This window comes from Talpa europaea, assembly GCF_964194135.1.
Source record: "Talpa europaea genome assembly, chromosome: 11".
Classification (NCBI taxonomy): Eukaryota; Metazoa; Chordata; class Mammalia; order Eulipotyphla; family Talpidae; genus Talpa; species Talpa europaea.
The window spans coordinates 118,279-250,679 of NC_140078.1; the positions used below are offsets into that span (position 1 = coordinate 118,279).

The 132,401-nt window shown below is 72.2% G+C and overlaps 7 protein-coding genes across 19 annotated transcripts; 5 read left to right on the plus strand and 2 right to left on the minus strand.

Moving 5' to 3' along the window:
- Positions 1-214: 214 nt before the first annotated feature.
- PTK6 (protein tyrosine kinase 6) lies at positions 215-4,018 on the plus strand (the record flags this gene model as incomplete). The annotated part of the gene is made up of 8 exons (XM_084246784.1): positions 215-450; positions 1,337-1,463; positions 1,671-1,829; positions 1,975-2,128; positions 2,433-2,594; positions 3,290-3,471; positions 3,574-3,727; positions 3,831-4,018. 8 exons carry the CDS (start codon positions 215-217, stop codon positions 4,016-4,018), a joined length of 1,362 nt encoding a protein of 453 aa, XP_084102910.1.
- A 9,842-nt stretch (positions 4,019-13,860) lies between these two features.
- EEF1A2 (eukaryotic translation elongation factor 1 alpha 2) lies at positions 13,861-18,123 on the plus strand (the record flags this gene model as incomplete). The annotated part of the gene is made up of 7 exons (XM_084246899.1): positions 13,861-14,004; positions 14,950-15,129; positions 15,259-15,555; positions 16,076-16,226; positions 16,967-17,223; positions 17,423-17,657; positions 17,850-18,123. The coding sequence occupies 7 exons, from the start codon at positions 13,861-13,863 to the stop codon at positions 17,975-17,977; spliced, it is 1,392 nt and encodes a 463-aa protein (XP_084103025.1). The 3' UTR covers positions 17,978-18,123.
- A 5,306-nt stretch (positions 18,124-23,429) lies between these two features.
- On the plus strand, positions 23,430-50,562 carry KCNQ2 (potassium voltage-gated channel subfamily Q member 2; the record flags this gene model as incomplete). Of its 9 annotated transcripts, XM_084248211.1 has the most annotated exons (18): positions 23,430-23,725; positions 32,028-32,118; positions 32,699-32,825; positions 32,925-33,100; positions 33,762-33,887; positions 34,717-34,827; positions 35,329-35,424; positions 36,687-36,781; positions 37,399-37,428; positions 39,123-39,195; positions 40,738-40,763; positions 43,155-43,214; positions 45,730-45,953; positions 46,160-46,268; positions 46,505-46,636; positions 47,055-47,162; positions 49,247-49,370; positions 49,831-50,562. In XM_084248211.1, the coding sequence occupies 18 exons, from the start codon at positions 23,430-23,432 to the stop codon at positions 50,560-50,562; spliced, it is 2,736 nt and encodes a 911-aa protein (XP_084104337.1). The 9 variants fall into 9 exon arrangements, with proteins under 9 accessions (XP_084104337.1, XP_084104338.1, XP_084104340.1 ...); XM_084248212.1 differs by lacking the exon at positions 43,155-43,214 and having other exon boundaries at positions 40,738-40,767; positions 45,734-45,953; XM_084248214.1 differs by lacking the exon at positions 47,055-47,162.
- A 10,152-nt stretch (positions 50,563-60,714) lies between these two features.
- CHRNA4 (cholinergic receptor nicotinic alpha 4 subunit) lies at positions 60,715-66,748 on the plus strand (the record flags this gene model as incomplete). Its single annotated transcript, XM_084247028.1, has 6 exons — positions 60,715-60,790; positions 61,529-61,680; positions 62,948-62,992; positions 63,064-63,173; positions 63,427-64,684; positions 66,105-66,748. The coding sequence occupies 6 exons, from the start codon at positions 60,715-60,717 to the stop codon at positions 66,228-66,230; spliced, it is 1,767 nt and encodes a 588-aa protein (XP_084103154.1). The 3' UTR covers positions 66,231-66,748.
- Positions 66,749-67,921: 1,173 nt separating this feature from the next.
- Positions 67,922-74,487, minus strand: ARFGAP1 (ARF GTPase activating protein 1). Of its 5 annotated transcripts, none has more exons than XM_084247110.1 (14): positions 74,465-74,487; positions 72,639-72,702; positions 72,445-72,554; positions 72,200-72,371; positions 71,961-72,061; positions 71,785-71,871; positions 71,408-71,504; positions 70,849-70,905; positions 70,394-70,426; positions 69,939-69,968; positions 69,386-69,442; positions 69,163-69,222; positions 68,784-68,854; positions 67,922-68,421 (listed from the first exon to the last, which is right to left on the minus strand). In XM_084247110.1, the coding sequence occupies exons 2-14, from the start codon at positions 72,696-72,698 to the stop codon at positions 68,100-68,102; spliced, it is 1,257 nt and encodes a 418-aa protein (XP_084103236.1). In that variant the 5' UTR covers positions 72,699-72,702; positions 74,465-74,487; the 3' UTR covers positions 67,922-68,099. The 5 variants fall into 5 exon arrangements, with proteins under 5 accessions (XP_084103236.1, XP_084103235.1, XP_084103237.1 ...); XM_084247109.1 differs by having other exon boundaries at positions 68,784-68,860; XM_084247111.1 differs by lacking the exon at positions 69,939-69,968 and having other exon boundaries at positions 68,784-68,860.
- Positions 74,488-79,743: 5,256 nt separating this feature from the next.
- Positions 79,744-86,841, plus strand: YTHDF1 (YTH N6-methyladenosine RNA binding protein F1; the record flags this gene model as incomplete). The annotated part of the gene is made up of 5 exons (XM_084247435.1): positions 79,744-79,770; positions 79,874-79,898; positions 80,664-80,743; positions 84,444-85,964; positions 86,803-86,841. The coding sequence occupies 5 exons, from the start codon at positions 79,744-79,746 to the stop codon at positions 86,827-86,829; spliced, it is 1,680 nt and encodes a 559-aa protein (XP_084103561.1). The 3' UTR covers positions 86,830-86,841.
- A 34,427-nt stretch (positions 86,842-121,268) lies between these two features.
- GID8 (GID complex subunit 8 homolog) lies at positions 121,269-124,004 on the minus strand. The gene is made up of 4 exons (XM_084247238.1): positions 123,818-124,004; positions 122,595-122,791; positions 122,200-122,397; positions 121,269-121,857 (listed from the first exon to the last, which is right to left on the minus strand). Exons 1-4 carry the CDS (start codon positions 123,933-123,935, stop codon positions 121,684-121,686), a joined length of 687 nt encoding a protein of 228 aa, XP_084103364.1. The 5' UTR covers positions 123,936-124,004; the 3' UTR covers positions 121,269-121,683.
- Between the last annotated feature and the right edge of the window lie 8,397 nt (positions 124,005-132,401).

The window sequence follows — 132,401 nt, forward strand, 5'->3', positions numbered from 1 at the left end:
TGCCCCGCCAGGGTGCACCTGCAGTGAGGCCTGGGCCCGTGGGTGCGTTCTGGGGCGCTTGGGAGGCTCCCCTCCGCCTCCCCGCCTGGCCCTGGCAGTGGGCCGGCTCTGGGCGGGTGGGGATGGCCTGCAGGGCCCGCCCGCCCGCTGCCCTGCCCACAGCAGGAGCCGGGCTCCCGGGAGCGGGTGGCCAGGGCCTCCCCGTGCTGCCACCATGGTGTCCCGGGGCCAGGGCCAGGCCAGCCTGGGGCCCCGGTACGTGGGACTCTGGGACTTCGAGGCCCGGACAGACGAGGAGCTGAGCTTCCGGGCGGGAGACCGCTTCCTGGTGGCCAGGAAGGAGGAGGACTGGTGGTGGGCCACGCGGCTGGACACGGCGGGCAGGGCCCTGGCGGAGGGCCTCGTGCCCCACAACTACCTGGCCGAGGAGGAGGCGGCGGAGTCCGAGCCGTGAGTGTCCCTGAGGCCCCAAGGGGTCCCGGCCGTGGCGCCGCCGTGGCCACGAGGGCCGTGCTGGTGGCGCGGGCCGGCCGGGAGCCCTCCCGGACAGGGGCACGGCTGGCCTGTCGAGGGGCCGGGGGGGGGCACGCAGCCCTCCCGGGGTCCCCACGGTGATCATGGCACCGGGGCCAGGACAGAGGGTGCGTGGGGCTGCGGGCGGCGCCTGCCGGGAGCTGCAGGCCGGGGGAGCCTCCCTCACCCCGAAACAGCCGAAACCAGATGTGCGACCTAGTTAGGGACGCGGGACGGCTGTTGCAACACGGCGGGTGGGGCGCCCGTCAGCCGCTCCGAGCAGCCTGGCACGCTGGCCCAGGCAGGCTCTGTGCTGCCCCGCAGCGGCGGCGGTAAGCAAGCCGCAGTCACGGTGGGGTGGGGGGGGAGGACGGGGCCCCCGAGGGTCAGGCGGGTGACCAGAGCCCCAGTGTTCCTAGAGGAGGCGCTGGGGCCAGCTGGGCAGGGCGTGTGGCGCCGTCCCTGCAGCTGTGTTCCAGCGGGCAGGCACAGCAGCCGGTGGCAGAAGTCGCAGGGGCTGGACGGGCCCTGCCTGCAGCCCGAGTCCAGGGCTCACCACGACCAGCGTGCGCAGCTGGCCGCACAGGTCCTCAAGGTGCCGGGGTAAGGACCCCGGGCAGCCAGGCCACCAGCGGTGCAGGGCCGCCGTGGAGGTGGGGGCAGCTGCTGTTTCCACCCTGGACAGCTCTGACCCCACAGGTGGCCAGGACGGGGCCTCCTCCTGGCGTCAGGGAGACCCTGGGGTCCAGGACCAGCTGTTGGGGCCATCTGGGGTCAAGGATGGGCGAAGAAGCCAAGGGTCAGCGCGAGCTCACCCCCTCAGGTGGTTCTTCGGCCGCATCTCCCGCTCGGAGGCATCGCGCTGCCTGCAGGCCCACGGCGGCGGCCCAGGGGCCTTCCTGGTCAGGGTCAGCGAGAAGCCGGGCGCCGACTACGTCCTCTCCGGTAGAGTGCCCTGCCAGCCCGGCCGGCTCTGGGGGGTCCTTGCCCCACCCCCTGAATGCGGAGCCCACGCCTCTGGCCCTTCCCGGGACGGACCCCCACGGTGGGCGGCGCAGGGGTTGGGGGGGAGTCCCTGGCGTCCCCAAGGGTTTTCCAGGCCCCGCCCCTCCCCCGCTGCCCCCACCGCCTCTGACAGCAGCCCCGCTCCAGTGCAGGACCGGCGGGCCGTGCGCCACTACAAGATCTGGCGCGGCGCGGGGGGCCGGCTGCACCTCAACGAGGCTGTGTCCTTCGCTGGCCTGCGGGCGCTCGTGGCGCACCACAGGGCCCAGAGCCTGTCCCACGGCCTGCGGCTGACCACGCCCTGCTGGAAGGTGCGCGCTGACCCCACCTGGCCTTGCAGCCGGGGCTCGGGGGCCCCCGAGGGTGTGCGGGTTGGCCAGACACACGGTGGGGGGGCAGACCGGAGCCGGACCAGGCCGGTGGGTGCGGCCCCCCACGCTCTCTGCCCGCCTCCAGCACGAGCCGGAGCCCCTGCCCCCCTGGGACGACTGGGAGCGGCCGCGGGAGGAGTTCACGCTCTGCAGGAAGCTGGGCGCCGGCTACTTTGGGGAGGTCTTCGAAGGGCTCTGGAAGGACCAGGTCCGCGTGGCCATCAAGGTCATCGCGCGAGGTGAGCGGCCCGGGACCCGCACTGCAGACCGCCCTGTGCCCGCGGCCTCCGGGCCATCCCGCTCCGCGCGGGCGTTTCCCTGGGCGTATGTTAAGACTCCAGCGTCAACGGCAGCGCGACAGAGAGCGCTGGGCACGGGAGAGGGCGGCGGGGACTCCGGGCCGCCAGCCCCCTCTGGGCCCCACATTTCGGGGTCACCTGCGGGGGTGCGGCGGTGTGGGCGCGGGGACCCTCCGGCAGGCTTGGCTGGCGGGGGGTGGGGTGGGGGGCTTCGGGCCACACCCACGCGGCGCCCCACCCCCAGACGACCTCCTGCACCAGCACACCTTCCGGGCCGAGATCCAGGCCATGAAGAAGCTGCGGCACAAGCATGTCCTGGCGCTGTACGCCGTGGCGTCCGTGGGAGACCCGGTGTACATCGTCACGGAGCTCATGCCCAAGGGGAGCCTACTGGAGCTGCTGCGGGGTGAGCACCCGTGTGCCCCAGCCCCAGTGGGCCCTACCTTCATGGGACTCCCCCAGCCACCGCCCTGGCGCCCAGGAGCCCAGGAGTGGGTCATGGTCGATGCAGCGCAAACACCCAGGCGCCACGGCCCCACTCCCAGAACCATCCTCTGCCAGAGTGTGCCAGGCTGGGGGGCCGGGGGGAGGGGCGCTGTCCCCAAGCCCTTCGCTGCGCAGAGGCCGTGGCCCCTTGGTGTTTGTGTGCACGCCTGGCACGCGCTCAGCCACCCCATGCATGCACACCACACCCCAGCACTCTCACGCACTCGCCCGTGTGCACATGTGTCCACGCCACACACCCAGGGCACACCCAGCACACACTGACAGACACAGCGGATCTCGCTGGCCCACGGGCCTCGACAGGTCCCCTCCCTCCTGGGACTTCACCCTGCGCAGACCATGGGCAGCGGCCGTGCTGGCTGCAGAGGCCGAGGGGCGGAGCCACGGGGTGGCCAGGGACATGTTCTCACCCCACACAGGAACAGCAAGGCCCAGAAGCTGGGGCACCCCCTTGCCACCAAGGGGTGCACCCCATCCTTGCAGGCCGCAGCCCCCTGCCTGGTGTGGCCCGTGGGGAGGGAGTGGGCGAGGTGCTGTGCAGTGTGGCCCGGAGCAGGCTGCGCCCGCCGACCTACCCACCAACCCCTCGCTCCGCAGACTCTGACGAGAACGCGCTGCCCGTGTCGGAGCTGATGGACGTGGCCTCGCAGGTGGCCGAGGGCATGTGCTACCTGGAGTCCCAGAATTACATCCACCGGGACCTGGCGGCCAGGAACATCCTGGTGGGGGAGAACAACATCTGCAAGGTCGGGGACTTCGGGCTGGCCCGGCTGATCAAGGTGAGGGGCGCGGCCCTGCGCAGCCCAGCCCAGGGCACCCGCTCGGCGGCGGCGGGGAGGCGGGCGGGGCCAGGAGGCCCGTCCAGCGCGTGCTGCTTGCAGGAGGACATCTACCTGTCCCACGACCGCAGCGTCCCCTACAAGTGGACGGCGCCGGAAGCGCTCTCCCACGGCCACTACTCCACCAAGTCCGACGTCTGGTCCTTCGGGGTCCTTCTCCACGAGATCTTCAGCAGGGGCCAGACGCCCTACCCAGGTACTGGCGCCGCCCCGGGCGGCCAGCCGGGCCTGAGTGTCCTGGGTGGGGGTGGCAGGCGGGCAGGCCGGCCAGGTCCCCAGAGCCGTGTGCCCCACCGCAGGCATGAGCAACCACGAGGCCTTCCAGAGGGTGGAGGCCGGCTACCGCATGCCCTGCCCACCCACGTGCCCGCCCTCGGCGCACAAGCTGATGCTGTCCTGCTGGCACCGGGACCCCGAGCAGCGCCCCGGCTTCAGCACCCTGCGGGAGAGGCTCCGCAGCTTCTCCAGGTACGAGAGCCCGCTCTGAGGCCAGCGCTGCGGCCTGGACCGTGGGGGAGGGGCCCTGGGACAGCAAGCTCGTCCTCTGCGGCCGGTCCAGGCCACCCGCTCGCCCGGCCCCGGCCGAGCTCTGGGCAGGACCCTGAGGGGGCTGTGGCTGCATGAGACAGGAGGCTGGTGGTGGGCACTGCAGTCCCTGGGGCTCCCAGCTGTGGCCCCCGTGCCCTGGCCAGGGCAGTCGGCCGCAGTCACCAGAGGCCCCAAGGGCGGCATCTGGACACTGGCTGGAAGGCTGAGGAGGGCTCAGGCAGCCTCTGGGCAGCCCCTGCGGGGTCCCACCGAGGAAATGAACGCGACGACCTCCCATCTCCGCCAGAAGGTGGACCGCAGCGACCCTGCCCGGGCCACCCCACCCCAGCCTGCCTGCAGCTGACCCCCTGAGGCCATGGCCACTGGGCACCTGGCACGGACTCACGCAGCTACTCACAGGATGGGGGACAGGAGGGAGGGGCTCCTTGGGGGCCAGCTGAGGCCCCACCAGGGCGGCCCGGCCTTCACGCATGGACGGCCAGTGCGCGCCGAGCCCAGAAGACGCACTCTGCTGGGGCTGGACTTCGCCCTCGCCCCCTGGCACCCCAGGGCTGGGGCCTGCTGTGCTGCACAGCCCAGGGCGCCACCCCTGTGTGAGGGCCCCGCTGTTGGGGCTCATCCAGGCCCTCGGTGGAGGCCCGGCCAGCAACTGCCCCACACCTCCCTCGGGCGCCCTGGCCTCAGTGGCTGCCCCGACACCCCCTCGGGTGCAGGACCCGCCCCGCGCAGGGAGCAGTGGCGCCCCCGCCCCAGGGCCGGCGGGCAGCAGCTCTCAGACCCACTGTGCTTCTGGGCGTTCATTTGCACACGGGCCGGGAGGCGCGGGGCTCACGGGGCTCATGGGGCTCACGGGGCTCACGGGGCTCAGGAGTAAAGGGGGTTTCTCTGCTTCCTTTTTGGTGTTTTGCTGTTTTTGAAGAAAGGTTCGGGGCTTTGGCCGGCTGCAGCCTGCTGGCCCGGAGGGCAGGGCATCCCAGACACGCGCAGGGACAGCCGCTCAGGACGGGGGCCCAGGACTGGCCTTGCTGGGCAGGCCTCCGGGCTGCTTCCTCGCGGGTCCCTGGGCCCGGCCACGGGCCATCACGCTGCGGGCGGCCTGGGGAGGTTCCGGGCTGGAGGGGAGCAAGGGTCAGAGCAGCCGCCGGCCTGCATCCCCCCAGCCTCCTTGGCGGGCACGCACTGCTCGGGGGACTCCGACGGCGTGGCCATGCATGGGAGAGGGGACTTCCCGAAGAAGCAGGTTGCCCACCAGTGACCGGGGTCAGCCTTGGGGAGCCCTGAGAGAGCAAAGGGGGGGTCCTGTGCTGCCTGCTCCTGGGGGGCCCACCCAGACAGCTCCTGGACAGCGGGCTCGGGGCCTGCACTCACCTGGGGGGTGGGGGACAGCGTCCCCGGGGCCGTGGGTGCTCCCGCAGGAGCTGTTACTGGAAGTGGACCCCGGGCGGCCTGCAAGGGCTTGGTCAGCTCGCCGGCCACCCCCCGCGGCCCAGCCCAGCAGGCCAAGGGGGCAGTGCGGCCCCGAGCGCCTGCCCCTCCCGGGCCCCAGGAGGCTGGGCCCAGCCCACGTACCGGCAGTAGCCGTGGGTGGCCCCAGGGCGCCCCCAGGGGACCCGCCAGGAGGGCGGGGCCGGGGCGGGGCCTGCGCGGGGTCGCGGGGCGCAGCGGCAGCGCCCGCGGGTCGAGTCACGGGGCGGGCGCCGACCTCACACCGCACCCCGCTCCTCCGCGCCGGGCGCGGGCGGCTCCAACCAGCCCGAGCCGGCTGCGCCGCGGGCCGACAAAGGCGCTTTGTGCGCGGGGTCCCCGACCGGCCCCCGCCGCGCCCCCGCCGCGCGCCCGCCCCCCCCGCGGCTTCCCCGGCGGCCGGCGCGGACCGGGGCGGCCGCAGGGACCGCGGGGGCCGGGGGGGGGGGCTCCCCGGGCCGGGTGCGCACGCGCAGACGCGCCCCAGCGCCCGCGGAGCCCCCGCCCCGCCCCGCGCGGCCCCCGCCCTGCGGCCGCGCCCGGCCCCCGAGGCCGCCCGGCTCCTGCCGGTGCCGCGGGAGGCGAGGCGCACCCCGCAGGCAGCAGCCCCTGGGGCGCCCGGCCCGCCCAGTCAGCGGCTCGGCCTGTGCGCGGCGGCCCCGGAGCCGGACCGGCGCTTCCCGCCGGGAAAGGGGCGAGTGCCGCGGGGACCCCCTCGGGAGGCCGCGGACGGGGAGCCGGGGGCAGGGACCGGGGCCTGGGGCGGCCCGCGGCGTCCACTGGTGCTTCCGGCGCACGGTCAGCGCGGACGGCGCGGCACCTCCTCGCGGCCCGCCCCGGCCCGACTGCGCCCCCAGGCCCGCGGCGCCCGCGGGGTCCCGCCAGGACCCTGGACAGCGCGCGGCCGCGGGCGGGGCCTCCGCACCGGCGCCGCGGGGCGGGGCGGGGCGGGGCGGGCACCCCTCGGGCTCGGCGGGGGCGGAGTCCTGCGGGCAGGGGCGCCTGTGAGCAGAGGCCGGGGGTCCCTCGGGGCAGAAGCGCCCCCCAGGGGCTCGGGTCCGAGCGGAGTCGGGACGGGGAGCTGCCTGGGGACAGCGGGAGGCCGCGGGCCTGGACAGCAGGGGTGTGTGGGGAGGGCGCCCCCGCCCCGCCCCCCGCGCTGGGGCGCTCCTCCCTGCGCGCTCCGGCGGGCGCCCCAGAGCCCGGCGCTCCCGCCAGCGGCGGCCCCGGAGGGCGGGTGACGCAGCCGGCGGCCGGGCTCCCTGCGCTCCCCGCTCCCCGGAGGCGCCCGTGGCCGCCGGGCGGAGCGTTCGGAGAGCGCAAAAAGGGCTGGTAGTTGGGGCCCGGACAACCCCTCCAGGCCTCCGGCAGCGCCCCCAGGGCTGTGGCAGGGAGGCGGGCAGGAGCTTCTGCCCTCCCCGGGCCCTCCGAGCGTTTCCAATCCCCGCCCGCAGGCCCCTCCACGGGGCGGCCGTCCCCGGGCGACCGCGGGCTCCAGTCACGCCACCCTCAGCCGGGGCTGTGCCCTCCGCGCCCTTCCTTCGTGGGGTGAGGGCCAGCTAGCGGGTGCCGGACATCACCGAGCAGGTGGGCACTCGGGTACCATCAGGCTGTGGCCGCCTCCCGTCTGGGGTGTCCTGGGAGGATCACAGGCCGGGGTCCCCGGAGCAGGCGCTGAGACGGATGCAGGATGGGCGTCGGGAAAGAGGGCCGAAAGGACACAGGGCCCGGCAGGGGGGGCGGTCAGCCCTGGCCAGTGGGAGCTCCGGGTCCAGGACCTGCATCTGTCCCAGCTGGCAGGGCCTTTACTGCCCCCGACCCCCTCCCAGCCCCCTGTACCCTGGGGCCAAGGCTGCCTCAGAAGGAGCCCCCCCCCCCGCTGGGTGCAGCCCAGCCTGCAGGTGCATCCCAGGCCCCCTGTCCCCGGTCCGGCCTGGCCCAGCCCCCCACGCTCGACCGCCCCAGCCACCACAGCAACGGGACGTTGGAAAAAAAGGTTTTTTATCCTTAAAGTGAAAATGTGAAAAGCCGCATTTACTAAGGCAGGAAGGGGGGCCTGGTGGGGCCCGGGAGGCGCCTGGTTAGCCGGGAAGGGGCCCCAGGGTCTCAGTGTCCGTCTGGCCCATCCCAGAGTGGTGGGTGCTGGGCAGAGCCCAAGATGGGTGTCCTGCGCCTCCTGGCTCTCCGGGAGTGGAGGTGTCGGGTCCGTCACCCGGGCTCCCCTGTGTGGCCAAGCTGACCCGCCTGCCTGGGTGCGTGGGGCGCTGGCGCGCGGGGCCGGGCACTGGCCAGGAGCAGGCCCGCGTCCCGCCCCGGGAAGCGCTGACCAGCTGCGCGGCCGCGGTGTCCCGGGTGGGCGCCCAGGTGAGTCAGAGGTGGCGGCGCTGGCGCTCGGGGCCGCTGGCTGCTTTGGTGCCGGCGCGGCGCGGGGAAGCCAGGCCCAGCCGGCCGGCCGCGGCCCCGTGAGGGGCAGCAGGGGCAGGAGCGCGGGGGCGAAAGCGTGGAGGTGAGAGAGACGGCACGTTTTGGGGACAAGACCCTTTGGTGTGGACGTCTTGAGGCAAGTGCTTGGGCGGGGAATGCTGCTCACGGAGGACATCACGGGGGTTGGACGCCCCGCACGCCCCTCGGGCCGGCTCTCCGGGCTGCGGCGTCCTTCACGAGGGGCCGCTCACGCTTCTCGCTCTCGTTTTCAGGCTTTTTGTGGTGAAACAAATACAGAGGGCGTGATCACGGTCATTTTGTTTTTAAAGATTTGTTTACGCGTACAAGAGCTGGGGTGCAGGCCTGGGGTGCAGAGGTGGGGGTGAGCGGGCTCCCCTGAGACAGAGTGGGGAGCAGAGCAGGCGGAGCCCCTGGAATCCACTGCTGAGGGAGCAGCGGGGAGAGGGAGGGTCTGCTGCGCCCTGAGGGCTGCTCCCTGGCCGGGAGGGGACTCGAGCTGCAGAGGCTGCGCAAGGCTCCGTAGGCCGCCTCTTGACCCCTTGCGCCAGCTCTGCTCGCACACCTGGGTCTTGGATCCGCTGGCGCCAACCTGTGCGCCCCTGGTGGGGGGCTCCGTCCTGGGCGCGGCTTCCCCAGCGTTTGCTGAGTCTCCCCCCAGCTGGCCGCGCCTTCGGGGTGTCCCTGCGCACCATCCCGTACCCGTGAACGGGTCGTTTTGCTCCTTCCTTTCCAGTCTCGCCACCTCGCCCCCTCTGGCTGGAGCGCGCCCCGCTCGCCAAGGGGCGTGGACCGCGGGAGCCTGGGGCTCCACCCCGTGCCAACTGGGTGCTCCGTCCCGGCAGCGGCCGCCCTGGGCAGCTCCCTCCGCTCCCAGCTACTCCCGTGTTTTTGCCAGAAAGGCCTGCGTTGCGTTGGATGGCGCGGGCACCGTCGGGTGGACCCCGGGCCCAGGAACGACCCCGCACGGGGGCGTCGGCGGCAAAGGCAAAGCGTCCGCGGGGCGCGGTGGGCGGTGGGTGACGGCGAGGCCCGCGAGGACAAGCTCGCGCGGCCCCCGGGCCTGGGTCTGTCCACACAGGACCCAGCGAGCCAGGGGAGGCCCCAGCGCGGAGGCGGCGCGGCCTGTGCACACCGCGGCCTCCGCCAGCACTGGGGACACCAGAGCCGCCGCCTCGCAACATGGAGCCGCGCAAGGGGCAGCCGCAGCGGCCCTGGCAGGCAGGGCCGGCCCATGGCGGGGTGGCCGCCCACGACGCAAACCAGGCCCGGGCGGGGAGGGGGGAGTGGCCCCACGGACACATGGGGGCGAGGGACGTGGGGGGCAGCTGGGGGCTGGAGGGCCGGCAGCGCTTTGCTTTACTTTTTAAAAAGCGGGCAGAGGGGCCAGCAGGCGGGGCAGAGGGGCAGGCGGGGCTGTGGGACGGCCCTGGGGAGGGAGCCCCGGCTCGGCAGTGAAGGCCAGCGTGGACTCAGAGGGAGAACATGCCAGCCGCGCGGACACGCGTGAGGACAGGCTCTCGTCGCTTCTTTCGTAACTTTTCTGTAAGCTTGAAATCACTTCAGAATAAAAATGGACACACAGGGAGTCAACTTCTGCTTGCCACCAAGGACTGTGGCGCTGGCCACCGCGGGCACAGCGGGCACCAGGAGCACCGCGGGCGCTGAGGAGCGCTCCTGAGCATGGGTCCTCTTCGAAGGTCTCCGGCTGTTGGCAGAGTCATTTACTTGTGGCTGAAGGGCCACGGTCCCCAGGCTCACTCTTGGGGCGCCTGCCCCCCGGGTCTCTTACTCTCCAGGTGGGCTGCTTGCTGGTGGCTCAGACTCTGGCTGCCCAGGGTAGGGCCCTCTGGTCAAAGAGGGGACAACAGGGCCCTGGGCGAGGGTGCGGAAGCCCCACGGTCAGGTTAGGTGGCCTCCAAGGGGACCTGGTCCTGCAGGGACAGATCACGCCTGTCCAGTCCCACGGGTCCGGGGCAGGTGTCTGGCAGGGCCCAGTGGCTGCAGTGCCTCAGGCTCGCCTGGCCCTCAGGCCATAGGCGGGGGCTGAGCCCTCCGGGCATCATCTGGCCTGCCTTGGGCAGAATGGGGGTCCCTCCCTGCTCCTGGCCAGGCTGAAGCCCCGTTCTGGGCGGCCCAGAGCAAAGCGTAGCCCCACTTGCCACATGGCTCAGAGGAGGCGCCTCTGCAGGTCCTGCCCACTCACCCGGGAGGCACGGGCCCTGCGGGCCCTGCAGGGATGCCCAGGTGGGCGGGGCGGGGGGCGGTGTCCCTGCTGCTGCGTTGCCAGGCAACAGCCAGGCCTGTGCCCTACTGAGGGCAGCCGCATGGCCCAGGCATGGTGCCCTCTGGGCATCCCTGGCTGACTCAGGCTGGCCGCACACCTGCCCAGCACGCTGGGTTTGTGGGGGGGGGGGCCTGGACCATCCCGCAAGTCTCCCCAAGTTCCGGCTGCTCGCTCAGGACAAGGCCCAGGCGGGGGAGGGGGGCTGGGTCTGCGGTGTGTGTGGCCGCCACCTGCTGCTCGAGGAAGCTCCTCTCTGCCATGGAGACGCTGGGTTGTTCAGGGGCGCTCAGCCCTGGGGTGCCCGGCCGCGTGCTTGGGCCACCCGCTTGGGGGCTGAGGGGTAAGGGCCAGGGAAGCCCAGCGGGTCAGAGCCCCCCCCAGTGCCTGCAGGGTGAGCAGTGGGGCTGGGGGGGCCCTGGGGGCGTTGCTCAGGTGCCTTGCAGGTTATTATTAAGCCAGCAGTGACGTCACCTGCAGCCAATGGGAGGCGGGTTTCTTCCAGGCGGGCAGCGTGATAACGGGTAATTCTAGCACGTTCTCTCTCCCGGGGCACAGATGCTGCCCTGTCTCCCCGACAGCGAGTGCGGGTTGGGGTCTCCCCTGCCTGGCACCCCACGGGTGCCGGGGAGGCCGCCTCTGGCCAGCTGCCCCCGCACCCTGGGCTGCTGGGCTCTGCGCAGTGAGCCTCCCTGCCTCGGGCGGCGGGTGGCGCTGCCAGTGGGTGCTTGGGGCGCGCTTAGCACGCCGCCGGCTGCTCAGTGCCTAGCGGTCACCGGGCCCTGGGGACTACCCGGTGGGCAGCAGCCATGGGGGCTGGGCCGTGGCCGGCTGGCACTCTCAGAGTGCCGCTATCTGGCACCAGCTCTTCTTAGTGTCGTGTCCCTGCACCCAGTATCTCCGGCAGCAGGGCAGCGGGGCCCTGAAGGGGCTCAGAGTGGGGACATCCGGAGGACGCTGCCTCCGTTGGCTCAGTGGCCACTGCCTTGGCCTCTGGCACAGGACGCCGCTGCCTGCCCACAGATAGGGTGTGAGCCGGTGTGGAGCAGCTGGCGAGGGGCTGCAGGCGGCACGCCGGGGATCATGCCCCTGCCCCCCACCCCGTGGGTTGGGCCCACGCAAGCCCTGGCTGGTCGCCACACCCCCACATCGCCTACCCGCCGGCACAGGGGCGACGGGCACGGACAGCTGGCGGGTGTCCTCGCCAGGCGTTTATTTTTAATTGCTGGCTCCCGCCTGGCAGTTGCAGCAGCGCCGGGAGCGCCAGGTCATCTGGAGGGTGGCCGTCCGCGTCCTGCCCGCCCTGTCCCGCGTCCAGCCTCGCCCTGTGGGGCGGGCTGAGCGGGGCCCTTCTCGCCCCCAGAGATGCTTCCGGATGGGGAGGCCTGCTGGACCCCAGCCGCTGCACCGGGTCCCCCACCTGGGGGTCCAGCCACGGCGCTCCTGCAGCGGGAGTGGGCTTGCTCACGCGCACACCTGAGGCCCTGCTTTTCTGGCCGGTTGCGCCCTGACCCCCAGGCAGGACCGCCCTGGGGAGAGGCCGGCCCTGGTCTCTGTGGGGGGCTGGCTGACTCCCTTAGTGCCCACTGTGGCCAGTTCCCAGTGTGCCCAGGGTCCATGGGGACCAGGACACCCCCAGATGAGGTTTCTGACCCACCAGACCTGGACAGAGGGGTCACCCTCTGGCTTGGGGACCCCGCTCCCCTGGGAGCCCCCAGCACAGCGGTGCCCCAGGGTCTCTGGGGTGGACTCTGAGGGCCCAGAGGCCTGGGGTGGGGACAGAAGGTGGTCTCGCCGGGCCTGGGGGGCCCTGGCCCAGCTGCGGGTCCCCGTGTGGCAGGCGCTGGGGTGGGGCCTCGGGACCAGCAGCTTTCAAGTCCCACGGGCCGCCCCCGCCCCCGCGGGCCACCCGGAGGTGCTGGGGCCGCAGCTGCGCCGCCGGTCCCGGAGCGCGGGGAGGGCCTGGCCCTGGAGAGGCGGCCGCCGGGGCTGCTCTCCGCGGGGTCCTCCTGCGCACCCCCGCGGCGCGCCGGGGCTGTGTCTGGGGGTCTCTGTCCCGGGCCGCCCCGCCCTGTCTTCGCCCGGGGCGCCAAGCCTGGCGCGCGTCTCCAGCGTCTCCCCCGGGCCCGCTCCATCTCCGCCACCCCCACCCCTCCCCGCCCTCCCTCCCCGCTCCCCGCTCCCCGCCTCTCCCCGCCCCAGCTCCCGCCTCTCGCCGCTGCCGGCCTTTCTCTCCCTCCCGGCGCGGCGCGTCGGCCTCGGCGCCTTTGTCGCTGCGCCCCCCGCGCGGCCTCCCCCGCGCCCGGCCCGCCGCCCCAGCGGCCCCCCCCGCGGGCCCCTCCGCGCGCCCCTCCCCGCGCGCCCCCCCGCGCGCCCCCCCGCGCCCCTCCCCGCGCCCCTCCCCGCGCGCCTCCCCGCGCCTCCCCGCGCCCCTCCCGCGCGTGCCGCAGTGGCGTGCTGCAGGGGCGCAGTGCGCCGCGCCGCGCCGTCGGTAGGTGGACCCTCCTGGAGAGATAAAACCGCGGGCGCCGGCGCGCCAGTCCCTCTGGCTGAGACCGCGGCTCCGGGTAAGGACGCTCGCCCCGCGCCCGCCCGGCCCCCGCCCGCGCCCGGCGGCCCCTCCGGGAAGCGGGCCCGGCGCAGAGCGCGCGCCGCGGGCCCCAGGGCCGCCCCCCTGGCGCCCCGACCGCCCGGCGGCTCGGCCGCGGCGGGGCGGGGTGGGCGCGCGGCGGGGCGCTTGTTTACGCGGCCGCGGGGCGGCGACGGTCGCTCGCGGCCGTGACCTTGGGCTGCGGGGGGACCGCGGCGCGGTCGGGCGGGGGCCTCGGCGGGGGTCTGGCGGGGGTCGGGCCGCGGGGGGCCGGGGCCGGCCTCCCCGCCCCCACCCGGCCCGCGGGCCACTCTCCCCGCCTCAACCCCAGGCGCCGGCCAGCGGGGCCTCTCCCCGCCCCCACCTGCCCCTCCCTGTCCCTGGGATAACTGAGTCCACTGACCTCCAGGACCGCGGGGCTGTGACCCGGACCTGAGCGCCAGCAGGGGGAGGGGCCCCCCCAGCGGCGGGCACTCGCCCTGGCACCTGCCGGCACTGGCAGCCGGGCCGAGCCCCTCCTCCGGACAGAGCGGGAAGCGCCCCCTCCCGCGCCCTCCTGCCCTGCCCACCTTCCAGGCCGCTCCCCAGAGCCGGCCTCCTCCGGCGGCCCTGGCCCCTCTGCGGCGGAGGGTGGCGCGGGCAGGGGCGCCTCCGGGGCCTGGGCGCCAACCCTGGTCCAGGCGGCAGCCCGGGTGGGGGCAGGGCGTGGGGGGGCAGCGGCTGAGGCCCGTGGGGAGCGCCAGGGTGACTCATCACCAGCCTCACGGTCATGGGGCTCACCCAGCCCGCTGCTTCTCGCTGGCTTCTCGAGGGGGGTCAGCCTGCCCTGTGGGGGCCTGGGGCTGGAGCCTGAGGGCCAGCCCGGGCAGGGCCGCGGCCCGCAGGCCCCGCTCACCAGAGGCACCATCACCTGCCCCGCCCACAGCATCACTGCTCAGCACCCCCTCACCTGAGCCAAAGCACCCCAGGCCGTGCCAGCCCCCCCCACACCCCGGGCACAATGGGCAAGGAGAAGACCCACATCAACATCGTGGTCATCGGCCATGTGGACTCGGGCAAGTCCACCACCACGGGCCACCTCATCTACAAGTGTGGGGGCATCGACAAGAGAACCATCGAGAAGTTTGAGAAGGAGGCGGCTGAGGTCAGTCTGGGCGGGGCCGGGCTTGGGCCCTCCGGGGCACCAGGGCCCTGGACGTAGGGGGCAGGATGCACGGGTCAGTGGGGCCTGGCGCCAAAGGCGCGCCTGGCGGGAAGGCCCGCTGGACAGGCCCAGGGGCGGACGTGGCCAGGAGCTGGGGGTGCTGCCTGCATAGACCCCGGAGGCTCCAGCCCGCAGGTGAGAAGGGCCTGGCCGGAGCTGGAGGGCGCTGCCCTCGCTGGTGCCAGGCCTGGCCACACGCGGGCGGCTATTAATAGCTGGGTATTGGGCGCCTCGCCCATCAGCGCCATTTCCTGAGCCGGCTGGGAGGGCTGCTTGTCCGGGCCGCGCCTGCCCTGCGGGGTCCTGGCCTCCAAGAGCATGAGTAGCGGGGCCAGCGCCCCCTGCAGCTGCTCCTGAGTGGCCGGGAGTGGGGGTCTGCCGTCTGTGTCTTCTACCCCCGGACTCCGGGAGGCTCCTCATGGAGGAGCCTCGAGGACGCTTGCCAGGACGACCAGGGGCCAGGCAGGGCTGGGCCTGGGGGAGGCCTGCTGGGGAGCGGGTGGGGTGCCTGCAGCTGCCCCCCACAGCAGGGCTGGCCCTGGCCCCCGCCTAGCCGCCGCCTCCCAGCACGGGGGTCTCACCAGGCCCTGGGGGTGGCCTTGCTGCCCTCCTCACGGGGACAGACGGCAGGGGCCCTCGGGGCACCTCGGGGCATGGCACAGTGGAGGGAGCTGGGCCCTGGTGCTGCCTCAAGCCTCGCGGCTTGGCCCGCGGTGCGTGCCATGGCCCTGGCCCTGCGGGGTCAGGGAGCCCTCAGTCTGGGGCCGGGGGTGGCCCGTGGCTCCCCCGCCGGACCGAGACCAGGAGGGGGCGGCTGGCCCTGGCCCGGGGGCCACCGTGAGGCCTCCTGCCGGCCCCCTGGCCCTGAGCCGCGCCGCCCCCCAGATGGGCAAGGGCTCCTTCAAGTACGCCTGGGTGCTGGACAAGCTGAAGGCGGAGCGGGAGCGCGGCATCACCATCGACATCTCGCTCTGGAAGTTCGAGACCACCAAGTACTACATCACCATCATCGATGCGCCCGGCCACCGGGACTTCATCAAGAACATGATCACCGGCACCTCCCAGGTGGGCGCCGCGCGGGGCCGCCCCGTCCAGAACCGGCCGCGCGCCCGTGGGCCCCACCCCCGCGGGGCGGGGGAGGTGGGGGCCGCCGACCCTGAGGCCGGCCGCTGACCACGGACCGCTGCCCTGCAGGCCGACTGCGCGGTGCTGATCGTCGCGGCGGGCGTGGGAGAGTTCGAGGCGGGCATCTCCAAGAACGGGCAGACGCGGGAGCACGCGCTGCTGGCCTACACGCTGGGCGTGAAGCAGCTCATCGTGGGGGTGAACAAGATGGACTCCACGGAGCCCCCCTACAGCGAGAAGCGCTACGACGAGATCGTCAAGGAGGTCAGCGCCTACATCAAGAAGATCGGCTACAACCCGGCCACTGTCCCCTTCGTGCCCATCTCGGGCTGGCACGGCGACAACATGCTGGAGCCCTCCCCCAACGTGAGTGCCCCGTCCATGCTGGGGCGTGCTCCCGGGCTGGCTGGGGGGGGTTCCTCTCCCCAGGAATGGGGGCTTAGGGTCTCCCTGCCCCCGGACTCCGCCGCCTTGGGCCCTGGGCCACATCAGGGGCGTCCTCAGCCACACCCCGCAGGGGTGGGGGGGGGGGGACCGGGCTGCGCCGGGGGCGAGTCCAGGATCAAGTGCTCCCTGAGAAGGTGAGCCAGTCGCACGCCGCCCTCCGGAGCTCATGAGACCACTGCGGGACCACCCGCTGACCCGGTGGCCTGGGGACACCGTCCCTGGGGGCCTCTCTCCCAGGCTGGGGCCAGGGCGGGAAGCACCAGCCAGTCCTCCAGGTGCCCGCCTGGCCTCAGGGTCTCCGGCTTCCCAGTGTGCGCCGGGCCAGCAGCACTTCTGGGCAGGTGCAGCCTGCGGTGGGGGTGGGGCAGCACTCGGGGCATCCTGGGGGCGCGGGCGGGTGGTCGCGGGGTCTCTGGAGGGCGCCTTCCTCCTCCCGCAGATGCCGTGGTTCAAAGGCTGGAAAGTGGAGCGCAAGGAGGGCAACGCCAGCGGCGTGTCCCTGCTGGAGGCCCTGGACACCATCCTGCCCCCCACACGCCCCACGGACAAGCCCCTGCGCCTGCCGCTGCAGGACGTGTACAAGATCGGCGGTGAGCACGGCCGCCCCCGGTCTGGGGGCTCCCGGGCCCAGGGCCTGCCTTTCCCAAGATGGTGCGCCTTCTGGGGGGCATCTGCTGTCCACCCGTCACCACCCGCCCAACATCCACTCGCCCACCGCCACCCTCCCATCTGTCTGGCTGTGTGTCTGTCCAGCAGCGAATCCACCCACCCACCACGCGGCCTCTGCCTGCCTGCGGCCTAGCCCCCCGCCCGCCCGCTTGTCATGCACCCGCCCACCATCCTCCACCCCGGTCTCCCCGGGGCCGGTGCTCTGGGCCGGGAGCCGGTGGACAGGGACGCTACAGGGCAACTCCCACATCGCCTCCCCCTGAGGCCGGACATGCGGGAAACCGGGCGCAGGAGATGAGACGGAACCACAAATAAGTGGGGGCCTGGGGGTGCCGGCCGGGGCGCCTGTGGCTGTGGGTCACGTCTCGCAGCACGGAGCAGCCCCAGCTTCCCTCGCACCACCTGCGCCCCCACCACAGTCAGGGAGACAGGAGCCCCCGGGGGCCAGATGCCCAGGGCAGCGCCCGCGCCCCGGCTGGGGCCCCCTGCGGGAGCAAGGCCGTTGGCCTCTGGCGCTGCCGCCCCCGTCCCCAAACGCCTCTCCTGGGGACGGCTGCCGCCTGGGGCAGGGAGGGACCCGGCCAGAGGGTGCGGCCCGGCCCCGCCGCGGGTTCCACCGCGGGTCCCTGCCCCGCCGGCCCTCACAGCCCCTCCCCGCCAGGCATCGGGACGGTGCCCGTGGGCCGCGTGGAGACCGGCATCCTGCGGCCGGGCACGGTGGTGACCTTTGCGCCCGTGAACATCACCACGGAGGTGAAGTCGGTGGAGATGCACCACGAGGCGCTGAGCGAGGCCCTGCCCGGCGACAACGTCGGCTTCAACGTGAAGAACGTGTCCGTCAAGGACATCCGCCGCGGCAACGTCTGCGGGGACAGCAAGTCCGACCCGCCGCAGGAGGCCGCCCAGTTCACCTCCCAGGTGCGCGGCCCGCCTGCCAGCGGGCGCAGGGCCAGCGCGGGGCGCCCCGGTGTTGCCGCTGGCCTTCGGGGCGGTGGCAGTTTCACAAATGACTTCTGAGCTACGACAGGCCAGAGCCCTGAGGCCCGGTGCGCACAGCCGGCCTGGCGCTGCTGCCCCGCCCGCCGGCCGCGAGCCCACGCCTGCCGCCCTCCCGCAGGTCATCATCCTGAACCACCCGGGGCAGATCAGCGCCGGCTACTCCCCGGTCATCGACTGCCACACGGCCCACATCGCCTGCAAGTTCGCGGAGCTGAAGGAGAAGATCGACAGGCGCTCGGGCAAGAAGCTGGAGGACAACCCCAAGTCCCTCAAGTCGGGCGACGCGGCCATCGTGGAGATGGTGCCGGGGAAGCCCATGTGTGTGGAGAGCTTCTCCCAGTACCCGCCTCTGGGTGAGCCTGGGGCCGGCGGGTGGGCGCCCGGGGCTGGGCCTGGAGCCCGGGAGGGCGGAGGAGGGCAGGTGACCCTGGGCCGGGGCCGGGGAGGCCCAGGGGTGCGCCCAGAGGGGGCCCCTCGGGCGCTAGGCCCGCCCCCGCCTGCAGCCTCGGCCCCCACCGGCCGCGTCCTCACGGCCCTCCCCGCAGGCCGCTTCGCCGTGCGCGACATGAGGCAGACGGTGGCCGTGGGCGTCATCAAGAACGTGGAGAAGAAAAGCGGCGGCGCCGGCAAGGTCACCAAGTCGGCGCAGAAGGCGCAGAAGGCCGGCAAGTGAAGCGCGGGCGCCCGCGGCGCGCCCCCCGATGCCGGCGCCGCGCCCCGCGCCCCGCGCCCCGCCCCGCGCCCGCGCCCGGCGCACGTCTGCACCTCGGCGTGCGGGAGGCCCGCGGTGCGCGACTGGATGCTCGCCATCAAGGTCCAGTGGAAGTTCTTCAAGAGGAAAAGCGCCGCCCCGCCCCCCCCGCCCCCCGCCCGCCCCGCCCCCGCTTGCGCCCGGCGCCCGCGCCCCGCGCCGTTTTACCAATAAACCTGGCGACCCCAGCACCGCGTGGCCTGCTGCTTTGGGGCGCCGGCACCCCCGCTGCGCCTCCCGCCGCGCCCCGGACGTCCAGGTCAGGCTCCCCGCCGCGGGCCTGCGGAGCGGGGCCCTCTGGGAAGGGGTGAACGGCCCCCCGCCTGCGCCCCGCCTCTGCGCCCTCCGAGGGCCCTGGCGTCCGGTCCGCCTCCCAGGGCCCTCGTGGCCGCGCGTCCCCAGAGTCAGTGGGGCCGGGCCTCTGGGGCCTCGGTGGGGTCCCGGGTCTCTCCGAGCCAGAGCCAGCCTCGCCCTCGCCCTCGCCCGGCCAGGGCAGGTGGCGAAGCCCCCCAGCCGGCGCTGCGCCCCTGGGGCCTCCGGCTGGAAGCCAGGACCACAGGACAGCACTGACCAGCCAACGCGGGTGTGGGGGCCCCCGCACCTGCTTCTCCAGGGACACGCTGTCCTCCAGGACTCTCGGACGGTCGGCGTCCCTGCCGCAGTCACCTCTGCCGCAGAGAGGGGTGTCTGTGCGCGCGGTCCAGGGGCGTGAGGACAGGCGGCGGGGTCTTCGCCTCACCCCGCGGGGTGCGCCCAGATGCCGCAGGAAGGAGAGCAGACGGAGGGCCCAGGCAGCCAGGCCACTGCGCCTGCGGTCCATTCCCCAGAGGGCCCGGCCCCATCCACGGAGGCCTCCGCGGAGGGCAGCACGAGCAAGGCAGCATCCGCCGTCGCTCTGGGCCACTCGGCTTGGGACGGGCCGCGGGCGGTGCTGGACACCAGCAGCGTCCTCTGCCTGAAATCTGAGCGCCGGGCAGTTTCTCTGGAGACCAGCCGCCGGGCCCAGGCCCTGTGCTCTGCCAGCCTGTCCCGCTGGACTAGGACCCGTGGGCGGCCCGGGACGCCCACGAGACGCCGGGAGCCCATGCATGCGCAATGGGGCGGCTGTTGGGGGGAGTCCCTGGTGCCCCCGGGGCCCCCAGCAGAGGCGTGAGCCGGCCGGGTTGGAGGGGCCCCCTGGGCCCTCTTTCTCGGGTAAGGGATGAGAGTTGGCCCGGAAGGGGTCTGACACCATGGGGCTCTGACCCACGCCCCCGCCCCTGCTCCAAGCGGGGTGTCCCGGGTGGGTTGGGGAACAGTGACAGATGACACAGGAACCGGGGACGTCAGGCTGCTGGTGCCCACGGGGGGAGCACACGCAGGTTCCTCCCCAGAGGTCCCCGCTGACCCCAGGGTGGGGCTTCCTGCCAGTCCCCACAGGGCTGGGGGCTCAGGGCTGGGCTGCAGCCCACACTCCGGCCAGAGCTTCAAGGGGAGGTGGACCCTGACCCTGGCAGGGCTCGAGGGGGGGGTGCCGGGCCCCTCTCTCACCTCGGGGTTAGCTGGAGAGTTGGGGTCACGCGGCCGAGGGCAGTCAGTGCGTGTGGCGAGAGCCCTGGACACCGAAGCAGAGCCAAAGGCACAAGCTCACAGCACCCGGTCACCTGCGTCCCTGTAACGCCGCGCCTTGGTGACTGTGTTGACTTCCAGGGCCTTCCGGAAGGTTCTGGGGCCTGAGGGCGCTGCGACTGAACTTTGGGAACCGCTGCTCCCGCGGTGAGCCGAGGCAGGCGGGGCCAGCTGTGCCGGCGGGGTCAGCACAGGGGGGTCTGGGTGGGCACTGAGGACCCCAGGGAGTGAACACGCTGGGGGTGGAGAGAGCTGGAGGGGCCTCTTTTCTCCCTTGATCCTGGGAGGGGAGGAGTCCACTGGGGCCTGGGGGGTTGCCAGGCCTGGGGTGCTGAGGGTGGGGCACCCCCTCCCCTGCCCCTGCCCTGGCGGAGGTGGGGTTCGCTTGCAAGCAGGGCCTTAAGTGGGGGCCACAGGCCAAGGCTCACAGTGGCCTAGGAGGCCGGGCTGTTTGGAGGCCCAGGGGGGCGCCCAGAGGCCGAGCCAGGAGCCCTGTGAGGTGCTGGCGGGTGCTGCCCCTGCCCAGCTGGTGGGTGACACAGCAGCGTCCGGGGAGCTGCCTCTCCCGGGCCCCAGCACCGCTCTGGAGGCAGGAAAGACCCTCCTGCCCGGTCCTGGGCGGCCCTGCGCTGACACCCTCCGCTGCCTCACACGCGTGCCGGGCAGGCAGGTGGTGTGAGCGTGGCCTGTGCGTGGCGTGTGCAGCAACCGAAGCCCTTGGGAGGAGAGCAGCGTGTGCACAAATGTTTGCGTGCACGCGTGCACATGTGCTACAACACACGGTGCTCGTGCATGCACACATGTGGGTGCACACCCGCCCCGCCCCGCCCCCACCCCGCTGGCCGCCGCCTGGTTGGGCTGAGCCCCTGGGGATGCTGGTGCGTGGCAGGAGCAGGCAGGCTGGGATCCCCGGTGCCGCAACCCCGCAGAGAGCAGTGAGCCTGTGGCTGCGCCCCGGAGCTGCGAGCTCCAGGCTGCTCCCAGTGGCCCTTGGGGGCAGCAGAAAGGCCCTGCCCGGGCCGTCAGGGCGGAGCCGAGGTCGCCCGTGGCTCCGGCGCCGGAGCGGGCGCAGGGCCGGCAGGGCCAGGGCTGTGGAGGCTGCTGGTGGCGGGACACTGAGCCCAGGGCTGGGCCGGAGAAGGCTGGAAAAGGCGAGAGGCCCCTGGCCCTGCTGTCCCGACTCCCGCAGCGAGGAAGGAGGCGGCGTGGGCATCCAGGGCCCAGTATCCCGCTGGGCTGCCCCGGCCGGCCTGGGCAGAGCGGGCCTCCCCTTGCGCCTGGCTGGGGGGCTGAGGGGTGTTTCGGAGCAGAAGAGGGTGGCGGTGCCTTCCTGCTGTTTCCTGGTTTTCATCCAGTCGTCCCCTCCGGCCAGGAGGGCCAGGCTTAGCAGGGTCCCCACCTGCTGTCTGGGGGAGTCCTGAGCCCACAGGCGGCCAGGGGAGGCGGCGCCGGGACCATCGTGGGGCCTGGCCACCCGGCTCTGCCCTGGCTGCTGCGTCCCTGGCAGTGGTCAGAGACCGACTGTGCCATGGTGCTGGCGGGGCTTCTGGTGCCCTTGTCCTGGATGAGTGGTGAGGGCAGGGACTTGACGCCCGAGCCTGCCCCAGCCTGGGCAGTGCTGTCCAAAGGCTGCTGGACATTTGGCGAGCCAGGCACTCAGCTGAGCCTGGGCTGGCGTGGGCGGGCAGCCAGGGCCAGATGCTGGCAGCCTGTGTGTGGGCAGGCGGCTGACCGCTCTGCTGGCGGGGCGCCCGTCTCCACGGCACCAGCCTCTAGCTGCCCACAGCCTCCCGGCCTGCCCACAGCCCCTGAGCCCCAGCCCGAGCCTGGCCGTCAAGGGCACCCCAGCTGGGAGCCAGCGCTGCTCGCTCGGGGGTTGGGACGTGCTTTCTGTGGGTTGGGGTTGTCGGGGTGCCTGTGTCCCTCGGGAACTCCCTGTCCAATCTGGGGGAACACAGACCAGCCAACAAATAGCAGAGTCTTTGGCTGGGAGGAGGAACCAGTGCTAAAATGGGGGCCACTTCAGGGAGGGGTTGGGTGGGGCTGCCCTGGGAGATGCACAGGGACCTGGGGGGCTGAGGGGGGAGCATCCCAAGGACCCTCCACCTGCTGCGGTTGTTGGGGCCGCCGTGCGCTGCCGGGGCCACGGGCCTGCACCTGGGCCCCCAGGGGCCACCCTGCTGCGGCAGGGCTGGTGGGGAATGGTGAGGGGAGCGGTGAGGGGGCTGCAGGGGCTGGCGGGGTGCCCTGGGGGGCGGCTGGGGCGGCGCTGGCCTCGCGCCAGCAGCAGGGAGCCGCTCTGCAGGGTGAGTGTGGCCCCCCCCCCGCGGGCGGCCCATCGCTGAGGCCCCCGCGGGCCCTTTCAAAGCTGCGACTTCCATTTCCACGACTCTGGCGTGAAGCGGCCACGTGCCCAGCGCCCGCCTCGCCCGGTGCGGGGGTCGGCAGCCCCCCACTCCTCATCGTGGAAAGTGGGGGGCTGGAACGTCCCGTCTGGGCAGGCGCTTCCTGACGCCCGATCATGGGCAGAACAGCAAGAGCCCTGCCCCGGCGCCAGGGAGCCCCGTCGCTCCCCCTCCCCAGCCGAGCCCAGTTTCTTGGCTGGGGGGACCCCCCACCCCCGCCTCTGCCGGGAGCGACTGCCTTTCCGAAGGCCTCTCCCCAGGACACAGCTGGAAGGGGCGGCCGGCTGGACACGGCGGCCCCCCCCCATGAGCCCCGCCCTGGGAACCCGAGCTCACCCCCGCCCCCTCGGCTCTGGGCCTGCGGCTGCAGTCACCCCAGCAGCCACCTCCGCAGTCACCCCGCAGTCACCCCGCAGTCACCCCGCAGTCACCCCGCAGTCACCCCGCAGTCACCCCAGCGAGGGCCGGGCCCCGGGGGCGCGCTCCGCGGTGCTGAAGGGACAGCGCCCGCCTGCCCGGCCCGCGGGGCCCCGGCCGCCAGGGCGGCCGCGAGGGGGGCTGTGAGGGGCGCGCCCAAAGCAGCGCCTCCTGGGGGGCGGGGTGCCCAGGCAGGGTGGGGGCGCCGCCTCGGGAGGGGCGTGAGGCGCCTGCAGCGGCCCCGCCGCCGGCTGGGACGGTCCCCGGGGCGCGCAGGGCAGGCCCGGCCGTCCCCTCCGGCCTCTCGCGGCCAGGCCAGGCGGTGCTGGGGAGGCCCGGGGGGCGCGGGGGCGGAGGGGGGCCTGGAGGCAGCGGGGGCTGGGGCAGCAGCCTGAGGGGCGGGGGGGGGGCCCTGAGGCCGGGCCGACCCCCTGGGCCTCCCAGCACAGGCCCCGCGGCCCTCCCGGACACCCCGGGCCGCCGCTGCCCCTCCCGGGGAGTCCAGGGCCGGCTCCTCTGCCCCGGGCGGGGGCCCCGCGAGCCCGCCGCCCTCCGCCTCCGCCGCGCCCCGACCGCGCCGCCCCCCCCGCCCCCTCCGGGCCGCGGGGGCGAGTCCGGGCCGCGGGGGGGGGGGCCTGACGGCGCGGGGTCTCGGCCGCCTCCCTGGGGGCTCTCGGGCCACTGCGCGCCCCGGGCGGGCGCCTGGTGCGGGGGCCGGGCCCCTCCCGGCGAGCTCGGGGTCCCCCGCCGGCGGGGGCGGGCGGGGCGCGCGGCTGGACGGGGCGGGCCGGGCCGGGGGCGGGGCGGCGGCGGCGGGGGGCGGGCGGGGCGGGGCGGCGTCCCCGCGCGCGGCCGGCGGAGGAGCGCGGAGCCGCCGCTCGGCCCTGCGGCTCCGGGCCGGGCGCCTGGGCTCGGGCCCGCGCCCCCCGCGCCGCGCCGGCAGGATGGTGCAGCGGCCGCGCAACGGCGGCGTGTACCCGGGCGCGGGCGCGGAGAAGAAGCTCAAGGTGGGCTTCGTGGGGCTGGACCCCGGCGCGCCCGACTCCACGCGGGACGGCGCGCTGCTCATCGCGGGCGGCGCGGGCCCCCGGCGCGGCGGCCTCCTGAGCAAGCCGCGCGCGGGCGGCGCGGGCGCGGGGAAGCCCCCCAAGCGCAACGCCGTGTACCGGCGGCTGCAGAATTTCCTCTACAACGTGCTGGAGCGGCCGCGCGGCTGGGCCTTCATCTACCACGCCTACGTGTGAGCGGGGCGCGGGGGGCGCGCGGGGGTGCGGGGGCGCGGGGGCGCGCGCGGGGGTGCGGGGGCGCGGGGGGCGCGCGCGGGGGTGCGGGGGCGCGGGGGGCGCGCGCGGGGGTGCGGGGGCGCGGGGGGCGCGCGCGGGGGTGCGGGGGCGCGGGGGCGCGGGGGGCGCCGGCGGGGGCGCGGGCGGCGCGGGGGGCGCGGGGGGCGCGGGGCTCGGGCCAGGGCCCTTCGGGCGGGGGTGCGCCGGCCGCCGCGAGGCCCGGTTGCATCAGCCCCTCCCCCGCAGGCCGGGGAGACGCGGCGCCCCAGCTTCGCTCGCCGGAGGCCCCTCCCCGCACCCGCTGCGCCGAACAAAGGGCCCGCCTGGGGTGGGGGCGCCGCGTGCCGCTGGCTCCCGGGCTCCCCTCTGGCCGGGCCCCCCAAGGAAGGCCCGCGGGAGGAGCTGGCCTGTCCTCCCCACCCCGAGTCTCCCCCTCCATCTGGGGGCGCTCCGGCTGCCGAAGTGGGGGAGGGGTCTTAGCGATGCTCCCCCCCCAGCCCTGCGGGGGCGTCGCGTGTCCTGCGGGGGGTGCGGCCCCCTCCCCGCGCGCCCCTCCCCCAGCCCCCGACCCCGACCCCGACCCCGACCCCGACCCCGACCCCGACCCCTCTGCAGCTGCGCCCCAGCAGGTGCCGCCCCGGCCTGCGCGGGCCCCGCTCCCCGGCGCCGGGTGCGCGAGCTGCGGCGGGCCGGGCCGGGCCCGCGAGCACAACCTCCACAGCCGCTGCGCGCCGCGCCGGGCTGTCCCCCACCCCGCGAGGCCGGCCGCGCCTCGGCCATTTTGTACGGAGCGGGCGTTTTGGGGACGGGGCGGGGGAGGCCCTGGCGCTGCTCCGGGCCTCTGCCCTGCGGCGGGGGGAGCAGCTCCCGAGTGACCCTCGGGGACCGGGAGAGGCCCCGGAGGGAGCTGCTGGGCTGGCGAAGAGGCGCCCGGGCGGAGAGCACTGTCCTGGCCTTGGCACCGGGGCCAGCCCAGCGCCCGGGGCCCTGCGGCCCGCCCGCCCGCTGCCCTGCCCGGCGGCTCCAGCCCCTCCTGCCCAGGGCTGGCCGCTCGGCGGGCCCTGGGCTCTTCGCCCGGCCCTCCCTCATGCTGCCCCTTCACCATTCCCTGCCTGACTGGGGCCCCGGAGGGCCCAGCTCTGCTCAGCCAAGCCCTGGCCCGGGGTGACCTCTGGCACGTGCGCCAAGCCCAGCTGCACGGCCAGCGGCCGCAGCCCCCGCTAGGGGTTGCTGGGCTTCCGGCCTGGTGCCCAGTGCCTGGGCAGCTGTCTTCCTTCAGCCCCTTGGGGCTCCCCTGGGGTGGCCCGTCCCGCCCCGGCGGCCGGCCCTGCCTGCCCCAGGCTGCGGCCCCGGCATGGGGGGGATGGAGGAGGGGGGAGCGAGGGTCAGGCTGCAGCTTCAGGCAACCGTCCACTCCCCGCAGGACCCCTGCAGCAGGATGGCCATGCCCACAGGCTCCCACAAAGCAGAGAGTGCACCCCTGGGTGCTGTCCCCACACGGGCAGGGCTTCCTTGAGCCCCTGCGCCCAGGAGCTGGGGTGCAGGCTCTGGAGGACCCCAGGGGCCCCCTGGGGCGTGAGTGGCCGGGGTGCAGGAGCCGGCTAGGTGCTCCGGCCAGGGGCTCTGTGGCTGCCTTCCCCGCATCAAGCAGGCTGCACGGCCGCTGCACGGCCCCAGGGATGTGTGGGGTGCCACTCCCCCGCCAGCCCCGGCCGCTCTGGCTTCTAGCTGAAGCCCGACTGCACGGTCTGCCCGCGTCCCCCGCAGGACGCACCTGCCTCCCTGCCTCCTCGGCCTGTGAGCTGCGGTGTGCCGCCTGTGCCCCCGGGTCGGGTGGGCCCTGGGCACCCCGAGCCAGGAGGCATGCCGGCAGGGTCCTGGGTGGGCAGCCGGGGGGCGGGGAGCAGCCGAGGGGCGCATTCCCGCCCCTGGTGCCCGAGGGCGGGCCTGGATTCGGGCCTGGAGTCCGTAGTGCCTGGAGCGGCCGTGAGCTCCTCGAGGGGCGCCTGAGCCGAGCGGAATCCCACCCAGGTGCTGGGGACACGTTCTGGGGGTGCAGCCCATCCCGCCTGTGACAGGGGCCAGGCAGGTGCACACGGGGCTCCTCTTAACTGAGCTCGAGTGGGCAGGAGGCGCCGCTCCGGGTACCTTTCCTGCACGGTGGGGCTGTCGCCCCGTTTTCCCTGGGGACCCTGAGGCGGCCTTCGGCGAGTCCTTGCGCGCCCCCACCTCAGAGACAGGCCCGGGGCAGGCCCTCGGCCTCCCCAGCCTGCGAGAGGCTGCGTGGAAGCGGGTGACGGGGGCTGCGCACGGGCAGTGCTCTCTGGGCCGGACACTGGCCTCTGGGGCCCCCGTTGTGTGAGGGCCTGCGGTGCCCCCGAGGCCTGTCCCCCCGCCGCAGGCTCCTGCCCCCAGTCACGAGCAGGGCGTGCTCGCGCCAGCTGCCCGCCGGGGAGGCGGGAACCCCCGTGGCCTGCTCCCCGCTTCTCACGGGCAGCCCCCCGCAGTGCCTATCGATTGGAGAATCTCATGGAAATTCCCCAAAAGGTGGACAGGCCGGAGGCTGTGGTTTCCGGGACCCGGCGCTCCTTGAGTGGCTGGACGGGAAATCGCCCACGACGGGGCGTTTCGCCCTGACCGGGCCTCGGGGTCTGCGGGCGCGGGCGGGTGGGCCTGTCCCGGCGGGTTTCACAAGCCGGGCAGCGCGGGCGGGGTCCGTGAGCCCTCATGGGGGGAGGTGGCAGCGGGCCGGCCTGGCGCTGGACGTGCTCACCCCGTGGGGACCGGCTGGCTCCAGAGCGAAGCTGAGTCCAGAGCCAGGGGAGCAGCCGCCCACTGGCTGTTCTCTCGAGCGACCCCGCAGACCTCTGCTGACCTCCCGGGGCCCCACGCCCGTGTCCCTGCAATGACAGTGGCCACCCCCGCTCCCTGCGGGCTTCTGGGCGCCCCAGGAGGAGGAGGGCCCTGAGCTTGGGGAGGGGCGCTGGGGAGGGACGGGCAGCAGGTGGGCGGCTGCGAGTGTCCCCTTGAGGTGGGGGCGCAGGAAGCCCTTGCCCGTGGCCTGTTTCAGACACTCCCGGGTGTGGGGTCAGGGGGGCCGCGACGCCTCTGGCTGCCCCACGCGCCCCGGGGTGTCTGTGGCTGGAGCTGGGGGGCCTAGGCTTGTCCCCTGCTCAGGAGGAAAGAGGCCTGTGCCCCGGAGGCCCTGGGGGGGGACCTAGGTAGCATCAGGCCCTTCTGAAGGCTCCGCGCACCGTCTGCCGCCACAAGTTACCTTGTGGGGTGAGGGGCCCGGGGCGGCCGTGGGGGGCTGGGCTCCCAGGGGGCAGCGGCCACCTCGCCTGCAGGTGACCGCCCGTCACCTGGCCTTGTTCCCGACCTGGCCCCATTGGCTCTTTGGGCCTGGGGGACCCCCTCGTGGAGAGGGGTGTGCAGGGCGAGCCTGGCGCCCGGGGGCCAATGCCGGCCGCTCCTCTGTAAGAGCATCCAGGCCTGGGCAGCGGGGGGCCGGGTCTCAGAAAGGGGGTTCCTGGAGGGGTGAGATGCCCCGTGTGGGCCAGGAGCGGGACGACAGCGCAGGCCCCTCTGCGGCCGCCCCACAGGCCGGCCGGGGCTGGGTGCTGGCCCCAGGCCGCACGGGGTGGCTCCTGCCGCGGGGAGGCCGGGCGCCGGCTGCCGGCTCTGATCTGCCCTTCGCCTCAGGACGCAGCCGGAGCCCAGCGTCACCAGCGCTGCCCGCTCTCCGGCTCGAGCAAAATCAGCTCTTTCCCCCGGGGGCTGCTCGGAATGAGCCGGTACCGCACAGAGCGGCTGGGAGCCGGCGTCCGCGGGTCGCCGCGACCCTCCCTCCGCCTCTCGGACCGCGGCGGGTCCTGGCAGGGGTGTGGGGCCGGGAGACCCTTCCCGCGCCCGTCCTGCCGGCCGCCCCCTCCCCCCGGCGCCTGTGCCCGCAGGTGGGCTTGGCTCGCGTCTGTGCTGGTCTCCCTGGCTCCTGGGGGACGCGCGAGGAGCTTCCGGAGGCAGCGCCGCTGTGCCGGGGGTGAGCCGAGGCGCTGTGGGGCCGCGCTGCTCAGTGCCTGCCGGGGGGCAGAGGGCGGGGGCCGGGGGTCCCGGGGGCCCTTGGGACCCGCATGGGGCTTTGGGCGTGGGGGGCTCTGGGGGCTCCGGGTCCCCTGCCCTGGAGAGCGGGGCCAGGGCCAGGGGGTAGGACCCCGGGCCAGGCCCCGCAGGGACTGACCTCCCCCCGCGGGGCTCCCACGCCGCCTCCCCTCCCTGTCAGCTCCGCCGCGGTTTGGTCAGCGAGCCGCAGTTAATGTGGAGCGGAAGGACAGCGAGGCCTCTCCGGGCGCAGGAGGCGGGAGACGCCGGTCGGGCTGACCACGGCCGGCCGGCGTCGGGGGCTGGGCGCTGCTGGGCCGAGGGCAGCCCCGTCCTCCCCGACGCGGCCCCGCTGGGCTCATCCCGGCCGGTGTCCGCCGTGCGCTCCGCACCGCCTGCCCTGCCAGGCCTCCGCGGGGTGCTGCTGCCCAGGGCTGGGGGGCCGGGGGGCCCGCGCGAGCGCCCTCGTGGGTCAGCAGCTGGAGGCGCTGGCCCGGGAGCCAGCCTGACCCGCTGGCAGAAAGGCCGTGCGGGGCGTGAGGCTGGCCGGGGAGGGGCTTGTTGGAACCAGGGCCCACAGCGGGGGAGGCGCCCCGTTGCCAGGACACTGTGCCAAGTGGTGCCAGGGGTGCGGGGGGCAGGGCCAGGAGGAGCAGGCCCTGCAAGGACAGTGGGCAGCAGGGCTGTGAGGGGGCTGTCCAGAGGGCCGTTCTCGGGGTTCCCTGAGCCCCTGGGTGGATCCCCGGTGTAGCTGACCAGCAGCGGGGGCCGTGGGGGGCGCCTTCCCCGGGAAGCGAGCGTCTGCTCAGCCGTCCCAGGATGACTGTGTCCTGCACCCGGGTGGTTTGCCCTGGGCCCCTGGGCCTCCCCTGCACGGGTCTCCAGGGGCAGAGCCGAGGGCCTAGCAGGGTGGGTGCAGGACCCGCTGCCCAGGGCGGCCCCCGGGAGAGGACACGTGGGCGCAGCGGTGCTGTGTTGGGGTGTCTGTGCGGGGAGCTCCTACAGGCAGGCCCGGGGCGCCTGGGGCCAAGTGCCAACGGAGCAAGGAAGCGTCTCTGGAGTGGCTGCCCCTCGCCCCGCAGGAGGGGCAGGGAGGGACGCTGCGGGCGGGCTGGTGGGCAGGCGGGGCACCTGTGCTCAGACCTGGGGGGCGTGGCCTCTGGGGGGGTGAGTCGGCGCCGCGGGACGCAGATCCCGGAGCCAGCCGGCTGGTCGGGGCTCCGCCGCAGGCGTGTCTGGCGCAGTTGCCCATGGGGACGCCCGCCGCCACCTCGCCCATGGGGGTGCCCGCGCCTGGCTCTGCTGCTGCGCGGCCTGTGGGTCCCCTTCCCGGCCCCTCCCCCGGCTCACCGCGGGGCCCTGGCGTCTGGCCTCTCCGCCCTGTGTTTTCGGGGTCTGGGCCCGCGGGCCGGAGCGTCATGGTGTGTAAGGCATCAAGGTGGCCTGGCCGCTGTCGGTCCGCCGTCTGGTCACTGGGGTCGGTGTGGGCACAGGTCACCCTCCCGCTTCCAGGGCCGTCGGGCCTCCGGCCCCAACAGTGTCCTGTGCTGAGAGCATGAGGGGCCAGCCAGCCTCGGGGACGGCAGTTTGGCCACCACAGGTCAACATGTGGGCTCCCCAGCACGGGCCACAGCCGGGTGGGTAAGCAGATGGCACAGCTCCAGCAGGGCGAACCCTGGAGGGGGGCGGGCGGGGGCGGGCGTGCGGCCTGGGGCGCGTGGGGAGAGGGGACAGGCGGTGAAGCAGCTGGGGTGGGGTGGGCTGGCCGAGGCCGGACCCAGGGGTGGCCAGTGGCCTTGGGTGTGCTGCGTGGATCGGCTGGTGGGCAGGGGTGGGCGCAAGGCAGACCCACCTGCTTGCTTCTCAGGTGAGATGGGGCCAGGCGGGGTGCAGGGCGTTCTTCCCGTCGTCTTGGGGTGCAGGTGGCAGGCGCCGGGGCGGTGGCAGGCCAGGCAGGTCAGGCACGCCGGCTGCAACAGCTGAGGGGAGAGGGAGAGGCCAGCTAGGGGGAGGCGGGCAGGCCCTGGGCGGGCGGGTCTTCGAGAAGGCTGGTGGGAGGCCCAGCCGGCCCCCTGTTGCCTGCTGCCCTCGCCTGGCACCTGTGTCCAGGGGCAGGTGGCCTGCAGGCAGCAGATCTGCCGTGGGGAGCCAGCCCTGGGGACTCTGCCCGGCATGCGGCCTCCTGAGGCCCCGGCTATGTGCTGAGCCAGCGGCTCTCCCTGCCTGGCCCTGGGAGCACGCTGGCTGCCAGCCTCAGGGACACCCGGCCAGCACCTGGGCCGAGCTCCACAGCCATCTGAGGGGCTGCCCCTGGGGTTCCCTGAGGTCCTGTGAGCCTGGGGCTCCAGTGGTGAGTGGTGAGGGGCCCCTGGCCTCCTTTGGAGAGGGGCTGGCCACCCCGAGGTCCTGCCTGGGCCGTAGAGAGGCCCCGAGCCTGCGTGGCTGAGCGTTGGGAGAGCTGGTTAGGGGATGGGTGCAGGGAGGCCCCAACGCGGGGGCCTTTGGGAGGCAGGGGCCAGGCGGGCCCAGTGGGTGTGCTTGGGGAGCCGGCAGTGGCCTGAGCTGTGGCCCCTGCGCCTCCTGTCCCTGCCCGGCCAGGTGGGTGCTGCCTGGGCTGCTCTCTTGCATGGGGTGAGGGTGGGCCGCGGGGGGTGATGCTCCTCCTGCCCCTTGGGCCCCATCAACTCTCCGGAGACATTTCCTGACTGCCTGGCGCCTGCAGCGGCCTCAGCGAGGCGCAGCGGTGGGCCCAGAGCCAGTGTCTGCAGGCCGGGGGCCGGGGGCAGGGAGGGGGCGGGGCCTGCAGGCCTCCCTGGAATGGTGGAGGGGTTTCTGCCCCAAGGGGTGCTCTGTCTGGCCTGGCCTGGCCCCAGCCCCTCCGGTGTGAGGTCCTATGGCCTCCGGTGTGAGGCCCAGCAGGGCCCCGCTCTCTTCGTGGGGAGCGGCCTGGCATAAACCCGGTTCACCCCCATTCCGCGCCCGGACAGGTGGCAGCATCCTGCTGTCTGGAGACGCCCCCTGCTAGGTTTGGGGGTGCGGCCCTCTCCGGGGCGAGAACCAGAGCACAGCCGGCCCGGGGCCTCTCCTCGGTGCCGGGGGGCACCACGCCGCGTGCCCATCCTTCCGGGCGTGGTGAGGCCTCCTCCCTGCACCCTCCGCCGTCTGTGACCGTGTGTTCCCACAGCGTCAGACACAGAGTTGGGGTGGCCGCGGGCCATTCTCCACCTAGCCACGCTGGCCCTCTGCCTCTGGACGGCCGCTCGCTCCTCCCTCTGCGGGAACGGCCCCTCTGCCCGCGGCCACCAGGCCTCACCCCGCCTGCCCGGGCCTCCTCTGCGGGGTCGCCCCGGCCCACCGCGCGCCTGGCCGCAGACCTTGTCCCCGTCCCCGCGGGAGGACGCGTCGGGCTGTGGCCAGCAGCCGTGAACACGAGGACGCGGGTGTCTGGACGCGGCATTTCCAGGGCTTGGTTAATTGAGTAAATTGACTAATGAACAGAGGAAATTAATTGCAGTTTTGAAGACGACCTTTGTCCACCGCGCTGTGTGGTCCCTCTGCCATGGCCGCTGGGGCCGGAGCTGCCTCCCGGTGCTCGTCCCTGGGTGCTGCAGCCCCTGGCCGCCTCAGGTCGAGCCGAGGCCTGGGCTCTGGGTCCTGGCGGGCGGGAGGGCGCCCAGGGGGCCTCGGCATGCACCCTGAAGGGTCTCGGCTCCCCCTGGGGGGCCTGTGGCCGCCACTCCCCGGGCGGCCGTCCCGGTGGCAGGGTGGTGAGGACCGGGCGCACCAGTCCTGCGGCCCCCGCTGCCCCCTGCCCCTCTGGGGCCCCTGAGGCTCTGCTCCAGGACCCCTCCACCCCCAGCTCTGGCTGCAGACCCTGGCCCCGACTTCGCCCTCCTCCGGCAGGTGGGGCAGGTGGGACATCCTCCGAGCCTAGAAAGAGACGTATGCAATGTGGAGGAGTGTGCGCAGGGCCCCCCTCTGCCGCAGCTTGGGGGTGGGGGTGTGGCCCGCTTTGAGCTTAGAGAATTTGGGGGATTTTCCCAAAGCGTGACGCTGTCAGGGCTGCGCCAGACCTCCTGGGGTGCCCCGGCAGTGGGTGGGGCTGGGCTCCGCAGGCGGCCTGCTGCTGGCCCTCTCCCGCCTGACCACCGCCCCCCTCAGGTTCCTGCTGGTCTTCTCCTGCCTCGTGCTGTCCGTGTTCTCCACCATCAAGGAGTACGAGAAGAGCTCCGAGGGCGCCCTGTACATCCTGGTGAGCCTGCGCCCCCTCCCGCCGGGCCTCGAGGGTGCTGCCCGACCCGCCCTCCCGCTGTGGGGCCTCTGACGTTGTCTGCCCTGAGCCCACGCCACCCCCCAACGCCTGCCAGGCTTCCTGCTGGGAGCCTTGTGCCCCCATCCCAGGCCCCTGCCACTGGGGCTGCAACTGGGGACCGAGGCGCCACCTCCACCCCCACACGGCTCCTGGACCCCGCCTGCCCCTCCCCACCCTTCCCTGCACACGTGGGCAGTTGGAGGGATGGGGATGGGCAGGGGCGGGTGCCATGGCAACGGGAGCGCTTCTGTGTTGCTGTTGGTGACGGGAGGGGCCCCTGAGGGGGCTGAGCCCCGCTCCAGAAGGCTCTAGAAGCCCTTCCTCCTGCCGGCCTGCCTGTGGGGTGGGCTTCCAAGCTTGGGGGCGGGTTGCACCCCCTTGGCTGCTACCTAGAGCCTCCCTCTGCTCTGCCCCTGAGACCAACATCAGCCCACGGGGGGGGGCGCCCACCACTCCGCCCTGGACCCCCAGCCAGCAGGCAGCCCGCCTGGCAGGGCTGAGCCCCCCCCCCCCCCCGCAGGAGATCGTCACCATCGTGGTGTTCGGCGTCGAGTACTTCGTGCGCATCTGGGCTGCCGGCTGCTGCTGCCGCTACCGCGGCTGGAGGGGGCGGCTCAAGTTCGCCCGCAAGCCCTTCTGTGTGATCGGTGAGCAGGGCGGGGGTGCGGGGGCTGCCCGGGGGTGCCCTCGGGGCTCCCCGCCGGCGGGGCGCGGAGGTGCGGGAGCTGAGCTCTGCCTGTCTGCAGACATCATGGTGCTCGTCGCCTCCATCGCGGTGCTGGCCGCCGGCTCCCAGGGCAACGTCTTCGCCACGTCGGCGCTGCGCAGCCTGCGCTTCCTGCAGATCCTCAGGATGATCCGCATGGACCGGCGCGGCGGCACCTGGAAGCTCCTGGGCTCCGTGGTGTACGCGCACAGCAAGGTGCGGCTGCGGGGCGCCCCGGGTGGCGGGGCCCGGCGCCCAGGCTTCCTCTGGGAGCCGTCTCCCTTACGCGGGGAGCCCGGCTCGCTCCTCGTGCGAGTGAGCGTCCTGGAGGGTTAGTCCCGTCACCGCCTGTTATGGAGCCTGGGTGGGAGGTGGGGGGCCGACCTCCGCCCGAGCCCAGTTCTGAGCCCGGCCGTGTCCCCCGGCCCCGCTGCGAGCCCCAGCCGTCCACCCTGGGCGGGCTTGTGGCGGCGACAGCTCCTCCCATCATCCTGCCGTCCGACCTAGACCGGCCAGCAGGGTGGGGGTGTCGCTGCGCTCAAGGAGAGCGGTCGGGAGGGGTGTCTGCCCCGTTCAGAGAGGGAGGGAGGGACAGGGTAGGGCCCCCCGGGGCTCCCCCCCAAGTCTTCCCCACTTGGCTGTCTGATCCCCATGCGGGATGCCCAGCCGTGGGGAGCCCCCGTCCCCCAGCCGGGGCACATGCGAGGGGCCACCCAGGCTGACCCTCACAGCAGCAGCTGCTGACTGTGGGGGGGTGTGGGGTGCTCTGCAGCCCTCAGAAGGGCCCCAAAGCCCTGAGACGCAGAGCAGGCAGCTGCTGCCCAGGCCCGCCCTCCCAGGGGGCCAGGCCGGGCTAGCCGTGGGTCTTTGTCCGCAGGAGCTGGTGACCGCCTGGTACATCGGCTTCCTCTGTCTCATCCTGGCCTCCTTCCTGGTGTACTTGGCGGAGAAGGGCGAGAACGACCACTTTGACACCTACGCGGACGCGCTCTGGTGGGGCCTGGTGAGTGCGCCGGCCCGGCTCACGCGGCCTCTCTGGCCGGCTGACCGCACGGCTCTCTGGGGCCACCTGCTGGTCGCTCCTGAGCGCGACACGTGGCTGCGGGCGGCCGGGGCTCCCTGGCCAGGCTGCTGTGGAGACCGACCCCAGGCGTGTGCCTGCCCCTGACCCTGCCATCCTTCCTCCTTCGCCGTCCAGCGGCATGTGGCCTTGTGCGGGGAGGGGAGGGGCAGGCCTGGGGGTGCCTCTGTCCTGATGAGTCAGTTTATTCAGCATCCAGAGCTTTCCTTGGGCCACATGGACAGTGCTGGGGACGCCCCAGGGTGGGCACCAGCGGGATGGCCTGGGAGAGGGGACCACCCAGCCCTGCTGCCTGTCTCCCCAGGGGCCAGACTGCCCCAGTCCCTCCATGTACTCAGGTGGCCTGTTGGCCGGGGTCCTGCGCCAGGGCTGAATGTTCACCTGTGCGTCCTGCCGGGCAGCCGGCTCCCATGGCGACCGGCCTTCTTCTTGGCCAGCGCCCCAGTCCAGGCGCTGACCCGGCTCGCTCCTGGCCACCCTGTGCGGCCCCAGCCTGTGGGGAGAGTAGAGGCCTGGGGGTGGGGTGTGGCTGGAGTGTGGGCGAAGGGTGGCTGGCCCACCTGGCTTCGCGGGCACTTGTGGAGGTGGCGGGGGTAGCCCATGCCTGCCCCGTCCTGGACCAAGGGGCACCTGGCGGCCCAGCGTCCAGCCTGTCCAGGGGCTGGGCCTCTTGCGCCCCAAGGCTGGGGCCGAAGGGTGTCCTCAGATATTTGGTTGGCTGGGGCCCAGTGACCGGTGCTTCCGTCCGCAGATCACCCTGACGACCATCGGCTACGGAGACAAGTACCCCCAGACCTGGAACGGGAGGCTCCTGGCCGCCACCTTCACCCTCATCGGCGTGTCGTTCTTCGCGCTCCCTGCGGTGAGTCCTGCCTGTGGCGGGCAGGGCGCCCAGGGGCCGCGGGTCGCTCAGGTCCCTCCCCTGGGGGACGGGACAGGGAGCCAGGGGCCGGGGCGTCCTCCACAGACAGTGGTGCTGCGCGCCCGAGCTGGGCTTCCGTCCACAGCCGGGGTTCCGGCAGCCCCTCCCTGCCTGCGGTCGCTCACGGCGCTGGTGCCAGGAGCTCTGTGGGCCCAGGGCCAAAGACCCCGGCTCCCGCAGAGCCCGGGCGGTGGCGGGCAGAGGTGGGTGGTGCCCGAGCCTGGCCGCGGGGGTGAGCGTGGCAGGAGGAGTGTGTGTGCGGGGGTGAGGGACGGGGGTGAGGGACGCCCTGCCCGCCGGAGGCTTCCTGTGCCCCAAACCCAAGCCTCCCCTCCCGCCTGGTCTCTGGCGACGGGCCGGGACCCGGGGCTGCGTGGGTGCAGACGAGAGCGGGCACGAGGCTGGAGCTTGCTGAGCAGCATCTTGCCGCGGCACCCGCAGGGCATCCTGGGATCCGGCTTTGCCCTCAAAGTCCAGGAGCAGCATCGGCAGAAGCACTTCGAGAAGAGGCGGAACCCGGCGGCGGGCCTGATCCAGGTGAGGCCCGGGCCGGGGCCGGGCAAGGGCCGTGCAGCGCTGGGAGGGGCTCCCCGCCTGGGCCTCCGGGGGACCTGCCGGGGGCGAGGGCCATGCTGGGAGGCAGCCGAGACACGCGCAGTGACCCGTGGCCCTGCCCAGTCAGGCCGTTCCAGGTGCTGGGCATCCCCTGCCCGGCGGAGCTCGGCGTGTGGGGCTCGGCTCCCGGCGGTGCTTGGGGCCGTCGGAACGTTGGGGGGGGGGGGCGTGCCCTGGGCTGCAGCAGCCCCAGGCTTGCGACTGCTGGGGGCCGCCCGTCGCTCCGGCGGCCCATCCTGGGCAACCTGGCTGAAGCCGTGTGTCCATCTTTCTTGCGGGAACTGCGAAGGGCTCGTTCTTTAAAAGGATCGTGAAGAAGAACCACCCCAAGCTCCCCTCGCCGTGGCCGCTGCCTGGCCCGGCCAGGCCCGTGGCTGCCGCGCCTTCCCCTCTGGGGCCCCTCCCAGCGGCGGGTGGCCCGTCTGGAGAGGCTGCCTGGTGCGGGGGCCGGGGTGCCCTGTGGGAGGGTGGGGTCCAGGCCGCCCGGTCCAGGCTGCGGACAGCCACGGGGCCAGCAGAGGCCGGCCGGGCCAGCGCTCTGCTGCAGAGTTGGGTGAGGAGGGCGGGCACCACCTCGGTGGCCCGTGCTGGGGAGCGCCGCTCGCCCACCACGCGGGACACGCCGGGCCGGCCTCTCCCGGAGCCGAGGTCCTGGGGCAGCACCCATCTCGCGGGGACCTCTGCCCGGGGTCTTGCGGGAAGAGGTGCAGGAAAGGCACGTCCCCCCACAGCCCTGGGGCGCCCGGCACACCAGCCCCGGCCTGCAGCGTGGTCACTTCCTGGGATGGACGGTCTCTTGCATCCCTTGAACGCGGGGGGCCTCGGGCAGCCTCAGGGATGGCCAGGACCCAGGAGGAGGAGGGGCAAGGAAGAGCCCTGGGGCGGCTCTGCACCCCGGGTGGGCGCCAGCGCCGACAGGGGACTGGCCAGCGTCAGGCAGGAGCAGGGGTCTGGCCAGGTCTGGGGTGGGTGTGCAGGGGCCCGGCTGGAGAAGGTGCTGGGAAGGGTGGGCTGTGTGGGACTGGGCGAGACCCCAGAGAGGGAGGGCTCAGCCTGGGTCCCGGCCCTCCGAGGCGGGAGGGGAAAGGGCAGTAGCTGGGCCCCTGAGGTCCAGGGAGGCCAGTGGCCGCCGCGTGGTGCGTGGTCGGGGAGGCCCTGGGCCCTGACCCGCTGCTCGTCCGCAGTCCGCCTGGAGGTTCTACGCCACCAACCTGTCGCGCACAGACCTGCACTCCACCTGGCAGTACTACGAGCGCACGGTGACCGTGCCCATGTACAGGTAGGGCCGCCTGGCGCTGGCCGGCCGCAGGTCGCTCCCGTTCCCTGTTCCCCGCTGCTGTCCTCCCCCTCCCACCCCCGCGCCTGTCCCGGCCAAGGCCGTGTGTTGTGCCCTGGAGCTGCCCCAGGTGCCCTGGCAGCCCGCGGGCCCAGGCCGCCTGGCTGGGAGCAGGAGGGCCCCAGCGCCCGGGGCCTCTGCGGGACGGAGGGGCTCCCACCTCAGTGGCTTCAGGGCCCCCACAGCACGGAGCGGGCAGAGCCGGGCAGCCGCGGGCCAGGCGGGGACACCCATGGGCAGGCACAGACCGGGGGCCCGGGGGTAGGCCCAGGGCTGCCTGGTGTCCTCCATGTGCCCCTGGGGTGGGCGCGCTGCCCCTCGCCTGCCGGTCCCCCGCGGAGCCTGGGCCGGCCGCTGGGTCCGCCACCAGCTGCGGGCGAGGGGAGCAGGACGCCTGCCCGAGGCCTGACTGGCCGGAGCCCCCGCCCAGGCCCCCTCGGCTAATTTTCTTTGTTCTGTTGTCCCCCCACTTTCCTTGGTTTTTTTTTCGTTTTCTTTTCCGTGCCCCGTTCTTTTAATTTCCGTTCTCTCCCCGTTGTGTGTGTGGAAACCCTTGAAAGTGCGCAGTCGCAAACCTACGGGGCCTCCAGGTAGGCGATGCGTGGGCCACGGCTGGCCCCCGGGACCGGGGGCGCCGCCCTCACCCGCCACCCCACGCCCCTCCTGGCTCCCGGCCTGTCTCGGGCCGGACCCTCCCTGCTCCTCCTGCCCCCGCCCACCCAGCAAGGCGCAGGGGAGGGGGCCGGCCCAGGGCTCCCCGGCCTCCTGCTCGGGGCGGGTCCCCCAGGCCCCCAGGTAGCAGGCGGCCGACCACTGCGCCAGCCCTCGCCCGCGGTTCTCCGCCTCTGCCCAGAGGCGCGGTTCGCCACGGCCGCCCTCCCCAGCCCCGGCACGGGCCTCCCCCTGCAGAGCGGGCTCGCCCCCGGCCAGGAGCCTGCACAGACCTGCTGGGGGCCCCCACCCCCGCGCGGGGAGCGCACAGGGTCAGCTCCCCGCGGCAGCCCGTCTGCAGAGCCTGGTCTCCTGAGACGCCAGCTGCCTGGGCCCTTGGGGAGACCCGCTTCCAGCCCTGACAGGCCCTTTCCAGCCCAGGCTCCTTCGGCCTTCTCCAGCCCAGACCCGATCTGTGGGTGCCGGCCCTCCGGAGCTGCTGACCCGGTCAGCTCTGCTCTCGGGGCGCACCCGGGCTCCCTTCCCCGCACGCCGCTCCTCGTCCTCGGGAGGGGATGACCATGCGTGGCCCTACTGTGTGGTGCCCGCCCACCTCCGCCTGCTGTGTCCAGGGCACGGCGTCCCATCTGGCTTGGCTCCTCAGCCAGGGGTGTGGGGCCGGGTGGGGCTCAGGCCCCGTGGGGCGGGGAGGCCGGGGAGGCCAGCTCTGTGGCCGGTGTTGCTGCCCCCGCCGGAGGCGTGAGCTGACCTGTGCCCTCACCTTTCAGTCAGGCGGAGGGTGGGGCAGCCCTGGGAGGGGGGCAGGAAACCCCGGCCATGCCCGCTGGTCCCCGGGGTGCAGAAGGACCAGGGTGGCCCCTGTGGGGACGGTGGTGGCGGCGGTGCTAGAGGGGACCTTGACGTTGGGGTACACAGAGGAGTGTGCAGGGACCGAGGGGGCCGGAGGGGTGGCCATGGGGGCGTGGGCAGTGTGCAGAGGCTGGAGGCCCAGAACGGACAGTGTCTGGGCGGAAGAATAAGAAAGGGGTGCTGCTGTGGGGGGTGGGGAGGGGAGGCCGGGGGTCCCCAGGGTCAAGAAAGATGGAGGTGAGGCCGGGGTTGGGAAGAGGGACTTTTAAGGGGGTCACTGGGACTCCAGCAGGCTGGGACCCTGGATGGTGATGCCATGGGGGTGACGTGGGGGGTTGGGGGCTGGGGTGGGGCCTTCCTTTGGGGGGAGCTGCAGCCCCACGGCCTGCAGTGGGGAGGCTCTGTCTGGGGCTGCTGTGGGCCCCATGGGAGGGTCTGGGCACACAGGGTCCTCCCGAGTCGGGGGCTCGCCTGCAGTGCCTCGAGCAGCCTCTCTGCCACCACAGCCCTCTTTGGGCGTTGCCCCGCCCCAGGGTGGGCAGAGAGCCGCCTGCAGGGAGGGGCTGGCTGCCGGGGTGCTGTGTGGGTGCCAGGAGCGGGGAGGCCCTTGCTGCGCTCCCCGCAGGGCTGGGCCTGGGGGGGACATGTGCGTGGAGCCCCAGGCCTGCGGGAGCCCTGCTCTGCGTGGCACGCCTCCCCGCAGCCAGTGATTGTGGGGTCCCGGGGCTGGGCAGCTGCTCACGGCCATCTCCTCTCGCTGCAGACTGATCCCCCCCCTCAACCAGCTGGAGCTGCTGCGCAACCTCAAGAGTAAATCTGGACTCACCTTCAGGTCAGTGCTGAGGGGGCGCGGGCCGGCGGGGGCACTGGGGGGACGTGGTGGGCACTGCTGGGGGCCACCGGCCCCCACAGCTCTCTGGGCGGAGCCTACCCTGAAGAGCGCTCAGCTTGAATGGCGGAAGGGCCCCCCGCGAGCCGGCCCCGGGGCTGCGGACACGACTGGCGTGGACAGAACGGGGGTGCACGGAGCGGGGCTGGCCGGGCGTGGGGCGGGACCCGCCTGCAGGAGGCGGGAAGGGTCCTGGACCCGGGGCGCGAGGCGGACGCCACGGAGGAGAAGGGCCCCTGCGCACCCCTGGTCCGAATCCTGGGCGCCTGGCAGTGCCCAGGCCCCAGCGCGTGCCGTGCTCCCGCTGTGTAGAAGGACGCGGCACCGCGCCCGGGGCAGACGCCGGCGGGTGGGGGGACACGGGCCGGCAGGGCAGGACGGGGTTGGGCGGGTGGGCAGGGCTGGCGTCTGCGGCGACGGAACCCGACCGCCCAACGACGGGAACGGGCCACCGCCTCCCCAGCGGCCATCAGCCTGGCGGACGGCTCACCCTGCCCAGGAGACCCGGGCCCCGGGGGTTGGACGGGTGCCAGAGACACCGCGGGTGGGACCACCTGGATTCGCCTCAACACCCAAGACCGGAGCCACCAGGCGGCCCGGCGCCCCCTCCGGGCAGCGACCCGGGACCGAGGCCATCACCGCCCAGAGCGGCCGGGGGCCACAGGGGTCACCCGCGCCGCGGGCGGAGGGGGGCCGGGCCGGGAGGTCCAGGGGAAGTCCGAGGGCGCCGCTCGGGGGGAGGCGCTGGGGGTCCTGTGGGCAGCGGCGAGGCAGCAGACAGGCGCTGCGCGTCGCGTGTGGCTGGACAAAGCAAAGCGCGTGTAAGAGCGCGTGGCCGTGAATAAAGCGCCGCTTCTGAAGCGAGGGGGGCGGGGAGGGGAGGGCGCGGGGACACAGGGCGGGAGGGGCCGGGCCGGTCTTCGGGCCGCAGGTGGGCTCCCGGCCCGGGTTGCCCTGGACGGCAGGTGGGGTCACTGGGGACGTCCAGCCGGTGACTTGTGTCAGTCGGCCCGGGCCGTGCCCCCAAAGCCGGGTGCGGGGGCCGAGGCCCCGGGCGGTCTCAGGAACTGGGGCCCAGCGGTGCCGCCGGGAACAGGAGGGCCGGGTGGACCCTGCGGGTGGCTGGGCCTCACGGCTGTTGGGGCGTTTGGGGGCCGCCATCTCCTCGGTGCCAGCTGGCCCGGCTGGTGGAGGAGAAAGAGCCTCTGACGCTGAGGAGCCGTGGGGGGGACTCACTTGGCCAAGGCCCCCTTAGGTCAGAGTGGGAGAGAGGCCAGCGGTGGGCGTGGGCGCCTCTGGCCCCGCCGGTGCTGTGGTCTGGCTCTGGCGGAGACCACAGGCCCGGAGGCCCCTTCCCAGCCCTTCCTCAGGCTCCGGGGCCCCGCGGGCTGGTCTGCAGTGACTGGGCCGTGGCCGAGGGGGTGGGGCGGCGTGGGTGTCGGCGGCCACGCAGGCCCACTGACTGCCTGTCCCTTCTGCTTGAAGGAAGGAGCCTCAGCCGGAGCCCTCTCCAAGGTCAGTGCTGCCCGCCATGCCGGGGTGCCGCCCGTCTGTCCTCGGCGTCTGCGCCCGTGCCAGGCCCGCGTGGAGCAGCGGCCAGCTGGCGGGATGTGTCCTCCGCCACTCTCCTGTACCCGGCCCTGGCGCCCGCCGCTCGGGCCGCCCCTGCCGCCCCTGGGGACCCCGAGAGAAGGCTTCTGGGAGCGCACTCCCACAGCATGGCAGCTGACCCTGACCCCGCAGGAGCCGGGACCGGGCGGTGAGGGGAGGTCGGGAGGGGTGCAGGCACGAGGCTCTCCTGCCTCCCACCCCTGCCCTGCGAGACCCAGGCTGGGGCTGCCCGCGTCTGAGACACACCCGGGGCCGCAGGGGGATGCGTCTGCCCCGGGGCCGATGGGCTACAGCCCCTCGCCCCTGCGGGCACCTGTGCGCCCAGTCCCCCAGCGCCTGTCCACCCACAGCGAGGGAGCAGGCCCCACCCGTGCCCACCCGCTTGAGAGTGCCCTGGTCCTCCGGACTGCGGGCAGCCCAGGCTGTGCCCCCAGCGGCCAGGCTCCTCTGTCCCGACCGCGGGAGGGGTCGCCCCAGTGGGTCAGCCGAGCATGAGGAGGGGTGGGGCCTCCTGCAGGCCAGGGATGGCTCTGCCTCAGGCTGCGTGTCCCCAAGGGCAGCACGGGGCTGAGAGCTGCCCACGTGGCCAGCAGGTGCTCAGCAGGGAGCCCCGCGTCTCAGCCTGTGGGGTGACCCTGAGGCCACGGCCGTGGAGACGTGTCCCCCACTGTGCTTGTCCGCCCAGCCCAGCCCCAGAACCGCCTGCCTGCTGGCCGTGGACAGGCCTCCACTTCTCCCCTTCAGCCACCTCCCCTGCCTCCCGGCCCCCTTGGCCCCTCCTGGCCCCCCTGGGCCTTTGCTCCCAGCCCAAGAGGCCTGTCCTGCCTGCCATGGCCCAGTGGCCCAGCCTCCTGGAGGCCACGGACAGCCAGGGCTCTGGGCAGGCGTGTGGGCCGGTTGCCGGGGAGCCGGCTGCTTCCTGGCCGCGCGGCTGTGGGCAGGGGCCGGGCAGCCTGTCCGCCCTTGCCTGGCAGCTGCAGGTGTGCGGGAGTCGTCTGTGGCGGCCGGGCCTGCTGGTCAGGTGAGGCTGTTCCCCAGGCCCTGAGCTGCCTGGTTGGGGACGTGGCCCCTGCGCTGGCCAGGTGCACATGTGGGCGCAGGACCCCCCGCAGCGGGCAGGACCCCTCCGCCCGGGCCAGGGTGCACGTGCCTGGGTGTGCTGGGGCCAGGGCTTCCAGGAACCCGCGTCTATTCAGGGGTGGTCCTGGGGGGGCGGGGCGGGCCATCCTGCTCCTCGCCCCGCTCTCTCCGGGCGCTGCATCCCTGTCCAGGCAGCCGTGCTGCGTGGGGGCTAGTTCGGGGGTGCTGAGCATCTGTGGTGTCTCCAGCCTGGTGAGCCCCAGCCCCAGTGGCCTGTGCCCACCTTGGTATCCGCCGGTGGTCTCAGATAGGCCGAGCTGGGGCCCTGGGGCCCCCCAACGGTGGGGGTGCTGCGTGCCCTCCCCAGCTCCGCCAGGCAAAGGCCCCGTGGAACCCTTGGTAGCCCCCGAGGCTGGGCTGCCTATCTGGGCCGTGCCGGAGCTGGCGGGGCGGCGGCGTGAGCTGTGCTGTGAAGGAGCCACAATTGCTGGGGGACGGCTCAGCATCCAGAACCTGCTTGTCTCCAGCGTGCCCGGCAGGGCCAGGGGGGCTGGCGGAGGAAACACCGGGCCACAGGCAGCACTGCCAGGACCCTGAGGGGCACCCGGGGAGAGCTGGCCCCCGGTGAGGGCTTGGGCAGGTGTGCCGGGCCGGCGGGGGCCCGAGGGAACTGCTGCGGTTACGGTCACTTCCTCTGGAGGCCCGCGCCTTTGGGGCCCAGCTGGGCCACGGGCCTCTGGGCAGGGTCCCTGGCCACGCCCTGGCCTGGCTAGCCCCGCATCCTCCAGGGCTCTGCGCTTCTCGGCCTCCCTCTGGTCGGGCAGCACCGGCCCTGGGCAAACCGGGGCCTCTCCTCCAGCTGCTGGGCCCCAGGACTGGTTCCCGAAGTCAGACCGGACGTTCCCCAGACACGTGCTTGCGGGTGCCGCCCTCGCCCCCGCCCCGAGCAGCCTGGCGCAGTCTTGCTCATGTATTATTTTTTGTTGGCATGAACGGAGCAAAAAATAATACATCTTGTCAAAGACGCACCTCCAGGTCCTGACTCTGGAAGGAAAAGGTATTTTTGGAGGAAACCCAGCGCTTTCTTTCTCCAAAAATAGGGGACTGTTCTCTTTTCCAGCCGTGAAGACCCCGGGCGGCCCGCGCGGGCGGGCCCTGGCTTGCTGCTCTGTCCTGCGGCGGTGCCCGGGACTAACTGTCTCTCCTCGTTTGCAGCGCAGGCAGGCCGCGCAGAGAGCCCCTGTGTGGATGCTGTCCGCGCGCCGGACACTCTAGGTACCGCGGACGCTCGCACGGGCCACCCCGCTGCACGGCTCGCCCCGCCCCGCGCCTGCTTCCGGAGGTTCTAGGCGAGCCCGCAGGCCGGCCCCGCCCTGGTCCCGGTCCCGGTTCCGGTCGCGGCCCGCGTGGCCCGAGCGGGGCAGGCGGGCGGGGCAGGCCCTCAGCCTCCTCCCCAAGCCACGAGGCCATCGCAGGGGCCGGCCAGGGGCTTGCGACCAGACCGGGTGCCCTCGCCTCGCGGCCGGCTGCCCTCTGTGGCCACGCAGACCCGGGCCCTCTACTGAGGACGCGTCCCTGGGCCGGCGCGTCGCCGGGTGCAAGTGGCTCTGTCCAGCGCTGGCCAGGGCACCGCGCCCTGTGCCACAGGTGGAGGCAGGCTGGACACGGCTGGGAGTGCCCGCGTGGCTCTTGCGGCCCTCGCCGTCCAGTGTTGCGGAGTGGACGCGCCCGTCCCGCTTGCCGGCCGCGGCCTCGTGTGCATGCACGGTGGCACTGCGTGGTGGGCGCGGCCTGCCCGCATGGCCCGCTCCCTGCATGGCGGACCCTGCTGCCTGCGCCCGAGCTCGGCTTGCGGGGAGACGGCTGCGGCCCGAGTACGTGCCGGGTCCCTGGTCGGGCGCCCAGGCCACCACCCGCTGTGCGCTGGCCCCGGAACACGCGCCCCTTGCCCTGGACATCCGCGGCCGCTGCGGGGATGTCGGCTGCGCGCTGGCTGGGCCCCAGCATGTGGCCCCTCCTGCGCCTGCTCAGGGCCGGCCGCCGGAGGCAGGCAGGCAGGCAGGGAGCTGGGCTCCGTGCCCCCCCAGATCCTCCTGGAGGTGCCCACCCCTGGGAGTCCATCTGCAGAGACCAGCAGTCGCCTTGGCAGGACGCTGGTCAGGGCCATGTCGGGCCCTTGCTCTGTCCCCAGCTGCGAGGCAGCCTCCACCCTTGCAGGCCATCAGCCTGGGCGCCTGGGGCAGGGGTGCTGGCCAGAAGCCTGCGGGTGCCCGCACCGTGTTGTCCGTCCCCTGGGCTGGGACTTCGCGGCACTCCCTCCTCCAGGAAGCCGCTAGGGCTGGTCCTGTGGTCCCGCTGGCCCTGGTCTCTGGCCCTCTGTGCTCCGCCCCGCTGGCCGGGCGTCCGTGTGCAGGCATGTCTTCAGGTCGAAGGCGAGGCCAGGCCCTGGGGCGTGCAAGCGCTGACTCCAGCGGAGGCGTCTCTGTGCCCAGCGGCCTCGCGGGCAGCCTTTCAGCTGCCCTGGCCAAGGGTTTCTTTTTCTTCCTCTGGGACCCGAGGGTTGGAGTTGGAGGGAGGTGGCTGGGATGGCAGGGGAGGGGGACGGGGGGCCGCTGGGGGGTCTTGAGATGGAAGAGGTGCCCACAGAGGACATTCTGGGTCAGGGTGAGGCCTGGGGACACTCCGGCCCTTCGCCTGGGTGTGACCATTTGGGATGTCCCTGCCCAGGTGGTCTGCATGGGCTGCCGCCCCCACCTGTGCCTGTGCCTGAGCGCCCCTGCACTCCGGCGGCCACCTCTGTCTGTGCCCCCGAAGGCGTGTGCCCAGGCCACCTGCCCGGAGGTGTTTCCTGCTTTGTCCTGGCCCGGCAGGGACCCCTGGCTGGCACAGACCTGGGCGCTGCTGCCCGGCAGGGCTAGGTGGGTGATCTGGCTGCGGCCAGGCCGGGTGGACAGGCCTGCCGTCTCGTCTTGGCAGCCCGTCGTCTCTGGGCTGTCCCTGCACGGCCGTGCCGGCTGCGGTCCTGGTGGAGCTGGTGAGGGGCTGGGGGCGTGGCTGGGTGCTGCTGCTGCGGGCGCCGGGGCAGAGAGGTGCAGGGCAGGCAGCGAGGCCTGCTCGGGCTGCAGGGACTTGGCTCCTGCTCGCGGCTGGCGGCCGGGGTCTCCATAGCCCCGCTGTCCTCTTGGGTGGCCATGGGGACTGCCCAGTGGGAGGATGTAAGCGAGTGCCTGGCCTGGGCCTGACCATGTGCCCTCCAGACCCTGTGTTGCCCTAGAGTGTGTCAGAGCTGGGAGCCCCTGTTGCCATGGTTACCGAGATGGGCAGCTGGGCCCAAGAGCCATAGCCTGTGGCTGGTCACCTCCCTGTGGCCACCGGCCAGGGCTCCGAGGGCGAGCTGTCAAGGAGGCCCACCCGGCCCTCGGAGTGGACACTGGGCTCTTCTGGGGGGGTGGGTTATTGCTGCCCCAGGGCGGGGCCGGGGCCTTGAGGACTCTGCCCCCACCGCGGGGGCTCTTCCGAGCCCGCCACCCTACAGACCTCACCCCTCCAGACCCCGGGCCGTGGGGGAGGGGTGCTCCCGGGGCAGGAGGGCACGGCTGCCACCTGGACTGTGGCCTGAGGGGCTGCCCCCTCCGCTGGGCCCCAGAGGAGCCTGTGCCGGCCCCGGGGACGGTGGCTTCTCTGGGTCTGTCTCCCCCACCCTGGAGAGAGGGGGTCCGAGCGGGCGTCTCCAGAGTGACCTCTCCTGTCTCTCTGTGTGTCGTCCGTCCGTCCACTCGGCGTGGAGCAGTCAGAAGGTCAGCTTGAGAGACCGCGTCTTCTCCAGCCCCCGGGGTGTGGCTGCCAAGGGGAAGGGGTCCCCGCAAGCCCAGGCTGTCCGGCGGTCACCCAGCGCTGACCAGAGCCTGGAGGACAGTCCCAGCAAGGTGCCCAAGAGCTGGAGCTTCGGGGACCGCAGCCGGGCCCGCCAGGCCTTCCGAGTCAAGGGCGCCGCCTCCCGGCAGAACTCTGAAGGTGGGTGGGGCGCCCGGGGCCGCCGCCATGGGTGCGAGATGGCCCAGAGCCTCTGCCTCCCTGAGGGCCGCACCGTGAGCACCCAGCCCCCCCGCCACGGCCTGCCGCCCGGTGTCCTGGTGCTGGGTGTCTGGCCTGGCTCCGGCTGCGGTGCGAGCCCGGCCGCGCGGGGGGCGGCCTGCTGACACCACGTCCCCTCCGCCCAGAAGCAAGCCTCCCCGGGGAGGACGCGCTGGAGGACAACAAGAGCTGCAACTGTGAGTTCGTGACAGAGGACCTGACCCCGGGCCTCAAAGTCGGCATCCGGGCCGTGTGGTGAGCCCTGGGCCGCGGGGGGCGTCTGCGGGGCTGGGCCTGGGCGGCTCACAGGGACCCCGCCCGCTGCTGGCCATAGGGGCACGGGCGCCGCCTCGCTGGGCCCAGCCAGACAAGGCCTCCAGTGCAGCCAGGAGGGCGGCCACCTTGTCCAAAGGAAGGTCTTGGACACGGGGTAGGGGCTGCAGGGGGCCAAGGGCTGTCTGGCCCGGAGCTCACGGCCCTGCCGCCCCCAGCGTCATGCGGTTCCTGGTGTCCAAGCGGAAGTTCAAGGAGAGCCTGCGGCCCTACGACGTCATGGACGTGATCGAGCAGTACTCGGCCGGCCACCTGGACATGCTGTCCCGCATCAAGAACCTGCAGTCCAGGCAAGCACCCCGCAGCCCGGGCCCCGGCCAGGGCGATCCCGTGGCACCCCAGGCCCCCTGGCCAGGGCGACCCCGCGGCACCCTAGGCCCCTGGCCAGGCCCCAGCACTCAGGGTGTGTGAGAGCAAGCGTGTGCGGGTGTGGGTGTGCTCGTGGGTGGTGGAGAACACCTCTCACCACAGCTGTGTCCACTTCTGTCCAGCATCCCTCTGTCCACCTCTGTCTGTCTGGAGCACAAATGCCAGCCCGGGCAGCTGCTGCTGCCTCTGGCCGCCGCCCACAGGCCTCACTTGAGCCGCCGGCCCCAGCGGTCAGCATGGCGGCCAGCGCGGAGGACCCGGCGTGCCCACGCGCTCCGCCCACCCTCTCGTGTTGCTTCACTGCGCGCTGCTGGTGTCTTTCTTCTCGTTGTCCGCCAGGATAGATATGATTGTGGGCCCCCCACCCCCTTCAACTCCCCGGCACAAGAAGTACCCCACCAAAGGACCCACCGCCCCTCCGAGAGAGTCACCCCAGTACTCACCTAGGTCAGGACGCCCCGCTGTCCTGTGAATGCCAGCCCCCTTCACCCCAGGCCACATGACGGCGCCCCTGCCCGCTGGGCCATCCCAGCACCCCACAGCCCTCGGCGGGGCTCCCTGGGGGGAGCGGGCAGACGAGGATGCAGGCTGCCAGGGTCATGGCTGGGGGCTCCCAGCGCCACCCACAAAGGTGGGCCGGAGGCCAGGGGGGCAGGACGGCCTCCCGATTCCCGGGGGGACAGCGGCAGGGGTGTGGAGTGGGCTGAGCGTAGGAGCCAAGCCGTCCTGGCAAGAGGGCAGGTGCAGACAGAGGGTGTGGGTCGGGCTGAGGCCCGTGGAGAGGCACCGAGAGGCTGCGCTTCGGGGACTAGTTCCACTTCGCAGGCCTCATCCCCCGTGGCCCCTGCCTCTGCACGGGCCTGGCCACGCCCAGCTCTCGCCGCCGGCCCCCAGGCCCCGCTGTCTGCAGCAGAATCCTCACCGCAGCCAGGCGTGCGGCAGGCCCAGCGCTGGAGAGGACGGGCGAGGCCGCCCAGGCGGGGGCAGCAAAGCTGGCATGTTGTGGAGGACTTGGGCCTCCTGCCTCCCTCTGCCCGCTGGGCAGGCTGACGCCTGGAGCCAGCAGGGAGGCGGCGGGTGTGGGGTGACGGGTCTGGCCGCCCCCTGCCTGCCTGCCTGCCCCCGCGCCCCAGCCCCTGGACGCTGGCCCTGGGCTCTGCTGGCTGGAGCCTGGCGCCAGAGGCCGGGGTGGGGGTCGCCGCCCGCGGCAGCAGGAACCGCAGGAGTCTGCTCTGGGCCGAGGGCACAGCCCTGCCTCCGCGCCCCCAGCAGCTCCCGGCAGGCCCGGGCTGGGCTCCAGCAGGACCCGCCAGGCAGGTGGCCGTCATGTGGCAGGGGTGAAGGCGCTGAGCGCCTGCGCCTGGGGACACCCCATCTTCCACCAGCATCTGCTTGGAGCCCGAGGCCCCGCATGAGTTGAGCATGAGGCCCCCGGAGCATGGGGGGCCACGCTGCGACTCAGCCAGCCTGAACCCCTCTTCTTCCTCGGGACAGGAAGAAAAAGCCACCCCAAGGCCCCCTCCGAGCCAGGCAGGGCAGCCAGCAGCGAGGGGACCAGAGATGGGAGCCCCAGCCCCATGGTGCCCCCACACCCACCTCCTCAGTGGACCTGGTGCCAAGGCTGCGGGGTGCAGGGGGCTGCCTCGCTCAGCACACCCCGGCTCCAGGGGCTCCACACCCGGCTCGGCCCCCAGGAGCCCAGCAGGCCTGAGCCCCAGCCTCAGGGCCTTCCTGCCTAGCAGGGCCCGGGACGCTGCCCAAGGGGAGCCCAGCCAGGAGGTCGCCTCTGCCAGCCGCGTGAGCCTGTCTTGTCTGTGTCTCCTGCGTGCACACATGCATGTACACACGCAATCACACTCGGCAAGCACACGTGTGAGCAGGCCCAGCACATATGGGGCACACCTGTTCTCACCACCCTGTGCACATGGCGCTCAGGTGCACACGCCCGCCCGCGGCACGCTCACCCACGCCCACAGCGCTCACACACCCGCGGCACGCTTGCCCACAGCATGCATGCCGCCCGCAGCACACACCCACGGCGCACGCACCCACAGCACACCCACCACCCACACGCCCACAGCGCACCCACCGCACACAAGCCGCACACCCACACCCCTGCACGCTCGCAGCAGTGCAGTGTGCCCCATGTGCCTGCCCCCGCCCTGTGCATGCCATGCTCATGCCCCCGCTTCTACTGCCCCTGCTGCAGATGCCGACTGTCCCCCCAGACCCTGCGCTGGGGTCCCAGTGGCACATTATGTGGGAGTAAAGCTGGGGGGACTGGCCCCGGGTCCTTCCACTTTACTCCTCCTCAATGTGCTGGGTCCACTGGGAGGGATGGACAGGCTCAGCCTGGGGGTCAGAGCAGGCCAGGACCAGGCGCCCGGCATCCATCTGCGCTGGTACCCTGCTGCCCCCTAGTGGGCTCCGGCCCACCAGGAATCTGGATCTGGGGCTGTGGCCTGGCTCAGGAGCGGGCTTTGGCCAGCTGCACCCTGACCTCACGCTGGGGCGGGGTCTCTTCCCCCCAGAGTGGACCAGATAGTGGGGCGGGGCCCGGCCATCACGGACAAGGACCGCACCAAGGGCCCCACGGAGCAGGAGCTGCCCGAGGACCCCAGCATGATGGGGCGGCTGGGGAAGGTGGAGAAGCAGGTGGGTGTCGGCGCTGCCGCGGGACGCCTCGGGGCCTGGAGCCCCTCATGCCCACATGCCCTCCCGCCTGAGCCCACATGCTCTTCCGCCCGGCCACGCTTCCTCTGAGGCGGCACCAGGGCCAGTGTCCTGTCCCCTTTAGGCTGGGGGTGCGCCATCAGGTCCTGAGGACATGGGGGTGGTCCTCAGCCACACCTGCCAGTCTTGTCTCCGCTGTGCTCCTGCCCAGCTCTCCCATGGTGCCCTGGGGGGAGTCCTCAAGGCCAGGCCCACACCCTCTCCGAAAGGGGGCGGTTTTCACCGAGCCAGGTGCGGCCACCCACCAAAGCCCCGTGCTGGCTGGTGCGTCTTCCTGCTGCCTCTGTGCCCTGGGAGTGGCGCCTCCCCACCCCTGGCACCCTGGGGAGCAGCCGGACCCCCCACCCGGGGAGTACCTGGCGCCCAGCAGCCCGTCCTACAGGTCCTGTCGATGGAGAAGAAGCTGGACTTCCTGGTGGGCATCTACATGCAGCGCATGGGCATCCCCCCAACGGAGACCGAGGCCTACTTTGGGGCCAAGGAGCCGGAGCCGGCGCCGCCCTACCACAGCCCCGAGGACAGCCGCGAGCACGGCGACAGGAGCGGCTGCATCGTCAAGATGGTCCGCTCCACCAGCTCCGTGGGCCAGAAGAACTTCTCCGCGGCACCCCCGGCGGCTCCCGCCGCCCAGTGCCCACCCTCCACCTCCTGGCAGCCCTGCCACCCGCGCCCCGGCCACGGCGCCTCCCCCGTGGGGGACCCCGGCTCACTGGTGCGCATCCCGCCGCCGCCCGCCCACGAGCGCTCCCTGTCGGCCTACAGCGGGGGCGCCCGCGCCAGCTCGGAGTTCCTGCGGCACGAGGACGCGGCGGCCGGCCGGCCGCTCGAGGGCGCGCTGCGGGACAGCGACACGTCCATCTCCATCCCCTCGGTGGACCACGAGGAGCTGGAGCGCTCCTTCAGCGGCTTCAGCATCTCCCAGTCCAAGGAGAACCTGGATGGCCTGGGCCTGGGCGGCGGCTACGCGGCCACAGCGCCCTGCGCCAAGGTCCGGCCCTACATCGCCGAGGGCGAGTCGGACACGGACTCGGACCTCTGCACCCCCTGTGGGCCCCCGCCGCGCTCCACCACGGGTGAGGGGCCCTTCGGAGATGTGGGCTGGGCCCGGAAGTGAGGCTGTGACAGCCGCGCGGGCGCCCCGGGGTGCAGGGCGCGCGGGGGCAGTGCGGGGCAGGGCTCTGACAAGCTCCTGCCCAAGCAGGGACTTCAGAGCAGACGCAGGGGCCAGCGGCCTGGGGTCCTGGGAATGAACGGGCCTGGGTGCAGGGGCAGGTGGGCAGCTGGGGTGGGCCTGCCCCTGCAGTGATCGCACCTGGAGCCCAGGGCAGGGGCCGCTCAAGACTGGCGTCCACCCCTGAGCTAGCTGCCTGCCTGACCTCCCCTCCTGCCCCCATCCCCACCCCACCCACCCCTGTCTACGCCTCTCGGCACCTGTCAGAGACCCGCCGGCTCCCTGTGAGGACACACCAGGCTGCCAAGGGACCCTTGTGGAGAGGGGCCTGCTCCGCCGGCTCTCCAGGACAGGCAGCCTGTGTCCTGTCCACAGAGCGGGGAGTCCAGTCAGAGGGCCGGCCAGCGACTGCAGGGGTGAGGGGGGATGCCGTGGAGGAGACTCGCGCTTGGTGTGGAGGGGCCCCGCCTTCCCACCCCCCTGACATCCGCTGGCCCCGGACCAGGATGCGGTGTTGACGCCCGGGAGGCTCCAAAGCCTTCCTGGCCGGCAGATCCCACCTGCCGCAGAGCAGCCGGCTGCCTTGCGGGGCCCCGTGTTCTGCCGGGGCTGCCCTCCACACCGCGGCCCACGCGGGCTCTGTGGCCAGGACAAGGGACCCGCCCTTTCTGCTGTGGGCACTGGGTCTGGGCCTGGGGGTAGTGCCCAGGGCTTCTGGCCTGAAGTGAGGGCAGCCTGGCATCCTCATGCTAGTGCTGGGCCCTGACCACACTGAGGCCGACTGGCCTCCAGGGAGGGACCCCAAAAGCCACTCAGAGGCCTCTGCCCCTGCTGTTTGGGTCCTCGTGCTAGCACCGTGTCTTCCCCAGCCTGCCCCTCGTCAGTGGCCCGGCCCACGAGGCACCACCTGCAGGGGTGCCCAGCCGGGGCCTCGGGCTTGCTGGGGCTGCAACCCCCAGGAGGTGGGGCAAGGAAACCGCTGCCCGTCCAGGGAGGAGGTGACCCTGGGGACCGCCAGTCCCTCGGGCCAGTGTCCCCCTCGGGCCCTGTGTGGCAGGTGAGAAGCCCGTCCAGCTAGACACTGGTGGCCTGGCCAGCCCCGTGCTGGGGCCACCTTCCTCTGGTCTTGGCCTTTTTGCCTTGGGGGGACAGACCCCAGGCAGGCACCCGAGGCCAGCCCCCCTAGCCCTGCGCAGCCACCCCTGTCTCCCCTGTAGGGGAGCTGGGCCCCGGGTGGGAGGGGTGGCAGTGGCAGGGCAGAGGCGCCACCTGTGCCCGCTCCCAAGAGGCGGGGCGGGGCCGGGCTGATGGGAGTGTGGCCGCTGCTCTCCGAGACAGGTGTGAGCTCACGCACTCACCCCAGCCCATGTGTCTGCTCACGCCTGCTCACGCTTACATGCCTGCCCACATACCTGCATGCACCTGCACACACCTCACACCACACACACCTGCTTACACGCCTGCTCACATGCACCGCGTCCACGCACGTTGCACGAGCCGTCACCCACACCGCACCCCAGTGGCCCCCGCCTGGCAGGCCCCGTCTCCGATCCCCTCCTTTCCCTCCTGCGTCTGTGTCTCTGCCCACCTCTGTGTGTCTGTCCGCTGCAAGCCAGAGGGATGGGCACCCGAGCTGGGGCGCGGAGCCACGGGGCGCTCCTGCGCCGGCAGTGTGGCCCTTCAGACCAGGACTCCGTCCGGAGCACCCGGTCGGCTGAAGCCTTGGGTTTGGCCCGGCCGGGAGGCCCTGCCCTGCGTGTCAGGCGGATGTGGGCGGGGCGCCTGGGCCTCCGGGGCCAGCAGGAAGCCTCTCCCCAGTAGCATCCTGGGGCCGGGGTGCTCTCGCCAGATGTCCCTGAGGGAGGCCGCAGGTGCCTCCCCGGAGAGGGGCTCTCCCTACTCCGCCTCGGGGCACTGGGGCCCCGCGCACGCGGGCCAGGGGGCACCAGGAGCCCAGCGCGCAGGCCGACATCCTCCCTGCAGCCCCCCCCATGGTAGCGGGGTCCAGCGTTGGCGGAAGAGGAGGACCCCGGGTGCCCCACCCCCTGCGTGGATGGCACTCAGCCCCGAGACCGCCCAGCCGCTGCCTGGACCCTGGAGTAAGGGCTGCGGGGCCGCTTCACAGCATGGAGGCCGCAGGCGGGGGGGGGCACCAGCTCCTGGGCCTCGCATCGAGGGACGAGCTTCGGCGTTTCCGACGTGGCGGGCCTTTGAGACAGACCAGGCGCCAAGAGGCAGCTGGACAGTGAGGACCACCACGGAGGCGGGGCACCCCACACCCAGCAGGGCGGCTTGTCTTCCTGGCCAGGGCTGGTCCTGCCCCAGCAGGTCTCTGGCCCTTCCTGCCCGTGTGCCCAGAGGCCGGGTGGGAAGCGGAGCTGCCCGCCCCGGGGAGCTGATGTGGCTGCTCCAGGCTGCTGCCCGCGGCCCCCAGCAAGAGCTAAGAGTCAACCAGGGACGGCTTCCTGGAGGAGATGGAGTCACCGCTCACATGCGGACGACCTGGCCAGGCGGGGTGCTGGTGGGCCCGGGGAGACGGGCTGCAGGGGGCAGGGCGTGGGAGCAGAATGTCCCCGGAGCCCAGCGCTTGTGGCCTTGGCGGTGTCTGGGGGGTTGGAGCCATGAGTGTGCTCTTACCAGGGATGCTGGATGCCCTTTCCCAAGGGGCCTCAGGACCCCCACTTCAGACGTCGGGAGAGGGGGGCCCCCTGAGGCGTGGCCCTCGGGCAAGGTGCGGGGGTGTGGACACCACACACCCTGCTCTGCCAGTCTCAAAGTCGTTGCCTTAAAGCACGTTGGCGGGTCCACCGAGGTCGCCCCCTTGGCGCCCTCCAACACCGATGCCGGACCCTGCCTACGCCTTGGCCACGGCCGGCCCCCCCAGAGCCCCGCGCCCACCCCACCGCCGGCCGCGCTTCCGCCTGCGCAGTTGCCTTGGCTGACTCTGCACTTTGTTCATGCTCCAAAGAATCTCTCAGAATGCCTTCAGGACACGCCCCGCCAGCGGCCGCCCCTTGCGCAGTTGGCGGTGCCCGCAGGCGGCAGCTGGACACCTGGCTGGGGTCAAGGCGTGGAATCCGGCAGCAGGGACGCCTGGGAAGGTCAGGACTGGTCTGTGGCCTGGGGTCAGGGTGGGGCGCGTGTGGACTGTGCACCTAGTAAACTCGGCGATTCAGCTGCTCTACAATGTGGTCTTTTCTCTCCAGCCCCCTGACCTGGTCAGCCCGGGGCAGTCAGGCATCGCCCCCTGGCCTGGGTGCAGGGGTCAAGGGCTTGGGCTCTTCCAGTGTCCCTCTGTTGCCAAAATAAGCACAGCTGCTGGTTGTCAGGTCTGGGGCCATCTGGTGCATCCTCGCTGGCCTGGCCGTGGACCATGTGCAGCCGTGGCCTGGCCAGGGCCGCCCCCTCCTGCAGGTGTGTGGTCGGACCTGGATGCTGGGCTCGCCACTGCCCCTCGTGTCCTCGCTGTGGGCTGTCCGCTGCCACTGGAGAAGAAGGGCCTTACCTGCTGCTCCCATCCCTGACCAGGCAGCCAACTTCAGCCTCCAGGACTGTCCTCTGGGCTAGAGAGTGAGGTTGGGTTTGGGCCCGACTGTGACCCACCAAGAGGCCCTAAAAACATGTCCACAGAGCAGACTCCCCTGTCTTGTGCCACACACGCACACACACCACATACACCCCTCCCTTGGGGCTCGTCATGGGTGCACTTTGCAGACACCTCTGCATGTTTGGAGCGAGTCGGGGTGCAGGGAACCCTGGATGCATGTGAGGGCCTGGGAGGGTTTAGAGCAGTGACCAGACTCCGTGTCCGTGTGGACAGATGCATGGCCAGGGGCAAGCTGCTGGGCAGCTCAAGGGACGTGCCTGCCCGCCAGTGTGCAGGCCTCCCCCAGGCCCCGTGCCCTGCCCACGGGCCTGAGCCCCACGGATGGCTCCAGAGCAGCGCACCCCAGACCACCACGGGCCTCATGGCCCCGAGCTCCTCTTGGCAGGCCGTGGGCCCGAGGCTGAAGCTTCTGCTGGGCAGACAACTTGGGCCTGGCCCACCACCTGCCCGAGCTTGGGGGATGCCTGTGCGGGTCCTGCAGGCTCAGCACCTATGGTGGGGGCTCAGCCACCGGGTGCTGCTGGGCCCAGACCTGCCCCGCCTGGCTCCCTGCATCGTTAGCTAAGTCCCCCCGCCCCCCACAGGTCCATAGCTGGGGGCTCTGCCCACCCACCGGGCCCCTTGGGCCTTCAGTCTGTGTGGCCTGCAGGACCCGGAGGGGTCGTTCTCTGAACTGGCTCCACCACCCATGACAGCCCGAAAGCAAGAGGAGTTTTCTCTGCAAGGACACCCATGCACCCAGCCCCGCACCCAGGCACCCACCCACGCTTCCCCAGACCCTCCTCCCCTGTCTCCCAGCCAGGAACTTGAGGAGACAGCCCCACATGGCAGCTGTGAGCAGACAGCAGGCTCTGGGGCTCCCTCCTCGACATTCAGAGCCGCAGAGCCCGTCTCTCCTGCTGGTGTGGCATTTGCATTGGGATCAGCGTGTTAACTCCACCCCTGCAAGTGCTCCTGGCTGGGCGGGCAGCAGCCGCCTGTCCCTGTCCCCTGCCCGCGTGCGGGGAAGCTCTGGGGCAGACACAGACTCAGGGCGGAGTGCCCAGGGCCGCCTCGAGGCCCCCTCCCCACCCTTGGCAGGCCAGGCTGGCTCGGCCCCCTTCCCTGGCCAGCGCTGGCCTCTGCATGCGGCCACCAGGGCTCACGCCCCCGCTGTCCTGGGCTCTGCCGGGCGCCTGGGGGCCGGCTGACGCTGGTGGTGGAGCAGTCGGGGTGGGCTGGGGTTCAGTTCTGGATGTTGGGGCCCGGGGGAGTGGCCGAGTGGGCCACCGGACGGCGGGCCTCCTGTCCTCTGCCATGAGGCTCTGGGGTCTCCTGTCCAGCCCATCCAGGTCTCTGGGAACAGCTGCCGAGTGCGGACCCAGCCTCGGCCCACGGACAGGCCTGGCCCCCACCCTGCTCGGGCCGAGCTCCGCCGGTGGACGGCGCTCCCCCACGACAGCCTGCACCACCGCTGGCCTGACAGCCCGGTGCGCTGGGGGGACCACGGTGGGGGGGTCCAGGTCACCTGCGCGGGCGCCTCTGCATCACGGGCCCAGCCTGAGGGCAGACCAGAGCGCACCAGGCACACCCACCAGCTCCCCCCACCTCCAAGCCCAGTCAGCCCCGGGGCCCTCGGGCCAAAGGGTCCTGGGAGCTGTGAGATGCCCTGGGCAGCCGGTCTGAGCGCCAGGCGTGGGGGGGACGGGCAGGGGGAGCACTTGCTGAGGAAGGAGCACAAGAGAGGAGGGAAGGGCGATGGGGAGGGCAGGGGAGGGGCGGCCAGCGCAGCCCTGGGGCCAGGCAAGGACATCTCTGTTACCTAACCCAGGCGGATCCCAGCAGCTTCCGCGGGCTGTGAAGTCTGCACCAGAAATACTGATTTAACATCAAAAACCGGAGCTCAGCGCCTGCGCCCGGACGACTCAGCTCCTGCAGGCCCTGGGGCGCAGCGGGCTCTGGAGCCCCCTGGACGCGGGCGGGGCACAGGGCCCGCTGCCCTCTGCTGAGCGGCTGGGGTCAGGGCCGACTCGGAGCTGAGTCCCAGGGCGGCCCCTGCAGGGCGCATCCTGCCAGGGCTGGGTGCACCCCAGCAGGCAGCGGTGTAGGGTCCTCACAGCCTGGGGGGGCAGCCAGGGGCGCTGCACCACCGGAAAGGGACGCACCCCCAGCTTGCCACAGCCAGGCCCGTCCCCAGCCCGGCAGTGAGTGTGGCCGGGCTCAGGCTGGGGATCTCCACGCGGCTCTGGGCTGCCCAACCTCTGGGAGCACAGCGGGCGCTTGGGGGCCGAGGACGGGCCGGGAGGGGTGCCGGCGCTGCCCCAAGCAGGCGGTGACCACACTGGGAGGAGAGGCCCGTGGACGCTGTCTCTGCAGAGAGGTGCAGACGGGCTCTGCGGGGCCCGGCACAGGCAGCTGGGCACAGCCGTGGGCTGGGGGCCCAGGAAGCGGTGAGGAGTGGGTGCCGAGAGCAGGGAGAAGCAGCCCTCCCCGGAGGCTGGCCTGCTGTGTCGCGCGCTCACAGAGCAGCAAGATCCCCGGATGCCTGTGACTCTCGGGCCACGGGGACACGCATCAGGACGCACCAGCAAGAGAGCGTGCCCTCGCCCACGGAGACGCCAGGACGGCCTCGGGGCCTGCTGTGCCTCGGGGGCCAGCTCCCGCGCAGGCCAGGGGCGCTGCCCCATCTGGCTCCAGGCCCTGGGCGGGGCAGAGGGTCCAGCATGTCCCCCGGAGGTTGCTGTGGCTGAGGACAGGAGCAGTGGAAGCCAGGGTGAGCGCTGGGCCTCTGGGGCCTGGTTGGGAGCGTCCCAGCCTCTCAGAGCCCTCTCACCCCCTTGGGGTTCCCCATCTCCTCTTCTCCGGGGTCCCTGGGGCCTCTGCTCCTGCGCATCCTGAGCCTGGCCTCCTGGGCAGCTTTGGGGCTAAAGCCAGGTTGTCCGTGTGCCCGCTCCGGCTGCCCCAGCACAGAGGCGGCCGCGGCCTGGAGCGCCACGCTCTGCGGCGAGGGCCGCCGAGAGGAAGGAGCGAGGCCCTCTGGACGCCCGTTACACCCTCCCGAGCAGCACCCCTCCGCCCACCGCTGCTCCACTCACCACAGTCCACCCTCCCTCCACCCACCGTCCACCCTCTCCCCACTCCGCGCCCTTGCCCAGCCCCCTCCAGGAAACAAGGGTGTGCACGGAGCCTGGAGCCTGGTGACCTGACGGGATGGACGGCCTGGCCCGCGGCGCCCGGCGAGGAGCAGCAGGAGGCGCAGGAGGGGGCGGGAGAGGAGCAGGCGAGCCCTCCAGAGCTCACAGACGGGGCGCTCAGCAACTCCCAGGGCACTCAGGCTTTAGAGGGTGCTGGGCACCCCAGGATAAAAATGGGGGCTGCCAGGCCGGTCCAGGGACGGAAGTCTGGGCAGGGCAGCGATGGAGCCCCCTCTGCTGGCCGCGGCTGAGCACCAGCCCCTGGGGAGTGCGGGCACTGCCCCCTGCGGCTGGGCTGTCCTGTCCGCCCCCCCCCCCCCCCCCCCCGCGGCCCCAGGCTCTGGCCAAGCTCCCACCTCTACTTCAGAGGCTTGTTTTCATCAAGATGGGTTGCCATGGAAATGTCCTTGGGACAGGGTGGAGGGTGGAAAGGGCACACGGAGGGGGGCGGCTGAGGGTTCCTGTGGGCCCTGAGGACACCACGGTGGGTAGGGGTGGGGCCTTTCTTCGTCCTCCCCCTCCCCGGGGCCACTGGAGATCCCACAGGGGACCCCCAAGGCAAGGGCTCCCGGTCCCACAGCTGCTCTGGTGGTTTGTGAATTGGGGCTTTTCCCTCCCTCTGAAGCAGCAGCTCCGGGAGGGGGGGGTGGGTGGGGGGGGTGGGGGGGGTGGGGAGCGGAGCCCAGAGCAGGGATCTGATTCGGCGGCTGTGATTCTGCCCCAGAACCAGAACCAGCCTCCAGCCGGGCGCAGGTGGGAGGGGGAGGGAGGGCCTGCAAATTCATGAGTTAGACCCGATTAATCTTGTCGCGCGAGCAAATCCGCAGGGAGAGCCGGGTGAGGTCGCACAGATGTGTGAGCCGGCACGCAGCCCCGGCATGCTCCCGGGCCAGGGTCAGCACTGACCCCGGCCTGGCCTCTGGTGCCAGGAGACAGGCCTTCCCGCCTCCCTGGGCTCCTTGGCTAACCCCTGCTGCAGGAACCAGCACCTCGCCTGCCTGAGCTGGCCAGGGGGTGGGGGGGCCAGAAAACCCCCAACTCAGCCCGTGAGCAGCTAGCTCCCCTGTGCACACACACCTGTGTGCGTCCGTCCCCACTGGAAAAGGAAGCCCAGGGGTCCAAGCCAGGCCGGGGTGGCCAGGCCGCTCTGAGGTGGGAGCCTCTGCATTGCTGCAGCCTGGAGCCAGCACCAGAAACAGCAGATTGGGGGTGGGGGGGTACCAGAATCTGGAACTGAAGCCGACTCCTAGCACTTCCCTGTGCACAGCTCCGAGTGGCCGCCCAGGTCTCCCGGGCCCTGTGTGCCTCCTCCAGGAAGCCTCCATGGGCTGCCGGTCCACACTGCTCCCCTCTGCTCCAGCCTACCACTCGCAGGTGCACCGACCCTAACCAGCCTGGGAGTTGCTGCACGAGGCATGAGGGTAAATCCTCACCAGCAGGATGCGGGTTTGCCACCGGGGGTCGGGACTAGGCCAATGTCATCACCGCGGGGCCCGCGGCCCTCCTCTCGAGGCCACTGGGCCTGGGAGACTTCCGGAAGGGCCTCTACTATTGCCAGCAAACAAATGGACCTGGAATGGGGCCTGCTGCCCGGAGGCAGGCGTGCCACCCCCGCACAGTGCCGGGGGTCTCGAGAAGGGGCCCCACACCGGTGCCACCCAGAGCTACCAGCACTTGTCGCCCTCCCTGCACTCAGCCCTGGGGCTCCCGAGGCCTGTGCCCTGGCCTTGTCTCAAAACTGGACAGCCGGCACCTCCCATCAGCCTGGGGACCCTTCTGTTCCCAGCACAGGGTGGGCAGTAGGAGCGGCTTCACCCGGGAGGCCCAGGCTTGGAAGGGCCGTGCCTGCAGAAGCAGGACAACAGGCCAGACCAGGCCCAGGAGAGGTGCCCTGGGCTGGGCAGCCTGGAGTTCTGCGAGGAGGCCTGTGTCCTGGGCCGGCTGCCCTTGGCTCCAGGAAAGGACAGCCCACTGGGGGCCCCGGGGTCATCGCCACAGGGGCATAGGTCAGCCTGGACAAGTTATGCCAGAAACCAGGGCAGTTCAGCCTGCAAACCCTGCAAAGCCAGGTGACCCTGGCCAGAAGTGCCCCCTGCCCTGTGACCTCAGGGCAGCAGCTTAACCTCTCTGAGGTGTGGAGATGGAGCTGCTGCTGTCGGGGCTCAGTGAGGCCTTTGGAAGCTCCCCAACGGGAAGTGAGCGCTGTGGGGGTGACCAGCACCGCCAGGCTGAGCACTGAAAAGTCCTCCCACCTCTCTGCTCCATGCAGGTGCTCCCCGGGGTGCACCTGGGCGTGCCTGCGGGAGGGATGGGGGTGGGGAGGGAAGCGAGCCCAGCCAGGCCCAGGCAGGGGTGAGGCTGGGGGAGGTCAGCTGGCAAAGCAGCCATGGGGTGGGCGGCCCCTCCCCACCAGCCAAGCCCTCTCCAGCCTGCCCCGGGTGGGGGTGGGGGTGGGGGGGCACGAGGCTCAGGGCCATCTGGGGGGTCTCTGTGCCCAGCCCGACCTGCATTCTGTTTCGGGGCGCGGCGCGGGGCGCTGGGGCCAGCCTTTCTGCCGGGCATGCCGCTCCCTCCGCCCCACCTGGCAGCCTCCCCCGCCCGGCGCACCCCACCTGGGGGCAGCCACGGCCAGCGCCCGGGCATCGCTGGTGGCCGATCTCGTTCAAGGCGGTCTGGGGGCGCCGGCCGAGACCCCCGCCAACGCCCCTCGGCGGAGGGGGTGCGCCCGGGGGCCCAGGAGGCGGCGGCCGGCGCTCGGGCTCGCCCGCTCGCTAGAAAGGGCGCCCTGGGCACGCGGGCTCCCCACGCTCCCCGCGCGGCCGCCCCCCTGGGCAGGCAGGACGCGGGCGCCGGCGGCTCTGGCCGCGGTCAGCCTGATCCGATCCGAGGGCGCCCCGGCTCGCGCCAGCCCCCCAGGCCGGCGGGGGGGCGGGGGGCGGGGGGCGCGGGCGCTGGCCGGGGCGCGGGGTGTCTCGCGGTCCGGAGTCGGGGCGCGACTCCCAGGCGCCCACGGCCCGGCGCCGTCCCGAGGCCCAGGGGAGCTGCGCCCCGCGCCCCGCGCCCGCGCTCCTCCCGCGCCCGCTCCCCCCTCGCGGGCCGCGGCGGGCAGGGCGGCGGGGGGCGGGCAGGGGGGCGGGGGGGCCGGCGGGGCGGGGCGGGCGGGCGGGGCGCCGCCGAGCCCGCAGCCCCGCGCTCCGGCCGAGCCGCCGCCGCGCCAGCCGCCAGCCGGGGAGGCAGCGGCCCGCGGGGCGCGGGGCATGAAGTGGGGCGCGGCGGAGCCGGGAGCCGCCCGCGTCTAGACCCGCTCGGGGCGCCATGGGGCTCGGGGGCTCGCGCGCGCCGCGGCTGCCGCTGCTGCTGCTGCTGCTGGGGGCCGGCCGCCTCCTGCCCGGTGAGTGCGGGCGCCGCCTCCCCGCGCCCTCCCGGGGCGCCCTCCCGGGGCGCCCTCCCGGGGCTCCGGCTGCGCCCCCGGGCGGGGCTCCCCCCAGGCCAGGCCGCCCCGCAGCTCGGCCGCCCGGAGAGGGTTAACCGCGCCGGGAGGGGCGGGAGGGGCTCGGCGGAGCGGGCGCCCCCCCAGCTCCTACTTGGGCAGAGGCGCAGCTCGTCCCCGCACCCCCTTTCAAGGGTCAAATTTCCCTGCAGACCCTCCTATCGTCCCGGGTTGGGGCCCGGGGGAACCGCCGCCCTTGGCTCAGCCGCCTGCCCTCTCTGGGCCCCCTCCCGGGGTCCCCCAGCCACCTTGCTTTCCAGGGTGGGGGGATGCATTTAAGGCTGGTCTCCCCAGCAGGGCGGGTACCCCATCCTGGTCAAAGGAAGAATGAAATTAGGGTCCCTGCCTCAGGGGTGCTTGTGAGCCCCCCAAGGTGCAGGCTCTGACTTACAGGTGAGCAGGAAGGTGCTGAGAGGAGCCGGGTTTCTGCCCCCCCGCGATGCAGCAACGCAGCACAAGTGGCCAGGGCACCCGAGGGCCTGGGCTGCCCGCCCGGCAGCAGCGTGGGGTCACCGAGGCGAGAGCCCTCACCCCGAGGGCCCTGCAAAGGCTCCCAGAGGGACATGGAGGCGGGGGCGGGCCAGCGCCAGCGGGGTGGGGGCCGAGGCTCTCGTGACCCCAGCGCCCGCCTCCCCCCAGCCGAGGGCCGCGTGCAGCCCCGGGCGCACGCCGAGGAGCGGCTGCTGAAGGAGCTCTTCTCCGGCTACAACAAGTGGTCCCGGCCGGTGGCCAACACCTCGGATGTGGTGCTCGTGCGCTTCGGCCTGTCCATCGCGCAGCTCATCGATGTGGTGCGTGAGCGGGGGCGGGGCGCTGAGGGGCCGGGCTGGTGGCCCCGCGCTGCCCGCCCTGAACCCGGCCAGAAGCAGGCCCTGGCAGGCAGGACACCCCCCCAAAGAGAAGGCCTGGGCAAGTCCTCGGGGCGAAGAGCAGGAACCGCAGGGAGGACAGGGCAGGGGCTGGGCGGGAGCTCCGTGAGGCCCGGATAGGGCCCCGCACCACGGGTCTGGAACGCGGGGTCCGGGAAGGTCTCCCGCGGGATCCTTGTCTGTGTTTCTTTCAGGTTGCCGTGGGGGCTGGGAGACTGGGGGGGCACCGGCCCGAGCGGCTGTGGCTTGGGGGCTGCTCCGTGTGGCCACGGCCCATCCCGGGGGCGGCCGGAGTGGGTGACCTGAGTGTGCGGTCCCCAGCCCTCGGAGTGTGGTCTCCTGCCTGCTGGGTGCCCCCTTACAGGGTCTGTGGGCCTTGAGGGGCTCCCCACACTAAGAGGAGCCCGAGTCTGCTGCTGCAGGGGTCTGCCATCCCCCAAAGGCCCATCCCGCACACTGCCGGGGCCCAGCCACCCCGAGGCCTGCTCAGGCTGGCGCTGGGCCACGGCAGCCTGGGTGGGGCCCTCCCCCGTGGGGTGTGTGGGTGGGCACCTCAGCTGAATGGGCAACCTCAGGGGGGAAGGGTGATGGGCAAAGCGCCTGCTCTGGGGACCCCTTGGAGCAGAGACCCAGCTTGGACCTGCCCCTGCCGCATGCAGTGCCCCCCCCATCCAGCCCCGCCTCCCTGGCTTCTCCAGTGCTCCTGCTGCGGCGATGGCAGTGACCCCTCTGAGGTCTGCAGAGGGAGGGTGGCCGCCCGGGCCCAGGGTGCCCTGGAGGGGCCAGCTGGAGCACCGGTCCTGAGAGCCTCACCGGGCCTCATGTGGGGGTGGGGGCATCTCTGGGCAGCATTCGGACTTGCCAAGGCTGGCACGGCTCTGACCACGCCCACCATCCTCACGTGGCGCCCCTCCGGCCCCAGGTGCTCCCCTGTCTGCTGCAAGCCTTGGAGGCCCCCTGGCCAGCAGGGAGGGACTGGGTGGGCGGGGCCTGGCGCGGCCCACGAGAGAGGCAGCTTCTCCAACGCCTCGGGGGTGGGGGGTGCCCCCTGCTGCTGCGAGGCCCCAGAGCCTCATCCCTTGTCCCGGTCCTGAGGCTGCCATCCTGGCGCTGACCCGGCCTGACCGTCCTGTCCTGGCGAGGAGGGGCTCGCGGTCCCCCCAGGGTCATGACGCCCCTCTTGTCCCAGGATGAGAAGAACCAGATGATGACCACCAACGTGTGGGTGAAGCAGGTGAGTGGGGGGGCCCTGCCCCCCATGTGCCCCCCTCCCCCTCCCAGCCTGACCCCCCCCTCCCCGCGCAGGAGTGGCATGACTACAAGCTGCGCTGGGACCCCGCCCTCTACGGGAACGTGACCTCCGTGCGCATCCCCTCGGAGCTCATCTGGAGGCCGGACATTGTGCTCTACAACAAGTGGGCCGGGGCTGCGGCCCGGGGCGGGCGGGGCCAGGGTGGAGAGCCGGGCGGCTGGTGGGGCCCTCGGGCCCTGGTCTGCCGGCTGCATGAGAGGCCAGCCCCGCCTCAGAGCCTGAGGCTGGAGAGAGGGCACTGGGTGGGCACGGCCAGCCGGGCTCCAGGGCCGCCCTCGGGCAGGGGCTGGGCCCTCCCCGCCTCCTCCTTCGGGGGGGGGGGGGGGGGCGGCCGGTCACGCGCTCTCTCCCGCCAGCGCCGACGGGGATTTCGCGGTGACGCACCTGACCAAAGCTCACCTCTTCCACGACGGCCGCGTGCGGTGGACGCCGCCCGCCATCTACAAGAGCTCCTGCAGCATCGACGTCACCTTCTTCCCCTTCGACCAGCAGAACTGCACCATGAAGTTCGGCTCCTGGACCTACGACAAGGCCAAGATCGACCTGGTCAGCATGCACAGCCGCGTGGACCAGCTGGACTTCTGGGAGAGCGGCGAGTGGGTGATCGTGGACGCCCGGGGCACCTATAACACCCGCAAGTACGAGTGCTGCGCGGAGGTGTACCCCGACATCACCTACGCCTTCATCATCCGGCGCCTGCCGCTCTTCTACACGGTCAACCTGCTGGTGCCCTGCCTGCTCATCTCCTGCCTGACCGTGCTGGTCTTCTACCTGCCCTCCGACTGCGGCGAGAAGATCACGCTCTGCATCTCCGTGCTGCTCTCGCTCACCGTCTTCCTGCTGCTCATCACCGAGATCATCCCGTCCACCTCGCTGGTCATCCCCCTCGTCGGCGAGTACCTGCTCTTCACCATGATCTTCGTCACGCTGTCCATCGTCATCACGGTCTTCGTGCTCAACGTCCACCACCGCTCGCCGCGCACGCACAGCATGCCCGCCTGGGCGCGCCGGCTCTTCCTGGACCTGGTGCCGCGCCTGCTCTTCATGAAGCGGCCGTCCGCGGTGAAGGGCAGCTGCCGCCAGCTCATCGAGTCCCTGCACAAGACGGCGGACGCCCCGCGCCCCCGGCCCGCGCCCCACCGCCCCGCCCCGCCAGCGCCCTCAGGCCAGGCCCCCGTACCGCCCGAGACGGCCAGCCCGCCCCCCGCGCCGGGCCATCCCCGCCGGCCCCCCAGCCCCCGGGCCCCCGGGCTCCCCAAGGCCCGGTCCCTGAGCGTCCAGCACATGTCCAGCCCCAGGGCAGCGGAGGGCAGCGTCCGGTGCCGGTCCCGGAGCATCCAGGACTGTTTTCCCCGAGAGGGCGCCACCCCGGAGGCCAGCGGCCTGGCAGCCAGCGCCCTCTCCCCGCTGAAGGCGCCCCCGGCCCAGCCCCCGGCCGCAGCCCCGTCATCTCCCTGTAAATGCAAGTGCAAGCAGGAGCCGGCCGCCACCCCATGCCCCGGCCCCCCGGCCCGCAGCCCCCGGGCCCCGGCCCTGTCGCCCGCCCTGGCGCGGGCTGCGGAGGGCGTCCAGTACATCGCCGACCACCTGAGGGCCGAAGACTCGGACTTCTCGGTAAGTCCTGCCGGCCCCCCGACTGCCTCAGCCCGGGCCGCGGCCCGCGCCCTCCCAGAGGGCACATTGCAACCGCCCTCTGAGAACCGCTGGGCCAGAGCCAGTGCACAGCCCCCGGGGCTCCCACCCCAGGCGCCAGGGCGGCAGCAGGAGGCAGCGGTCTGCCCCCAGGCCCAACCCGCCGCCCGCCCTCCCGCGCGCCCCCCCTTGGGTGTCCCTGCAGGTCACGGCCCAGGTCCTTCATCAGCATGGCTGCCCTGAGTGGGGGCAGGGCCCCCAGGAAGTGGGGTGTCTTCCACAGTGACACATTCTGGAGGGTTCCAGAAAAGTTCTGCTTGGGAGAACTGCTTGGGACAGCTTGAAAGCAGAAGGCTCCCAGCTGGCCACTGCGTCCGGCTGGGGGAGGGCAGAGGCCTTGGCCACTCCATCAAAGCCTAGGGCGGCGCGGCAGGGAGCGCCCTGGCCTGGTTCTGGCGCTGCGCTTCCCGGGCGCCGAGCTGACCTCGCAGGGCCCGGCCCGGGGCCGCAGGGTGCTGCGGTCGGTCGGTCGTTTCATCCTCCAGAAAGGGGCAGAGGGCGCACAGGAGAGGGCAGGCCAGCTGGAGGCCAGGCTGCGGGCGCCGGAACAGAGGGCGGCGCTTTCACGGTGACCCACTTGCTCTCGGGCTCCCTGGAATAAACTCGCTGTTTCCACTCGGTTTAAACCGCCAGGAGGCCGTGGTCTCTTGGAAGAAATCAGAGCAGGGAATGGCCATAAGGCGCCCGCCCCCGCTGCTCCCGGGGCCTCTGGCCCTTCCGTCCATGCCCGTGCTGGGGCCGCAGCCTCCTGGTGTCTGTCCAGCGTGGCCCACTGCCCGCCATGACCCCTGCCCACCCCCAGCGCTGCTGTGCTCCAGCCGGAGAAGGGGTGTCTCGGGCATCCCCGGAGAGGGGCCCAGAGGGACAGGGCTGGACCGGGCAGTCTCGGTGGCCTCCTCACACTTCAGACCTGGGGTGGGCACTACCTGTGCTCCCAGGGTGCCCGGGACTTGCTGTCCCCGCTCAACCCCAGGGAGGCCGACGCCCTGGCTCTGCAGCTAAGCAGAACCTTTCTGGGAAGCATGGCCCTGGCGTCGCTGGGGCGGGTGGCCGGCCCCCTCCCCAGGACCCGCCCCCTTCCTCGGGGCACGCCCAGCCCAGGGCACAATGGGCAGGGAGGTCGGCTCGGTTGGGCATGCGCTGGCCCCTGTGGGACCTCGGCCCTCCGCAACCCACATCCCCAGGGCACCAGCCTGGCCCCGCGTCTGCACCCCCTCCCCGCCCTCGGCCCAGGTGTGCGCCCGCTGGCCGCATGGCTGGCATGGGAGGCCCTGCCCTGTCGGCGTCGGGAGCCCCGCCTGTGGCCGCGCGCGGGCCTAGCTGCGGCGCGTCTGTCTTGCAGGTGAAGGACGACTGGAAGTACGTGGCCCTGGTCGTCGACCGCATCTTCCTCTGGGTGTTCGTGCTGGTCTGCCTGCTGGGCACTGTCGGCCTCTTCCTGCCGCCCTGGCTGGCGGGCATGCTCTAGCCCTGCGGCCAGCACGGGCAGCTCTCGGGGCGGCCGGCTCTCCCCGCACCCCTTCATCCCGTGGTGTCACACGTTCACATCGCCCCCATTCTGTGTCCACCCTGGACGGCCTAGGAGGAGCCGCTGGGCCCCCGGCAGCCACAGGCTGTGCCTGTCGAGTCTGATTATCGCCCCCTTGAATATGTCCACCCAGAGGCCCCTGCCTGGGCACCCTCTCAGCCGGGGCCACTGCTGGCCCTGGGCGCAGAGCCCCAGGCGTCCAACTCCCAGCCTTCTGGCCCCGCAGCTGCCCACCTGCACGCTGGGGCCCTGGGCGGCAGTGCCGGGCAGGGCGTCCCCGCCAGGGAGCCGGCCCGGCCCCAGGTCTCGGGTGTGAGACCCGCCCCCACCCCCTGCTGCTGCCACTGCCCAGCGAGACCCTGGCCCAAGCCCGGCAAGGAGACCCCGTCCCTTCCTCATTTTCAGTTCCGCTTTTTGTTTCAACTCTTAAGAGAAAAGCCAGAGAATGCACCCTGGAGCCACCGCCCCCCATGCTCCACCCCCGTGTGGAAGCGCCCCCCGCTCCGGGGCAGCGGAGATGCTGGCTAGGGGCCCGGGACCCCGCTCCGCAGCCGCTGCCCTGTCCACACCCCCGTGGTGACCCGCCCCTGCCCAGCTGGCCCGTGTCCAGCCCCCGCAGCGCCGAGTCTGCCCCCAGGCATGAGTGTTCTGCCCGAATAAACGATGCCGGTTCACCCGCAAGCCCCGTGCCTCCCGCCCGCCCGGACCAGGCTCAGCCACGGCCTGTGGGCCCCCCAGCGCCCGAGGGACCCCAGACGGCGGCCTCACTGGAGACCCCGGTGCTCCCGGCACACCTGCCCAGCCTGGCCTCTGTTCCGCACCCTGGCGCGGCTCTGGCCCCCACGGCCCTCCCCCGCCTGCTGCCCGCGGCTCTAGTCCCGTACCCCGCGGCACAGGGCACCCCTCTTCTCACAGAGAGCCAGCCAGCAGCGTGGCCGCCCAGCCCGCCCTGCCCCGCAGACGCCCGGCCGCAGGTAGCTGGCTGCCCTCCAGCCCACGCTGGCCGTCCCGTCCCTGGCAGCCTGGGGCCCCGAGCCCGCCTCAGAGGAAGGTTCGCCTCGCAAGGCGTCTGGGGGGCAGGCGCAGAAGGAAGATGAGCGTGAGCTGGGGTGGGAGGGTGGCCATCGCCGTGGACACAGGCGGGCACCAGAGGCCCCAGACCGGGCCAGAGGGAAGCAGGGGCCGGGCATTCGGCTCAGCCTCCCGAGTCCAGGCTGCACAGGCCAGGGTCCCTCCAGGCGGTGGGGTGCCCTCCGTGCCTGAGCCCAGCACCACGCTCCTTCCCGGGCCCTCCCCACCCCTCCCACGAGGTTCCTGCTCTTGCGCCACCTCCTAGAGGTCCCGTCCCCCTGCAGGGCCCCTCATGGGCTGACTCCTGCAGGGCCTCCTGCCCAGGACAAGTGGGCGGCCACGAGCTGCACGTTCCCCCGAGGACACTGGGGAGGGGCACCCATGGGAGAGGCTCCTGGGGCAGGGTTGGCTATGCACCCAGGGGAGCCGGGGTTGGTCTGTTCCCCTGCATGCCGGGCAGTGCCTTTGGGGCCCCCACCTCCAGAGCCCCGGAGACCAGACCAGACATCCACCCCCAGGCAAGCGGAGTCAGTGTCATGGCCAGAGGCCACCAGGCAGGGTTTATTAGGGTGCAGCTGGAGCGGGTCCAGGCGGCAGTCTGCTCCCGTGGCCACCAGGCCACTGCCCAGTCTCCGCGTGGGCACAGCCCCAGGGGCGAGCTGCCCGCATACCAGCCCAGGCCACCCGGCACCACCCCTTCCTGCCCGGGCCGGCGCGCGTGGAGAGGGTGAGGCCCGGCTACCAGTCCTGGTTGTCCCAGCCCTCGTCGGCCAGCGAGGGCGGCGGTGCGGCCTTCTTGGAGGCTGTGGCCCTGCCCTCCCCGCCAGCCCCCCAGGCTCCCCCGCCGCCCTCGCCCAGCTCGCTGTTCCTGCTGCTGCACACAGAGCCCGAGCCCCATGCGTCCCAGCTGCCCGAGCCCCGCTTCTCCGCCGTGGTGTCTGCGCGGGTCCAGCTGTCGCTGCTTGGGGACCTGCGGGCCCTGGGGGGCTCGGCCCCGCCGAAGGTCTCCCAGAAGCTCTGGTCCAGGCCGCTGTTCTGGTAGCTCTGGCCCTCCGGGGGTCTAGGGGGACACGGGGCTCAAGAGGGCTTTGCCCTGGCCGCAGGGCTCCAGCCCAGCCCCGCACCCCTTGCCCCAAGGAGCCAGCCGGAGGCCTGTGGGAGGACAGCCGGCCTCCGCTGCTGGAGCACCAGGCCCCCACCCAGCCGCTCCAGGGGGCACCCCGCGGGGGTCCCCCACTCTGCCCCACAGACCGGCGGGCCCCGTACGTGGGGCGTGTCCCCACCAGGGAACAAGCCCACGCCCGCTGGCCTCCCCACAGCTGAGGCTCAAGGCCAAGCCAGCAGGGCCTCCCCAGAGCAGACACCAGCTGCCCGAGTCCCCATGAGGAGCCCTGGGAGGCCGCCGCGAGCAGGGGCACGCACCTGTCAGAGGAGTCCTCGGCCCTCCCGGAGAAGAAGGTGGTAACGTCCCGCCACCCCCGGCTGCCGACCCCCTGCACCTGGAAGGCGCGTGACTGTAACGCAGGCAGACGGGGCACCCCACGGCCCCACCCCGCCGCCAGGAGGAGCTGCTGGCCCTGGGCCCGCCCCAGGCGGGAACCGCGCACTCACCGGACGGGCCAGCGGCAGCAAGAACAGGAGGAAAAGCCAGAGGTGAGCGTTAACGACAGCCCGCCGGGCGGCTCCAAGCTCCAGGCCGGCCCGAGCCCCGGCTGCCCAGCCCGGGCCTCTGGCCACGGCTCAGGCGCCGGCCTGGAGTGTGGAGGCCACTTCCAACTACGCCTAGCAAGGCCTGCCCTACCTTGGACGCCAACTGAGAGACCCCGCTGGACACGTCATCGAGGAGTCTCCCCTCCTTCACCTACGCAGAGGGGAGCAGCCCTGTCGGTGGGGGCACCTTAGCGCCCACGGGAGGCAGGGACAGCCCTGCCACGCCTCAGGGCCACGCCTCCCTCTATGCCCCCCATGACCTCCCAGGACAGCCGGCACTGGGATCTGGTCCAGGGGACAGGGAGGGGCGCTACCTTCTCCTGGGCCGGCTTGAGGACGTTCTCATTCAGGCTGTGCCCCAACTCCGAAGCCTATGGCAAGAAGAGTGTCGTGTGCACGCTGGGCAGCCGCCGCCCCAGGACACGATCGCACGCCAGCTGCGAGCCCGCCGAGGGAGGGAGGTGGTGGTTGCCCGCACCCCCCACCGTGTGCCCACCAGGACCTTGCCCAGGGGCCAGACAACTCAGGCTCAGGCCCCGCCACGAACGACGGGGAAGCCGCCTGGGAGCCCAGAGTCACGCGCTTGGCGGGGCGTCAGGAGCCACGGGGCGAAGGGCCGAGGCAGCTGCTCAGCCAGGAAAAGCCTGGCAGTCACGCTGTGAGATGCACATGGTGCCAAGGGGCACCCAGGCCCAGCATGCGCGCGGCAGGACCCTGCGGCCCAGGCGGAAAGGCAGAGGTGGTACTGGTGCCCCCTGGGACCAGCCCGTGGCATCAGCAAGGCCGGGCACATGGAGCACCACACGGGCCCGCAGACCCAGCATGCTCGGGGGATGGGGCAGCATGCATGGGCGCCTGCGGCCTTACCAGCTCTGCCTGCGGCTTGGAGCCCCAGAACTGTGCCCAGGCGGCGGCCAGCAAAGAGGAGAGACAAGGCGTGGCGTGCTTGGCACAGCAAGGAGTGCCGAGACGCACCCCATGGCCGCGTGCCTGCCCTGAGGCGCCCCCCCCACAACTGCCAGGCCAGCACCAGTGGGGGCCAAGGGCGGCTCCGAGAGGCTGGGGGCCATCCCCTCTCCCAAGGCGTGGGCGCCCCACAGTGCAGCCTCCCGATGGTGCGGCCCCAACCATGCAACCTCGCCCCTGCCACACTGGCGGCCTCGCAGTCATGGCCTGGTGCAGGCTGGGATGGGACACAAGCCCACCAGCTTCACGGGGAGCTGGCCCCGAGGCCACATGCCCATCCACGCCAGGCCGGAGGGCAGAACAGGACCTGGCAGGCGGTGGCCCCGGCCCTCAGAGAGCAGACATCTCCTCGTTACCTTCTGGCTTGCTTGGGTTCCAAATTTCGTCGCCTGGAAAGAGCAGAAACGACGTCTTTGGCACCCTGCCCTCCAAGCTGAGCCACGCTACCAGGCCCCTCCCTGGTGGCCCTGGGTCCGGGGCTCATGCGGTGGTGGCGTGGTTGCGAGCCCAGGACCCACCCGGCTGCAGGAGGGAAAAGGGCCCGCGGAGAGACGCTCTCTTGCTCCAGGGCGGGGCTGGCGGTCCATGGGTATGAAAAGGGTCCAGCCATGGACCCAGGGCCCCTGCTCCATGCCAGCCCCGCCCTTGGCACCCCAGTGCTTCTGCCGCATCCCCAAGGCCAGGCAGGACAGGAGGGGATGGCATCAGAAAACCGGGTAAGGAGCGAGAGGGGCGCCTCACAGCCTGAGCCCCAAGGCCACTGCCAGGGCCCTCCCTCTCCGACCCCAGGCCACCTGGGGAGCTCACTTACGCCCTCCTTGGCCGCCGAGGCAAACCTGCCAGCTCCTGCGGTGAAGCTGCTCCAGCCCTGGGGGAGCACAGACGGGCCGGCGTCAGCCACGCAGCACACCCGCCTCCAAGACCCTGTGCCCGAGGCCCTGGACAGAGTGGGTGGCGGTGGGGTGGGCCCAGACTCCAGTCTACGCTCGGGGCTGCTGTCCATTCAGCCTCGAGGACACACCCAGCCAGGCCACTTAGAGATTCATGTGAAACCTCCAGGCCTGGACTCCGCTCCGGGACATAAGCACACGGAGAGCACGCGCAGCTCCTCCTGGGCGGGTGGCAGCTGCAGCTGCAGTTTGCACGGACCATGTCTTGGAAGAGGTCCACAGGGAGCTGTGGCCGACACCCCACTTCTCTCCCTGGAGGGACTTGGACCCCAGGAAGGGAGCTGGGGGGAGAAGCCTCAGGGTGCGGTGTCCCAGGCCTGGGCGAGAGGCGGGCAGACCAGAGGCTGGGTGGCCCAGGATGGGGTAGGGACGCCCGCCCGGAGGCCGCCCGTGCCCCTGCTGCTGCCCACCGTGCCTCACCGAGTACAGGGACGACATGGCACTATTGAGGAAGTCGTCCTCACGCTTGGGGGGTGGCGCGGTGTTCCCAAACCCCACGTAGCGATTCTCCTGAGCCCTGTAGGACAGGGATGGCGGCACCGTGGCTTTGGAAGCTGCCATCAGTGCACCTCTGCCATGGCGGGGACCCCTCAGCGCCCAGAGCTGAGACCCAGGTGGGTGACAGCATCGCAACGCTTCCCCGAGCTCCAGGCACTGAGACCCTGAATGGATCAGGGCGCCAAGAAGAAAACCCACCGGGGCCTGGTCCACCCACACCCAGCACAGACACTTGGGGACCCGCAGGCCTAACCCCTCTGCTGCAGTCCTGGGACGGCCCCCCATCCCCCAGGCCTCACCCCTGATAAGAACCCAGGTCCTCGTTCAGCCAGTCCTCAAAAGCCTTGTCAGAGGACGGGGTGGAGCTCTGTGGCAGGCCAGAGGCTCTGAAATGCAGGGGCGAAGGTCAGCGGGTGGGTGTGGCCTCGGCCCCGCCACTCTCCCCAGCACAGTCCCCACGGGCCGGAGCAGCTACCTGTGGGAAGCGGATGGCAGTGTCTTGGGTTGGGGTGGGGTCCAATTCTGGGCAGGCGATGACTCCAGAGACCACTCCCTGCCTTCAGCCAGGGTGGCCACCTGCAGGGATAAGCAGGGGCGCGATCAGGGCCGGGCCGGCCCCCACAGCTCCTCAGCTTTGTGGCCCAGGGTTCCCCACCAGTCTCGGCCCGGGGGCCCGAGTGCGTGTGCGCTCCCGCCAGCCCTGCCCGCCGGCACCTGGTCGCGGAAGAGCGCAGCGGCCCTACTGCTGTACTTGTCCTGCAGCGTCCAGCCGGGATCGTAGTCCGCCTGCGACTCCAGGAAGGCCTGGAACTTGGCATTGCCGCCTGCCTTCATCTTCTCCAGCTCGATATCCTTCCATTTGTCCATGGTGACTGAGCGCACAAAGCTGCGAGCCAGGGGAGCCGTCAGGTGGGGTGGGGCCGGGTCTGGCGGGGCACCCCGACATCCAAAGCACTGACCTGAGGTGCACCCCGAGCCCGCGGTGCTTTCCCGAGCACTCCAGGCAGATCCAGATGCCGTAGGTCACACTCACCCACTGGGGGTTGAAGGCGCCACACTCAAAGCACACCTGCTAGGAAGTGGTGCCTCAGAGGGTGGGGGGGACACATACACCCTAGCCCTGCCCGTCGCAGCACAGGGACAGCACGCTTACGTTGTTCTCGTCCTGCACGCGAACTTCCTTCAGGACTTTCCTAGTTCTCGGGCTGGCCATGGCGCTGAGAGGGAGACAAGCATCCTAGGAGCGCTGGCCGGCTCTCCCGGGGAGACCAGCGGCCAGCGCCACAACACAACCTGGCCCGGCGAGCTGCGCAGGGGATGCCGCTGCCACCCCCGCAGAGCCAAGAGCAGCCAGGCGCAATAGGCTCAGAACGAGCCCCTCTGCGTGTGGAGCAGGCGGGGCGGTTACTTGGCCTAATTCTCACCCCCCACCTGAAGGACGCAGCATTTGGGCTGGGATGCTCTGGAGACGGGAAGCCCCGTGTTCTCTGAACCCCAAGTCTCAGCAGGCCCTGAGGAAGGGCCCCAGGCAAGGCCTCATGGGGCCGTCGCGGCAGGGTGGTGGGGCGGGGGGGCAGGGGGATGGTCTGCGGGTGTATGTGGCAAAGTGGATAAAACCAAGACTCAAGCTGGAGGCGGTGCTGGGTGCCAAGTAGGACCCTGGACGTGGCCCATCGGCAGCGCCAGGACTTGGGCCACCCTTGCTGAGGGCAGGCCCCTCTAGGTCACATGGCCACACATGCCTCCCCCAGCAGCAAGGGGCTGGCAGGCTCTGCTTTCAATGGTGCGGTGGAAGCAGCTTAGGGCCTGGAAGACAGCCCTGTTTCTCCTGCCTCTCAGGCCGGCAGACAGGCTGTGCCTCCCGAGTCTCAGGCCAGCAACCCCCAGGCAGTGCCCAAGACGTGGCCCTTTGACCACAAAAGCAAGAGCAAGCCCGCCCACCATGCCCCGCTCCCAAAGGCGTCCTGTGACTGTGCGCTGAGTCCTCTGCACACAGCCAGATGCGGCCTGCTCAGAGGGCCCCGTGCTGGCTTCCCAGGATCCAGGGTGCCCGCTGAGGCTCAGGCCCCGTCAACAGTGCACAGGGCGCAGGCCACACCCAGCGGACCGGGTTACCTGCCCAAAACCTCTGTCAGAGAAGCTGTGGGGAGGTCAGCTGTGCCTCCAGAAGAAGTGACAGCCAAACCGGTCAGCTTGGTGCTGGTGGGCGCCCTTGTAGGGACGGGCCTCAGGGATGGGCCTCCCCCCATTCTGTAGCACCAAGCACCACACCCAGGAACAGGCACCCCCACCCTCCACCCTCGCAGCCACAGCCAGCAGTCACGCTGAGAAAGGCCGCAAGAGCTCCGAGCTAAACACCCAAACCCAGGGGATCAGCGCAGCCCTCCCGTGGGTGGTGGCGGCCAGCAGGGAGGCTTCTGGGCAGGCATGGTGAGGAGCGGCCAGCCAGCAGCCCCAGACCACCCAGGGCGCCCCGCCCGGAGCAGCTCTCCTAGCTCAGGGACAGTATGCCAGGGTGCCCTTGGCATGAGCGCCCGCCCGGCACACCAGGCCGCCAGAGCAAAGTCTGCAGCAGAGGCGCGCCCCAGAGCCACCGGTGCTCGCCAAGGGCTTCCCGCGCGGAGAGCACCGCCGTCGGGCCACCGGCCGCCCACGCTGGAGAAGCCCGGCCGGCCGCGGGAGGCGACGGGCAGGTAACGGGCAGGGCGGAGGCGCGCAGCGGCGGGACGGCGGGACGGGCCCCGGGCCCCGCCGCGGGCAGCCGCCTCCCAGCCCTCGGGGCCGCGCCGCGTCCAGGCCGGTCCGGCCGGGGGCTGCGCGCGGCGGGCGCGGGCGCGGGGCCTGGGGCGCCGGGAGCCCGGCAGCCGCGGGAAGGGGGCCCAGCGGGCGGCCGGGGCGCGCGGGGGTCCGGGGCCCGCGGCGGGGGCGGCCGCGGGGCGCCTCGCGGACGAGCGGGGCGCGGGGGCGGGCGGCGCTTACCCGGAGGGCGGGCGGGCGGGCGGGCGGGGGGCGCGCGCGGCGGGTCGGGGCGCGTCGGGGGTCGCGCCGGCCGCGGGCTGCACCGAGGACGCGCCGGCCGCCCACCCCGCCGCCACCCGCTTCCGGCTACGTTGCACCGCGCGGGGCGTCCCGGGAAGCGGGGGCGGGACTTCCGCCTCGCGCCGGCCCGGAAGCGCGGCCCCGCCCCCGTCGCCACGGAGACGCGTCGGGCCGCTGGGCGGAGCCGCGGTCGGCCCCGGCCCCAAGCCGCGATCTCCGCGGGCAGCGCGGCGGGGCTGGGGGGAGCCCGGCCGCTCGGGTCGGGGCCCGGGGGCGGAGTGTGCGCGCGGGCGGGTGTGGGGACGGGCCCGGGGCGGGCGGGGCGGAGGAGACGGGCCGGGCGGGAGCCCAGACCGGGAGGGGCGGGGTGCAGCCGGGCCGGGGGCCCGGGGCCCGGGGCGCTGGAAGCCGCCGGAAGGGGGACCGCCGCAGCCGCGCCGTCCAGTCCCCCCGGGACGGCGGAGGGAGGGAGGTACAGACCTGGGCCGGTGCCCAGGTCTTTGCCAGTGAGCGGCCCGGCACCTGGCCTCTCCCGGGCCCAGTCGTGGCCGCCCCCGCGAAGCCCAGAGGGCGGTCCGGGCCGCGCAGCCGGTGCCCAGGGCCTTCGGTGAGGCAGCGAGGGGGACGGGGAGCAAGTGCAGGCGGGACGGAGCGGGGCAATGCCAAGGCCTGGCCCGCTGATTCTCCTCCTCGGGGCTATAATTGCACGTGACTTTCAGTTGTTTTTACTTTGTGCATATTTTACTTTTTGTGTATTCCAGCAGCTCTTCACTGATCAGTGCAAACCAGGAAAAGATTCAGAGTAAACTTTGTTTTTAAGATTTAAGATTTATTTAATAAGGCATACAAGAACCAGGGTACAGACCAGAGGTGTGGGAGGTGAGAGGACTCACCAGAGACAGAGTGGGGAGCAGAACAAGCAGACAGAGTGAAATACCCTGCTGGGGGGAGCAGCAGGGAGGCAGGAGAGGTCTGCCGCGCCATGTGGGCATGAATCCGCGCCACAAGGGCCGAGGACAGCCTCACAGTGCTGCATTCAACCGCCTGTGACACCAGGGAGGCTGGGGAGTAAACATTTTTTATCGAGGTGTGAATTGCTGCCTCCCCAGGGCCCTTGGCCTTTCAGCCTTGGCAGCTGTTCTTCCTGGCCCCCCTCCGCCAGTTCTGTTCCAGAACGCCTCACTACCTGCGGCACGCACTCAGTGCTGGGTTCATAGGGCGCCCAAGCAAATGTGCTCTCCGTCTGGACACACGCAGGGTTGGGTCCCAGGATGTGCAAGCTGAGCCGGTGTGCTGTGCCGGGGCCCCGCCTCTTGGTCACTGGGTGCGGGTCCCTTAGTCCTGGGCTACCTGCACCAAGTCAGACCTCCAGGCTGGGCCCTGTGGGCTCTGGGGCAGGATGGGGCTGCCACGTCCCCTAGGCAGAGGTGGAGGTGAGCCAGGCACGTGCAAGGGTGCCAGGGCTGGGATTGACGCCAGCATGGGGGCTGTGTCGGAAAAGGCCGAGGAGGCTTTGGACACAATGGCCCCTTCTCCTAGATTGGAAGGAAAGGGTGGGCCTGCCAGGGACACTGTCTGTGAGCAAGGTGTTGCCTCTCTCCTGCTGGGGGAGGGGCAGGTGGACACCCTGCCATGAGCACACAGCACGGTGACAGTGCTAAAAGGACCATAGTCCAGCAGGTGAGGGTGCGGCTGACCCTGGGCAGCTGGCCCATGCTTCAGGTGTGTCTAGCGTCAGTGCTCAGCCCTGATCCCATCCCCATCCCCAGCCTATTAGCACACCCTTCCCCCTCTGACACTGGGGTGGGCTGGGGCCAGCCCTAGAGGCTCCCCCCTCCCCCCTCCCCATGCAGGAGAGCCTGCCACCAGGTGGCTCCTGCACTCACCTGGCACCTTCTAACTGGGTCTTCCCAGGGTGAGGCCAGCTCAGGCCCCAGTGGCCAGGGGCTGTGGGCTGTTAGGAACAGCATGGCGAGGTAGGGCCCAGTCTGGGTGGCAGAACCAGCCTGCACCCCCTTATGTTTCCCATGGGTACTAGAACTCCCAGAGGCTTCCTGGAGGGGCGCCAGTGAGCCCACTCCTCTCCTGGGACACTTTACATCCACAACACCCAAAGGGAACACTCTGACGGGCGCACTTGGACGATGGGATGGCCGGGGTGGCACGGGCGGTCGGGTCCGCCCCTATTGGCTATCCCTTTGACTCCCCGTGGCCACAGACAGGCAGCCAAGGGGCAAAGGTGCGCACCAAGCGCAGGGCTCGGCTTGGGAGTGCCTGGCGGCTCCCAGGCCCCCATGACTGTTGTGCCCTGTCAGGTGTGTCCCTGTGGAGGCGCTGCTGTGAGTGGCGACCATCTTGGGTGAGGACTGGAAGCAGCAATGGTTGCCTGCCTGGTCTCTCTTACAGCCGTTTCTATGAAGGTTGTGGTGGAGATGATGCTGGGACTCGACTGTGTGTCATCCCTGATAACCATCAAATTTGAAGAAATAAAAAATATCTGAGCTATAAAAAAGGAATAAAATTGAAAACACAGCCTCTTCGAGGAGCTGCGTGTGGCTGCCCAGCCCAGCCGGGGACTTAGGGTGCCCCTTTGGGGCCGAGTCCCCTGCTCCCAGCGCCTGTGTTCCTCCCAACTGGGGCAGAGACAGTGTGCAGGGGCTGGCCCGTGAGCCCAGGCCTCCTCCAGTAGGCTCTCCCCGAACAGGAAGGAGGCCCATGGCTCAAGGGGCTGACTGCCAGCCCCGGCCACCCCCGGTGTAGGGCGAGAGCCTGCCTTCCCGTCCTAGTGGGTGGCTGCGCAGGGCTGGGGGGCCAGGGCCTGGCTGACTCCTCAAGGCAGGGGGAAGCACCGCAGGGAGCAGGTACACTGGCAGGTGCCTCATAGCCCCAGGCCCTGACGCCAGCCTCCTCCGTAGGCCTCCATCCCAAGGAGGCTCTGGACTAGCATAGGGTTGTGTTTGGGCAGGCAGGTCACCATGGCTGCCACAGGCCCTGCAGGTGGCACTGAGGCTGGACCCCACACCCTGAGTGAGCCAGGCGGGGCGGCCCAGGGCTCTGGCCAGGCAGGGAAGGGCCACGCAGGAAGGGCAGCGGCCATGAGGAGCATGGCCAGAGGAGTGGGCCAGGCAGAGTGTGGCCACGGAGGTAGGACTGGGGCTGGCTCCCCCATAAAAAGCAAATAAAATGCCACCACAGGCCACTCAGGTCAAGGGTGGGCAGGGCTTTCTGCATGCAGCCCCCAACTGCACCAGGCCAGCCCCTGGTGGGTACAGCCCTCCAGGTACCAGGCCAGAAGAGGCCAGAGCCGCTTGGCACTCACTGGATTGCACAGCCCGGCCCTGGGGGAGTGCAGACAGACACTCCTGTGTGCTAGCTGGTGCCCTAGCGGCTGGCGACTACCCACCCTGAACCCCAGTTCCTGGCCTGCCCCAGCGCTGTGTCCTGCTGGGAAGTGCCACTCTGGCCTGCACCCCGGCTCTTATATGCATAAATAAATACATCTTTGAAAAATAAAAATAAAAGTTACCTTGGCTCTAAGCAGCCACACCCCCAGGCCCCCTGGCTCCCACAGGTGGAGACAGGAGGCTTGATGTCAAGGGTGTCCATGCATGAGTCACCCTCATGCCAACTCTGGAAGGGGCGGACCCCCCACAGAGGGGGGGGTATGAGCGCAGCAGGTGGGCCTTTGTGGGCCCTGTGTCCGGAATGCTTCTCCCCTGCCAGCAGGTGCCAGCTGTGGCTGGAGGGACTGATCTCCAGCTCTGAACCCGACTCTGGCCACCTCGCAGGTGCCCTGTAGCTTTGTTCCTGGAGAGGAGGAAGGCAGCCTGGTGTGGGGCTCGGCACCCAACGACAGGCAAAGGGCAAGACAGAGTGGGTGCCCGCCCTTCCCCCACTCTCCCACCTGCACCTCTTTGGGCACTGGCCCTGCATGTTCTAGGCCCCTCCACGAGTGCAGTTTATCTTGGGAGAGCCACGGTCTCCAGGCCTTACTGGACCAGGTGGGCCCTGGATACCAGCTGCTCTCTCGGCCTGTGTCCAGCTGCCTCGCCTCCCCGAGGCTGTCCAGACCGAGGCCTGGTGCCCCAGCTGGCGGTGTCTGCCCCTCCTCTGGCAGCTGTGGGTGCAGGTGCCCTGTGTCTGCGTGTGGGCCCCACCCGAGCCCCCGGGACCCCCACTGTGGTCCTGGCAGACCCTGTTCATCCTCATCAGTGTTTCCCCTGCCACCACCTGAGCCCTGCTTTGGGACCACACCTGCCATGCCCACCTGGGCTCTGATCCCAGCCATGAGGGGACATGACACCTGCCTGCCCGAGGTGGGAAGGATGGGCAGGGAGTGGCTAGAGCTGGGAGGGGTGACCAGCAGGGGTGGAGGTGGGAGCCAAGAAGGGGCTGTGCATCCTTGCGGGTCCCAGGCCGGCAGAGCTCAGAGCTGAGTTCTCGGTTCCTCCCTGTGGTGACATCTGGGGTGTAAACCCCAACCCGTGGGGTGGCCGTAATCTGACCCTGGAGGCCGTGGGGAGCGCTAGCAAGCAGCCCCCTCGGGAGGCCGGTGCCCGGGCTCTGGGACAGGCGCTGCAGGACGAGAGGCCGCAGACAGAACCGGGAGGCGCGGGGGCGGCCGTCCTGGGGCGGAGGCGGGCCGCAGGGCACCGTGGACTCGGCCCCGGAGGCGGCGCGACAGGCGGCCGCGCCACCCGCCTCCGCGCCTTCAGGCCTCGGGATGCGCGCCGGGCCGTCGGCTCTAAAACCTGCGCGACCGAGGCACCTGCCGGCAGGTGCATCCCGCGCGCGCCGCCCCCGCCGCTTCCCGCCGGAGCCCCGCGAGCCGCGCCCCGCCCACGTGACTTCCCGGCCCGCCCCGGCCCCGCCCCCGCCGCGGGAGACTGCGACCCGGGCGCGAGATACGTCCCGCCGGGCGGCGGCGCGCAGGCGCGGCGCGTGGCGGCCGGCGGCGCTCCCGGCCTGCCCCGCGCGCGCTGACGTCGCGCAGCCTCGTCCCGCCGTCGCCGCCGCCGCCATTGGGGTCGGCGCCTCGTCAGCGCGTCCGCGCCCGGCTCGCCGCCCCGCGAGCGGCCCGCGCGCCCCGCCGCCGCCGCCGCCGCCCGGCCGCGCCCGGGGAGCCGGCGGCGGGCCCGGGCCCGAGAGCGCGGCGACAGGCGGCCGCGCGGGAGGCCCGAGCCGGCGGCGCCCGGCCCCGCGCCCGCCGTTCATGAAGCATGTCGGCCGCCAGCGTGGACCCCCAGGTAGCGGGCGGCGGGCGGGCGGCGGGCGGCGGGCGCGGGGCTCGGCCCCCCGGGGCTCGCGAGGCTAACGCTGTCCTTTCCCCCCCGGCCCGCGGCGGCGCAGAGAGCCAAAGGACAGGAGAGTAAAGGTGAGCCTGGCGGGCCCCGGGCGGGCGAGGGGGCGGGCGCTGCCCCGGCGCCCCCCGGCGCGCGCTCGTCCCGCTCGAGCCTGTGGTGCTTGGGGCGACGCGCCGGGCCGGCCCCAGGGCCCTCCCGCGGGCAAGCGAGGGAGCCAGGAGGTGGCGGGAGCCCGCCGTCCCTCCGGGCGGCAGGCGGCGCGGCCGGGCAGGCGGGCTCGCGGGGGTCGGGCCGCGCAGCCCCAGCCCGCTCCCCGGGGACGCGCAAGGCGGCCTCCGGCGCTTGCCGCGCGCCTGGCCGTGTGCGGGGCTGGGCCGTAACCCAACACGGTTCACGGTGCTTTGCGAGTGGACGAGGCCCAGGGCTTTATTTACCTTTCCTTCCCTGGCTGCGCCTGTAACTGGAGAGGGAGTGTCGCCAGACCCTGAGCCCGGACTCGCCCTGGCTGCACCCCTTTCCCGGCTCCTGAGCCCAGACGCTCCCTGGCTGCGCCCTTTTCTTGGCTCCTAGCTCTTAGACTGCACCGCTTCCAGGACAACTTATCTGTCCGTTCGTTTGCATTTCTTGTTTTGCCTGTCACTACCAAGTTACAATCGATTCTTATCAAAAGCGTAACTCGGTAGTCCAGAGCCCGCGGCAGGACCTCGCCAGGGGTGCAGACCCCCTCTGCATTCGTGGTCCGTTTTAACGCGAGTCGCAGGGCCTCGTTGCCGCAGTTTCGTACTGATTATGGCGGTTGCTGTCCAGAGCTGGCATCTCGTGCTTTCTCATTCCAGTACAAAATGGCTCTTTGCATCAGAAGGACGCAGCCCACGACAGTGACTTTGAGCCCTACCTTTCCGGACAGTCGAATCAGGTGAGTCTGTGCTGTCTTTAGCACACGCTGATGCTTGCGTCGGCCGCGGCATGCCTTTACGTCGCGCTTCTGGCTCGGTGACCGGGTGGCAAGCAGCAGGCACGGGGGATGTTGCACGAGGAGGGCTGTGAGGGCCTCGCCTGGCGCCACCCCGCCAGGCCCACACGCAGGGTGCAGGTTGGCTCGGCAGCTGCGGGCAGTGGTGCACTGCCGTGGGTGAGGTGGGGGCTCTCCCTGAGCTCTCCGGCCAGTTGTTTTTAGTCTGGGGTGTGTGGAATTGTGGTTTGGGCAAGCGGCCGAAGGCCTGACTCCGTGACAGTTCTGGATTTGGGTTCACATCTTAACCTGGCTCTGGAATCGGGACCTGCCTCAGGCTGGCTCTAGGCATTTCAGGTTCCTTTTCTGTTCGACAAAGGCCGTGGTCACTGCTGGACCTGTGGAAGGGGCCGTGAGGTGAAGCTCTAAGGCAACTCTGGGTGGCAGCCCGGCACTCACAACTGCCAGCTGCTCGGGTAGTTCAGGGTTTCTCAGGCTTGGTGCCCAGGACGTCATAAATGGAAATGTTCTCATTTGGGGGCTGTCATGACGTTATGGGACTCCTCCCCACCTCCCGGGGATGACTTAATCTGTCCTGGCAGGTATATTGGGGGGTAAAGCTTTCCTTGCTAAGGCCGCTGGACGAGTTGGGGTTCAGGAAGAGGCACGGTGCTGTGCGCGCTGGCTGGAGAGCGGGGTCAGACTGGCTTCTGCTCCTCTCTGCAGTGGGCGAGATAGCCCAGCTCTTTTTGCAAACCTGCCATTAGTTAAAGTCTGTGTTTCTTTTGCTTAAGAATTTATTTATTTACATGTGCAAGAACTGGGGTACGGGCCAGAGGTGTGGGGGTGAGAGACAAAGTGGGAAGCAGAGCAGGCGGATCGACTGAGACACACTGAGGAGAGCAGCAGGGAGACAGGAGAGGGCTGCTGTGCCCTGTGGGCTGTTCCTGACCAGCGGGGGATCGAACACGTGCCACAGTGGCTGCCAATGGGGCTGACTGCCCGTGGTGCTGGGCCCAGGGCCAGGGGTCTCTTGCTGGCAGCGGAGGGGCCCCAGGGCCGTCACCCTGGGAGGCCAGGGACTCAGCTGTCACTTGGTGCTGCCTCCAAGTGGTGGTCACAAGGAGTGACTGCCCGCTCCTGCGGTCTGTGCTCGAGGAGGGAGAACAGCCCTTCCAGAGGAGTCACGGGCACACAGCGCAGGCGCCTCGGTCTCCTCCCGCACCTCGTCTTTGCTCTGAGAGCCTGGCCCCGAGGCCCTGGGTCCTGGTGGGCGGTTTGCAGGCCCACAGTAGGGCCCTCTTGTCCTGGCGGCCCGATCTTCACGGCACGAGACGCTCCGGGCAGAGGCACCTGCGCAGAGAAGTCCCGCGCCTGGCCTGACTCTAAGGTTGCGTTGTGCTGTGACCGCCAGCCCCTCGCGCGGAGCTCCTCTCGGCACCCGCGGGGCGCCTGAGTCAGCTAGAAGGGTGCTGCGTCCCCACAGTGACCCAGGTGTGGTTCGTAGTGGCGGGGCCGGCACCTGCAGTGGCTGGGAGTCTGCGAGGCGCCTTCCAACTGGGACGTCCTGACTCACGCGCCGCCAAGGCCAGGCCTGGGGTGGGACGTCCTCAGAGAGGCCCGGTTCGGTGCTGCTGCTGCTGCCTGGCGTTCTCCTTCCTGGGCGCCCAGGTACCTCCTGAGGGAGCAGCCCTGGGTCCCGCTGACAGTGGAAACGGGGAATGGAGAGTGGGGACACCTGGGCTGGGGGCTGGACGCCTGCTGGGACCCTCCCGACTTTCCCGGGCTCTGTCCTCTTCTGCCGGGTGAGGAAGCATCGGAACGACCCTGAGAAGTTCCTGCCCATGTCCGCGGAGCTTCTGGGCCAGGTGGCGGCTTTGTTGGCTGCCTCCTGGTGGGGCGTGGGCACAGCGCACCCCACATGCTCCCTGCCTTGTCGTCACAGCTCACTTTCTTGTCACACCTGCAGGGATAGAAGGAACCTGCGTCCCCGCAAGCATTTGTGCCCGAGCCATTCGGTTGTCCCGAGCGTTGCAGGGAGCATCCGTTTCCTGAGAAAGTGCTAGGAGGCGTCCCGTGTGAGGCATTCCAGTGCGGACAGCCAGTTGGTTTCAGCCTGTCGGGGGGCGAGGCCTCTCCCCTCACGCAGGCCTATGCCCTGCCCGTCGAGCCCACCATATGCCTCAAGCCTCAGGCCGGCCCGTCCTGGAAGCTGCTGGGCTCTGCCTGCCCCACACGGTGCCTCTGGGGGGTGCTCGCGGAGAGCGGGGGGGAGGGTGCTTGCGGGGGGTGCTGCCTGGGCCGTCGGCGTGGGCCTGGCCCAGCGGGGCTTCTCAGAGTGGCATCGGAAATCGGCGGGGTCCTGAGCCCCGGGCACGGCAGCTTCCCAGGAGCCCATGCCGTTTCGCGCCTTTCCATAACCGCGCTCGTCCTTTTCCCGCCCGCGCAATGAGCCGGGGGGGGGGGGTCCCTTTTTACTGGGGTTCTCGGCTCCCGGGGTGTCGGGTCGTCTGGCTGGGTGGGGCTTGTGGCCTCTTCGCCTCTGCTGGGTCACCTGAAGTAGTGACCTCAGAGCCCCTTCCCGGTGCTGGTCCAGGCGCTGGCCCCAAGGCGTGCATCCTCTGGCCCAGGGCTCTGCGATGGGCGCAGGTGGCAGGCTTCGGCCACCCCCTCTCTGGCACTTGTGTCACCTTGTTCTGGGCTGGGGTGAGACCAGGTGGCCTCGCACAGGGCAATGATATTCTGGGGTGACCTCGCGGCTGGCCCCTCGCGGAGACGGGGCGCGTGCCCGGCTGCCAAGTTCTGCAGGAAGTGGTGGGTGAGGCCGGGCAGCCTGCTCAGAGGGCCCCGCCCACCGCCCCGGCCACAGCGCCCACCCCGCTCTTGGTGGGGCGGGGAAGGCCGGGCAGCGACAGTCACTGGTGGGCTGGCGGGCTGGCGGGCGCCGTCAGAGCTGCTACCCAGCACGGTGTCCCCGTCGGGCCGAGGGCGAGGGGCCTTTCCCCCGTGCTGTGTGGAGGTGGCGTTGCAGGAGGGGCGGGCACAGGCCGTTTCCGGGCCTGTCGGTCCGCGGCGGCCACCCTCGCTGGTGCCTGCCTCCCGGCGTCCCCAGTCTGCTGCTGCCAGGCCGTCTGGCCGGGTCTCCCCCTTGGTCCCACCGGGTGCGTGGCCTGGTGGGCCTGACCCTGCAGGGTGAGGCTGCGAAGAGCTGCGTGGGGTCTCGAAGGAACAGGACTCCAGCGTTCGGAACCCCTGGGCTTCAGCTGGCGCCCACGTGACCAAAGATGGTGCGGGTTCTGGTCACGGCAGCGGGAGCAGCCTGCGGCTGCTTGGTGTGGGGTGACCACGTGGAGCTCTCCTCTGCAGCGCACTTGAGGTGGCTCTGAGGCGTGAGGTGAGCGCGGCAGGGGCAGCCCAGGGTCAGAGGTGAGGCCCAGCCCGCAGGCTTCTCCCGGAGCTGTCACGCCGACAAGCCCCCATCGGCCCCAGGGGGCTGCCCTGGGCACCTCGGGGCTGTGTCCTCACGGCCCTGTGGCCGGATGGGCCTGGGGGTGAGGGCGGCGCGGCCTCCGGGGCTGAGCTGCTCTCGGGCTGCGTTCTGCCCCCCCCCCCCCCCGCCGTCGCCGTGTCCCGCGCCCTCCGCTCATCACCTTTGTCTCCGCAGAGCAACAGCTACCCGTCCATGGCCGACCCCTACCTGTCGAGCTACTACCCGCCGTCCATCGGCTTTCCCTACTCCCTCAGTGAGGCGCCATGGTCCACCGGCGGGGACCCCCCGATCCCGTACCTCACCACCTACGGGCAGCTCAGCAACGGAGACCACCACTTCATGCCCGACGCGGTCTTCGGGCAGCCCGGGGGCCTGGGCAGCAGCATGTACCAGCACAGGTTCAGCTTCTTCCCCGAGAACCCCGCCTTCTCGGCCTGGGGCCCGGGCGGCTCTCAGGGGCAGCAGGCCCAGGGGTCTGCCTATGGGAGCAGCTACACCTACCCCCCCAGCTCCCTGGGCGGCACCATTGTCGACGGGCAGACAGGCTTTCCCGGCGACACCCTCAGCAAGGCCCCCGGCGTGAACAGCCTGGAGCAGGGCATGGTCGGCCTGAAACTCGGGGACGTCACCGCTGCCGCCGTGAAGGCGGCGGGCTCAGGCATCGGCAGCGCGGCCATGGCGGGCGTCCTCGCAGGCGGCGGGGGGGCGGGCAGCGGCATGCCGGTCTCCAAGCCCACCTCGTGGGCCGCCATCGCCAGCAAGCCTGCGAAGCCGCAGCCGAAAACGAAGGCCAAGGGCGGGCCCGGGGCCGGGGGCGCGTTGCCCCCTCCGCCCATAAAGCATAACATGGACATCGGCACCTGGGACAACAAGGGGCCTGTGCCCAAGGTCCCAGCGCCCCAGCCCGCGCCGTCCCCCCAGGCCGCCCCCCAGCCCCTGCCGGCCGTCCAGCCTCTTCTGGCCCCGCCTCCCCCCTCGGCCCAGCCGCAGTATCCCAGCCCTCAGCCGCCACCCCAAGCCCGCTGGGCGGCCCCTCGCAGCAGAAATGTGGCGTTTGGGCCGAGCGGAGGGAGCGGTGGCGACAGGGACTCCCCTGCAGGCAGCCAGCCGGCTTCGGCCCCAGGCGGCGAGCCCCACCCCGTCCTGGAGCAGCTGAAAGCCGCCCACAGCTACAACCCCCGGGGCTTCGACTGGCGGCTCCGGAGCGGGCGCGTGTTCATCATCAAGAGCTACTCGGAGGACGACGTGCACCGCTCCATCAAGTACTCCATCTGGTGCAGCACCGAGCACGGCAACCGGCGGCTGGACAGCGCCTTCCGCGCCTCGGGCAGCAAGGGGCCCGTCTACCTGCTCTTCAGCGTCAACGGCAGCGGCCACTTCTGCGGGGTGGCCGAGATGAAGTCGCCCGTGGACTACGGCGCCAGCGCGGGCGTCTGGTCCCAGGACAAGTGGAAGGGCAAGTTCGACGTCAAGTGGATTTTCGTCAAGGACGTGCCCAACGCCCAGCTGCGGCACATCCGGCTGGAGAACAACGACAACAAGCCGGTGACCAACTCCCGGGACACGCAGGAGGTGCCGCTGGAGAAGGCCCGGCAGGTGCTGAGGGTCATCGCCTCCTACCGGCACACCACCTCCATCTTCGACGACTTCTCCCACTACGAGAGGCGGCAGGAGGAGGAGGAGGCGGTGCGCAAGGTGAGTGGGGGCGGCTCCCCGCGCCCGAGGAGGCGCCCGTCCTGCCACGGGGCGGCTCGGTCTCTGCTCTGGCGCCCCCCACCCTCCTGGGTCCCAGTCTCTGTCCGTCGGGACCAGTGAGAAGCATGGTGGGCGGGCCCGGGACTGCGGGCAGGTGATGCCCACCTGAGCACGCCCTCCTTGTGGGGGGCCCGGGTCCCGCCCCTCAGCTGGCCCGGCATGGGAAGCGAGGGCAGGGGGCGGGCGTGCAGCTGTGCCTTCCAGCCGTCCTCCCCCTCAGCCAGGGGCTCAGCGCCCCGTGGCTGGCCACAGCGTCGCCTCCATGCACGCCCAGCGCCCGGGAAGCAGGCGGCCCCGTCAGCAGCCCCAGCCGGGGACGGGCGGCCCCCGCACCCTGCAGGAGAGGAGGGGCCTGGGGTGTTCCTGGGCGTCCCGTTGGGCTGGGCTGCGCAGGTGTGAGACGCCGGGTGGCTGCTGGGAAACTCGGGGTCCCCGACCAACATAGCCCACGCTCCCTGGGCTCTGAGGTCACGGTGAGTGTGGGGCTCACTCGACCCCGGCCCACCAGCGCCTCTAAGACCCAGTGCCCCGACCCTGCGGGTGCAGCCCAGTCCCGGACGGCCGGCGGGGGCCAGCGGGCAGCGGGTTGGGGCGGAGCGCCCGGGAGAATCAAGGGTTGGCGCCTTCGGTGGCTGAGCGCGCCGGGGCCTCGCCGACCCTGTCCCTCGGCACTGCCTGGGGAAGCCGTCCCCTCCACGCCGGCGGGCCGGAGCCGCTGCCCCCGACCCCGCCGTCGCGGGCCTCCCGCGCGGTAAGCCTGTCCCCGGTCCCCTCGCAGGAGCGGCAGAGCCGAAGCAAGCCGTGAGGACGGCCCCGCCCGCGCACGCCGGCCGAGGACGGCAGGAGGACGCGTCGGCACCGGCTCCCGGGCCCGCGTGCGGCCTGCGCGGCGGCGGCGCAGAGCCCCGGGACGGCGTGTTCCTGCCAGCGCGCCGGCCAGCCCGGCCTCGCGCGGCGGAGTCTCCTGCAAGCGGAACACCCGGCGCAGCCCGAAGAGTTTCTTTGGCAGAAATTATGTTTTTATTACATTCACAGTCGTTGACGCCGCTGTACGGGACCCCCGCTCCCGCCCTCTGTCGCTTTATAAACGAGTGTAAGGAACCGGGCGTCTCCTCGGCGGTGCGTGCTTCCGTCAGACGCTTTTCCTCGGCGCGCCGGAGTGCGCGGGTCCCGGCCCGTCTGGCCGCCTGCGCGCTCTGCGGGGCGGGGGCTCGCCGGGCTCCGGCCCTGTCCCAGGCCGCGTCTCGCTTCACGCTGCCGTCCGTCGGGGCCGGCGTCTCTCGGGCTGCCGGCAGCGTGTCCCTTGGGGGGACGAGTCCCGGCGAACAGGACCTGCTTAGCCAGCGCTGGCCGCTCGTCCCTGACCCCTGAGCACGGCCGGTGTCCTCGCGCCCGCTCCGAGGGCCTCGTCGAAGACCCGGTGCTCCCCAGGCTTGGGCCCCTGGCTGCGGCAGGCAGCCGTGACCCTTCCCCCCACAGCGTCCCCAAGATCCCGCCGCGTCCTGCCCCAGATGACCCACCTTGGCCCAGGGCCCTGCCCCTGCCCTAGACGGCCGCGAGCCTGCAGGAGCTGTGGTGCCGGCCTGCTCTGCCCATCGGCCGAGGGAGGGAGCTCAGGGCCGTGCCCGGGGGGGGTGCTGGAGGGGGTGCTGGGGGGCAGTGGCCCCAGGTGTGCTAGGGCCCCTCGGGAAGGCCGCGGCTGGCGTCCAGAGTGACCTGGAGGGAGGGGACGGGCGGCGGGGAGGGCACGCAGGTGATGGTGGCTCTGGGAAGCCACGGCGCCCTGGGGAGACCTGCGGGGAGACCACAGGGCCAGGGTGCGGGCGGGGGCTTCAGGCTGGAAGGGTCTGAGAACGCTCGGCGAGGAGGGCGATGGCCAGCGGGCTCTGTGCAGGCGGCACCGAGAGCCAAGGCCGCGGGTCCTTCCTAGGGCAGGAGAGGCCCTGGGACCCGTGGCCCTGGGGGAGAGGTAGTGAGGCTGGCGGGTGCCGAGGGGACGCTGTGCCTCCCCAGGACGGACCAGCGACCAACCAGGGCCGGGCTGCCCCGCGCGCCGCTGGGGGACGGGGTTGGGCGGCAGGGGGCCCTGCACGTGCCCGTCGGGGACTCCCAGGGGCTGCTGGCCGCGCGCCTGGGGCACTGGGCCCGGCGCCTGGCCCTCCTCATGGTGCTCGCCGGAGGCGGCTTCCCTCCCCGCTCAGGGCGGAGGTTTGTCCCTCCCCGCAGGCCCCACGGGGCCGCCCGCCACCACCAAGCCCGAGGTCACTGAAACTGGGACTCCCAGCTCTGGTCACTGACTGCCTGCCGGCGGCAGGGTCAGCCGCTGAGCGCCAGGCGGCAGCCGGAGCAAGGCCTTGGTCACGGCAGGCGCCCAGGGCCAGCAGACAGTAGTCCCGGGCAGGGGCTGGGGAGGAGGGGACAGGCGCAGGCCTCGGCCGGGAGCCCTGCCCAGAGGGGAGGTCAGAGGCCCGGCGGTGGGCCAGGGTCTGGCTCGGTCTCCAGCAGCCACAGGCCCAGCTGTGGGGACTGGGCAGGGGGCTGGCAGTGGGCAGGGCAGCTGGGAGGGGCCAGCGGCTGTAGTTGTGCCTGAGCTGCCCACTGAGCCACCTCCCTGCCCTGGGCCTAGCGAGCCAGAGGCGGCCAGCTCCCGGGGGACTTGCTGGGGCCCCTGGCCAGGGCGGGCGAGTGGACTGCCAGCCTCCTGGGGTGGTCCCCTGTGGCTGCCTGACTGCAGCGAAGCCACCCTGGGAGGCTGGGGTCTGCCCCCACGCTGCCTGGTGGGCTCCGGAGGGCGGGCGCCCACTAGGCCGAGGGGCTGGCCAGGAGGCGCGCAGGCCCGGCTGCCTGTCCTGGTTTGGGCGCCCTCCCTGGGAGGAGGGCAGTGGCAGGGGCTGGGCCGGCGGCGGCCTGTGCTCCACAGGCTCCGCGCAGGCAGGGGCGTCCCTCACCACTGGCTCCTTGCTGGGTGGGCTCCCTGGGGCAGCCCAGGCTGGGCGCCAGGCTGCTGCCCGGCCGGTCCGCGGGGAGTTCCGGGTTCTGGCCCAGGCGCTGCCACCAGGACCCGCCCGCCCCCCTCCCCACCCGTGGGGGCGTCTTCAGGAGGGAGCGTGATCGGGAGTGTGACTGTGCCTGTGCCCACACAGCATGGTGCTCGTGTGACACGCGACAGCGTGCGACACACGTGACGTGTGTGGCTGGTGCGTGGCTGTGATGCAGCTGGTGTGTGGCTGACGTGTGCCTGGTGCGTGGCTGTGATGTGGGTGATGCGGCCGCCGGCGTGGGGTGGGGTCTGGATGCCCGGGCCTGCAGAGGTGGGCCCAGGGGCTCCCACATTTGGTGGCCGTGGTGAGGGGCTGCACTGGGGACGGGGGCACGGGCCCACCCAGGGCTTTCAGGCCTCTCCCTTGGGAGCCCCCAGAGGCCTGCCCAGGGAGCAGCTGGCCCCCAGCGACGGCGGCCTCCCCTCCTGCTCCCCGCCCCGCGGCCCATTCTGCCTGGACCCGCATCCCGGGCGGGGGGGGGGGTAGGGGGGGTTTCTGGGGAAGGCCTTGTATCAGGGCGTCTGAGCAGCCAAGAGGCGGCCAGATTGGATGCCCAGACCGGCCGCCCTCCAGTCCCTTCCGCACTGTCCTGGGGTGACCCGGGGGCCTGCTGGCCTGTCAGCCTCCCTTCCCAGGGCAGGGAGAGGGGCCCAGGTCAGAGCCGTCCGAGTGGTGGGGGCTCTGCTGCCCGGGGCTCAGGCGACCACAGCGCCCCTGTCCCGGGGGGACGGCACGTGGGAGGGCCCTGTTCTAGGCGCCGCAGGACCCCACCTCTGGGCAGGGTGGGGAGATGGGGTCCCGCGGAGCCTGCGATCTGAGCCTGGAAGCAGGCCTGCAGCTCCGCGGGGCAGGGGTGGCCAGCGCGGCCAGGGCCGAGGGGCAGGCCTGGGGGACCTAGGGGGAGGCGGAGGTCCCCGCCGGGCTTGGGTCTTGGCCAGGGGGGCGCCGGCCGGCCCGCGGGCTTGCAGGAAAGGGGGCGCCCGCGAAGCCAGGCCTGGGGGCGCGGGCGGGCGGTGCCCCGGGCCCGGGCGCGCGGGGCCGCCAGGGGGCGCCGGCTGGGGGAGCGGAGCCGCCCGCCGCCGGGCGAGTGGGCGTCGCGCGCTGCAGAGGGTGGGGGCGGGGCCGGCCGCCTCCCCGCGCGGAGCCTCACGTGCCAGCCCCCGGCGCCGGGCGAGGCGCGGGCGCGGGCCGCGGCACCTCCCGCGCTGGGCCCGGCCCGGGGTGGACGCCCCCGCCCGGCGCTGCGGCCGCGGGCGCGTCCCGGGAGCTCCGCGGGCGCCCCCGCCGCGCGGTGGCCAGCCGGGCCCTGGCAGCTGCGCGCTGACCGCAGCCCCCGCGTTGCCCGGCGACGCCGTGGGGCGAGTGGCCCCCGGACGCGACCGGCGCCGCGTCCCCGGCGCCGCGGTCCCGCGGGGGCCGCCCGCCGCCAGCACCGCGGACAGCGCCGGGCGAGCAGGGAGGGGGCCGGCCCTCCCCGCGCAGCGCGCAGCCGCGGCTCTCCCGGCGCCCCGCGGCCCCCCGCGCCCCCCCACCGCGCTGCTCCCCGGGCCGGCCTTTGTCTCCGGGCCCCCGAGCCCCCGGGGCGCCCTCCGGTCCCGCCGTCCGCGCGGCCGCCTCGGCGCTGCTCCGGGGACACACGTGGCCGGCGCGGGCGGGTGGCGCAGCCTCCCCCGGCCGCCTCCGCCCGCGACGCCCGCGGCTCGGGCCCTTTGTGTCCGCGGCCGGCTCCGGGCCGCCCGGCCGCCCTCCGGCCCCGCATTGTTCGTCGGATGTGTCGGCGGCGGAGGGGCCGCCGGCCGGGCCGGCCCGGCCTTCCCCGCGGGAGGGGCGCGCGCCGCCCGCGCGGCATTTCCATGAGAAAGGCGGGCGGAGGCGCCTCTCTTGGCATTCACCGCGTGCCTTAATTGTGTCGACACTAAATCAAGGTCCGCTGTGAACACGCAGAGCGGCCCTCGGGCTGCGGCCGGCCGGGTCGGGCGGCGGCGCGGGCTCGCGGGGTCCTCCCGAAGGGCGCGGACGCTCCGGCGTCTTCGCCGCGGGGCGCGGGGGGGGGCGCTGCGCCCCCCCCGCGGTGCTGCTCGGGCCCGGCCCGAATCCGCCCCCCACCCCGAGGGGCCCGCGCGGCTCCCGCTTCCGCGGCGAGGCGGGGGCGCAGCGAGCCCCGGGCGCCCCGGAGCCGGTGCCCAGAGGGGGACGGCTGTGCGCCCCGCCGCCTCCCGCCCGGCCCGGCCCGGCCCGGCCCCGCGCCCGGGGAAGGCGGCCCGGGAGGAGCCTGCGGTGGGGCTGAGGCCCGGCCTCCCCGGCGCGCGAAGGCGCTCGAGCGGCCCCGGGAAGACGGAGACGCGAGCGGCCGCTCGAGCGCAGTTACCCGTCCTGGGCGGGAGCCGCCGCTGCTCCCCGCGCGCGCGTCCGCCTCCTCGGCCGCGGGCCCGCTCGCCGCCGCCGGGGGGACGGCCGGGGGCGCCGCGGGCGCCGAGTCCGGGGGTCGGCGCGCCGGGCCTGCGCCCCTGCCGCCCGCCGGCCGCGCGTGTCCCGCCGCCGCCGCTGCCTCCGCGCGTCTCCGCGCCGGGCTCGGCACCGGCGATTATCACTGGGGCGCGCGGTGACGTCACCGGGCCGGCTCCCCGCCTCCCCGAGGTGTCCTTGAGAGCTGCGGGGCGCGCGCCGCGCACACGCGCACACGCGCCCCGCGCGCCCCGCCGCCCGCCCCGCCCTCCGCCCTGCGGGCGCCCCCCGCCCCCCCCTCGCCGCCCCCTGCGCCCCGGGGCCCTGGCGCGCGCCAGCCCCACGCGCGGCCCGCACCGGCCAGGCGGGCCCTGCGCTCAGGCCGGGCTCTCTCGCCGCACACCCGCGGCCCGGCCGGCTGCCCCTCCGCAGGCACAGGAGGGGATTCGCAGAAGCTCCCCACGCAGGGGCTGGGGTGACACGGAGCGGGCAAGCGCGGGCCCCCCCACCAAGGTGCTCCCCTGTCTCCTCACCGGGTGGGGAGCTCCTAGCCCCGGGGCCAGCGGGACACCCGCCGCAGCGCCCGGCCTGTCCAGGGAGCAGGCGCCCGCTCCTCGGCGAGCCCGAGGGCCGCGGCCAGAGCCGCTCGGCCTCCCGCCAGCCCCGCGCCTCCCTGCAGGCCTTTGTTCCCCGCCCCAAGGGCAGGACTGCCCCCCCACAGGCCCGTCCTCTGTCCTCTGGCCCGCTGCCCTCAGAGCCGACCCCCCTCACACCTTGCTGCGCTGCCTGCCCCTCCCTCCCCGGCCTTCCAGCACCGCCAGAGAAGCAGCACTAAGGGCCGACTCTGCCCAGGCCGCTGCCCACCCGCCGGAAGGCCCCGCCTCCCCCCCCCCCCCCCCGCCCGGTTGGCCTGGCCCTTTGCAGCAGGTCCCTCACCCGGCAGGTGTCAGGAGCAGCCCTCGCTGTGGCCTCACACGGCCCCTGCCCCCAAACTTAGCCAGACAGCGCCGAGGGCACAGCCTTCCTGGGCTGGACAGTGGGGCTGCGGGCAGGTCCAGCTGCATCAGAGACCGTCCCCCACGCGGCAGCTGGAGGTGGACGCACGCCTTCACCCTAGCACGCTGCGGCAGCTCTGCTGTCCATGGTTTTGAAGTTGACCCCGAATCCCGGCCTCACCCTCCGCCATGCAGCTCCTGGACACTTTGTCCCGTCTTCGCTGGGAAGGGCCAGGCCTGGCGAGGCCACCGTGCAGCCCACTGCCCCCTTCCTATCGCCGCCCCTCCGCCCCAGGGCAGGGCCAGGCCGGCTCCTGCCTCCAGCACCCCCAGCCCATCCTAAAGGGAGGGCTCCCCTGGTGTGTCCACCCCAAGTGCTGCTTCAGGCCTCCCCCCCAGAAGGCTGGCTCTACCGGGGGTCACTGCCCCCCCAGCGCGTCCTCTCCACAGCTCTCCCCGGGCGGCGGGAGGGAGGTCTGTGTCTCCTTGGCCAGACGGGCTTTGGCATCCGCACCACCAGCGGGCACTTCCTCTGGCGCTGTGCCTGCCGAGCCGGCCACCCCGGTCCAGGCCGGTTCCTGCGGCCCCCGCGGCCCTGCGGTCTTCACCCGGCTGCCCCTCTGCGCTGCCCCCCGCGCCCGCCCGCTAGGGACCTTCCTGGTGGCCCGGAGCCTGCGAGGTTTGGCAAAGCCGACTTACCGCTGCGGCGCCGGCTCGCGGCTGCTCCGCTCCCCTCCGCCGCTCCTCCCCGCGCGGAGGGGCCCTGGGCACTCGCCGGCTCGGCGCGGGCGGCGGGGGCTCCCAGCGGCGCGAAGGGCGCGAGACCGACCCGGCTCCGGGTTCCAGCGGGCGGCTCGGCGCACAAAGGCCGTGCGCGCGGCCAGGCCACCGCGAGGCGGGTCAGCAGGCCGGGGGCGGGGCGGCGACGGAGGGAACCCGGCCAGACCCGGCCCCACCGGCCCCGCTGCCGCCGCCACAGCGCGAGGAGGAGCCGGGAGCGTGGGCCCCAACGCCGCAGCGAGCCCCCCCTTTCCGCCCGCCCGTGGGGCCGGCCCACCCCTGGAACCGCTGCCCGGGCGTCCTGACCCGTGACCCTGCCCTCCCCAGGCCGGGAGGGTGTGCAGGGCGGCCGCTCGGCAGGGGGCATCTGGGGGGGCACAGGGGATGGGGGCGCCCAGCCGGGCCTGCGTCCACAGTGGCCAGAGTGGGTTCCCAGGTCCAGCCTGGGTGGTCCCCGGAGCTCAGAGACCACCCCCGAGCCCCCTTCCCGCCTCCTCCCCGGACCCAGCCTGCGGGGGGGGGGGGGGGGAGCCCGGCAGTCAGGAGGGGAGGCCGAGGCCCGGCCGGCGGGGCCCTCTGCCCTCCCTCCCGCTGGCTTGGAGGTGCAGTCTGGGCTGCGCCCAGTGTGACCGGGGGTGCAGACAGGACCCCTCAGCGCAGAGCCTCAGGAGGCCACCTGCTGCGGGAGGGGGGCCTTTGAAGCGCGTGGGGTTAGGGACCCCCCACCCCGAGTGTCTGGGGAGCAGCCGCTCCGAAGGCTGTGGCTGAGCCCCGCAGCTCCTGGGGCGGCGCGGGGGGCGGGGCTGCTGGGGGAGGCCCTGCCCTCTGCCTCCCCAGCCCCCACGGGGAAGGGCCGCCCAGGGCCGGGCCCCAGGTGCGCTCCCCTGCCTGGAGGCCGTCCTGGGCCTGAGGGCCGCCGGGGCTGCCTCCCGATGGGCCCCGGGAGGAGAGTCCGCAGGGCCAGCCGGGCGGGCAGGAGGGACTGAGCAGGCCTGGCGGTGGGGGAGGGGAGCGTGCCGGCCTGGGCGGGAAGGGCCTTTGTTCCCCAGGGCCCCCAGCCTGTCCCGGGCGCCCCGTCGCCTCCCTGGGAGTCCAGGGGGCTCCCGCGCCTCCAGCGGGCAGCAGCACCCGGGCCAGCAGCACCAGGGCCCACGGCCTGTCCCCAGCCAGGCCCCTGCCCCCCAGGCCGGGTCCTGGCTTTGGAGCCACCCGGTGGTGCCTCCAGGCCCCTGTGTCCCAGAAGGAAGCGGTGGGCGGGGAGCCCAGCGGCCTCGGAGGTGTCAGGAGCAGGAGCGAGGGCCTGGGGTCGGGCCGTGCCCCTGGGCTGGGGCCGGCACAGGACGTCCGGATCTGGGCTTCGGGCAGCCCCCACCCGGCGCCGGCGGAGGCGGGGGCAGGGCTCCTGGCACCGAGGTAGGACCCTCCGGCGGGACCAGCTGAGGGTGACTTGAGTGAGGCCTCTGGCAGCCCCGATCCCCGGGCCCCTCTGCACCCACAGGACGCCTCGGGCAGGGCCAGGACGGGGGACTCTGCACGCGGTGGGCTGCCCCTCGGCCTGGCCGGCATCGCCCCAGCTCCCCTTGGGCCCAGAGGATGCGGGTCCGGCCGCAGGGGACCCCCTGCGCCCCGCGCACCAGACTGCCCGCCTGGCCCCACCCTCACCCGCACAGGAGCTGCAGGAGCAGAGCCCGGGACTCCCTCCTCGATTGGCCCCCGGGGCCAGCCTGGGCTCCTGCCTGCTCCATGCAGGTCGGGGGGCCACGTCAGCGCCCCTGCCCTCTGCCAAGCAGGCCCCCAGCTGGCCTCGTCTGCCACCGGGGCCGGGACCACCTCTGGCCTGGACACGAGAGCCGCCACCTGTCGGCAGGCCCCTGCCCACCCAGAGGCCACTGGCGCCTGCGTGCTCCCTCCAGTGACGCTCCGGGGTGCCGTGTCCACCCGCCCTAGACTCCCCGGCCCCCCGCCCAGCCCCCGCCTCCCTCGCCTGCCAGGCCCCGCCGTGCACACTCGGCGCCCCTGTGCCCAGACCCCTACAGGCAGGCCAGTGGGCCTCGGCCGGCGGTGTGGGCAGCCGGTCCGCGGCGGGTGGGGCAGCGCTGGGCGGGAGGAAGGCCTCGGGCCTCGGGGTTGGGCGGGTCGGAGGCTGCTGTTGGCAGCTGAGGCCTGGAGGTGGGCGGCGGGCGGCGGGCGCGGCCCCGGATGCGGGCAGGGCAGTGTGGGCGGGGGAGCCGCCCAGGGGGCGTGGGGTGGCACGCAGGTGGGGCCGGGGTCGGGGGGCGAGGTGGGGCAAGCCCCGAGGTGGGGGTCGGCGGCCCGGGTGCGGGCGTGCGGGCGGGCGCGCGGCGGCCGGTGCCCGCGGGACAGGACAGGCGGCCTCGGCCAGCCCGGGCCCCGCCCCCTCCGGGCCCGTCCGCGGGGCGCAGAACTCAGATTTCGGGGCCGCGGGCAGCAGGGGTGAGGGGGTGCGGGCCGCGCCGGCCTGGGGCTCCCTCTCCCCTCCTGCGGGCGGGCGCGGCCCCGGCATCCCCGGCGGGCGCCTGGCGGCGGGCGTCCCTCCGGAGAGGCGCGCCCGGGCCGGCCGCCGGGCTGTGTGTCCGGCCGCCCGGGCCGTCCCCCGCCTGCTCCCCGGCCGCACCGCAGACCTCGGCTGCCTCCTCCCGCGCCCTCGGCCCCATCGCGCTGCCTCTCCAAGATGCCATGGCAACCGCGGCTGGTTGCCTAGCAACCCCCGTCCCTCTTTCTCCCGCACAGGTCCGGGGTCTCAGGGTGCAGCTGTCTTTGTGTGGTGTGTGTGTGGTGCGTGGTGTGTGTGGTACGTAGTGTGTGTGTGTGTGTGTGTGTGTGTGTGGTGTGGGGGGTGGTGTGGGGGTGTGTGCGGGGTGTGCGTGGGGGGTGTGTGGTGTGTAGTGTGTGTGGGGACTGGTGTGTGTGGTACGTAGTGTGTGTGGTGTGTGTGTGTGTGGTATGTGGTGTGGAGGGGTGGGGGGAATGTGTGTGGTGAGTGGTGTGTGTGGTATGTGTGTGGTGTGTGTGGTGCGTAATGTGTGTGGTACATAGCGTGTGTGTGGTGTGTATGTGGTGCGTGTGTGGGGTGTGTGGGGTGTGTGTAGGGTGCATAGTGTGTGTGTGGGGTGTGTGTGTAGTGTGTGTATGTGTGGGGTATGGGGTGTGTGGTATGTGGGAGGGGTGTGTGTGGGGTGTGTGTGGGGTGTGTATGGGGTGTATGGGGGCTGTGTGGGGTGTATGTGGTGTGTGCGGGGGTGGGTGGTGTGTGTGTGTGGGGTGTGTGGGGTGTGTGGGGTATGTGGTGTGTGTGTGGGGATTGTGGGGTGTGTGTGGGGGGTGTGTGTGTGTGTGGCGTGTGTATGGGGTGTGTGTATGGTGTGTGTGGGTGTGGGGTGTTTGGGGTGTGTATGGTGTGTGGGGGGTGTGTGTGGGATGTGTGGGGGGTGTGTGGGGTGTGTGTGTGGGGTGTGTGTGTGGGGTGTGGGGGGTTGTGGTGTGTGTGGTGCGTGTGTGTGGTGTGTACGGGGTGTGTGTGGGGTGTGTGTGTAGGGTGTGTGTGTGGGGGGGTGTGGGGGGTGTGTGTGGGGTGTGTGTGGGGTGGGGGGATGTGTGGGGTGTGTGTGTGGGGTGTGGGGGGTTGTGGTGTGTGTGGTGCGTGTGTGTGGTGTGTACGGGGTGTGTGGGGTGTGTGTGGGGTGTGTGTGTAGGATGTGTGTGTGGGGGGTGTGGGGTGTGTGTGTGGGGTGTGTGTGGGGTGGGGGGATGTGTGGGGTGTGTGTGGGGTGGTGTGGGGGTGTGTGTGGTGTGGTACGTGGTGTGTGTGTGTTTGTGGACATTGTGGAAAAGCTGGTGCCAGGCGCTGTGTGGGGCCCCTACCGGGGTCGGGGTTGGGGTGCTGTCCACCGGTCAGCCCCAGGCCCTGCTGGGGGGGCGGGGCTCTGCCTGGCCACGCCTCCTGGCCCCAGGTTGTTTGTGGCTCCCGGAGTGGGCGGCGTCCATGCCACCCCCACCCCCGTCCTGGTCGGCCCCCTGTCCAGAGCACCCGGGAGTGGACCCGGCTCCGGCGCGGTGGGCAGGGCGGCCACCTGGCCGCGGTGTCCTCTCCGGGTGGCCGGGCCCCTGTGGAGGAGCCCCCCCAACTCGGGCCTGGGCGTCGTGGCAAGCTGGCCGAGGGCCCCACGGGTCTTGGCGGCGGGTGTGGGGTCACCCGGGTGTGGGGTCACCCGGTGGGGGAGCGCGGCCTGTCTGCCCCGGGGGTGGCCGGAGCCCTCCCAGCGCCGTGGCCTGGAGCGGCAGCGGGCAGGGGGGCGTGCTCACGAACCCCTCCCTGCTATGGGGGGTCCAGCGCCCGGTCAGCCAGGACCTCCCTCTCCGGCCCCGGGCCAGCGCCAGGGCTCCAGAAAGGGCGGGGTGCGGGCAGCGGCTGGGGCGGGAGGCCCCCGGGGCACAGGGCTGGTCGGGCGCTGGCTCCCCGCCTCCCGCCTGCGGCTGGGGCCCCCGGTCTTCCCCAGCCCCCCGTCTTCCAAGGGCCTCCTCTCGCGGGGCTGGCCGAGAGGCCTGGAGGGCCGTGGAATGGTGTGGGCAGCAGGACCTTGAGGGCTCCCCTGTGCCTGTCCAGCTCTCAGCTGTCCAGGGGCCTCCCCTGTCCTCTGGGGGAGGCCTGACCCCACAGCCTGGCTCTCGGGGCCTGGGGCGCCCCACCCTGACCTGCGGCCAGGCAGTGCGAGGACAGGGCCGTGCCCACCGCACCTCTGGGGCGGGTTCCTCAGGTGGGAGCTGGGGCGCAGGCGTCCCCCACTCAACCCGCCCCGTCTGACCCTGGAGGCTGCCCGGGTGCCCGGCTGAGGGCCCCGAGCCCCCCACTGGCTGTTTTAGGGGCCCCGCCTTGTCTGCTAGGCCCAGGGCGGGCATGGCCGCGCCCCCAGCTGCTGGCAGAGGGTGGGGAGCGGGGGTGCGGGGGAGGGGCAGCGGGGAGCCGCCCGGGCTGGGGGTCCCGGGGTCCCGATGCCGGGCTCCCCGACACTTCCGCCGCAGACGTGAGCGGGGAGGGTCAGCCCGGGGCCGGGCGGGCGGGCGAGGGGCGGCAGCGCGGGGCGCGTCGAATGGGCCCTTGCGGCTCGGGCAGGCGAGAAGGTGCTGGCGGTGACCGGGCGCCGCGGCCCAGCAGGGTGGACGTGCCGGGGCACCGCCGCCCTGGAGGCACCCGGTGGGGGGGTGCGTCCCCGGCAGAGCACACGAGAGCCAGGGGGCGACAGGGATTGGGGGGAATGGACGGGGCCTCCCCGGGCGCCTGGGGTCAGTCTTAGGCTGTTGCCACCGTGGCCTGCGTCCACCCGGCCAGGGGGTGACCCACAGGGTGCGGCAGACCCCTCCTGTCTCCCTGCTGCCCCCTCGGTGTGTCTCAGGGGGTCCGGCTGCTCTGCTCCCCACTCTGTCTCTGGGGAGCCCTCTCGCCCCCCTCCTCTGGCCTGCACCCCGGCTCTTCCACGAGCAAACAAAATGGAGAGCAGGCCGGGCGAGCCTGGAGGGCGGGCGTGGGCCGCGCAGGGTCAGGCGCGCGGGCGGGGCCTGGGGTCGTGGCCACACGCTGTGATGGAGGCCGCGGGCTGCCCGGGGCCACAGCCCAGGTGGACACCGGCGCCCTGTGGCGCCCGCTGCTGCCTGGCGTGGGGTCCTGCTGCCGGCGCCCCCACCCGACCGCCGCCCTGGGCCTGTGGCTGACGCTGGCAGATCAGGGCCAGCGGCTGTACTGGGCAGCGCCCGCCCCGGCGGGGGCTGGCCCTGCACCACCAGTCCCGGGGTCCCTCCGCCAGGGCTGCGGACCTGGGCGCCGGGCAGGCCCCGGGCTGGGAGAGGCACGCGCTGGACCGCCGGGGGCCGCCCCCTCCCCTCCCTGCAACGTGCGGAGCCACCGGGGTTCGGAGCCGGGGCCTGGCTGCGCTGGCACGACGGGTGCAGGCCGAGCAGGACCGGCGGGCAGCTGGGTCCGAGCTGACCCCGCCGCCTGCTGCTGCGTGACCTCGGCCGGCTGACACGGCCCCGGCACCCGCCGCGGTCCGGGCCCGGTTCCAGCGCTGTTACCTGAGGCCCAACGAAGAGCCCAGATCAGCCGCGCGCTGGGCAGGGGAACCCCACGACGGCACTTCGTCGCGGAGGACTTGGGGGCGCTCGGGGCCGGGGCTTGACGGTGGCCCTCTGAGGCCGGGTCGGCAGGGGCGCCGCGGGGAGCCCACGGGCCGCGCCCCTCGGCCCGTCTCCACGGCGTGGGCTGAGGGGGCGTGAGGGGGGCGCTGCGGTCCTGGGGACCCCGGACCCATGGACACGCCGGGGCGGCGCCGGGGTGGTGCTCGGGGCCTGGTCCTGCCAGCGCCGGCTGGCACCACCGGCACGGCCCTCTCTGCCCCTCCCCTCACTGCCCCGTCCCCCCTGGGGACGGCGGGGCGCTGCCCCCAGGCCCCGGCGGGAGCCCTCTCTGCTCCTTCCCTGGTGCCGGGCCCAGCGACCGGGCCCTGAGCTCCCGGGGCCTGGAGGGCGCGGCCTCTGCCCCAGCTCCCCCGGCGTCGCCCAGCGCCACGCTCCTGCCGTTCAGAGCGGCCCCGGCCGGCCCTGCGGCCCCCCCAGGGCCCCGAGCCACAGAGGCCAAGCCGGCCCCGGCCCGCTGCCCGGGCTGGGGGACATGCGGGGCAGACGGCGCTGGTCAGGCCGACCTGGGGCAGGGGAGGGAGGGGCCCGGCCTCCCGGAGCTGGAACCGTGTGCTTAGGACTCGTCCACACCTAGGACTTGGGGTCCCCCGGGCGGTCCTCAAGCTGTGCAGCTGCCCTCAATCTGAGAACCTCCCTCACCCCAGAAAGACCCCCCCAGTCCCCGGTCACCCCGGGGCCGCGCGCCAGGCCTCAGCGCACCCCCCAGCCCTTCCCTGTCCCTGTCTGGGGCCGGGGTGGGGGCGTCAGGGCTCAGCCGCCCACCCCTCGGCCCCTCCTCCACCTCAGGGGCAGCGGAGCCCTCTGCCGGGCACCCAGGCGGCCAGCTGACCCGCAGGGGTGGGGCGGGGCCGCTTCAGGGGCCGCCGCTGGGCCCACCGCGGAGCTAAGTGCTGGCCACCAGCGCATCTGGACGGCGGGGGCGGGAGGGCGCTCTCAGCCGTCGAGGCAGAACCCGCCGCGTGCACGTCCTGCTGGCCCGCGCCCCCCAGACAGCACCCCCGAGACGACGCCCCCCGAGACCGTGCCTGTGGGGTGGGGAGGCGGGCTCAGGGGCCCCGCCCGCCTCCCTGGCACCCGCTGGCCGGCTCGGGGGGCGGCCCGTTCTGGGGAGCCGCGTCCCAGTTTTCTCCCCACGCCAGCCTCGGCGAGCTGCTGTCATCAACTTCTTTTCCAGGGAAAGGCGCGGCTACGTTTGCAGGCACGCCCGGCCGAGCTCGCAAACGCAGACAATCAGCGGCTCCTTATTTCTGCATGTTCATTAACACGCGTGTTGCATTTAATTTTTTGCCTTTCTTGCCCTCTTCCCGCGCCCCGACGGTCAGCGGGAGGGCCTGAGCTGGTGGCCAGGAGCAGGCCCAAGGGCGTCGGCCTCCGGTCAGGGCAGGGCCTCGCCCCCAGGGGCACCGCCCTGCAGGGGCCCGCGCAGCGGACCGACCCCTGACCGCAGCTGCCCGGAGCCGGCCACGCCCGAGGAGGGCAGTCGGCAGGTGGGCGGCCAGCAGGCCCCCCAAGGGTAGCCCTGCCGGCCTCTGCCCCTCTCTGCCTATCTCTGGCCTCTGTCTTCCTCTGGTCCCCTCGCCCCATGTTCCACTCAGAAGCACTGACCCGCCCGGTGCCCTGGAGCCTCTCCCAGCTCACCATGGCTGTGTCACAGACTCGCCCCTCACCGTGATTCCGGTCATGGCCAAGGGCCCATCGGGGACGCGGATCTGTGCCAGGGGCAGCTGGAGGCCAGCACTGCAGGAGGGCAGTGCCCGGCTCAGGTGGGGGCCCACAGGGGCCGTCTGCGGGTCCTGCGGGCATGGGTCAGGAGGGGTTTCCCCACCGCGAGCTGGGCTCGAAGGGGCACCACGTGGACGTGGAGCCGCCGCCGCCGAGAGGCTGACACCAAACTGCAGGCAGGCGGCCAGAGACAGGGCCCTGGTGCCTTGAGGGAGGACGTGGCTCCCATGCCCACGTGGAGCCCGCCCGTCCCCCCCTCCGCACGAGGTGCAGCGGCGTGAAGCGCTGGCCACCGGATGGTCACCCCCGCGGCAGGTGGCCCCTGGGCATGGCAGTTCCTAAGCTCATGGGCAAAGCCTGAGCTGGGTCTGGCCAGGGTCACATCCGGGAACGTGGCCTCTGTGGCCACAGCCAGGCATGTGCACCGGAACCTTGTGGACAGCGCGTGACTGGGGTGCAACTCACTGGACTTCACTTTGCAGGGGCAGGGCCTGCAGGGGCGCGGCCTGCCGGGGGTTCTGCACAGCCAGGGCTGCCTAGCCAGGCCTGCAGGGGCGGGGCCTGCAGGCGGGTTCGCGCGGCCCCAGGCCCGAGCCACTGCACGGTAACACGGCGTGTGCGCGGTCGCTACCAGCCCGCGGGGCCCCGACGCTCTCAGCGGAGTCAGGTGGGGTGCAGTTACCCCGCGTGATTGCTCAATCTCACAGTAACGCTTTGACTGGCAAAGCGAAAATGACCGTGTGGCTACCCTGCAAGCACACGGGGCTGCTCGGCGATAAGCGTGTGCGCCCCCAGCCGCCCCGGCCCAGCCTCCCCGGCCCCCGCGCAGCCGCCGCCGGCAAAACCCAGCTAGGTCCTCGCACGGAGACGTGCAGGGGCCCTGGGGCCGCCGGTGCCGGCTCCCCCCACCCCCGCCGCGCCTCACCTGGAGCCCTGGGCCCTGCAAGGTCGCAGCCCCAGAGGCTCCCGCCCTCACTGCCTGCGGGCGCCGGCTCCGGGTGTGCAGGTGACGCCCCTTTCCTGCAGCCTGTGCGGCCGCGAGAGGCGGGAGACCCAGGGCCTGAGCACAGGTCACCCCAGCAGCGAGGGCAGGCGCGGCCAGGGGTCCTCCCTGCCGGGGAGAGACACCCTCAGCCCACTCCCCCGGGGCCCCGTGCTCCGTTGCCGCCCGGCTGGGCCAGTGGCTGCTCCCGCGGCTGGGGGGGCGCTGCGGGCGGCACGAGGGGCTCAGGGAGCACTTCCATGCGGCTGGGCGCCCGCGGCAAACCCCGGCGACACCCCAGCCCCACGGGGCCAGGCTCAGGGGTGCCCAGCGCACTCGCCTTCTGGGCAGCCATCCCCTGTCTCCAGAACCTTCTCGTCTTCCCACCTGAAACTCCCGGGGCCTCCCTGGTGGCGCAGGGGGTTGGGCACCGCACGATGAGGCCATCCACAGCCTCTGCAGCGCGGGTTCCATCCCCGGCCAGGGAGCGACCCACGGGGCGCAGCAGACCCCTCCCGTCTCCCCACTGCTCCCCTCGGCAGTGGGTTTCAGTGGATCCACCTGTTCTGCTCCCCGCTCTGTCTCTGGGGGGTCCTCTCACCCCCCACACCTCTGGCCTGCGCCCAGCTCTTGTGTGCATCAATAAATAAATCTTTAAAAAAAAAAAGAAACTTAAGAAACTGTCCCCGAGACACCCCCCTCCCGGCCCCTGGCACACAGGCACCCTCAGTGCCCCGTGGGACATGGGTGGCCCCTATGCTGGCCAGACCCGTGCTCCGGCCCGTGCTCTGAGCCTCGGGACGGTCAGCAGGCCCCTGGCAGGAGGGGCCTGGGCCAAGATGCAGGGGAGACGCGCGGGGATGCGGCGGCCCTGGAGGCCACTTGAAAAGCAGCAGGTTGCACTGGGCGGGTGACTCGGGCCGGGGCGAGGCTTCTGGGCAGGGAGAGGGGGTGTCCAGAGGGCAGAGTCACCCTCAAAGCCCACGCCGCCCTCGGTGAGCTCCCAGCTGAGCCCAGTACTTCAAAGAGCCGAAAGTCAAAGCCAGAAGCCTGAGGGCTGACTGGACGTGAGCCCCGAGTCCTGCTCGCGAGGACGCAGGTGCCCACCTGCTGCTGTGGGGGGCAGCAGCTCCAGGAGGCGGGGGCAGCAGAGTCGCCCGACGCACGGACACCCCGCTAGGCACAGACGCACACAGCAGCGGGGAGGCCCTGAATCCAGAAGCCGCCCCCGTGGGGGCACAGTGATGACCAGCGGACTTGGTGCCCAGGGGCCGGCTGCGCTCTGACTGGCTGGGGGGGCTCGCTCAAGCGCCCCAGGGAGCGCCCAGCCCTTTGGCAGAGCCACTTCCGGGCCGAGAGCGCGAAGCCCTGGTTGGGGAGGAGGGGCCCCTCGGGTGCTGGCGCGGCCGCCTGCCGGACACGGGCCCGGGGGCTCTGCAGGTCCCCGGTTCCAGGACACTTGCACCCGCCACCTTGAGTCACCTTGCCTGGGCCGGCTGGGGGGAGCAGGGACGTTCTGCCGCGCCTGACCCCTGTAGCCACCCCCAGCTCCTGAGCCCTCGAGCCCAGCCGGGCCCCCGGGCTTTGCCCCCAGGCGGCCCCGCCCGGATGCTCTGGAAGCTGCAGGAAGACGTGGCCCGGCACCGCGGGGGAGACCGCGCAGCACCGCGGGGACCTCGCCCCCCTCCTCCGGGCCCCGCCCCTGCTCAGCCGGGGCCCCGCGCCGCCCGCCCGCGCCCGCCGCGCCGCCCACCTCGGCCCTGGGACAGGAGTCGGCCGGGAGCAGCCGACCGGGAGGAGACGCGCCGCCCCGCGGCCCGCCCGAGCCCCCGCAGGGCCGCCGGCAGCGGTCGTCGCCGCCCGCCCGGCAACTCGCAGCTCCTCGCGGCCCGCGGCGGGGGCGGCCGGCTCGTGCCTCGGGCCCGCGGCCAGGGCGCCCGCTCGGGTCTGCTCCGCCCGAGCTGCGGGGCCAGCGGCGCCCCCCACGCGCGCCCCGCGGCTGCGCCCCGCGGCATTCCCGGGGGTGCCGGGCCGGGCGGCCGGGGCGGACTCGGGGCGGCGCAGCCGGCGGCCTCGGCGGGCGCGGAGGTGCGGACGGTCCCGCCGCGGAGCCGACGCAGGGGGGCCGGCGCGGGAGGCGAGGGCGCTCGGGGGCGGGGCCCGCGGTGGGCGGGGCGCCGCGGAGGGGCGGGGCTGCGTGGGCGGGCGGGGCGCCTCGGGGCGGGGCAGCGTGGGCAGGCGGGGCGCCTCGGGGCGGGGCTGCGGGTGGGCGGGACTGCCGAGGAGGGGCGGGCTGCTGGTGGGCGGGGCGCCTCGGGGGCGGGGCTGCGGGTGGGCGGGGCTGCCGAGGGAGGAGGGGCGGGGCTGAATGGGTGGGCGGGGCGCCTCGGGGGCGGGGCTGCGTGGGTGGGCGGGGCGCCTAGGGGGCGGGGCTGCGAGGGCGGGCGGGGCGCCTCGGGGCGGGGCTGCTGGTGGGCGGGGCGCCTCGGGGGCGGGGCTGCGTGGGTGGGCGGGGCGCCTCGGGGCGGGGCTGCGTGGGCAGGCGGGGCGCCTCGGGGCGGGGCTGCTGGTGGGCGGGGCCCTTCGGGGGCGGGGCTGCGTGGGTGGGCGGGGCGCCTCGGGGCGGGGCTGCGGGTGGGCGGGACTGCCGAGGAGGGGCGGGGCTGTTGGTGGGCGGGGCGCCTCGGGGGCGGGGCTGCGTGGGTGGGAGGGGCCCCTCGGGGGCGGGGCTGCTGGTGGGCGGGGCTGCCGAGGAGGGGCGAGGCGGGGCGGGGCTGCCGAGGAGGGGCGCGGCGACTCGGGGGCGGAGCTGCCGGGGAGGGGCGGGGCTGAATGGGTGGGCGGGGCGCCTCGGGGGAGGGGCTGCGTGAGTGGGCGGGGCTGTCGAGGAGGGGCGCGGCGGGGCGGGGCTGCCGAGGAGGGGCGGGGCTGCGTGGGCGGGCGGGGCTGTCGAGGAGGGGCGGGACTGCGGGTGGGCGGGGCCGCGGCGGGTGGGGCCCCGCGGAGGGGCGGGGCCGCGCGGGTGGGCGGGGCCTGCCGTCCGCTCGCAGCCGCGCCCAGGCTCCGCCGCAGGGTCCGCGGGGCCGGGAAGCGCCGCCCGGCCCGCCTGCCCGCCCGACGCCCGAGCCTGCGGCCTGGCCCGAGCCCGCTGCGCGGCCGTGTCCGCCTGAGGGCCCGGGGCGGCGGGGCGGGCCGGGCGCGGAGCCGCGGGGGGGGCGCGGGCCGCGCGGCCCGCAGAGGGCACAGGGCCCGGCCGGGGCGGCCGCGCGGCTCCCGCTGCCTCGTGACAGGACGGCGGCCGCCGACACCCGGGCGCGGCGCCTGCTCCGGGCTCGGCGCCCCGCGGGCAGCCCGGGTGGGAGTCCAGATGCGAGCCCCGCGGGGCGCCGAGCCCGAGCGCCGCACCGGCTGCCCCGCCAGCGGCCGCTCGCGTGAGGAGCTCGCCCGCACCGGCTTTCTCGCTGCTGCTCCCCGCGGCCCGCAAGGGCCCCCCGGATTCCGGGGCCTCTCTGGCAGGCTGGCCTGGCACAAGCTCAGTGCTTCCAGGGGCTGCGCCCCTCCGCAGCTGCCCCCCACCGCCACCCGCGCACTGACCGAGGGGCCCCCCTTTTCCTGTGCCCCCGTCGTGATCTTGGGGCCGGGGTGAGGACGCTGCCGGGCTCCGGGTGGGCACCCAGATGAGGAGAGGCCAGCGGCGCTGCTGGGCAGCGCCCGGAGGAGCCGGCACGTGGCTGGGTGGCCGCCAAGCCGGCCGGGAGCCCGCGCAGGGCCCGCGGAGGACGGCGGAGCCCAGACGACGCCCTGCGCGCCCTGGGGAGCGTGGCCAGCGGAAGCTGGCGAGTCTCAGTGTCCGGTCACTCTCCACGGCCCGGCCTTGCACCCACGCCGCCCGGTCACCAGGCACCCTTGCGCCTGAACCCCACTCTCAGGCTCGGGGCTCGGAGCCTCCCATTTCACTTCCCAGGGCCAGGCAGAGGAGGGGTTCCTTCTCTGTCCCCGGGACTGCTGGGGGGTGGGGGAGGCGCAGGGGGGCGGAAGGGGCGGGGGGCAGGGGAGGGCCGCCGGGACGCCTCCGCCCGCAGAGGCCGTGGGCAGAATTGGGGCTCACAGTGGCCTGAGGCCCCACCCACCGGCCACCTGCGTGGAGGCCCCTGGCAGCCGCGAGCCTGGAACCGGCGCTTCAGAACCGTGGAGAGCTCCCAGGTCCGCCCCGCGGGCTGCGGCCCGGCCGGCCGGGCGGGGGCTGGGGGCTCAGGGCCACCCCCTCCAGCAGGGGAGGCCGGCCCTCCACAGGGCCTTTCCAGCTGCGCTCTGACTGGCGGTGACCGCTGGGCCCCGTCCGCGGCAGGAGCCGCCTCGGGCAGGCATTTATTTGGCCTCTAACCAGCGTTTGAAAAGCCTGGCGCCGTGCTTGGGAGCAGACCCAGCCGCCCTGGACGCTGGGTGTGGGTGCAGGGCCCAGCGCTCCACCCCGGCCCACAGCAGCCCCCTGGGGGCCACGGGCTCCACGCCCCGGCAGTGGGACAGGAGACCCCGGGCCGCGGCAGAGTGCACAGGCCTCCTCCGCGTCGGCCAGCTGGGGCTGGGCTCGCCGCCCCCCGCCCCCCCCCCCCCCCCCCCCCGGGCAGCCAAGGTCTCCGCCTCCAGGGCCACAAGGCTCGTGAGGTCTGAGTGCGCTCGGCCTCCCTCCCCGGGCCGCCTGCCTCCTCCAGCGAGGTTCCCCGGCCCTGGCACCCACGGAGGGCAAGGCCAGCGGGGGGGCCTGCGCCGGCCAGGCCGGGAGCTCCCCGGGAGCCACGAGAGCCACAACCGCCCAGTCCCGACCAGAGCGTGGAGGAGGCCAGCCGGGGCCGTGCCGCGGGGATGCTCTGCCGGCCGCCCGCTGCTCTGGCCCCGCCGCGGCCTCCCCGCGGCGAAGCCGATCCCACGTCCAGGCCACCCGGGACTTGCTTCAAGCACGAGGATCAGCGCTTGTGACGAACAATGGCTTCTAAAGTTATTTCAGCGCTGACATCCGGGGGAGAGTCGACTTGGCAGACAACCCCGGGTCTCAGTCTCTCGTCTTTGCTTCCAGCGGACGCCAGCCTGGTTTGATCCCGGACAAGGAGAGGATCAAATGGCCCAGGCGGGGGCCAGACGGGCAGCCCCACCTCCCCGAGGCCGAGCAGCCCGGGGCGGGCGTCCACGGAGGGGGGCTGCCCCGGGCGGCACAGGTGGGTCGTCCCGGATGCGGAGTCCTCGCGCTCCAGCAGGACGGCGAAGCCGCCTCCTCAGCCCGCGTGGGGGCCCAGCACCCACAGACTCACGCTCCCACGGGCGGCTGACGCTGGCTCCCCAGTGGCCTCTGAGAAGCCGGAGCCTGCTCTTCCAGCAACGGCCTGGGGGTCCCGCACACAGCCTGGGGGTGCTGGCAGCGGACGCAGGTGACAGGCAGGCGCTCGTGCTGGGCCCCAGGCTGCGCCCCACAGGCCAGCTGGGCGTGTCGAGTCACCGCCGACGGCCCGCAGGAGCTGCGGGGATGGGGCCGGCCGCCGAGGGCGACAGCGCTGGATCCCAGCCCCACAGCCCCCATCCCAGCCCCCACCTGCCTCTCGGTGGCCGGACCAGCCCCCACGTGGCCACATCCCCCCAGGCAGCTGGCCTGTCGAGGCCTTCGAAGGGCCGGAGGAACACGTCTCTCCCAGGAGGTGGCTGGTGCACACCTTCCAGAAACTTCCTGGCTGTCCACCCCCATCCATGACCCTCTGGGACCTCAGGTGACCCCCCCGAGCCCCTCCTAAGGCCAGGACCCCCTCCAGGGATGCATTTGCTGAAGGGGGTGCAGGCCGGCCTCCCTGCTGTGCTGGCTGATCCCTGTGCCAAGGCAGGGCTCTGCACACCAGCCACACAGAGGCCCTGGCTGTGCATGCTGGCCAGTGACCACACACACACACGCATGCAGGGCACGCACATGTGTGCACACATGGCGGGCGGGGCAGCGCCCTTTAGGACACAGACCCTCCTCCGGCAGAGCCCCCTTTCTAGGCCGTGGCCCCCGACATGCAGCCCAAGGTGGGGCAAGCAGCCCCTCTCCCGGCCCCGTGCCCCAGCGGGGTGGGCAGCTCTGAGGGAAGCCCCATGGGGTGCCCCGCCAGCACCCCCTGAGCAGCTAACAGTGCTCAGGGCCGCCTCCCCAGGATCTTTCTCTCCAGGTGAACTCAAATTGGAGCAAAAGGCGACAGGATATGTTCTCCTTGCAGTTAGGGTGTCAGGCCGACCGTGGCGGCGGGCAAAACACACAAAGCCAGGAGGCTGGGCGGGGGGGTGCCCAGGGTCCTGCTTCAGGACCCCAAGAGATCCAGGCTGGCGGTGCTGGGGTACCCAGCCCCTGGGTGGGGGCCATCCTGGACGTCCAGCCCAGCCTGGTCCCTCCCCGGCCTGCGTGGACCAGCAGCCTCGCTGGGGAGCCAGAGGGAGAGCGCCTGGAGGGCCTGGAGGGCCGGCCCCAGCAGCTGGGCCGGCCAGTCCTGCCCCGCAGGGAGACGCTGGCCCTGATGCGAGGCAGGCGTGGGCGCTGGAGCGGGCGAGTGAGAGCCCGTGGCCCAGGTGGGTCCCGGGTCCCGTGGGCAGCAGCGGGTGATGCAGCTGCCCAGGCCAGGGTCTGGGACTGGCCCAAACTCAGCCAGAGGAAACTGCCCCGACTGGCCGAGGCCACAGGGGATCACGAAGTGGACACACTCGCCGATGGTTGTCACTCGCTGGCCACGCCCTGCGAGGCCCCATCTCCAGCCTCAGAGGCCGGTGACCACCAGACTGGGGTGCCAGGGTCGCCTCCCTGGAAGGCCGCTGGCCTTGCCCACCCACCTCCCCGCAGTGCCGGCCCGCCACTGCCCCCTGCTGGCCAGTCAGCTCCCGGGGCACAGGAGAGGGAGGGACCCACCGAGAATTGGGAAGGTGTCAGCTCCTGTCAGCCACTCCGGGCTGGTTGCCATGGCGACGGGGTGGGTGGAGCCGCTGCTGCTGGAGCCTTCTGGAAAGCAGGGGGCCCCATCCTTCTTCTACTGCAGCCAAATTCCTCTCCCTCTGGCTCCGTGAGGCTGCTGGTCCACGCAGGCAGGGGCGGAACCAGGCTGGGCTGGACGTCCAGGGTGGCCCCCACCCAGGTGCCGGGTACCCCAGCACCGCCAGCCTGGATCTCTTGGGGCCCTGAAGCAGGACCCTGGGCACCCCGTGCCCCCTGGGACGTGCCCCCTGCAGCCTCCTGTGGGCCACAGCCTGCAGACAGAACGTGGTAACCTGAGGGCCGTGACGGACCCCTGCCCAGAGCAGAGGCTGGGAGACCCCACACACCAGGGGCCCCAGGCTGGCACGTCCCCGCAACAGGTCTGGGGGAGCAGCGGCACCCCCCCCCACCCGGGTGCCCCCGGGACCCCGCCCACCCGCTGCTGGGCCAGGCAGCAGGAGGCACCGCGGGGCCCTGGCCTGTGAGGTGAGGAAGGCCCAGGGGCGCCCTCGCAGGCAAGGCCCAGATGATCCTCCCAGTCCAGGCGCTGCTGAGCCTCCAGCGTCGCTTCCTGCGGACAAACGAGAGCGGCTGGTTCTCAGCGAAGTCTGTGTTTCTCCTGAGGTAGGGCCGTGGCCACGGCGTGGTCCGGGACCTGTGGTCAGGGGCGGGGCCGGGGGGCGGGACACTGACTGCCCGCATCTGCACGGGCAGCCGAGTCTCATTGCGCCACTCGCAATTAAAGGCTCCGTGTCAGGGCCTCCCCGGTGGCGCAGGCGGTTGAGTGCCGGGCTGGGAAGCTGTCCGCAGCCTCTGCGGTGCCAGTTCGATCCCCGCCAGCCGCAGAGCAGCCCACGTGGCGCAGCAGACCTGTCCTGTCTCCCGCTGCTCCCCTCAGCGGTGTACTTCAGTCCTTCTGCCTGTTCTGCTCCCTGCTCTGTCTCTGGTGAGTCCTCTCACCACCCCCGCCGCGTGTCTGGCCTGTACCCCGGTTCTTGTATAAATAAATAAATCTTAAAAAAAAAATAAAGGCTCTGTGTCAGCAATTGAGGCTAATTGGACACATTTATCTTTGATAATCAGCTTTTCACAAACAAAGTAGACCCCCCAAGTCTCAGGGAGTGGACGAGGGGAGCAGTGCTGGCGGCTCCCGCCTAGCCTCTGTCCTGTCTGGTTGAAGGTCCGTCCCTCCCAGGGGCTGGTCGGGGGGATGTCCAGGGAGATGCGGCGACCAGGGCAGGGGAGAGGCCCGGTAAAGGAAAGGCAGTGGGTTTGGGGGGCCAGCTGGCAGGCACTGAGGGCTGCCTCCTGGGGGGTGTGGCCTCCTGCTGGGGTGAGACCGGCTCTCACTGGGGACCCTCGGACCTCAGGGTACAGTCCCTTTCAAAGGCCCTTAACACTGGGGCCAAGGACTCCCAGGCTCCGCTCCAGCCCTGCCCTGTGGGGTGACAGAACATGGACCCAACTCCGTACCCCAAAGACTTAGGGTGAAGTTTTTTCAGCACCTGAGGATGCCATCTGCACGAACACCAGCTGGGGTGTCCAGGCTGCAGGGGAAACCTGCAGCAGGTGCAGAAGGTGGGGCAGGGGCAGGTTGCGCAGGTGCCCCCCATCCCGTGAGCACCCCCTGCTGGCAGCCCTGGCCTGGGCGCTGGCGGGAGTTACCCTGGGCCGCAGGCACCAGGGGCTCCTGAGCGGGGCGCTGACCAGCCTGCCCAGGGACAGAGCACGCCTCAGGCCGGGCCGCCCACATCGGGCCACGCTGGACCTTCCGACTGTCCAGGCTCTGCCCCCTGGCCGCTCAGACGCCCCTGGCTCCACCGGGAGGGGGGCCACAGGGGGTACCCCAGCCCTCTCCGGAGCTGTCTCCCACCGGCCCAATGCCAGGCCCGCCCGGCTCTGCCCACACCCAGCCAGGCAGGAGCGCTGCCCGCTGCCTGTGCCCTGCAGCCCCGGGGCCCCCAGGGCCACGCGGGGCAGGACCACCTCCGGGGCTCCGTGTGTCCACGCAGAACCGCAGTGGACAGGGCGGCCCCCCAGACGCTCCGCAGGCATCCTCCGGCACCGGCCAAGCTTTCATGGGAAAGGGCCAGACGCTCGGTCTCAGGCACAGCCTGCGGGGGGGACAGGGAGGGCCTGGGGTGGGGAGGACAGGCCGGCACTGCAGGGTGGACGCCACGCTGACCAGCCTAAGCAGCGGGGGCTCCGGAGCCGCCTGTCCCCCAGCATTCCTGTTCCAGGCTGGCCCATGGGCACAAACCCTGACCTCGTCAGCACCCCCAATTACCCCAGCGTCCCGAGGGGCCAGCGCAGTGAGCGGGGAGGCGGCCCCATGGACCCCCTGGTCCTCACCCTCAGGGTCCAGGGGACCTGCTCATCCAGATGCCAGTGCGCCCCGGAGAGAAGAAACAGGCCCGGAACGGGGGCCACCCCGAGAGGGGCCTCGAGCCAAGCCCATGCACCCCGAGGCGGCCGGCAGGTGGCGGCGTCGCACCAGGAATGGCGCGGCCGGGCCGGGCCGGGCTCGGCTGCTGGGGTCGTGGAGGTGGGAGCCGGCCAGCCGGAGGCTGCGACCCCGACGCGTCTGCCCTGGCCCCGCCAGGCAGATCCCTGTGTGCCCGGGAGCTGGCCCGGCACCTGGGCGTGGCCGCCGAGACTCCAACGCAGCGCTCCGCCATGCCGGCGCCTCCTTCCCGCGGGGTGGCTGAAATGCCCACGTGATGTGTCCACAACGCTCCTCCCCTGACACCCCCAGCCCTGAGCCCCACGCCCCATCAGCAGTGCTGCTCCCGTGGCCCCTGCATGCCCCCATCTTGCGTCCAGGCCCTGCAGCTCTGCTGGGGAGGGATGGAGGGATTGGGGGGCTGTCCAAAGGGTGAGCGGGGCGGGGGTGCTGTTTTCTAGACACTTGCCTGCCCACATGCAGAGACCAGGCCTGTCCTGGGCTTTGCAGCCCCCCATGTGCTTCTCCGCCTGGGCCCCACAGTCTCTCCCAGGCCCCCACTTGCCCCTCAGGCCACTGCGCACCCCCAACTGCTGTGCAGCTCCCACCGGCCGGTGGGCCCTGGCCCAGGAGGCATCCCCTTCTCGGCCCTGCGCTGCCCACTCGCCCAGGCGCCCGGAGCCCTCGAGGCTCCTGCAGGAACAAAGAGGAGCTGATGTTGGGGGGGGAGTCCCCTGAACATGCCCGTCAGGGAAGCTCTTGGAAGCCAGGATCTTGTGGTTGGATTTCCAGAACCTTCCAGAAAGCACACAACTCAGTCATGCACTCCTTGAAAGAGCATGGCCTGGCCCTTCCTGCACAGCGCCCGGCCATGGGTCGCTCCTCCAGAGAACAGAGAGGTGGCCCGGTCACACGGCGGCCTGGTGAGGGCTCTCGCTGCGTCCTGCCGAGGGGTGATGGGGTGACATGGCCACCCCAGCTCCACTGCCCTCCAGGCAGAGACCCTGGGAGACAGGGAGTGATCCTGACCTTCACCCCCATCCAAAAGATTGGGAAGGGTTGTCTGAGGCTGGAGGGACCCCCCGAGGCGCGGCTGGATGGGCAGGACCCCACCAGAGGTGCTGCAGTCCCAGCTCCAGTCTGGGAACACGGAGCAGAGGAGGCGCACGGCCCGGGAGGAGCCGTCCCATAGCCAGGCCAGCACTCGAGGGGGCACAGCTGCCCTCAGCTGCCTGACCCCCAGACCGCGAGGCTCAAGGAGATCACCTCAGACGCCCCCCAGTCAGTCCCCCACCCAGGACCCCACGCGACCCCCACGATGAATCTCTGCAGGGACAGGCAACCTGCCCCCAGGCCGAGGGTCTGAACCGCCTAGGCCTGTCGCCACGGCGGGCAGAAGCAGGGTGCGAGGTGCCCGCTACTCAAGGCCAGGAGCCCGCGACCTCCCGGGCCTCCTGGCAAAGCCTTGCGGGTTCCGGGGAGTGGAGCCAGGCCACGGTGGGGTGAGGACAGTGAGTGGGTTGGCCTCCTGTTTTGGGGTGGTAATCGGTCAGTCTCTTTTGTACTCGCTGGCACCCACATTTTCACCCCCCGGGCTGCAGCTGCTGCATCCGGCTTTGTTGCCGGCCTACCTGGAGGAGAGAGCGCTCCCCCAGGCGCCCACACAGGCGTCTGCGAGCAGGTTGGAGTGCGTGCCAGTCTCGTTCACGGGGTGCACGCTGAGGGCGGGTTTCAGCTCGTTTCCGTTCTCACTTTGCCCCCACGGGTCCCAGGCTGCGGGACTGTCCCCGGCCAGCCTGGGATTCTGGAGCCAGAGAGAAGGGTCCTGTCTACCCCTGCCCTGGCTCTCCAGATCTCGTGGGACCTCCTCGGCTGGTGGCAGGAAGGCCCTTGGCCAGCTGTCCACTGAGAAGCGGTGCCCGGCCAGGTCCCTCACAGCTCACTGGCTAGCCACAGCCCAGCCCAGAGCTGGCGGGCGTGGCACAAGCCCTCAGCCCCACTCCGGCCCTGGGGGACACAGCCTTTTCTGCCTGCCCAGAGTGTCTCAGCCAGCTGGGTGGCCCCCACGGTCCATCTGGACTGCAAAGCCGGCAGCGGGGCCATGGCTGCACTCCAGGGGACAGCCTGGAGGGCCAGATGAGGCTGGCTGCCCAGTCATGGAGCCCATCCGCAGCCCTCGTGGCCCCCAGGACTCCAGGGTGGCCCCAGGGCAGCCCTCACAGGCTGGGCTGGACAGGTGGCAGGCCCCGTGGTTCTAATGGCCACGCAGCCCAGGGTGGACACACTCCCCTTCTTCGTTTGGTAGAATTGGGGGCAGCAGACGTATGGCCCCACGCCTCCCAGTGGTGGCCTGCGGTCGGCCGAGCAGTGGCCTCCCCACCTGCCATGTCCCTCCCACGGCCGGGTTTTCTCCTTGGCCCATGCCGCTGTCATTTGGGCACTCACGCTACCCAGCAGTCCCTGCCCTCTGCTGCCCCAGCTGGCCAGGCCAGAGCACTGCCTACCCAGTGGGCAGTGAGCACAGAGGGGACCATGGGAATGTGCTCTCTGGATGTCCCACAGAGGGCAGGCCCAGCACTCAGCAGAGGCGGCACCAGCTTGAGGTCAACACCCAGGCCTGACCCCAGCACCAGCCTGACCGTGGGCTGTCCGAGGAATATGTCCTGCTCTCAGGGCCCTGATTTGACCTGAGGGGGCCCGTGTCCCCAGCTCCAGGTGGATGGCCCTGCTGCCTCATGAGGCCACAGCCCACCTGGGAACCTGGCCAGGTGTCCAAAACTGGCCTGACCCTGGCTGGTGGCCTGGGCTCCTGACACCTGGCTCTGCAACTGTCGCCCCTCCAGCCTGGCCTGTCAGAGCCTCTGGCTGGGACAGCCCCACTTGCCGGGCACAGGCCAGAGCACGGGCCTCCGCACACAGCAAGGGCCCGTGGCGTGCAGGGCGGGTGGGGACAGTGTGAGCCCCAGGTGCCCCTCTAGGCTGCCCTGGGCCTCCGCCGCAGTGTGGCCTGCGGGGTGTGGGCTGCTGTGGGAAGCCGGCCCAGCTCCTGTGCCCCGGGGAAGCTCCGTCTGCAAGGATTTGATGTGGCCCTGGCCCCACACGGCTCCATTTTAACCCCGGACCATCCAGGGAGGAGGCCGGCCCGGGTGGGGGCATGCCTGCACGGGGCCTGCAGGTGGGTGCTGTGCCCTTGGACCCCCGGCGGCGGAGGGAGGGGGGTACCTCTCCAGCTGGGCTGCAGGTGTCAAAACGGCTCCTTTTAGTGAAGCCCGGCCCAGACGCCCCGGGCACACGCTGACACCAGACGTGTTTTGTCTTCTCTGCTGCTGACCAGTGTCTGATATAGAGCAGCGGCCTCCGCCCCCTGCTGGCTGCCGGCCGCCCGCCCCCCAGCCTGCGAGGTCCCTGGAGCCCACCTGTGCCTCCGCCTGGACACCGTGCTGGGCTGCTTGGCCGTTGTCGGCCTCTGTCCAGGGGACAGGTCGCCCTACTCTGGGGAAACCCACCAAGAGGCTGTAGGTCCCTGCCCCGCTGGTCCTGCCGACCGTGGCCAGTCGCACAGCGCAGTCGGGTGCCTGGTTTAGGAGCCCATCTGGGCTTCCTGCCACTCCTGATCGCTCTGCTGTGGCCCTGGCCCCTCCCCTGGGCCTCCCACCTGCAGCCCCCCAGGGCCCGGGCCCCCTCCCTGGGGAAGGGCTGGGGGGGCCAGGCCCGGAGCAGCGCCAAGCCCGTCCTGGGGGCTGGCCGTGAACATGGGCACGTGTCTCCGGCTGGGCCATGTTGGGGCTCCCGCTCCAGAGCAGCGACTCCCCAGGGCGGGTGACAGCTGGCCGACGCCCCGGGCCTTGGCCTGCACAAAGGAGGCGGCTGCTGGCGGCCGCCTGGGGTGTGGTTGTGGCCCAGCTGCCTCGGGCTGCGTTTTCATCAGCCAGACGCCCGCAGTGCTTTGTTAACGTGGACATCTGGCCGCTCGTTTAAAAAATTTTATTGGCTAAATTATTAAATAGTGGGGGGCAGCGGTCGAACTCGAGCCGTGAACACAGGCACCCAGTGCTCAGGACGGTCCACGCGATCCCGGGGTGAGCGCCGCTCTGCTCCCTCCAGCCACAGCCGCAGCCGAGGGCCCACAAGCAGGGGCCCTGTCCCTGGTGTCCACGCAGCCCTGCAGGACCGCTCAGTTTGGAGAAGCGGCCAGAGGCGAGTCGGCCCACGTCCCCTGCCCACTCGGGCCAGCGGCCAGGCCCCAGAACGTCCCTCGGCCGTGAAAACCACCGATACCCAGGTGCCCAATAGGCCTGGAGCGGGTCACAGCCATCTCCCCGACGCCCGGGGGCCATGGAGGCGGTGACAGCGGGCCCAGAGGGACAGGCAGGGGCAGGTGGAAGCGGGGGCACAGTGTCCTCAGGGGGAGTCGGGCTCATTCTCTGCTGCTGTGGGACTCGTATCCGTGTCCCCCAGAGGTGCTGCCTGTAGCCGCCAGCCCCTCCGCGACGTGGGCAGCGAGTGGCCGGGCGCTCAGGCCCTCCTGGCCCCGCGTCCCCCGCCCGCTCTAGGCCCGGCCGGGCTGCTGTCCTCCGCCTTCCGATGTTCAGCTGCATGAATATTCTTATATTTTATTTAGAACTAATTTGGAGTTCTCGCTCCCCACGGGGCTTCTAATCACCAAAAAGAGCCTCCGGCAAGGGCTGATGGGCGGGCATCCCGCTCCAAGGGCAGGGGCCGCGGCAGGCGCCAGGGCCTGTTGGTGAGAAGGGCCCCTGGCACTGCCCCCACGCAGCGGGCACGGCGGACACCTGAGCCCTGAGCCACTTTGTTTAAAAGTTGTCAGAAAGGGGTGCTGGCCGAAGCTTGAGGACACGTCTGTCCTGTAAACCCTGCTGCATCTCGGGGTGAGTGCGGGACGGTGTCTCTGCGGGGATCTGTGGGGTCCATGGGGAGGCCGGCCCCGGGGGCGATGGTGCAGCGAGGTGCGAGGGCCAGGGTGGCTCCGGGGGTCCCTGCCTGGACCCTGCCCCTCAGGCTCGGTCCCTCTGGGTTTCTCTTGCCAAAGCCAGGCTAGTTGGGGCCCCAGGGCCCCGCTGTGCCCCGCTCACTGCCCACCACCAGGAGGCCGCTGCCAGCCCTCTCTGAGCTGCTCTGAAGCCACCAGGGAGCTCCCGTTCCAGCGCCTGCTGCGGGGTCCAGCTGGGGCAGTGTGGCCAGGGGGCCACCGCTAGGGCTGAGCGGGATGGGCTCCAGGAGGCCTCTGAGCCGAAGGAGGAACAGCAGCTGCCAGGACCAGCCGTGCTGGCCCCAGGGCCAACCAGCTGCTCATGGCCACCACCCAGCATGGATGGAGCATCCAGGATGATGGGCAGGGCTCTGCCGGGTGGGAGGGCCGGGGCCTCCTAGGGGCCCACATTGGACGGGCTGGCAGGCCGGGTGCATCGGTCAGAGCTGCGGATGGTGTAGGGCGCTGGGCGCTGGGTGCTCAGCCAGCCCCGCCCGTGGGCACGTGTGGATCCATCTTGGAGGGCAAAAGAGAAGCTGAGTTCGCGGCCGGGCAGGACACAGGTGCTGGCGTCGGGGCTCTAGGGCGAGGCCGCTGGGCAGCTGCCCGAGGCGCTGACTCCAGCAAAGAGCGTTAATCCGGAGAGATCAGTGGGCGCAGGGGACCCGGGGAGCTCCGCTGTGCTGAGGGGCCAGTCCTGCCCGGCGGTGGGGGGGGGTGGTGCTGCCCTGGCCCCGCCCCGGCCCATCCAGCTCTTCACAGGGACAGGGAGCCTGTCCACCAAACGCCCCTGCCCTCCCGGCGCCACGCAGGGTCTTTGACCTGTTCTGCTGCCCAGAGGTCGCACTGGACCTGTGCGGGAGCAGGAGGCCCCTGCGCTGGAGGGCAGGGAAAAACTGAGCTGGCAGCAGCCTGGCCCCCCTGCGCTCCCTGCAGTCTCCTGGGAGCCACGCCTGGGGCGACTGGACACAGAGGCACCACACTGACTGGGCAGAGCGGGCCCCTCGGATGACACCGCATTTGGAGTGGAGGCAAAAGGGGGCCTGTGGTGGGCCTGGTCCAGTGGGACCGGACAGGGAGCCGGACACGGACAGCGCAAGGCATGAGGAAGAGAGGGCGTGGGGACGAGCTGGGTGGGCCCCCCGGCCCCCAGGATGGCGACACTTGCCTGCCGTCCTGGCCAGGAACCCATCGGCCTCTCCCAGACCCGCCCTGGCTGCAGGGGGCCGCATTCTCACCTGACCTGGCCCGAAGTCCCGCTTCCTGGGCTTTCTGGGCGGTCGGGGAGGGGAGGCCCGGGTGTGCCGGTGGGTCCACGGTCAGATCTGCTGAGTGGCCTCCTCTCTGGTGTGTCCGCTGGCCTGTCTTTGGGGTCCACGCTCCCATCCCTTCCTGAAGTCAGGGCTGGCGGGAGGGGCTGGAGCAGGACAGGCCACCCCCCCCACACCCCGCGTGTGACGGGGTCGGGCAGGCTTCCCGGAGGGCTGCGAGGCTTTCTCTGTGGGTGCCTGCTGGGGGCTGCGGGGCCGTGCCGGAGAGAGCTGGACACAGCGCCCAGCCTGACCGCCGGCGGGGCGCTCTGGACTCGGCCCCAGCAGCCAGTGAGGGGTGCTTGAGTCTGGTGCGCGGTCAATCAGAAAGCAAGTGAGGGCAGTCCCCGCGGCGTGGGAGGACAGGCCAGTGGCCCCCGCCGCCAGCGGAGACCTCCTTCCCAGCCTCCTTGCCCCTGCTGCGGACGGGAGGAGACGCCGAGCCCAGGCCAGGGAGGGCAGCGCTGCCCGCTGTGCTTCTGCGGATGGGGTTGCCGCTGGCCGGGCCGGGGGCTGGGCTGGGCGGATGGAGGAGGCCCGGCAGCCCTCGAAGGCGGGGCAGGCAGCTCAGTTTTCTGGAGGCCTCAGCGCAGCCTGCCTTTAATCAAAATGCACGCACGTCCCTTAATTGACGGCCCTTGCACTTGAAGGGCCTGGCGAAGAAGGAGAAGAAGGAGGTGCCTCGGCCACTTCCCACTTCCCGCTGCTAATTACTAGTTAATGAGGCTGTTTCAGTTAATGGCTTCCCCGCAGCAGCCCCTGGACTGTCACACCGGTGGCCCCCACTGCACGTTGGCGCCGGCTCCCCGCTTCTCATTAAGCAGCCAGAGCCCTTCTCGCCTCCCCGAGAACGCGGGGCAGGGGCGCTGTCCAGGCACCCTCGCGCGGTGCCCGGGCAGGATCTGGAGGTGAGCAGCCTCAGGGCCCTGGGTGCGCAGGTGGAGGCTGGCAGGCGGGAGATGGCCCCCAGGAGGCCCTGGCATGCTAATTAGGAACATTAGTGGCTATTAAGGCGCCTGCTTTAAAGAAAAAACAGGAAAGGGTCACTTATGTGACCCGAGGACCACCCTACAGTGAGGGGAAGGGGGGGGGAGGACACTCCCTGCCTGGGTGGGGCCGTCTGGGTCAGCAGGCCGGAAGGTGGGGTGCAGGCCGCCCTGGAGTTCAGCTCTAAACACAGCCTCCCCCAGACAGCTGGGAGGGGGAGCAGGACCTGGGGTCCCAGGGCTGAGGGGCCACAGTCCCCTGAGGACAGTGGCGGGACAGGAGGGATGGTGGCGGGTGGGGTGGTGGAGAGAACACTGGGAGGGGGTGCAGGGGCTGGCGGGGAGGCAGAGGCCTTGGTGCCCCCCAGCAGCTGCTCTGGGGTGGAGGACACAGGGCGCCCTCTGCCGGTCAGTGTGGGGCATAGCACCAGGCCCTCCAGGGGCCAGGCCGGGTCTTGGGCCCAGGCGTTGACATGGACACCCGCCCGCAGACACCGCACACGCAGGAGTCACTCTCGAGACACGCAACTCACGGACACACGCGTGCGCGGGGCTGCTTCTGGGGCGGGCTGAGGGCCTGGAGGAGGGAGTGAGTGGGGGCCAAGGCCCCGCCCGCCGCGGCAGGAGTGTGAGCTGCGAGCGGAGGCCCCGGAGGCTGGGGCTGCGTCAAGCAGCCCTCGACCACCGGTTTAACAATGTCCCTTAACTGCGGCCTCGGCGTGGGTTCCACATCTTTATAGCCTTTTCTCTGCACAAACATCTTGTAAAATCTGCTATTGATTCATGAGGTGCCAGCCCTTCAACCAGGAAAAGGTGGTGACCATGAGGAGGGGGTTTACCCAGTTCTGGGGCTCCCACAGTCCCCAGGGGCCCGGAGGATCCACAGGGCAGCTCCTCAGAGACAGACAAGGCCTGCCAAACTGGGGCGCTCGGCCTGCTCTTGTGGGGATCCCCCACCCTTCGTGACATCAGGGGACAGGTTGGCCAACATGGGGCTCCTGCTCTGGGGGCGGGGCATGCCGCTGATCACCCATGGTGCTCCAGGAAACCCCCACATCAGGCTGGGGAGTCCAGGGTCCGGCCCCCAGTGACCACACTGCTGGCCACGCTGAGCGGAGGCTCCTCCAGACCCAAAGGGACAGGGGGTGCCCGTAAAAGCTGTTGCTGCACGTGCCTTGGCTCCTGAGCCCAACCCCGCAACCCCCATGTGGGGAAACCGAGGCCCTGGAGGCTGAGGCCTAACGGGCATCCCTGCCCTGTTCGCGTGGGCCCAGCCTCTGCAGCCACGGGGTCCGTGGCAGGCATCGGCACGTGTGCAGGTAGGGACTTTGCGGGGACACTGAGGTCCACTTGCTGGGCCTTTCCGAACAGCAGGAAGCCACAGAGCCTCAGGCTACTGATGGAGGCCATCAGGTTGAACACGGAGATCCAGGAGCCCGTGGTCCCGAGCAGGTGCCCACCCAGGCACACGCCCACCACACCTGGACCCGGGAACAGGCAGTCAGTCCCAGGGCTGAGCCAGGAAAGGGGTCGGGCTGGCCGCTGGAGCCCTGCTGCCTGCCTCAGAGGAGCAGACTTCCCGGCACCTGGTCGTCGCCCCCAGGCCCTGGGGCTCCCCATCCCCCGGCCCTGCCCTCCACCTCTGCAGCCAGGCAGAGTAGCCTGTCCAGGCCACAGGAGCCTGGCGCCTCCCACCCTCCTGTGGGAAATGGAGCCCGTCCGGAACCCACCAGTATGAAGACAACTAGGGGCACCCCAGCCCCAGGTCCCTGGCGCTCGCTTCCTGGGAGCTCACACCTGTCAGTCACATGAAGGCCGAGATCCCCCACCTCACGCCTCCAAGGAAATCGCCGCTGGCGGTCACGGCGTGGGTCAGAGGACACCCCCCACCAGAGTCCAGGGCACGCTCGGGCCGGGGCAGGCTGCTCCTGGCCCCTCGGTGCGACCTCGCCCAGCAGCACAGCACGCGCGGTGCCTGGGGCGGCAGGGTGGCGGGCACAAGGCCCCGCGGGTGTGTCTAGGCGTGCAGGCCCCCAACCCAGCCACTGACCTGGTGCCAGGCCCACCGGGCAGGAGCGGCTGGTGGAGGGAGGGCCGAGGCCCAGCCCCAAGCAGCGGGGAGCTGAGGGATGCGATGGTGTGGGGGAACTGTGAGGACCCCAGAACCCACCGCTGGCGCCAGAGGAGATGCCAGTGGCCACACCTGGGCTGCCCAGCACACATGGCCCCATGTCCGGCGAGCTGGGGGCAGGTAGCCCGCGCTGTGCCCCGGCCCAGGGACGTGTGTCCGCAGAGAAGGCAGGCCGCGCCAGACGCAGGACGACCCAAGCTGTGTCAAGGCTGTTTTGGTTATTCTTGAAATCAAAAAGAAACCTTTATTTTCAACAAAGCTGCCTCGAAGGGCTGGTTCGCTGGCCCACCGGAGACTCTCACCACACACAGCACCAAAGTATCTACGTAGAAAGGTAACAAGCACACAGCCCTGCACGCACACCCGGCGAGCCGCACGGCCAGACCGAGGGACAAGCCGGACGCGGCCCTGCGCACGAGAGCTCGGAGTCGGGACTTCTGCGCTAACACGGCCTCTCCCCGGGGGCGCGAGACAGCACAAAGGCCGGAGGGGCAGGAGCGGCTCCAGGGCAGGTCCCGCCCCGAGCCAGCTGTCCCCGTCCACGGGGGCCACAGCGTCTCTCGGGCCTCCTAGTGCCACGGGCTGTGTCCCTCCACCAAGGACGCCACCGCAGAGGAGACTCGGGTCCCAGACGCTGGCCGGCTACTTGGGCTCCTCGATCACGCCCCGGCTGAGGTCCGTCATCTTGGGGTACTTGACTTTCTTCTGGTCCAGCTCGTTCTGCGCCCAGAGCAGGAGCTTCAGTAACTTCGCCAGCTTGGGCGTCGATTCGCGGTTCTCGTAATCCAGGACAGCCTGGTTGACTTCGCTCCACACCTAGGAAACGGGCCCGTCAGCAGCGGCACGGGCCGGGCCCAGGGGGCACAGACGCAGCTGCGTGTTTACAGGAACGAGAAGGCAGGCCTGACATGGGCACCCGGGGGCCTGACACACAGGTGGAATGGCAGCAAACTGCCCTGAACCAGGCCAGGAGCCCCCAGAAGACCCCATGGTGGGCCAGTGCGGCAGGCAGGGCCCTGGAGAAGGGCGTCTTGGAGGCAGCAGGGCGCCTGCGCCCGTGCCCACATGGACAGGCGACGGGGACGAGGCCGGCCGGCATGGAAGGTGGAGACGGAGCCTGACTGGGGGTTGTGGCTGCTGCCTCAGGCCGCCCCGTACCTTCTGCCTCTGCATCATGTTGAGCAGATCCCCAAAGGGCGAGTCCTCGGGGCTGTCGAAGGCCAGCAGGGCCAGCGTACGCTCCATCTCTGTCAGGCACTCGCGGCTCTCCTCGCCCTGCTCCGCTAGCTGCGTCTGGGCGAACTCCAGCGCCGCCTCGGTCTCGCGCTGGCGGATCAGCTCGATCAGGTGCTGTTGCTGGGCGTGCGAGGGGAAAAGACTCAGGGCCGCAGCGTGGTGCAGCGCCCTGGCACGGACCCACTCGGGGCATCCCGCAGCGCGGGCAGGAGTGATTAGGTTTGTGGCTTCAAAGCAAGAGCCACGCAGGGACACGCCAGCTGCCACCCACGTCCACCAGCCTCACGCTCCCTGCACTGGGTGGTTTCCGCACTCACCTGCAGGTGGAAGTAGAGGCAGCGGTTGGTGTCCAGCAGCTCAGGGTGCAGACTGTTGACCAGAGCGATGGCCTCCTGGATCTGACCTTTCAGAATCATCTCACGGATCTTTATCCGCTCGTCCAGCGTCTCCAGATCCACGCTGGGCTCAATCCCAGACTCCATCCGGAACTTCTCTGCTGCCTCCTTGAAGCCTTCTGCAGGACAAGTCGGGACGTCGGCGCCACAACCCTCGCTTGGGCTCAGTCTCGGCCACGTGGGCCCCTCGCGTGGGCCCGATAGCGGCCCCTGCCGGCTCAGTGCTCGGTAGGCGCCAAGTGCAGCGGGCACTTTGCTCCTTTCCAGCCCCGACCCCGAGTGTCTCTGACCCACCAGCCAGAAGTGAGGCTATGGGGGCGGCGGCACTCACACCCCGCTGCTGGGCACCACAGGCCGGGCGCAGGCCAGGCGGGCGAGACGCTGGCTCCCCCTTGGCAGGAAGCCATGGCCTGGCCACTGCCACCGCCAGTGAGTCACAGGCAAGCTGGCACGGGGCCCCGCCTGCCAGGACATGAGGCCTCCTCGCTGCCCAGAGAACGCTGACGGGGACAGACATTTTTAAAAAAATATCTGGATTTTTCTCAGCATGGCCAAAGTCGGCCTTTGTCCTTCCCCACATCAGGTGTCCAAATCACCGCTGCCCCCCACCCCTCCTCCCTGCTTCTGCCCCTTTCCTACTGGAGTCGGCCACACCTGTGGTTGGTCCAGTCGGACTCACCAGACCAGCCGGGGAAGCCGCACACATGCCGCCCAATGTCCTGACGCCCCAAGCATGGAAATGTCAAAGGTCAAGAAATGGGCTCTAAGGCCTCCCTGGAGACGCCGGAGTTAGAGACAGCGCCATCAAGCTCCCCGCAACCTCTGCAGCATGTGTTCGATCCCCTGCCGGCCAGGAGCAACCCACAGGGCGCAGCGGACCTCTCCTGTCTCCCCGCTGCTCCCCTCAGCGGTGGATTTCAGTCCGTCTGCCTGTTCTGTTCCTCGCCCTGTCTCTGGAGACTCCTCTCACCCCTGCACCTCTGGCCTGTACCCCAGTTCTTACACCCATAAATAAATCTTAAAAAAAAAAAAAAAAAAAAGGGAAAACCACGGGCCCTGCCAGAAGCGCCAGAGACCTGGGGAAGCTGGTCCCGGGGCTGTGGCGGCCTAGCCATGGACCCGGGCCGCGGGCGCACAGCGCTCACCTGTGACCAGGTAGTTCATGATGAGGCGGTTCATGTCCGCCCGCTGGACGTGCAGGCTGTTGAGCTTTTCCATCCACTCATCTCTCGTGATCTCGTCGGGTTTTTCCGCATAGCTCATCCTGGGCTCCTCCTAGGAGAAGCAGCGGGGCTCTGAGAACCGCTGAGCGCTCCGCAGCCGCCGCAGGCCTCGGGCCGCGCGTGGGAGGCGCCGGGGAAGCAGGACGACCCCGCGGGCGCCGGGGCATCGCCAGGCCGAGCGGGCAAGGGGCGGCGGGGTCGGGCCGCGGCCCGGCCACGAGCCGCGAGCGCGGGGCAGGGGGCGGGCGGGGGGAGCCCGCCCCGCGCCGTCCGCTCCGCCGCAGGCCCCCTGCGCGCCGGCGCGGCCAGAGGCGGAGCGGCCGGCGCGGGGCCGCCGCCGGGGCTCGCGGGCCACGCGGGCCGCGCCCGGGCAGAGGCGCCCCGCGCCGGGCGCCGACCCCGCGCGCCGGCCACGAGCAGGTCCGCGGCGGCCGGCGGCAGAGCCTCCAGGGCCCGGCGCTCCGGGGCCGCTGGGCTCGGCGGGGGCCGCTCCGGCGCCCGCGGGGCGGGGCAGCGAGCTCGGGCCCCCGCCCCGCCCGCGCCCGCCGCCGCCATCTTACCGTGCGCGCCGGCTCCCGCGGGCGCTCTCGGGCCGCTCGGGCCGGCCGGCGGGAGGCGGGGGGCGGCGCCGGGGTCGCGGCGGCGGCGGCGAGGGCGGCGGCGAGGGCGGCGGCGGCGGGGCGCGCGGGGCGGGCGGCGGACGAACGGGCGGCCGCCCCTTCACTTCTCGCGAGACCCGGGGGCGACGCGCCCGCAGCCAATCGCGGGCTCCCGCGCGGGGGCGGGGCCCAGCCCGCCGGAAGCCTGGACGTCGAGCTTCCGGCCCTGCGCAGAGCCCCCCTCGCGGCGCCCTCGCGCTACGGGTTGGCGCGAGAGTCAAAAGGCGTCGGCCGCCTCCGGGCAAGATGGCCGCGGTCGGGGAGTCGCGGTGCGGGGGCCTCGCGCCGGGCGGCGACCTCTAGGCCGAGTCGGAGGCGAAGGTCACGGCGTCCTTTCCGTCGTCTGTGTGAGCACGCGGGCTGGGCAGGGCGGGGGGCGCCGGCGCTCCGCGCCGCCCGAGGCGGGGTCCCCCCCGACGGGCGCGTCCTCGGCGCCGGGAGCCGCCGGGCGGGCCTGCGCTGCGAGGCCGAGGCGGCTCCGGGCCGCGGGCGCGCGGCGGGCGGCGGCGTCTGCGCGGGGACGCGGCGGGTCGGCGCGCCCGGCTGGGCCGCCGCCGGGATCGGGCTGGAGGCCGGTGGTGCCCGGAGGGGCCCGCCGGCGGCCCCGGGGCCTTCCCGGGTCGCGGGGCGCGCGCTGCGAGCCGGTGGAGGGCGCGGGGAGGCGGCCGGTCTCGGGGACACCGCGGAGCGCGTGCCCGCCGCGTCCGGGGGCTTCCTCCGGGCCTTCCCCGCGGGCCTCCCGGCCCGGCCTGCGCGCCCCGCGGAGAGCGGCGGCTGTCTGCGTCCGCGGCCCGGCTCCTGGCTGGACTCCTCGGGCCGCCGGCCCCTGTGGCCCCCGCGTCGTGCTCCGTCCTCGGCTCGCCTCCTGGCGAGCCCGGAGCCCCCAATACCGCCTCTTCCGTCCGCTCCAGCCCTGGCAACCTCGGGGCTCCTCTCCAGGCTCTTCCTGGGGCCCTCGGAGCGCCCCCTCCAGGAGACGGGCTTGCTGGGGCACCTGCCCAGACGAGCTGGTGCGATCCGCGGGTGTCCCTTTGGCGCTGTCCTGCTGCCGCCCTGGGCGCGCCCTCCAGAGCAGGAGCCTCTCCACGCGGCGAGTCGCAGGGGTGTTCGTTCAGCGTGGGGGTGAACGAGGGCGCACCCGAGCCAGGGCAGCCCGGCCTGAACCCCAGAGGGGGCCTTCCTGGGGGACTCTCGGCTGATAAAGGGGGGTTGCGGCGGGAGAGGGAGGGGCCTTGTGCCACAACCAGGTGTGTGTGTCCCTGGGGGTGAGGCCCTGGGGGTGGCCTCAGATGAGGCCCAAGCGGTGGGGGTGAGAGGGGAGGGGGCAGGGCACGCGTCCCCGGGCCCGCAGGGCTGGCTCCAACTCCAGGGGCTGTGTCAGCAGGCTGACCGTGTGTTCTGACAACCCACAGAGGCCGATTGGCCAAACTCAGTGCTGGACCGCCGCGTCGCGCGTGGATGGCCAAGCAGCAGGCGGGGTGCGGACAAGCGCGTGCGGGCAGCCCCCCAGAGGACCCTGGCACCGCAGCAGGCTGTCTGGTGTGGCCTCACCAGCACTGGCCACTTGGCGGCTCTTGGGGCATTGGGGTTGGGGGGCCTGCAGTGTCAGGGGCAGGGAAGCGCCCAAGGTCTCAGGCCCGCGGCCACTGAGGGCGAAGTGGGGCTGGGCCGGGGTGTCGAGGAGAGCCCTTGGCCCCTGACAAGCGCCTGTGCAGTTCGCAGGTGTGGCCATCGCTAGGTAGGGGCCCCTGGGAGGTGGCGGGGACTCAGTTCGCCGTGTTAGGTGAGGAGACGCAGGTGTTTGGGGCCAGGTGAGAGGCCGATCTCTGCAGCCGGGGCGCGAGGGCCTGCGGAGGGGCTGGGGCCTGCAGGCAGGAGCCTGGGTGGGGAGCAGGAAAGCGGGGCCTGGTCATGGATGGGCAAGGACTGGGGGGACCCGGGCTTCGGCGGGCAGAGCTTCGCTTTCCTCCGGCCCGCGAGGGGTCCCGCTGGGAAAGAGCCGCCCTGAGGACGGCGAAGGGTTCCTCGGCCCCGGGGGTGCTGGCGGCTTTCAGGGGTGCGTGGCCAGAGCAGCGGGCTCTCGAAACCCCGGGCCAAGGGGTTTCGGTGGAGGCTCTTGTTTTCCTCTCAGATCCCAGCAGTCCAGCCGGGCCTGCCCACTGAGGGCCCGTCGTCCGCCGGGCTCGGTGAGGCCCCGCAGGTCTGCTTCCCGGGCGCTGGTGTGGAGGGAGGCCAGGCGGGCCTGGTGTCCTTGCTGTCCCCCAGGCACATCCGGGGCTGTCTGGGGGGGCCACCTGCCCCCATCGGGCCTCCTTCCACCCTCGGCCACAGAGCCCGGCCTCGGCCCGCGGCCCCTGGGTGCCCTGCGGACGTCTCCATCCCCCAACTGCGCCTGAGGAACGGAAACGGGCTCATGTTGGCAGCGGGCCTTCCGGGGAGCACAAACAAGGGAGCTCCCCGCAGTTATTCTGGGGGTGCACTTTCTCCGCCAGCCAGACTCCGGAGCACGTCTCCTTCCTCCCACCGTAGAGGAGGCTCCTGCCCTTGGTCTTGGCGAGCCCAGCCGGAGCAGGGCGAAGCCGTATTGGACACACTGTCCACGCTGGCACAGGTCGAGCTGGCCGCTCACCTTGACACGTGGCCTCACACAGGCCCCTTGTGCTTGGCCTTCATTTGGGGGGGTTTTAGTCCAGTTGAGTGTGCCCTCCCGGCTGCCCTGGCGGCCTCTCACCCCCGGAAGTGCCAGTGCCTGCTCCTGCTCACCAGGGGGCGCCCAGGGACGCGTGGGGCCCTGCCGTCAGCCTGCGAGGCGAGTGACCGCACAGCCGCTGTCCCCTGTGCTAGGCCTGGTGCTGCCCGGCTCCTTATCAGATGGGCACGTTGAGGCCGTTGCACCATGGAACCAGCCAGAAAGGAGACATTCGGCCTCAGGCTCGTTACAGCCTCGGCTTCTCAAGTCTGCCCTTTGTTTAGATGCAGGAGCGGTGGGGGGGGGGGCAGGGTCCAGATGTGTTAAACACACTTGCTTCAAGGGCAGCACCCAGGGTACCCTGCCTGTCTTGCCGCAGCCGCCTGACTGGACCCCACTGCCTCCTGTGAGGGGGCGCTGGCTGGCCCTTCCTGGCCTGATTTCCAGGGTCTTCTCCATGTGTCTGGTCTTGTGTCTAAAGCCCAGGATGGGATGACGCCTCTGCTGCCCACGCACGGCCCTGCACACCTGCAGCCAGCCTTCCTGGGCAGCCCGAGGCTCGCCCCCTCCCGCCGCGCTGGCACCCAGGTGTAGGGCTGCCCTGTTGGACCCGCAGGGCTGGTGGAGGTTGGGAACGGCTGTTTTCTGGAAGGACCCAGAGCCCATGCTCGTGGGAACCCTTGCCGGCCAGCGGTGGGTGCTCCTGGGACCCGGCGAAGCTGTCAGCCAGTGTGCCTCACCCGGTCCTGGGAACCGGTGCTGCTGGAGGGAGTGGGCGGGGTGGGGGTGGTGCGTTTTCAGTGACAGTCAAGCCTGTCTAATGCCACACAGAGGTGGGCAGGCCCCTGGAGGAGGGTGAGAAGCAAACTGTCAGGAGAGACCCCCCCCCCCCAGTGGTAAGCACAGAGGGCAGGGCTGGGGCACAGCGACATGCTGGCTGCTGTCCAGAGGGCACCGGGGTGATTTCTGGAAGAATCGTGCAGGTGAAAGGGATCTGACCTAGCCCCCACCGCAGGCCTGCGTCCTAGGGTGGACGCCGGACCCTCCATCCCATGAGTGACAATAAAGGTGTGCTTGCTGCTCCCACTTAGTCTCACCTGGTTCTTGAAGGGGTGGGGCATCCGCAGGGAGTGGGTGGCGCCCTGGTGAGGGCCTGGCCTCAGGCCTCTGCTCCTCACCTTGGCACTTGACCCTGAAGGAGGCACACTGGCTTCAGGGTTTTCCTGTAAAGGGTGGGGCAGGGGCTCAGGGCACGGGAGTGGGAGCGGGAGCCTCGGGCAGCGGCTGGCTGGAAGCGAGTGTGCTGTGTTACAAGTTTCCTCTGGACTTTGCGTGGGGTGGGGGGTGGAGAACCTGGGGCCGCAGGAGTGGGGGCCCACCGCTTGGCACTCTCACAAAGACAGGCCTGGGTGGTTCAGCGTCCTGTCCCTACCATTCTCTGAGCCACTTCCCGCTGTCCACGGAACCCTGGGGTTTTGATGCTCTGGGATATTTAGGGAAGAACTGGGGCAACTGGAGACTCCTTTTCAAGTTTGTTTTATTTGCTGGGCTTAGCTATAAAGTAAGTGTTAGAAAGCGAGCGTTCCTTAGCTGGTGGGGTCCACTGAAGAAGGCCCAACTGCAGTTCCAGAAATGCAGCAGGAGTGGCAGCGGTCGAGTCGGTACCTTTATCTGCCAGCTCGTCCTGGTGGTGCCTGAAAGACCCGAAGGGCCGCCGAGGGTTCCTTTCCACGCGTCGCCTAGGCGGCATTCTGAGGATGGCGAGGACGTGGCGACGGCGGCTTCCTCCCTCCCAATTGCTACCAGCCACGCCTGTGGTGCCCACCTGTCCCTGTCTACACCTGGCCTGCAGCAGCACCCCGAGCAGCCTGCACCTTGCAGGAGATGGGTGCTGGTTACGCTGGGGTCTCCATTCCGACGCCCAGGGGCTGCTCCCCTTTGTGGGGGCGACTCGCGTGATGCTTCCACGCCCCAGCCTGCAAGTCCCGCTCACAGACCGCGCCCCTAGGTCACACTGCTCCTTCGAGGCGGCTTCTGCCGCTTCAGTCTGGCTTCTGAACGTCCCACCACGTCCGTCTGGGGCAAAATTTCCCTTCCCCACCTGAAGTCGGTCTGGGGGTGGCTGCAGCGCCATCCCTGCGGGACTGGGGGGAGGCGCGGGCGGAGCTGACGGGGAGGCGGCGGCCGCGAGTGCTTTCAAGGGCAGGGGCCTCCGGAAGCCCTGGGCTCTGGGCAGGCGGCCCCCGCTCGGCGTTGCAGCCGCTCCGGCGGGGCTCCCCGGGGCCGCGGGGAGGCGGGGGGCGGGGCCGGCGCGGGGGGCGCGCGCCCCCGGGGCCGTGTCCGGCTGGCGCCCTCCCGGGCCGGCCGAGACGCGGGCTGTGCCGGGGCTCCCCTGCCCCGCGGCCCGAGCGAGGGCGGAGAGAGCAGGCCCGCGGGGGTCCCAGGCCGCCGCGCGCCCCCGGGGCCGAGGTCCGGCGAGGCCGCCGAGCCGGTGCCCCGCGCCGCCTCCCCGGGGCGGGCGGGCGGGCGGGCGGCGCATGCGCGCGGGGCGGGCGGCGCTCTAGCCCGCGGCTTCTCGTTGGCCGCGTCCTCACGCGCAGTGCGCGCGCGCTGCTCTAGCCCGCGCCGTCGTTGTCTCGGTGGCCGGCGCCGACCCCGCCCGCCCGCCCGCGGCGCCCGGAGGAAATGGCTGCGGGACCCTAGAGGCCTCGGCCGCGGTGAGTGGCGGGGGGGCGGGCGCCGGCGGCGCGGGCCGCTCTCCAGGCCGGGCGGGCGGCGGCGGCGGCTCCTGCCGCCGAGCCCGGTCTTCTCAGCGCCGCCGCGCTCGCGCCGGCCGCTCTCCCGCCGAGGAGAGAAGATGGCGGCGGCCGCGGGCGGGCGGGCGGGCGGAGGGAGGGGCCGGGGCCGGGGCCGGGGCCGGGGCCGCGCGGGCGGGGGCGGGCGGGCGAGCGGTCGGTGCTTCGCCGGCCGCCGCTCGGGGCCGCCTGCGCGTCGGGGAGGGTCTCCCCCGCGGCGCCCCGGCCGCCCGCCCGCCCGCCTCGCCCCGCGCCCCGTCACGTGGCTGGCGGGCGGCGCGGCCGTGGCCTTCGGGGGGCCGGGGGCGCCCGGGCTCGGCGCCCGGCAGGTGGGGCCAGGCCAGGTTTCCCGCCCGGCCTGAGCCCTGGCCGGCCGCGGGGTTCTCGCGCCCCCTGCACGGGGCCGTCCCGGGGCTCCTGGCGAGGGGCCCGAGCCCCTCTCAGCCCTGCCGCTGGCGGAGCGCGGCGGCCCCGGTGCGGCGGCCGTGGGCCGTCGCCGGGGGGCCGGGCCCAGGCCGACCCTGGGCGCTCGCAGGCGCTGGGCCCCGCCGGAGCTGAGGCCCGCAGCCCCCGGGCCACCGAGGCCCCGGCCCCGTGTGCTGCCGGGCCGGGCCGGCCTCGGCTCCGGGGACGCCGGTGACCTTGAGAACGACTCCTCCCTTTCCCGGGGGCCTGTCGTGTCCTGCGCGCGAACGCTGCGGCCGTGGGGTGACCAGAAGGCGGCGGGGCCGTTCTCGGCCTCCCGGCTCCGGCTTTGAAACCCCGCGGTGCGGCCGCGGACCCCGGAGGCTCACCCTTCGTCTCCCGGGGCGCGTCTTCGCCTGCGCGTGTCCTGCTTTTGGGCGCGGGGTGGAGGTCCCAGACGCGCCCGCCGGAGCCGCTCTGGCTGCCCCGCCGCTCGTGGTGCCGCGGCCAGTCTGGGGGAGACTCAGTCTGTGTTTACACCTGCCCGCCCGCCCGCCCGCCGGGGGCTGTCCCGAGTCGGTTTCTGAGGAAACGCGCCCTGCGAGAGGCCAGCAGCCTTGGTCTGACCCAGAGAGTGGGCGGGGGCTTGGCTGCCCCCTGCTCTCGCGGGGGTGCCGGGTGCCGTGGTGACGGTTCCTCCCCTGGCACAGGCCAGGCAGTAAGTAGCCTGCGTGAGCATCACAATAGCCTGTTGTCGGGCTCTGTCCCCGCGGCCACACCGCTCCAGCGGCCGTGCTTGGGTTCCGCCTCTTGCGGGCAGGGGTGTAGGCAGGGGTGTGGGGGGCTAAGAACGGGGGCTTTGGCTCCCATTTTCTTTGGCCAGTGGCTTTCAGGCCCTGCTGTTGGCACCATCTTCATCTTTGGGCGCCAGATTCACAAGGAATCCGTCCCTGAACTACCTGCGGGACGGGGTAGTTTCGGTACGTGCGCGCCAGGTCTTCCCGGCCTGCAGGCTTCCAGAACAGGGTGCCATAGGGCACACGGGCCCTTGGGCGTGTCTGTCCCGGGTACCTGCTGGCTCTCGCACACTCCCTTGGGGAGCAAAGGTGCAGTGAGGTGCCAGGCCAGCTCCCGCTCCCCGGCCCCTGCCCTCCGCTCCCCGGCCCCTGCCCTCCCCGGCCCCTGCCGTGTGGCCCCATGTCCTGGAGGCGTGGGCGGCTCCATGCAGGCCTGGGGAACACATCCCCCCAAAGGCATGCTTTGACTTTTCTCAGAGGCGGGTCCCTCCCGACCCAGCTCTGGCGCCCCCGTGGGCTTCCCAGCAGCCGTGTGTCCGTTGCAGGCTTTGCAGTCGGGCCTCTGGGTCTTGGGGTCGTTCTGATGGTAGGATGAGCGCACGTGGGCCCAGTGGCCACCCCCGCAGTGGTCTCTTTTGCTCGGACCTTACTGTTCTGCCATGATTTCGAGGGCCTGTGGCGCTGACCCCGTGCAGGGCTTGTTGACGGGCCCTTTCGAGGCGGGGGCAGCCGCTTCTTTCTGGGCCTCAGACTTAGGCTCTGGCCTTGTCCTTCACACGTGGCCTTGGCCTCGGGAGGGCCCTGGTGGAGCGCACGTGTGTCCGTGCCCACCGGGGGCCGCGTCCCTTGTCTCGCTCGCAGAAAGCAGCAGCCGCATAGGGAACTGAGACAACGGAGAGAAGACAAAAGCCCCAGAAGCGGCAGCCCTAGACCCGGTCACAGCCGCCCCGTCTGTGAATCCAGGCACCCCGGATGAGGGCGAGGGTGGGGGGAGAGGGGGGTTTCGTGGCCCCTTAGCCGTGCTCGGGACTCGTCCCGCGCTTGCCGTGTGTCCGCAGCGAGCGGTGCTGGTCTGTACCAGGCGCGCTTGGCGCCCTCACCCGCTCACAGCCCCACCGGCCGCCCGGTCCCAGGAACAGGGCACTGCGGGGCTCTTGGTGA

Excerpts from the sequence above, each read along its gene's own strand:
- ARFGAP1 (XM_084247109.1), bottom strand. The coding sequence starts at position 72,698 with ATGGCCAGCCCGAGAACTAGGAAAGTCCTGAAGGAAGTTCGCGTGCAG. Across the intron at positions 72,555-72,638 it reads GCGTGCAGGACGAGAACAAC|GTGTGCTTTGAGTGTGGCGC; the intron begins GTAAGCGTGCTG and ends ACTTCCTAGCAG. Across the intron at positions 69,443-69,938 it reads CCAAGCCGCAGGCAGAGCTG|GCTTCGGAGTTGGGGCACAG; the intron begins GTAAGGCCGCAG and ends TTCTTGCCATAG.
- GID8 (XM_084247238.1), bottom strand. The coding sequence starts at position 123,935 with ATGAGCTATGCGGAAAAACCCGACGAGATCACGAGAGATGAGTGGATG. Across the intron at positions 122,792-123,817 it reads CATGAACTACCTGGTCACAG|AAGGCTTCAAGGAGGCAGCA; the intron begins GTGAGCGCTGTG and ends CTTGTCCTGCAG. Across the intron at positions 122,398-122,594 it reads GCCTCTACTTCCACCTGCAG|CAACAGCACCTGATCGAGCT; the intron begins GTGAGTGCGGAA and ends TCGCACGCCCAG.